Genomic DNA, 121896 nt, shown 5'->3' on the forward strand with positions numbered 1-121896 from the left:
TTACCAAGCATTGCAGCCTCCTCCTTTGTTTACCCTTCCCTTCCCTTCCCGGCCTCCCCCCTCCCCCCACCCAATTTTACCCCCCTCCCCCCACCCAATTATACCCCCCTCCCCCCCCCACACCGGCATTGTAAAGCTGGTTTTGACATGACATTTTGTACTTCTCATTGTTGCAACAGGTCCACCTGAATCCTTAAACGACTTGTTTGTCCCCATCTACTCCACATGTTATACTGACATCAAATATAGTGAAAACGGGGGTTACACTGTGGGGGAGGGACATACAAAGCAACAAAGAAATAATCTTATAAATGCATTAGAAATACATGCATGAAAGAAACGAAAACATTAAAATACATATTTAAGGGTTCATTTTCCTAGCATCACATTATCTGACCTTTTCCGCTTGACTCATACCTATACAAGATATTGCAAATAAGGGAAACCATGGGACCTATGCTTCTTTGGGCCTGGCTTACTTCACTTAATATAATTTTTTCCAAACCTTTCCATTTCCTAACAAATGGGGAAATGTCATTCTTTCTGATGGAGGCATAGAATTCCATTGTGTATATATACCACATTTTCTTGATCCATTCATCTACTGAGGGGCATCTGGGTTGGTTCCATATCTTAGCTATGGTAAATAATGCTGCAATAAACATAGTTGTGCTGGTAGCTTTAGTGTGGTCTTGTTTGTAAACATTTGGGTAAATGCCCAAAAGTGGGATTGCTGGATCATAGGGGAGATCTATGTGAAGTCTTTTGAGGAACCTCCATACTGCTTTCCAAAGTGGTTGAACAAGTTTACATTCCCACCAACAATGAAGTAGGGTTCCTTTCTGTCCACATCCCCTCCAGCATCTGTTGTTATTGGAGTTCTTGATTTTTGCTGTTCTAACTGGAGTGAGGTGATATCTCAATGTTGTTTTGATTTGCATTTCTTTTATGGCTAGGGATGTTGAACATTTCTTCATGTGTCTATTGGCCATCCTTCTTTCTTCTTCAGAGAAGCTTCTCTTTAAGTCTTTCGCCCACTTATTTATTGGGCAGTTGTTTCTTTGAGGATTTGTTGTTGGGTGGTTTAATTTTTTGAGTTCCAAGTATATTTTAGATATGAGACCCTTGTCCGTTGTATGGCTAGTAAAGATCTTCTCCCAATCGGTGGGTTTTCTATTGATCTTGCCAGCTATGTCATTTGCCCTGCAGAAGCTCTGCAATCTTATGCAATCCCATTTGTCCAACCTTTCTTTGATTTGTTGTGCTTCCGGGTCTCTATTCAGAAAATTTCGACCTGAGCCAAGGAGACCTAGGGTTTCTCCTATTCCATCCTGTAATGTTTTCAGAGTGTCTGCTTTGAGTTCAAGGTCTTTGATCCATTTGGAGTTGATTCTGGTGCAGGGTGATATATAAGGATCTAGCTTTAGTTTTCTACATGTAGTTAACCAGTTTTGCCAGCACCATTTACTGAAGAGGCTGTCTTTCTTCCATTCTATTGTTTTAGCTTCCTTATCGAAGATTAGGTGGCTATAGGTCTGTAGGTTCATTTCTGGGTTTTCAATTCTATTCCATTGGTCCTGAGGTCTGTTCTTAAGGGCAGGCCAGATTTAAAGGAAAGAGAAAGGGATAGCAGGTCTTCCTTGGAGGTGTGTATAATCACTAATCAATTACACTCATTTGTCAAGTTCTTGGCTTATTCTGGTACTGTGTTTAAATTACTATTTCAGAAACCCTTTTAAAATTAAAATTAGTGTATTTATAGATGTATTTATACAAGTAGTGCTATTCACCAATTAGTATAGATGCTAATACTATTTACTTAAAACATAGCTCTAAGCCAAACAAGCACATAAATCAGTGCCTGAAAAACTAAGTGCTGTAAAAAAATAAATAAATAAATAAAAGGACTCAGTGCCATAAGTGGGTATAATACTGAAAGTCTCGAGTGTCGGGTGGTATCAATGAAAGATATATGGAGATGAAGACTTTCGAGCAGAGAAATAACTGAAAGATAAGTACCTGTGAACTCACTGCGGAGGGAACACACCTACCAGAGAGCATATGACTAAAGACAGAGGTGAAGGGAAATTTGGTGCCTTTTGAAAAAGAGACAAATTCATGTGCTAAAGCTAGAATGTCAATGATACAATCAATGTTGTTTTAAAACTTGAGGGTCAGAAAAGGGAAGACCATTTAGGCTCCCCAAATGTGATTCCCCAATAATGCGTGCTGTCAATGTTAAAAACCCACCCTAGGTGTCTTCTACCTCTTTTGCAACTGGAGGAATGCCCTCTAAAATGTAATGACATCTTATGTGTGAGTCATCTTGGTTCAGAAAATTCAGCATTAAAAAAACCTTAACTATCACCTATAGGAGTATTCCATCCTGATGATATTATGAAGTATAGACTTAATTTAAATTAAGTCAACCCATACACATATTATCTGACTTTGACTCATACTACTATCTCTACTGTGTATTTGTGTGTTGGGGGGGGGTGTATTTCAGTTTTGATGTGAAAGCTAGAGGAAAATCTAATTTGTATTCATACTGATCATGTATGTCATTACTTGCTAAATTCTTGGGGAATTTATTTAAATATCCCAACCATCAAATTAGTATATGCATCAATAAAATGCTGCATAGATTATCCATAGCTTACTATACTAAGATATTTTGTACTTTATCTAATTGAAGATGGGCTTCAAACTTCTCAGTTCTTATTTTGTCGTATTTTCTAAAAAGCAATTAAGAATAACATTTTCTAGTTCAAAAGTAGAAAAAATACAAAAGCCTTTAATGAAAGATTTTTTTGAAGTGTAGACAAAAAAGAAAAAAAATTGCCTTGGAAAGCAACCATTTCCCCCCATAGAACTGCTATGATAGATACACCATTTTAGGGGGAAATGGGCAAGAGTATTATTCAGAAAAACCAGATTACACTATTATGGAAAATCTGTGAATTTCCACTAAGAAAGAAAAGAGAAAGATGTTTTACTTGCTTTCTGACACCTTAATTAATTTTCGGTATTGTCTTTGCAAGTGAGTTATTCTTCCTATTGTGATTTAGTTCATGTCTCTTGAGTGTTTCAATGTGGCTTGCCTTGATGTGATACTGCTCCCATCCTCAGAAATAATCACTGACAGATAAGCTAGAAACGGGCAAGGGGTTGGGCATTGTCACAGAAAGAAAATGAATGTGAGTTGATAAAAAAATGGACTGTGAACCTTTTGAAGGACAATTTGCAGAACTTCTTATTCCTTTGTAATGGTATATTCTATATTATTTGTCAATATTCATTCTAAGAACTATCTTGAAGCTAATATATACTTTAGAAGAAGTTATAGGCCTGAGTTGGTAAGTCAAGCCTATAATTCCAGTTATTCACAAGGCTAAGATCTGGAGGCTCTCATTTCAAAGTCAGCTCAGGCAGAAAAGTCCACAAATAAGCAGCAAAAAAGCCAGGCTTAAGTGGTAGAATGCCAGGCAAAAAGGAGATCATTATATTTCTTTGGAAAGGTTAGGCATAGGGATGGGTTGGGGGGGGGGGATTGGTGAGGATGCTGAAACAGGTGGCATTGATCGCGATGCATTGCATTCATAAACTGCCTTGTTAAATGGCAGCTCCTTTACACCACTACTTAAAGATAATAAAATTCAAAAGTAAAGGTTAAGCACAATTTTTATTTTACTTTATTTCACATTTTTCATCTCAAAATATGTGTTTTGCCCTTGCTCCAGAGGCAGTAATTAAAAAGCTTAAGTAGCTTAAAGTACTTTCTCCCTCTTGTTTTTCTTTGATAAAGACACCAGAAAGAAATTAGTGGCTTAATTAAACTTTAAAATTTAGGCAAATTACCTTGAGTAGTGTTTGCACTAATTGAGTATCATGTATTACAGCAGTGTTTATTGGTCTGAAAGTAGAGGAGTTCTGTCCACACAGCAAAACAGTTCATGCCAGTGCTAGATGCTTCATTCACAAGCATTCTGGAGGCAGAGCTCCTGTGAACATTATGGAATACCAGACAGCTAGGTTTTGCTAGTTTAAGTTTACTGGACTTATTCTGGTCTCTTAGTGTCAAAATTAGTGCTTCTAGCCTCTACTTTCTTGATTTGCTTTAAAGAGAATTCTCTTGAGAAAGGCAAACCACAAGTAATAGGAGGGTTCACACAAATCTGATTTGGGAATTTCCAGGAGTGAGTATACCCATTGTATGAAGACTACTGAAATCTAAGAAGGTAGCGATGCTTTCTCACACTGTTCTAAAGCTCAAAGAGCACATATCTACTCTAATGGGAACAACTGAGGGCAATTAAAAGAGAACATCACACTGAGCAGGTGACAAAATAGCTATTTGGGCAGAACTATGGGGGAACTAAAACACTGTAGCTGGCTCAACACTTCCTTCAGTAGATTATTCCTTGACATAGATAACATACATTGTAGCAATTTTTTCTATGCTTTTTCCTCTCCCATTCCCATTTCTGTCTAGGCCAGAGTTAAATGGCTCCTTTCTTTAACCAAATGCTGGATTTTATTCTTTGAGATTCCTACTAAGTATCTAAACCTAATGAACCTAGTTGGACTAGAATCTTAGAAGAAAACAGTCAATTCCATGCTTTTATATTACATGGCAAGGATGGCATTGTGGTTAATTATCTGATTAACACACCATTTCTCTGTTCAGCCTTTGAAAAATTGGAAGCAACTGGAAAGCCTTACAAGAGAGTAATTAAGTAAACCATGGTGTATCCATATTTGTAGGCTACTCTGTTGCCATTAAAAGTAATGCTTTTGAAAATAATGAGAGTAACATCAATTTTAAGAACACATGTATACAAAAAGATTTAAGGAAATATAATGACAACTTTTGTTTGTTTTAGAAGTTATATTTTGTGTGATTTTTATTTTCTTTAAACCTATGACCTTTCCTATTTTTCTTCAATTAGCATATACTGTATAATAATCAGAAACAATATTTTTTTTAATAAAAAGGACAACTTCTCTTTGGAAGAGTTGTAAAGCTAATATAAATGGAGAGATGGAGAATAAATTGTTACTATGTTATAATATTATAGAATTGTTCTATGTCATATAACATTGTTATATATAACAATATATGTTATATCTGTTATATAATTGTTACTATGTTATAATGTTCTAATTGTTAGTATATTACAATGTTATAATAGGTGCTCTCTCTCTCTCTCTCTCTCTCTCTCTCTCTCTCTATATATATATATATATATATATATATATGTCAGAGGAACTGACTCATGGGTAGTAGAAGATTTAATAAGATACTACCCCAGCAAGTTTTACTTTTTTAAGGGAAGGTGCAGTTAACCAATTTTTATGCAAATGTTTGGTGCTAACTGCATTTCAAAATGGAAACTAGATTTTTTGAAAAATAATATTGTATGTCTGTTCTCTTAACGCCCCACTGTGCCTGGCAGCAGCCCATTATCTGTCATAGCAATATTCACATTAAGTGAGATTAATGAGTGTTGTAAGGCTTTGTATCAGTTTTGGCCACCAAGTTTGCTATTGAAAAGTCCTGCTTTTCCAGCACCCTTTGGATTTCTGCATCTGAAGTAATGCAGTAATGTGGGCCTCTGTGTGTGAAACATGAGGGCTTGGTGCCTACAGAGAACACACTATGCATTATCTGATCTCAGCCCACTAGGTTTTTAGTCCCAATACTTGCTCTGATTATATGAATCAAACTAAAATTCAGGTTAGAGCACCTGATTATATTCCATAAACTCAGTCTTCAAACATTTTTAAAAAATAAAGAAATATATAGGATGTGAAGGTAGAAGTAATATTAACAGGGCTGGAAAAAATGTCCTCCTTGGTACATTTTAAAGATTTTAAAGTTTGTCTGTAGGGGCTGGGAAGGTGGCTCAGCGGTAGAGAGCTTGCCTTGCATGCATGAGGCCCTGGGTTCAATTCCTCAGCACCACATAAGCAAAAAGAAAAAAGCCAGAAGTGGCGCTGTGGCTCAAGTGGTAGAGCGCTAGCCTTGAGCTGAAGAGCTGAGGGATAGCGCCCAGGCCCAGAGTTCAGACCCCACGACCAGACAAAAAAATATATAAATAAATAAATAAATAAAGTTTGTCTGTAGACCAAACACTTTTCGAATCTTTTTTGGAAGAACACTGGGGACAAGTGTCATTTAGAACTTAATTGTAAAACTTTTGGGTTTATTGGTACAGAATTGGTTGACAGAAATTTGCATCTGTCTATCTATTAATTTAAAATATATTGTATATAAACGTACACATGATATGGCTTTCAAAATTTGTGGTATAATGAGTTATGTTCAATGTCTAAGCTAATACTGCATATTAATGAGAGCAAGTAGCGATTTCCCTGAAGTGACAAGTAAGTGGCTTAGGTGGCAGAAATACTGCCCAGGATAGTTCATTTGAAATCAACTTTGACAGATTTCCTGCTAACAAGACTGAAGAAGGAACACTAGAACAGGTTAGAGCCTTTAGTTTTTAAAAAATGAGTCCTCTGTCTTTTAAGGCTTGCTCCTGTGAGCTCTGCCAGTCCATAAATATAGCTATTTAATTTCCGTGTATGGTTACAAGATCTCTTGTCACACTGAACACACAGAGCTTTGGATAGAAGCAGGAATTTCTTCATGGTTCCACAATGTTGTCAACTTGGATTGATTTATTGATGCAAGACAACCATCAATATCTAAATTCCATATACTCTCTAAAAATACAGTTTAGCACCCACTCTCAGAATTCTATTACCAGAAATATCCCTTTGTAGAATATCAGCTGTTTTGACTCCAGCCCCTGGCTGGAGTAATAAAAACTGAAACATTCTCTCAAGCAAAATCATGTAAGCAATGGAAGGGCACATGTATCCTATGAGTCACTGGAAGTTGTCTATTTTGAATATTTTCATCATCACTGATTTTGTATGATAATAAATGCATCAGTAACTGTTAATAGATTAATGTGTGCTATAAATAAGCATATCAGCTTCAGTGGTTTTCTTTTTTAATGCTAAATTCACATTTCAACAACCTACTATAAATTCCTATCTTTGTCGTCATCAAATAATTATTACCTTTGTTACATCATATAACGTGGAAAAGACTCCATAGAATATAAGAATACTTAGGTCTTACCTAACTCTGATAAGTCACAATTTTTGACAAACAATGATAATAAACAGATGACAAACTATGCAATAAAGTATGGTAAATTAACAGGTAAAACTTTATATTGAAAACAAAGAAGATAGTTGGTTTATGTCATCTTTGGTTTGAGTGAGAGGCAATTATAGGAATAAAAATAAGAGAACTTGAGCTGGGCACTGGTGGCTCATGCCTGTAATCCTAGCTACTCAGGAGGCTGAGATCTGAGGACCACGGTTCAAAGCCAGCCTGGGCAGGAAAGTCCATGAGATTCTTTTCTCCAATAAACCACCAGAAATCAGGAAGTGGTGCTATGGCTCAAGTGGTAGAACTCTCGCCTTGAGCTGAAGAGCTGAAGGACAGTGCCCAGGCCCAGAGTTCAAGCCCCACAACTGACAAAAAAAAAAAAATTAAAAATAAAAAATTAAAAAATTTAAAAAGCCGGAGGAAATGGCTCTGTGCTCAAGTGGTAGAGTGCTAGCCTTGAGCACAGAAAGGCTCAGGAAAGGCTAGGCCCTGAGTTCAAGCCCCAGCACCAGCAAAAAATAAAAAATAAATAAAGGAGAATTCTGCTGGATTAACAGAGTGTGATTAATTATTTAATTAAGACAGTGTTTCTTCATGGACAGAAAATCCTGGAGATTTTGCAGCTTTGGTGATTATGAAACAACCAGTCCAGATTTCAAGAAATATTACAGAACTCCTGGTCTTGGTTTTGGTTTTATAAGTCCAAACTTTGTAAAAACAAACAAACAAACAAACAACCCCCCCCCCCAAAGCATCAGTCTAGCAAACTCTGTTGGATTTAAGCTTTGACTTCAATAGCACGTCATCAAGATCAAACAGATGTGTCAAGGCTGTGCTCTAATGTTTATTGAACTGGACTGTAACCACCCTTATTACAATGGAAAATGAGTACTAACACATTAGACACATCAATGGACACCTTTTGATAACATCCACAGGCCAATTCAAGTTAACCAACTATGAAAAATTTACTGTGAAGACATGTTTATAGAAGCATGGACAAATATCTGGGGTTCAAGCACCAATTTTGTCTATTTCATTCAGGGTGAACCGAATTAACTAGAAATAATAGGTCTCTCTCTAACTTCTGTCTTGAAAGCAGCTTATTGACACAGTTGAAATCCACCCAAATCAGCCTATTTAGCTTGAAAAATATAATATTTTGGCTAGAAGTTGTTAGGGTTGTTTTCTGAAACTTTCACAACATTTTAGAAGAACATCTTTATGAAAGACAGCTAACTAAAAACTGAGAGTTCAGCCTGCTGTCATTCTCACTCTCCAGCAAGCAAATGTGGATCTAAAGTTCTAGCCAAAGGCATACTTCCACTAGTGATTTCGATAGACAAGTAACTAACTACCACACAAGCATAAGAAAAGTGGTTTTCTAGAGATAAGGATGAAAGTCTGCTGGATTAAGAGATGTCATGAATACTACAGAATAGTAAAAGGAAAACACTCTGGGTTTTTTTTGTTTTTTTTTTTTTTTTTGGGTCCCGTTGTGAGGCATTTTCCTTAAGCCTTGGTTTGGGTCATATGATATGGTACAGCAATATTTCTGTCTTTAAAATGTCAGCCAGACTATATATTATGTTCATTATTCAACCAGGAAGTACCTACTAGATGCTAGCACTGGTGAAGCAAAATGAATATGAAATGGCTCTTGAACTTAAAAGTTATGGAAAGGAACAATCACATAGAAATCTCAATGATGTGTAATAATCATAAGGTGATATAAGAAAAAAAACCCCACATCTGAACAGTGGGACAAAAAGTGAATTAATTCAGCAGTGATACTCACTAGACACTATGTTGGAAATGAACTTTACAGCTTGTGGGGAGAAGGAGGAGTCAGGAGAGGAAAAAGTGGGAGAAAATTAGGGAGAGGATAACACTTATTACTTATGTAACTTTAAGACCTCTGTACATCACCTTTACAATAAAGTTTAATTTTAAAAAATAAAAAAAAATCTGAATTTGGAGGAGCATTTTAAAAAAGAGCAAATAAAGGAGTGGTTCAGGAAATGGAAATGGCATTCACAGAAGCATGAAGGCCTGAAGAATATCTCTAAGACAATTGGTTGTTTAATTGACCGAAGCAGGTGACGAGAAGAGCTATAACTTTTTCCTTAGAAGGGACATCCTCCTTTTCCAAATGAATGATCAGGTCCTTTTCTCAGTAGATGATGACCTTGTAAGTAAGGCCATCAGCAAGGGGAAGTTGAACAAGAAGGGTTTACTATCAGAGACAATCTGGGAAGTACTGTGAGAGAACTTGAGACATATGATTCTTGCCTTTCAGCTGCACATATCACGCAGGGACTTCAAGCTCTGTTGTGAGTCACTGAAGCATATCCTAGAACAGAGCAGCAGACAATAAAAACTCCCTACTTTGTTATAGTGGTTATTAAAGAACTGAGAAAGCAATTTAATACAACTTCTCCCATTCATTTATCATGTTCAAATTGTACCTGCAGCAAGTAGAACCTTCCGCTATAATTATTCTGCCAATCAGCAATCTTCTTTTAATATAACCAACATTTTTCTTCCTTGAATGTAATTGGGTTTTCCCTGGTCAAATATCTTTGTTATTATTTTCAAGTAAATTTTATTTATTTAATTTCTTAAACTGGTAGCACATTTATAGCTTAAGCATCCAAAAATATGAAAAGATATATATCATTGTCTCCTTTCTACTTGTGTTGTTATGTGTCAGTTTTCCTATCTCTGCATAACAAGTAACCACAATTACATTTCTCATCTCTACTTTTCATGATTTTGGCAGTATTTATTGAAGATAGTACAAGTATACATTATGTATTTATATATTATCTCTTATTTTTCTTTATGCCAATTATCTATATCATTATCTATATCTATACCATTATTTTATCATCCCAACATAAAATAATATTTAGAGATCGTATTAGTCAGTCTAAGCTAACTAAAACAAAATACTGAATTTTTTTTTCTCATAGTTCTGGAAGCTGACAGAGCCAGTATAGCCAGGTTCTGTTGAAGGTTCTTGCCTGGCTTGCAGATGACTGTCTTCACACTGTGTTCTCACGTGTTGGAGAGAAAGCCAGCAAGCTCTCTGGCCTCTCTTCTTATGAAAGCACAAATCCTCTCATGGGGGTCCCACCCTTACAACATCTAGTTCCAGTTGCCTTCCAAAGGCCCATCTCCAAATATTACATTGGAACTTAGGATTTCAATACATGACTTTTGAGGAGAACCCAGACATCTTTCCATATAAACACATAAAAACTAGGCTAGCAGCATAGCTCAAGTGATGAGTACTTGCCTGAAATAAATATAAAACCTTTCTTAGATTTTCCTTTGTGCCAAGTGCTGGTGGCTCATGCCTGTAATCCTAGCTACTCAGGAGGCTGAGATCTGAGGATTGCTGTTCAAAGCCAGCTGGGGCAGGAAAGTCCCGTGAGACGCTTATCTCCAATTAACCACCAGAAAAACAAAATGTGGTAGAGCGCAATTCTTGAGTGAAGAACTCAGGGACAGTACCCAGGCCCATATTTCAAGTCCCATGACTACCAAAAAAAAAAAAAAAAGATTTTCCTTTATATGCCTGCACAGCATACTACCCTTATATGTGTCCTTAATTTCAAAATTAGAAACAGAAATTGTTCTTAATTTTCCACTATTAATTATATCTGTAAAAAAATAAAATTTCTAGGACTCAAGTTCTAGAGAGTCAAAGCTAATATTTCTGATGAGCTTACACAGAAAACAGAATTACCTTCTATAATTGGTGGAAAGTATAAAATTTCAAGCGGTAGTCCAGTGAATATTCATAACACATCTTTAGCTTCTCAAAGTTTCAGCTTTGAATCAAATATGGTTGAAAAGTCCTAACCGGAATATATGCCTATATTTGAAGATGAAGATGAACTAAGTCATAGAGCTATGAAATGTGTATGGTTTTTGTCTGCAAGAAAAAGTCCACAATTGTCAGGGATATCAAATAGATTATTTTATGCATAAAGTTCAAATGAGTATTCAAATGACCTAGAAAAGCGAAAGAACCAAGAAAAAAGAAGAGATAAAGCATTCACAAGCTCATTTAAAGTGCTACTGCCACAGATTGAACTGTCTCTGCCTGAAGGAAGCAAGACAGAGGGGAGAGGGTAGGAACAGCGTGTCCTTCAACTATGGCTGAGATTGGATTCACGGACAGAGGAAAGAGGAGACAATAATGGAATCCAGGTTTTAATATTGTGTAGAAAAGTAACAGTTGACCAAGACAGGGAGAAAGACATTTGGAGTGAGGTAAGAATTTATTTTAGTATATAGTACATTAAACTTGGGTATTAGGGTAAATTATGAGCAGAGCAGGCAGGCAGGGGTACAGCCAACATGACAGAGACCTGTCTGGCATGCACAAGGTCTTCATTTCAGACCCATACACCCCCAAATTACAAACTGGCTTATAATTAAATAGAAGTTAAATAAATATTTCTATAGGTGGTTTAATTGATGACAGAGAGAGTATGAGAGAGAGAGAAAATAAAAGAATGGAAACCACTCACACTTGGAGGTAGTAGGGAAAGCAGTAGAGTTTGAAGAAGAGAAAGTTTGAAGGTTACGAAGAGAGGGTGGTGAACCAAGTTAATGAGGTAACAGAAATCAAGAAAGGAGAATGTGGCTTTAAGAGAGACAATGTTATGGACTATCAACATAATATTTTAAGAAGCAGAGTCAGATTTGAAATGCCTAAGTCATGAAATAAGCAGTGATTAAAATAAAGAAATATTTGTATTGCCTGTTTTTGGTGCTAGTACTGGGGCTTGAATACTTCTGTTCAGCTTTGTCACTCAAGACTGATGCTCTACCACTTGGGCCATGACTCCATTTCCAGATTTTCGCTAGTTCCCTGGAAATTAGAGTCTCAGATTTATCTGCCTAGGCTGGCTTTGAATTGCAATCCTTATATATCAGCCTTCTGAATAGTGAGGATTATAGACATGAGCCACTGGTGCCCAGCTTCTATTGAATTTTTAGATGATTGTGAAGTGAAGAATAAAATAATACTATTGATATTTACATTCCACTTTAGAATAACAGAACACTTTGCACACATGATCCCATTTAATGATATCTCAAGGTCTTGCAGGTAAGTAAATAGAAAAAGATTAAAGGAGAAGGATAATTGAAGTTGCAAGTAAAAGATGTAGTAATGGATGGGACAATGGACGTACTTTGAGTACAGGAACAGTAGGATTTGAAACAGGCAGAAAAAAGGTGAGTTGAAAAAAAGATAGGAAACTTTTGAGGTAACAACACTTCAGAATAATTCATAGCTAAAGACCTGAAGCGAATCAAGGTAACCATATATTGAGTCAAACTCAATGTGAAGAAACGTGAAACAAGTGGAGAAATAATGATGTTTGTATAAAAAGTCAAAACACTGACTAGTCTTACAATCACAAGCTCTCTAGGTTTCTAATACAACATAGTAGTTTTCCCCCCAGTGGCATGGTGAGTGGTCACTGAACCACTGGAGACAAGAAAAAAAAAAAAAAAAAAAGGTTCAATAGCACGAATAAACCCAGTAAAGACATTTAGAGAAGTTCACTCACCATACAATCCAACTCATGTCTGCTTTGGGCCCCTACCCACTCCACTCTACAGGAAGGCAAATCATTAAACAATCTATTAGGATAATACTTTCCAACAGGACAAGATATCCTGCCTTGTGTGTGTGTGCGTGCTGCTCCTAGGGCTTCAATTCAGGGCCTGGGAGCTATCCCTTAGCTTTTTCTTCTTAAGGCTAGAACTCTACCACTTGAGCCACAGCTTCACTTTCAACTTTTGGTGGTTGATTAAAGATAAAGGAGTTTCACCTGAGTTCGCTTCCAATTGTGATCCTCAGATCTCAACCTCCTGAGTAGCTAGGATTACAAATGTCAGCCACTGGTGTTTACCTAACAGCCTCTGTTACTCTCTGGTTCAGCTTTTTTTTTTTTTTCATTCTCTTTAGAAAGTTCTTCTCTCTCTGGGAATAGACCCAAACATTCATAACTCACTTCTCTAAAAGAAAGTTATGCAAATGAAGGAAAAAATTTAAGCCTGGAGTGGTATTATATATCTGTCAGGCCAGCACAAGAAAATGAAAACAAGAAATATAAGTCTCTCATCTATGAGATAACACAACTGGGAAACAAAAGTGTTTCTTGCCACTGAATCCAGATTTCTCAGCTCGCGTGCGGATTATCTAATTGATTGGCTTACTAAGTTTTCAAATATTTGCATGTGTTGACTGACTGATTTGCTGTCAGTGCTTTTTCTGTACCATTATTTCTACAGTGTCTTTGTGTCTCATACCCTTATTGTCAATAAGGCTTAGTCAAAACTAAAGCTGTAATTTGCCTGTAATAATTGGGAGGTGTACTAGTGTCTTGATATTTGATTAAATATTTAGTGTGTCTGTTTCAGTTTTGTAATTTGTAAAATATAGGCAATCATAATAGCAGCTTTTTGCACAGCATCTCCATATTTTATTATTTTGTTTTATCATGTGCTAGCCTAATGTCCAGTAATTTCATTGTAGGTCTTTGTGAGGCATGCATAATGAGTAATTGCACCTAATAAATAAGATATTAGATGCATATTAATTGTTCATGAAATTAAATGAAGTTATTAAGGAATTAAAGCTTGATTGGCAGAATCAGATTCATTGGCAAGTTTCTCATGCCCTACTTACTCAAAAAGGTTTTGTGTATATAATAAGATAATGCAGGTAAAATTGCTCTGAAGGTAGAAAATGTCTGAAAAAATTGCACTGACAAAAAATGTGAAAATAGATTCAGAAAATGAGGTTAAGGCAACCATGTTTATTTATTCTAATTAAAGCATTAAAACCAACAATTGAAAAAAATAAACAAATAACTCTCCCATAAATGAGAGATGTTATGAAGAGGCACAGTGTATCCAAGAATCTGTTCTTGTTCTACAGCCTTAAAAATAATGTGTCCCAGGACACAAGAAAGAGAGGCAGGGGAAGAAAGAAAGAGAGAGAAAGAAAGAAAGAAAGAAAGAAAGAAAGAAAGAAAGAAAGAAAGAAAGAAAGAAAGAAAGAAAGAAAGAGAGAGAGAAAGAAAGAAAGAAAGAAAGAAAGAAAGAAAGAAAAAGAAAGAAAGAAAGAAAGAAAAAGAAAGAAAGAAAGAAAGAAAGAAAGAAAGAAAGAAAGAAAGAAAGAAAGAAAGAAAGAAAGAAAGACAGACTTTGGAGGGTTTGATATCCCAGGGAGCCCTGGAACCAATCCCCTAATGATATCAAGAGATAAAACTGTTTATATACATTATCTTTGACTAAAGTTTCTTTATCTGCTTCTAATTGTAAAATAAATACAAACATTTTCTTAAGTTTGAAAAGTATTGTGGGCCTCAGGGGTTGTGCTTACCTTTCCTATTGTCTTAATTCATTTTATGCTGCTATAACAAAACACCAGAGACGACATAATTTATAACAAACGAGAGTTTATTTGGAGAGTTTTGGAGGCAGGGAAGTCCAAGAGCCTGGCACAGCACCTGGTGAGTGGCTATGAGCTGTGTCAAAGCATGGTGAAAGAACAGGTGAGACAAAGCCAGGAAATCAAGCCAAATCTCCATTTTTATCAGTAGCACGCTCCAACGATGACTTAACCATTCCTGTGACAATAGCATCAGTATTTATAAGGGCCCGACTCTCATGATGAGAGCCTTAGCATCTTGTAAGGTCTCTTCTCTCCTCTCCTTCCTTCTTTCTTCCTTCCTTCCTTCCTCCCTCCCTCCCCCTCTCTCTCCTACCCTCCTTCTCCCTCCCTCCCTCCCTCTCTTTCTTTCCTTTCCCTTCCTTCCTTCCTTCCTTTCTTCCTTCCTTCCTCTTCCCTTCCTCCCTCCCTCCTTCTTCCCACCTTCCCACCCTCCCTCCTCTTTCTTTTTTCCTTTTTTCCTTCTTTTCTTTTTTCCTCCTCCCCTCCCTTCCCCCTTTCTCATTTCCTTCCCTTTTTCTTAACTCAGGACCTCACACTTGTACTTTACTGCCCTATCCTGCCCAATTTTGGCTTTAGTCATTTGTTAGGTAGAGTCTCACATTTTTATTTAAGACTGATCTCACACCACCTTCCTCCTACTTATGGCATTCCACATAGTTGAGATCACAGGTGCATCCCCCTGATAAGCATAACTTATTGACCGAGATGAAGATCTCACTATCTTTTTGCCCAGGTGGACTTCAAACCATTATCCTCCTAATCTCTGCCTCTCAAGTAGCTATAGTTACATACATAAATCACTGGTCAAAGTCCCCACTTCTTAATTCTACTGTAATGACAATCACATTTCAATAAGATTTCTACAGAAGACATTCAAAGCATAATACCTATGGATAAATCAGTACTAATATGCACCAAATATATTTTTCTTGAATGAGTAAAATGAATAGTTTATAGTTAACATTTTAAAGTATTTATTTATTTATTTATTTAGTTAGTTAGTTAGTTAGTTTTGAGACAAGGTCTCTCCTAGCCTAGGTTAACCTTCAATTCACAATGCTGCCTCAGTCTATGTAGTGCTTAGATTATAGGTGTATACCACTATGCATAGCTACATTTTTACATCAAAGTACATATACAATTGCTAAAGTTTCAGCGTAAACACAAAAATGTTATCTGGACAACCCAGTGTCTTTGTGTGTGTGTGTGTGCGTGTGTGCGCCAGTCCTGGGATTTGAACTCTGACTCTGGGTTCGATCCCTGAGTGTTTGTGCTCAAGGTTAACCCTCTACTAACTTGAGCCACAGCTCCACTTCTGGCTTTTGGATAATTAAATAGAGATAAGGGTTTCTTGGACTTTTCTGCCCAAGCTCACTTCAAACAGATCTCAGCCTCCAGAGAAGCTAGGATGTCAGGCAGGAGCCACAGATACCAGGCCCAGAGTCTCTGTTCCTCCTTTGTAGCCTCAGGAATAGAGGGGCATCTTCTGTAATCATCAGCCTCAGGGTGGCCACACCTTCGGCACTGAGATTGCCAATCATTTTTTATCTGTGGCGCTGTGCGTGCTTTTTTTAAATCTTCAGTGCCCCCACAAAGGATTATTTGGTGAGTCAGTCTTCTGGTTTTCTTGCTCATTGGTTGGTGATATATGGAAAATCATTTATTATTGTGAGTAACTCTTCCGCCCAGAGTTGGGGCATCCCTATTTGGAGCAGAGACGACTTTCATTCCTCTTTCCTTTCAGTCTTCTCAGTTCTCCACCCATACGTGTTGGGCGTCAGGGGAGAGGGGGCGGGAGTCGCCATCTTCCCGCCATGCAGAGTGGATCCCTTACTCCATCTGTACCTTCACCTCCAGCTTCGAGTCACCTGGGCGGCCTTGCCCCTCCCTGGCTCCCTCCCTTCCTCCCTCCCACCCGCCTTGTGTACTAAAGTCAACATTTAATAAAAAGTAGAGTTTCTATTTGGGAGCAACTATCAGCTTAAAATACTTTTCAAAAGCGATTAGTTAATAATTACACAATTGCTAATATGCATTTAATTTAAAGCCAACTATTGGAATTTAGTACAGTAAACAAAATTAAGAGTAAAGAGCAAGATAAAAGAAGGTTGTCCAATTGGCAGGATCTCTATATCTTTTGCCAGTCCTCGGGCTTGAACTCAGGGCGTGTACACTGTCCCTGAACGTTCTTTTGCTCAAGGCTAATATTCTACCACTTGAGCCACAGGGCCATTCTGTTTACGTGGTACTGAGGAACTGGACTCAGGGCTTTATGCATGCTAGGCAAGCACTCTACCACTAAACCACATTCTCAGATCTATAATTTATTTTTAATTTATTTTTTGTTTATTTGGTACCAAGGAACGGAATCCAGGGCTTCATGCATACTTGACAAGCACTCTACCACTAAGCCACATCCTAGCTCAAAAATCAAAAATTTTTCAGATTAAGTCAGAGACTACTGTAATATTGAACAGATATAGCACATCTTTTAAATAAGAAAGTCCAAATATTTTCTTTAAAAATTTTTGCATTTCAAGATAATCATGGACACTGTGTCAAAAAACGAACTTTACAATTTAAGCAGGGGTGGGGTGAATGTAGTTGTGGAGATGGGAGGGAAGGGATAGGAGGGGAAAAGCAAAGGAGGAGGCAACAATGCTTTTAAGAAATGCACTAATTGGGGGCTGGGAAGGTGGCTCAGTGGTAGAGCTCTTGCCTTGCATGCATGAGGCCCTGGGTTTGATTCCTCAGCACCACATAAGAAAAAATCCAGAAGTGGCGCTGTGGCTCAAGTGATAGAGCGTTAGCCTTGAGCTGAAGAGCTGAGGGACAGCACCCAGGCCCAGAGTTCAGGCCCCATGACCGGATTTCCCCCCCTCCCCCCCCAAAAAGAAATGTACTAATTACCTTGCTCACGTGATTATAACCCCTGTACAGTATTTTCACAATAAAAAACTTATTTTAAAAAAATCATAGGTTGATATTTTTAAAATGTGAGTTTAAGCTTGAAGGCAGTGGCTCATGCCTGTAATTCTAGCTACTCAGGAAGTACAGATCTGAGAATCATGGTTCAAAGCCTGCCCAGAGAGGAAAGTTCATGAGACTCTTACCTCCAATAAACTACTCAGATAAATCTGGAAGTGGTGCTGTGACTCAAGTGGTAGAGCATTAGTTTTGAGCACAAAGAGGCTCAGTGACAGTGCCCAGGACCCGAGTTCAAGCCCCAAGACCCAAAACAAACAAAAAAAAAGAGTTTATACTTAGAATCATAAAGGTGTTAACTACAACTCAGTTAAACACTTTTTACAAGGTAGTTTTTGAAGGTGGCTCCTTTTACAGGGTAGGTTTTTTTTGTTTTGTTTTGCTTTTTGCCACTCCTGGGGCTTGAACTCTGGGCCTCGGCAGTATTCCTGCACTTCTTTTTGCTCAAGGCTAGCACTCTACCACTTGAGCCACAGCACCACTTTTGGCTTTCTTTTTCTGTGTATGTGGCACTGAATTGAACCCAGGGCTTCATGAATGTGAGGCAAGCACTCTACTACTAAGACACATTTCCAACCCAACAGGGTAGTTTTTGAAGCTCAGCATTCTTTTATTGTTGTTTCCAGAAACATCTTTTCAAAATGAGAAAATGATTGATGAAATTTTAAGCATGAGTAAATGTTAATGCATAATAAATTTAAATACTGTCATTTTATAAGGAAGGTTTATTGGCCCACTGTGTCATTTCTTCTAGTAATTCAAAGTCTAATTTAATTTACAGAATGAAATGAGAAAGTGAATTAGTCTATAGTGTGGTAAAATTGGTCATGAAAGTTATGTATTAGGAGAAGAGACTGACAACTTTAGGTTTAAATCATAAGAATGTTATATCTGAGCAGTTTCACCCAATTCCAAAATTTTTAAATACTTCAAAATACAAAGAAGCATTGGGTTTCAGTATCTTATGCCTGTAATCCTAGCCATGCAACGCAGGAGGCTGAGATCTGAAGTTTGATGTTCGAAGCTAGGCCAGGCAGGAACATGAGACTGAAACACACACACACACACACACACACACACACACACACACACACACACACACACACACACACACACACACACACACACACACACACACACACACACACACACCAAACTGGATGTGGAGCTGTGGCTCAAGTGGCAGAGCACTAGCTTTAAGCAAAAACAAAAACCTCACAGAGACAGTGCTTAGGCCCTGAGTTCAAGCCCCAGGACTAGCAGAGACAGAGGGGAGAAGGGGAGGAAGAGAGAGAGAGCCTCGTTGCATTGTCTAGATGTACTTGCATGCAGATTAATGGTCTGGATCATAATTCAGAATCAATTTTCCTAAAGGATAGCATACATATAAAGTAGTGCTAATATTTATGGGATGGGTATTTACCAGAATAGCTCTTAAAGGCTACATAATAAAATTATATTAAAGCTGCCTAAATTAATTAACTATAGATACTGAAATGGATTCAGCTAATGGATTCTGCTTCCCAGAGAGTGCTCTCTTTTAATAATAAAAAGAGCAAATAATCATGTTTTTTTCTCTCCTCTTTTTTTTAAACATCTAGTCACCAGACCAAGAGCTGGGAGGGGAGGGAGATTGTGTTCTCTCCCCATGGGATGATGGGAAGGAGAATCAGCAAGGAGCACTCTTGCGCCTCCTCCTCTCCAAGGGCACATGGCTGCCTCGGCAGCTGGCATCCTGCTGACCTTTGAAACAGGAAACCATCTAGAGTTTCAGACCTATCTTCTGCATCATATTACCAGAATTGGCAGAATTTGCCAGACCCTTGTGCACACACCATGAGTAGAAAGAGGAGGTGAAGCCTTTGAGGGGCTGATGATTGGAGAGGTCATGTATGTTTGGGAGGGGTCAGGATTTGGCTCAGCCATTGGCCATTGTTGGATGGTTCTGGCCATGAAACAAACACAGAGAGAGAAGGGGACAAGCAAGACATTTGGCATATCTCACTTGGGTAGGCAGAATCACATTTCTGGACACAATTGAGTAAATAAGATGTTGTGTGAGGAGATGGCTAACTATCCATAGCACATACGTAGACGCTCCTAACTGCATATAGGCTGTGGACTCACCAGCCGTGATTATTTTATTGGCTGTTCCCTCAGAGAAGCCCCACCCAGCTTCAGGTTCCCCCATTTCCCCTGCCATGCACCACCTTGGCCATCTTCCCGTTCACAAACAGTTCCAGCAGAGGGCAGCCAGGGGAAGGGAGAGGAGTCATATTATTGCAGAGCAGTTTAAATCTTCTAAGCGTGTTTAGGCAAATTTTCTGGATTACTTAGAGCCACAGAAGTCTTTCTCTCTTTCTACCTATGTGTGTGTTTCTTGTTCTCAGGGTCTTCTCTCTTAAGGAATTTACAATCTGGGTTGAGGAAGCAAGGTCAAAAGTCATGAATGGGAAAACTTTGCTATAAAGTCATTCTAGCTATCCCAAGGAAGGGAGGGCTTTGTGTGCTGAAGTTGGCAATGGCATTTGTAGATTAAAAGTACACTACACTCTCCATAGCCTCAGATTTTTTTTGCTCAGATCCAACCAATTGCAAATAAAAAAAATATGTTTAAAAAAAGAATTGCAGCCAGGCACCAGTGTCTCACACCTGTAATCCTAGCTACTCAGGAGGCTGAGATCTGAGAATCACAGTTCAAAGCCAGCCTGGGCAGGAAAGTTCATGAGATTCTTTCTTTAAATAAGCACCAGAAAACTGGACGTGATGCTGTGGCTCAATTGGTAGAGCCCTTGCTTTGAGCTGAAGAGCTGAGGGACAGCGCCCAGGCCTAGAGTTCAAACTCCACAATTGACAGAAAAAAAAAGAAAAAAAATTGCATTTGTCTTGAATTTGTACAAACTTTTCTTGCTATCATTGTTCTCCAAATATTTATAACTATTTATATAGCATTGATATATTTGGTGGTATAAGTAGTTTCAGATGATATATAGTGAAATCTTTAGGGAAGTTGTATGTAAATCCTATACCACTTTATACAAGAGACTTGAACCTCTTTGAATTCTAGTATGTGGGGGCTAAGGGAGTTCCTGAAACCAGAATCCTTAGAGGATTCTAAGGGACAGCAGTATAAATCGAAGTAAATAAATTCACTCAGAGGAATGAGACTCACTAAAGGGGCAAATCTAATATTTGAAAAGCCCGTGAACAGGCTTAAGTAGTGGGATCACAGGGAGAATTTAGGGGCATTGGGATTTGGTTTATGTGTGGTAGATCTCATTGGATCTCAGTACCAGGTCCTTGTGGCAATCAGCCAGCATATATGAACTGGGAAATTCAAAATTGGTTGTCATTTCAGGAGGAAAAATCTTCAGTATCTTTCCCAGTCATTCATTAAGGTCTGTATGACAATGTCATGAGCAATCCACTACCGGGAGGTCTTCATCAGATAAACAGGGCTGCAAAATTCATGGCCAAGGAATGTGGGCTGGAGTGGCACTCCCAGGCCCAGCTGCTACCTGCACACCCCAGGCTGGCCAGGAACCAGAGAGACATGCTGAAACCAGGAGCCTCAGCGACGAATGGCAACATTATAGCTTAATCCTGAAATGAAAAGTAATTGCTTCTGGCTTAAAGAATAAAGGGAAAAAACAAGATCAGCCTTGAATGAAGTATATTATTCCCCCTCCCCTGCCTTAACCCCCCCCCCCCAAAACAGCCATGCTAAAGACCAGGTTCTAAAACCTGCTTGGTATTTGAGAATGTGAGGAAATGAGTGTTTTGTGTCAATATAATTTAAATTCACACAGGACTACTAGTCTATAAAAGAACACTTGAATGCGAGTACATTTTGATTAACATGATTAAATCAAATGTGCTTACTTTTAGCTATGAGATGACACCTCAAATGTAATTTACCAGAATATAATTTTAGAAAGTCTGTCTTGAGAGCAGTTCTTATTTTGAAACATTTCCCACTACAAAGTCTCAGCCAAAATTACCAGAAATCATTTCTATACAGATGAACGTCAGAGAAACACGAAGGCAGGAAGGAAGTAGCAGGCATTTCAATATTGCTAATACAGTCTTGTGACAGAATTGTCTTCTCTACAGAATGACAGGATTCATAAAGGATCAGCTGCAAGTTTAAGTTATGGAACAAAAGATGTATTTAATCCACAATCAAGTCTGGAGTATTTGTGTTTTTATTTGCTTACCTCTCGCTAAGCAGTGATGGTGCTGAGTAAAAAGAGAACAGAGATAAAGAAAAGGATGAAACAAATCTTGCTTTTCAAGTTCTAATGTTTAAATTACATGTATTAATTTAAAATATTTGAGACAGACTCACAGTGATGTATAAAGAGCTAATTAAACTGTGTTTTATCTCCTTGAACTAAAGCTGCTTTATTTCCTTTTAAACTCAACCAAATCAAATTGTCACCAAAAATAGTAATTTCATGTGGTTTAGCTTAACACCAGAGCCCTTGAAGGAATATCATCAACCAACCCTAAGCAGTAAGAAATAAAAAGCTATGGTTCTGCAAACATTAATATTATAAAACTAATAGAACACATACTATCTCTTGCAGGTTTTGTATGTTCTGCATGAAAGAACAAAGCCTGTTTATAGACATCACTCACATCTTACTTTTCTTCTTCATTAATCAAAAACAGAAATAACGTATTCTTATGGCAGAAGTTTTTTCAGATATAACCAGGATGATTTAACCTAAGATAAAAGGTACTCTGACTCTGACAAGTGTGTATGACCTCTGCAGGTTTAGGCTAGTAAAGGGATGGAAGGCCAACAAAGACACACAACAGTCAACCATGAAGTCTTATGTAAATATGAGGTGTGATACAATGTGGAAGGTAAAGAAAAAGGTCTGAACAGCATGAAGAATACAAAGAATGGCCATTAGTTGTGCTCTACTGGCATATAACACTGAGCCAGTGACCTCAAAAGCCATAGTATTTCCAGAGATGCAGGACTATGGGATTCAGTAACACTTTGAAAAAAAGAAAAAAGAAAAAAGAAAAAAGTAGCAATTCTTTTTTTGTTGTTGTTGTTGGTCGTGGGGCTTGAACTCTGGGCCTGGACATTGTCCCTCAGCTCTTTAGCTCAAGGCTAACACTCGCCGGGCGCTGGTGGCTCACGCCTGTAATCCTAGCTACTCAGGAGGCTGAGATCTGAGGATCACGGTTCAAAGCCAGCCCGGGCAGGAGAGACCTTGAGACTCCTATCTCCAATAAACCACCAGAAAACCGGAAGTGGCGCTGTAGCTCAAGTGGTAGATTGTTAGCCTTTTTTTTTTTTTTTTTGTCGGTCGTGGGGCTTGAACTCTGGGCTTGGGCGCTGTCCCTCAGCTCTTCAGCTCAAGGCGAACACTCTACCACTTGAGCTACAGCGCCACTTCCTGTTTTCTGGTGGTTTATTGGAGATAAGAGTTTCACAGACTTTCCTGCCAGGGCTGACTTTGAACCCAGATCCTCAGATCTCAGGCTCTTGAGTAGTTAGGATTACAGGCATGAGCCACCGGCGCCGGGCCAGCAATTCTTTTTTCACCAGTGCTCTACCACTTTAAGTATGCCGATTGTACTGACAATTAAGAGGGCCCCAAATTTCTTTTTTTACACTGACCATGATTCGGACATTAAGAAAGGCCTGTTCCTATAAAATTCTCATAAAAACTTCGATTCATTCAATGGTTGTGGGTATAGCACAGTGGTAGAAAGGTCCTGGGTTGGAAGTGGTCCTATTGCTCAAGCAGTAGATTGCTTATCTTGAGCTAAAGGGTGCAAGGACAGTGCCCAGGTCCAGAGTTCAAGCCCCACAACTGACCAAAAAAAAAAAAAAAGAGAGGTCCTGGATTTAACCCCACAGCATGACAAAAACAAATTCACAAGCAAGCAAGCAAACAAAAATATCAACACGAAATACAGACTAAAGTGTAATGTGAATGCATGTGTTACTTGACGAAAGTAACTACTACATTTATGGTAAGTTGTGAACTGTAATTTTTTTCTTAGATATGACACTTGTAGATTTAAAGCCATCTCCAATTTCTGAATAAAATAAGATTACAAGTGGAAAAATGGGGGGGAAATTTGAAAAGATTACAAAATTTGACATAATTATAAAACACATAATCCCTGGTGTTGCATATTATTAAATCATCAATGGCCAGATGATCTTGAGAAAAGACAAATTTCTTTATGTTTCCAGATATTTTGAGTAAAGACACATTCTTTAATACTTAGATTTTGCTTTCTGGAACTGGAACTAGAATTACTGACAATTCAAATATAATTATTAACAACTCCTTGGGAAATCACCTCTCAAGTGCCTTATGACTTGTTTTCTTTAAAAAAAAGTCTCTTGAGTTATATTCAATAAAAGGGATACTTAATGAGATTTGAAAATACAGCCTTAAGTGGTTTTGTTCTCTCTAGCACCTTCCTTCCTCTCCAGAATTCTGCTCTATTAATTTCTTAATGTGAATCTGTGAGTGTGTGTGTGTGTGGTGTGTGTGTGTGCGTGTGTGCGTGCGTGCGTGCGTGCAAGCCAGTCTTATGGCTTGAACTAAAACTCAGGACCTGGGTGCTGTCCCTGATTTTTTTTTTCTCAAGGCTAGCAGCACTTTACCGGTTGATCATAGCTATATTTCTGGCTTTTCTTTCTCTGTTGATTTTGAAATGTACACTTTAAAAATTGTCCTTAAGTAGTATTACAAAGGAGTTGCCATTAACAAAGCAGTTTTTGAACACAATATATTCTACTCAGTTCACCTTTTTCAACATTCTCACCTATAACTCTGCTGTCGACCTTTTCCCTTATTCTTCTTCTTTTTTTTTTTTTTTTTTTTTTTTTTGGGTCCAGTCATGGGGCCTGAACTCTGGGCCTGGGCACTGTCCCTCAGCTCTTCAGCTCAAAGCTAGCGCTCTACCACTTGAGCCACAGCGCCACTTCCGGCTTTTTTCTTTTTGCTTATGTGGTGCTGAGGAATTGAACCCAGGGCCTCAGGCATGCAAGGCAAGCGCTTTAACCACTGAGCCACCTTCCCAGCCCTTCTTATTTTTGTAGGATATACATTGCATTCTTGACTACATTTTCCTTCTCTTCTTCTTTTCATTCATCTAACACTTTCCCCTTAACCCCACCTCCCACCCCCATCCCCCTTTCAAGTACCTGCTTCCTGGTGTTAATTATGTTGAACTTTGTCTTTCTAAAGAATTACACTGTTTGAGTTCTCCCTTGAATCTACCATGTTTCAGTTAACACATTCTACATATTTGCATGCCACCCAACATATTTACTTTGAAGTTTATAAGCTAACTCTAGCTTCTACATATAAGGGACACCATTCATCTGTTGTCTCTCTGGGCCTGATTTACTTCACTTAACATACTTTTTTCAAAGTTTTATCATTTCTTTACAAATGGAACAATATCATTCTAGTGGACAAGTAAAATTTAATTGTGTATATATATCACATTTTCTCTATCTATCTGTCCATTGAGGGGCATCAGGGCTGATTCCATACCTTGGCTATGGTGAATAGTGCTGCAATAAACATAGTTGTGCTGGTGGCTTTACTGTTTCTTGGTCTGTAATCTTTTAGATGAATGCCCAACATCTCTGTCCATAAAGAAAAACAAATAGGCTCATGCCTGTAATCCTATCTATTCAGGAGGCTGAGATCTGTGGATCATGGTTCAAAGCCAGCTCAGGCAGGAAAGTCTGTGAGACTCTTATCTCTAATTAACCACCAGCAAACTGGAAGTGGTGCTCAAGTGGTAGAGTGCTCAGCTTGAGCTGAAGAGCTGAGGGACAGAGCACAGGCCCAAAGTTCAAGCCCCATGACCAACAAAAGAAAAAGAAGGAGGAGGAGGAGAAGAAGTAGTAGCAGCAGCAAATCAAATAAAAACATTGAGAATCTACCCCAGTTAGAATGGCCATTATCAAGAAAACAAACAGTAACAGATGCTGGTGGGGATGTGGCCAAAAGAAAGCCCTAATACACTTGATGGGAATGAAAACTTCTTCAAACACTCCAGAAAGCAGTATGGAAGTTCCTCAAGAAAATTAAATATACAACTGCCCTATGATCCAGCAATTCCACTCCTGGGTATTCATCCAAAACATCATTTCTGGTTTGGGGGTTGTTAATTGGAGATAAGAGTCTCACAGACTTTGCTGTCTGGGTTGTCTTTGAACTGCAAATCCTCGTATTTTAGTCTTTTGAATAAGTAGGATTACAGGCATGAGCCACTGGTGACTAGCCCCAATGTGAATCTTAAAGTGATTCTAAGGGATGTGTGTTGGGATAGTATTAGTGACTATACTAAATGATTGTATCACTCAATCAGCAGATAGAACACTATAAATGACTCCATGTACTACTATGTTTGAGAAATATCGAAACAGAAGTTTTATGAAATCGCTTCAATATCAGCTTTCATTAAATGTCTTTAAAAGAGAATTGACTTTTGAAAATAAAATTAGTAAAATTTATTGTGGGGCTTTTTAACATATATTAAAGATGACAATAATGCATATTTTTGGATAAGTACTGAACAATTTGATGAACAAAAGTATACTGTTATAAATGATGTGTGTGTGTGTGTGTGTGTGTGTGTGTGTGTGTGTATGTGTCTATCCTAGGGCTTGAACTCAGGGCCTGGGCCTTGTCCTTGAATGTTTTTTGCTAACAACTAATGCTCTACCACCTGAACCACAGCTCCACTTCCACCATTTTGGTAGTTAATTGGAGAAAGGGTCTCACAGACTTTCCTGCCTGGGTTGGCTTTGAATTAGGATCCTCAGATCTCAGTCTCTTGAGTAGCTAGGATTATAGGCATGAGCTACCAGTGCCCAGCTATTGTAAATTTTTATATCTGTGTTATGATATAATATGAAGTCATTCAATAAACACAAAACTGGAAGAAAAGGAAAAACAAAGGAGCAATATTAACAAAAAAGATGGAATACAACAAACAAATGAAAACAAATAGCAAAATGATAGATTTAAATCCTTTCAAAAATTTAAAGGCAGAGATTATAAAACTGAATTAAAGAACCAATTCTATACCATTGTAAGAGAAATACCTTGCTGGGCGCCAGTGGCTCACACCTGTAATCCTAGCTACTCAGGAGGCTGAGATCTGAGGATTGCGGTTCAAAGCCAGCCCTGGCAGGAAAGTCCATGAAACTCTTATCTCCAATAAACCACTAGAAAACTAGGAGTGGTGCTGTGGCTCAAGAGGTAGAGTAAGTCATAGAGAAATCATTTATCTGCAGTCATAGAGGGGCCCCATCCCCTATCAGACTACTCCAAGGTCTACCAAGAACTCATTCATAATTTCTTCCTATACATCTTACATTTTTTCCCCCCAGAATTCGTCTGTGGTGCCTGTGGTTTACCCAAACATATTTTTTTTTTCTTTTCTTTTCTTTTTATTTGCCTTAAGCTGAAAAGCTCAGGAAAAGCACTCAGGCCCAGAGTTCAAGCCCCATGACAACAAAAAAAGAAAAGAAAGAGAGAGGGAGAGAGAGAGAGAAAGAAACAGACAGAGAGAGAGAGAAAGAGGAAGAGAGAGAGAGGCCTTACATATCAAGTATAAATACAATATTAAAAGTAAACAGGAGTATAAAGGATACATTTTACTCTAACCTATTAGTCTATTTTTTAAATCTTTTTATGAATACCACAAATGTCATTATTGTAGTTTAAATTTAACTAGGTTTCCAGGTAATCTCACATGCATACTAAATGTAAAAAACAGTGGGTAGGGGTTGGGGGTTTAGCCCAGCGGAAGGGCGCCCGCCTGGCGCACGCAAGGCCCTGGGTTCAGTCCTCAGCCCTGGAAAAAACAACAACAACAAAAAAAAAAACAGTGGGTAAATATTCCTGGTGACTTATTTAGAAATGAGTAAAAAATATTTCTTTTTTTTATTAATAAGTTTTAGAAATGAGTAAAAAAAATTTCTTGAATGCTTACCAACAAGAGAGGAATAGCCAGTATTAGAATTCTATTTGACTTTGATCAAACAGAGGTAAGAGCTTAAGTCATTTATCTGCAGTCATAGAGGGGCACCATCCCCTATCTTTGCAATTTTCTCCCAGAATTCATCTGTGGTGCCTGTGGTTTACCGGAACAGATATTTTTTTTCTTTTCTTCTCTTTTTCTTTTTTTTTTTTTTTTTTTTTGGCTGGGGCTTGAATTCAGGGCCTAGGTGCTGTCCTTGAACTTCTTTTGCTCAAGGCTAGCACTATACCCCTTGAGCCACAGAACCACGTCTGGCTTTTTCTGTTTTTATGTGATACTGAGGAATCAAATCCAGAGCTTCATGCATGCTAGGCAAGTACTCTACCACTAAGCCACATTCCCAGCCCAGATTTGTTTTCTATAGAAGCTATTCATTGTCCTTCCTCCGTGGCTTGTTCTCACTTTTCTTCTATTTGTAATACACTTTACCCATTTCTTTCTTTGTCTAATTTATACCCATTCTTCAAGACTCAATGCTCTTCCATAGAGCTTACTTGGTCCTGTCACTACATGAACATACTGAACATAAATTGGTAGTGCTTTATGCAGCACCACCCTTTGAGTACTTTGCACCCTTGTCCCTTTCATGTTATAAATTTGTTGAAGAATGGAAAATGTCCGCTTCCAATATTAGTAGTGTTTTACTATTCAATTATAATTCTGATGTGGTTGTTGAGGCAAGACACCCTTAGAGACAAACTACTATATCAACACAATTTTTCTTTTTGGTCGGTTGTAAGGCTTGATCTCTGGGCCTGGGCTGTGTCCCTGAGCTTTTTTTTTTTTTGTCCCTGAGCTTTTCAGCTCAAGGCTAGGGCTCTAGTGAGCATTTGAGCCACAGTGCCACTTCTGGTTTTCTGATGATTTATTGGAGATAAGAGTCTCACGGACTTACCTACCCATGCTGGCTTTGAACCGTGATCTTCAGATCTCAGCCTCCTGAATAGCTAGGATTATAGGTGTGATCCACTGGTACCTGGCTATCAACACATTTTTAAAGTACTCTTTCATTTTGCTTCTGCTAATTTTTTTTTGGAAAAAAACAACAAAACACAACCAACAAACTGAGAATGCCCAGAAGTGTTTCTGTCCACTAGTTTAACCTTTAAACATTTGTCCCATGACCTTGAGCTAAGCATGCCCAGCATTATGCCTGTGATCTTCCCTTAACTATGACCTTAAACTGAGCATGCTCAGAAATGTGCTTGCCCCTAAAGTGCTTTCCTTATATGAGTATAGCACTCCAAAAAATTTATGTGTTTTCTTAGCTTTAGGAAAGTCTCTAGCCTTTGAAATGATTTCAGTGTTGTCCTTAATTGTTTTTATGTTCTGGTCATGCTCATTGGCTTTGTAGTCCAAATGTAGAACTCTTGTATAGTTCTATGTTTGCTTATAGGGCTATTGGTGCTTGCCCAATGAGAAAAAAAAATTCACTATCTGTATTCCATGCACTGTTAGATGTTTTACATAAATTATCTTGTCAGTTCTTGAGAATGATAGCAAAAAATTAACAATGCAAGTGCCAACAAAACCCAACGGGTCTGACTAAGATTACATGTGCTCAGCTGCTGGAATTCCAGTTTTTTGAGTCTCATCCTGACATCTGGGAGAGTAGGAAAGGTGGTCAGCTGCCCCTCCTGGCTTGTTTGCCTCTGCAGTCCTTGACCACTTCCCAGATCCTTCAGATTTGAGCTTGCTGGGAGGCTACTTTATATTATAGCACCTCCTGTGGCATTACCATCGCTACCACTACCAGACTGTCACTTCTATCATTGTCACTGCCACTGCCATCCTTTCTTCAGTACAGCAGCTACTAACCCAGAGGAATTCCAGGCTAGACACTTCTCATTGCAAGCCCGGGCCCACAGTAAAGAACACGCCTGCACTGACTCTCCAAAAGGTTCTTCGAGTGATGATGCTACCACGACCTCTCCTGCTCCCTGTTGCCTCTCTCTGCTGAGTCCTGGGGAAGGCTTAAAAGAGGCCTGCTGCTACAATAGTCAGTGCCTCTCATCTGCCTGGCCGTGTGACCTGGGTCAGTCCTTCTGCTAGCTTTTCTCACTGCCCACATGATTGACACCTCTCTGGAGGTAGCTCTTTTAAAACAAGGACATTGTTAAGGGCAAATACAATCAAAATAGTCAATGTACATATGTGGAAATGGAACCAAATAACTTGAGGATATAGATGGGGTTGAGATAGATGGGGAAGGGGAAAATGATGTAAGGAGTGACATGGTGATCAAGATGCATGTACTAATAAATTGATATGTTGAACCCCTTTGTACAACTACTTGAAGATAAGGAAGAAATAACTGAATTATTAAGAGTTTGCTAAGAAGTATCTAGAGTCTTCTTATTAATTGTTGAGAAAGAAGTTGAAGGAAATCTGCCACGCCGACTCTAGTGGAGTCTGCTTAGCATGGGAAACCATCTATCAGACCAAGATAGGGGCTTCAGAGACCTATCTCTGAGTTTTGGGACTTCACCGAAGTCTACCTCAGAGAATGGGGCCTTATAGAGACCTATCTCCGAGTTTTGGGACTTCACCGAAGTGTACCTCGGAGAATAGGGCTTCTAAGAGGCCTACTCCTGGAAAGGCTGGCCAAACCCCTGGGAAAGATGTGTTTCTGCTTTTCTTTTCCTCACTATATAAGAGTGCCTATTAATCTTTTACTGTTTCTGCTGTTCATTGTACTTACTCATTGTCAACGTTCCCTTATTCAAAGCTCTTTCTTAAGAGTGTTGACGAGGAAGTGGCACTGTAGCTCAAGTGGTAGAGTGCTCGCCTTGAGCTGAAGAGCTGAGGGACAGCGCCCAGGCCCAGAGTTCAAGCCCCACGACCGACAAAAAAAAAAAACCAAAAACAAAGAGTGTTGACGACTCCAAAATCTGATGAGTGTCTTAAAAATATGACTAACTCACCAGAGTTAAGTGCTACCCTGAAACCCCTCTTATGGAGGCTAGTAGACAAATATAAGTAAATATAAAAGTATTGACAAAGTCACTTCAGCAGAAGGAATTGTCTGTAAGAGATTTGCAAGAAGCTATAGGCACGGCTAGAACAGAAAGAATGTATGGCAATTGCTGAGATAACTACTTAGGAGAAAGAACTTCCTGTTACTCTCTTTCATTTACTAAGAGACTTGCTAGATCTAAGCCTCCGCGACCTTACTATTAAAGAAGGAACAGGAAAGATCTTATGGGACAACTAAGGCCTCTATAGAAATAAGGTAATGGTTAGATGGTGACAAACGTCAAAACCCATTATGTTTCTTAGAGATAAGCCGGAAACAAGTGCCTTTCAGGGGACCAGCTGGTGACCACCCAAGAATGAAGCCCTGCAGCAAGATTGTATAAACTTTTGCCCTCTCAGGTGACCAGCTGGTGACCATCCAAGAATGAAGCCCTGCAGCAAGATTGTGTAACCTTTTGCTCTTTCTTATGGAGACTTTTTGCTATAAAAGTTTGTTATCCTCTGCATTAAATCGCACTCAACATCCACTCCTCTTGTGTGAGTTGTCTGTTTGCCATCTCCCCATCCTATTCCAGGTTCCTCCCCTAGGTATCCTCCGTCGTCCCGACAGAACCCGGTCCGCGGCAGAAATCACTAAAGTAATTGAATTTGGGAAAAAATAATTTGTTTGATGAGAGTGCCCGGCTTTGAAAAATCTGAAATCTAATGGACTCCATAAATGTTGTTTATCTGGAAAATTCATTCATCAGTTTGACAAATATATACCAAGTTCACAAAGTACCATGCACTAATACCAGACTACCTGCAATGCATGGAACATAAAATAGACAAGATGCCTATTTTCATGGAGCAGCCAATGAAAAAATGAGCTAATTTCATCTAGTAACTGTAATATTGGACAGCTGCAAGTTATAAGAAGAAAATAAAGCAGGATAATGGGATAGAAACTAGTGAGAGGAAAACATTAGACAAAGAAGTTGAGGGAGGCCTATGAGAAGGTGATATTTGGGCTGAATGGCATGTGAAGCTGAATAGACCAGGAAGTAGGAACAGTGTTAGTATATTAGTTCCTTATGTTCTTTTTAAAAATTTGGTAACCTACTTTATTTAGAAGCTATTTATAACCAAAAAATATATTAACGATCATCCCCATTCATGTTTTCCCCATATTTTTATTAGCACTAATTCATTGTACAGGAGCTATTGGTGCTTTTATTGTTACTATACTAAAAATCAAGTGGCCCCATTGGTTCAGCCTCGGGTGAAGGTTCACAGGTGGGAGGATAAGATATCTCTTGACAGAGACAGAGAGCAATGCTTATCATGACCCACCCTTCTGAAAGCTCAAGCTCAATGACTTAACCATCTCTGATTAAGACTTACTGAGTCCCACCTGTAAAAGGTGCTATACTTCCCACATTGTCACAGTGGGAAACAAACTTTTTGGGACAAACACTACAGCCATACCTGAACCATAGCAAACACTATTATTAGGATATATTGGTCTAGTAAATCATAAGAGATAAGGTCAAAGAGATAGACCAGCACAGGAGGGAGAGAGTTACAAGGCTATATACTGAGAAATTTCAATATTATTATAAACACTGTGGGAAGCACTGGATGCTTCAAAATGGGAATTGTATGATGTGGTCACACTGAAAAAAAAATGTATGTTTTTCTCCCCTGTAAAGACTTCCTTTAAGGGAACAAAGTATAAGAACTCAAGTCCACTAGAATTATTATAACCTAAGAAAGAGATGATGTTTCTATAATTATATAAAATGTGTGTTCTATTAGCTAATACCCCTTGTTGGTAGCTAATTATACAGACTACTTGGTCTAGTATATAACAAAACTAGATGACAGGGTCACTAGTCTCAACACTTCCTATAATTTTTTTTTTTTTTTTTTTTTTTTTTTTGTCGGTCGTGGGACTTGAACTCTGAGCCTGGGCGCTGTCCCTCAGCTCTTCAGCTCAAGGAGAGTGCTCTACCACTTGAGCTATAGCACCACTTCCGGTTTTCTGGTGGTTTATTGGAGATAGGAGTCTCACGGTCTCTCCTGCCCGGGCTGGCTTTGAACCGCGATCCTCAGATCTCAGCCTCCTGAGTAGCTAGGATTACAGGCGTGAGCCACCAGCGCCCGGCTTCAACACTTCCTATAATTTAATGGAGATGACAGGTAAAATTAGGGCAAAGGGTAAAACCTTATTGAGGAAATAAAAAATTGGCAGAAGTTAGTCAGTTCTCAACAATCATCTTTGGCCAAGCAAAAAATCTTCTAGGTCACACTTATGATGCTACAGAAGAGCCAAAGAAACCATTATCTCTAACTTGAACCATAGACACATAACCAAGAAAACTGCAGGCAAGCATTAATGCAATTATCAAACATTTACTGATTAGGATCTTCCAGGCACTATGCTAATGCTCGATATGAATTTAGTCTCCAAAACAACCCTGTAACACTGATTATAATCCATTTCCTAGACTAGCAAACTATGGCTCAGAACATAGTGACTGGACTACTATTATACACAGCGAATAGCACACAAGCCCAGTCTCAAATCCTTATCAGCCTAAACCCGGTTCTAAGCTCGAAAGAATGATGCAGTGTCCCCAACTTGACTGATGAGAAGAATTAGCAGCTGAACTTGTGAAAAAGCTAAACACTTGTGCTCATACCAGGTCCACTGAGCCAGAGTCTCCAGAAGAGTCTGAGGAACTATTATTTTCAGCAATGGTCTTCAAGTACTTCTTAGCTTTAGCATCTTATCTTATTCCTCATACATCACAATAACACTTACAATACTCTAGTATAAGTTATACCCAACAAAAGCAAAAACAGAAACATGAAAAATACAAAGAACAATCAGACCAGGTAGTATTTCTCAGACATTCTTTAGGAAAAATGAGTTTTGAGCTGCTTTCTGGAAGGAATCGTGAGTAAGAAGAAATAATTCTGGGAAAGAAAAGGCATGAAAAAGACAGGAATGAGAATTGTATATGTACAGTCTTCCTAGGAACTGATGTCCCAAGGAGGGACGTGACTTGGTTCAGCACACAATGCACCACTCCATTCTTAAGCAGGTTGGGAGACTGTTTTAATCTCTGGTCTGGTAGTGACTGAGACAGCTCTAAAAAGGCAGTCCTTGAAACAATACTGGTAACATTCTTTTGGATTTAAAGGATCAGAAAGAAAACTGTTAGTTCTGCTTGGGAGAATGGTCCCTCCCTAATTCCTCTTCCTGAAAGACTGCAGATAGCCTTACCAAAATCACCTGCCTGAAACCAGTAATCACCTGACTATCATCTGACTGAGTCAGCAAAGGCCCCAGACTCTGAAGTCACTTCCTCATCTGCTGAGGTCACTTCCTGAACTGCCTGGGTCATGCCTCTGCAGACAGGGAGAACTCCCAGGCTCTGAGATCACATCAGCTGTAGTCACAGCTCCTGCCTTTCCCTGTACAATCCCACTTACAGACAGTCGCCTTCCTCTCTCCTCTTCTCTCTCTGCACACCTCCATCTTGTGCAGGCCAGCGGTTTGCTCTTCCCGCCAATAAACTTTTCTGCCCAAACCATGTGGCCATCTCCTTTGTCCGAACCTTACAAAAACCAATTTGAGAATATGTTTTCTTAAAACTGAACTTGTTTACCTGACCTTCTGTAATAGATAAAAATGATCCCCCAAGGCAACCTTACTTAGAATGTAATCATAGGAAATTCTCTGAGTAATTCATAGACATTCTTAAGTACATTCTCAACTGGATGTTGGAGCAGCCATGGCCTAAATTCTTCTATAGCTTTACATTAAACACCCTGCAACTCAGTCAACAGATGTTCAGAGTGAAGCACGGAGAAGACAAAACAACCTGAAGCTCTAGGTCCTGAGAATTCAAAAAACAATGGGAGAAGACAATTAGGTATGACAAGTCCTAGACAAAGGGGCCAGGATGGCACGGACACACCAAAAAGAGAGCAGCACCAGCGTGAGGCAGTCAGGGTGATAGGGAAGGCCTTCCTTGTCAATTCTTTGAAGGATTCATGGGATCTTACCAGGAAAAGGAAGAAGAAAATATCCCAAGACAAGGTGCCAGAAAGAAGAATGAGCACGAAAAAGGAAGCATTCGGTCTGCGGTTACCACAGAAGAGTTCCACACTTCCGTTCTTTGTTTTGCGTGGTGTTTGTTTCATTTTTCTTTGTTCTGCACAGTTTTTACAATATCAAGTTACTTGTCAGCATTTGCAGCAGGGAAGACTTTATATATAAATGTTGATTTCTGGTTTCAGAAACAAAGAAAGGACCCATGTTCCTGAACTGGGCCAAAGGAACTGCTGCTTTTCATACAGGGCTCCTGCCCACCACTCTAACTCAAACCCTTATTATTTGGGCACATGTCTCTCACACAGACCATGAGTAGCAAGAGAGTATCTTGAGTGGAAATGGCTTAGAGCAAAGATGTGCATGGCCTTGCTGGCTAACCTCACTGGGCCTTTACCATGAAGGTGATGGATAATGAATGACTAATAATGAAGCATGACAGTGAAATGGTGAGAATAGACTGGTATTTGAATTCAGGGTTCTGTGCTTGCTATGCAAGTACTATACCATTTTCCCAGGCCCCTAGTCCTCACAGATTTTGGTTTGTTCTTCTGACAGGGCCTCATTAGTTTTGTCTCAGACTGCCATCCTCTTACCTGAATACAACTATCCCAGCCAGCTTATTAATTGAGATAGGCTTTCAATAACTTTTGCCCAGATTGGTATCAAACCATGTTTCTCCAGTCTTATCTTCCAAGTAGCTGGGATTACACGTACAAATCACCATACCCTGCCTAAGAAAATCACTGTTCTTTTAAGGAGCTGTCTCTGAAAGCTGGCTTGGTGGCATTTTGAGACTAAAGTCAGAAACCCTCAGAACGACACTACAATAGTTCAATCAGGCAAAAGGTGAGTAAGAGTTGGGGTAAGATCAGGATGGACATGAAGGGCAGATGCAAAAAAAGGAGGAGAGCATCAAACTTTTCTAAATTGCTTAGTAGGAACATGTTTAAACATCTAGAAAAGTGGAAGGAATAATAACAAATATCTGTGTAATCTCTACCTAGATTCCACATGGATTTTACAATCGTTATTTACGTCTCTGGAGTCTGTGGTTTTGCCACCAAACTTGAGCTGGAAGTACTAAATGGACAATGAAGTTTAAATTTAAATTGTGACCATCTTCAGGAATGTTGTGAAATCTTGCACCATCCTGCTATGTCCCACCCAGGACGTGAATCATGCTCTTATTTAGCATATCCACACTGCATACATGTGACCCACTCTTAAGTCATGTGTGCAGCCATCTTGGTGGTCAGAGTGACTGTGGTGACACAGTCACCCTCATTGTACTTAGTGGCCCCAGAGTTCAAGAGCAATGAAGCTGGTAGCGTGCATATGTCAAAGAGAAGTCAAACTCTTTGTAAAACCACTTAAAGATAAATTTTAATTTCACTTTTCAGTGAAAAGTGCACTTATGACTTAATTAGGAAAGAAAAAGATGACAGTATCAGACATAATGTGAGAACAAACCATGGTGGACTTTATTTTATTTATTTATTTATTTATTTTTAATTTAATTTTATTTTATTTGTGAACATACTGTACAGAGGAGTTACAATTACATGGGCAGGATAATGCATACATTTCTTACCAAGCATTGCAGCCTCCTCCTTTGTTTACCCTTCACATCCCTTCCCAGCCTCCCCCCTCCCCCCCAATCCCAATCCTTCTCCTTCCCCCCCTCTCCCCCCCCACCCCCCTACCCCCCGCAACGACGTTGTAAAGCTCGTTTTGGACCTGACAACTTGTACTTCTCATTGTTGCAACAGGTCCACCATGGTGGACTTTAATATAGAGTTCAGAACTATCGGCACATTCAGGCTTCTGGTGGAGATGTTAGGACATATCCTTCGGGGACTGTAGGATATTTTCTGTATCTTTAACACACAAACACACATACACACATGTGTGCATATGATATATACATATACATGCAAACACACACATATATATATAATAGAAGAAACCATTACACTCATAACTATTCAAATGTAATGTACCCATAAAAATGAGTTCTCTTATACATAACCAAATGTCATTATCATATTTGAGAAAACAGTATTAGTTCCTTAGTATCATGTATTATCCATATCATTTAATGTATAGCTCATATTCAGATTTTTTCTACTGCCCCTAAAATATTTTCAGTCGTTTTAAATCAAGCTAAGCATTCATCAAGGTTATTGTGTTACATTTGGTTGGTTGTTACATCTCTTTGGTTTCTTGTCATCTGGCATAGTTCCCCTCACTTTTCTTCCCCCATGAAAATGAGTTTTGCAGGTATTCAAAGCAGCTGTCTTGTGGAATGTCTTTCATTCAGGATTCTTCTGCAGATTTTGCATTTTGATTTCCTTTTGGTTCCCTATAACCTGAATATATTGGAATACATGTCCAAAGGTGTCATTGTATGCAAGTTAAATATTTTGAGAGGAATATTTCATAAATTATTCTGTGAATTTAATGTCCATTATATTGAAAACAACATCATGCAATGCTACATTGTTGAAATTGCCAGATTTTTGCTTTGCATCCTTGACAATTACAAAGTAACCTACCTGATGATGCTTTGCCTTTATGTGAATATCCTGTTTCACAATGGTATTTTCCCATTGCTGATCTTTGTCTGAGTCAGTTATTTCATTGATAGTTGCAAAATAATGATATACAAGTATCATTCCTCTTTGATATTCTCCTCTGTATGTAAGTTTTCCCTCATCAATTATGATGATACATAATTCTTTTTTTTTCAGTTGTAGGGCCTGAACTCTGGGCCTGGGTGCTGTCCCTCATCTATTCAGCTCAAGGCTAGCTCTCTACCACTTGAGCCACAGTGCTACTTCGGCTTTTTCTGCTTATGTGGTGCAGAGGAATCCAACCCAGGGCCTCATGCATACAAGGCAAGCACTCTACCACTGAGCCACTTTCCCAGCCCTGATACATAATTCTTTACAGGCAAGATAAATGCCTAGTTCTTTTTCTTTCAGTATCAACTTTAGAGTAAGGATTTATTGAATAGTCAGTTACCTCTAATGCTTTTTTTCCCACATTTTTGAGTATCATATCATTAATGGCTTATATTTTACAGTCAAAATATATAAATCCACAGCGCCAAAATTTAGTTTTCAAATTACTCCTGTGTCCTTGTAACATGTCTCCTCTAATCAAGGAGCACTTTCTTGATTTTTGGCAAATGTTCTAAACTTGCCTTGTGATTTTTCTGCTCAACACATAGAATCAACTATTTCCCCCCAAATCTTGATTTTTTCTTTAGTAGGAAAGGATGAGTAGAAACTAGTTTTGGGGTTCTAGATGTGTTCATTGGAAGGGAGAAGTTATTGCTTCTACATCCTTTCAGGAGACAGTTGCAGTCGATCTACACACATACATCCACACACATCACACCACACACACACACCACAACATACACAGTCACACACACATACACACACACATATAGTCATGAGCCCATACTTATATTCCCAATTCAAACTTTTTTCTTAGGTAAAAAAAAAAAGAAAGACAAGCAAAAAGAAAGAATCAAGAATGGCTGTGTGTGTGTGTGTGTGTGTGTGTGTGTGTGTGTGTGTGTGTGCTTGTGTGTGCTTGTGTGCTGGTCCTAGGGCTTGAACTCAGGGCTTGGTTGCTGTTCCTGAGCCTTTCTGCTCAAGGCTAGTGGTCTACCAACTTGAACCATAGCTCCACTTCCAAAACAGGAACTTGTTTTGCAGAAACAACCCCAAATTAAAACATGGTATCTTCACTTGCTAACATTTCAATAACAAGATACCATACAGCTTGAGTGGATTAGGAATTCATTTTCCAATCATTCTGGAGGATGAAAGTTCAAGATCATTGTGTTTATAAAAGGTCATATGCATATAAATACAAATAAATTGACTAAAGTATGGTATATGCAGGGGAGGAGACCAATAATGTAACTCCTTTGATCAACCAACTAACAGTTTAAAATAATTAAAGATAACTTAAAAATGAAAACAAAAGAAGTCAATGTGTTAGCAGGTTTATTTTCTCCTGAAGCTTCACTCCTTAACTAATAAACATCTGCTTACTCCATTTCCTAACATGGTTACCTATCAGTATATATGTTGCCTTTGTCCTAATATTCTTTTTTTTAAAATAAGGATACTAGTCATATATGGTTAGAGTACTATATGATTTTATTTAAAGGTCTTATATCCAAACCAGATTACGTCCAAAGCATTAAGGGTTAGAATATTAGCATATTAATGTAGGCATGGGGTAGAACATCCTATAACATAAGGGATAGTAAAATACTACATGGTAAAGAGATATGCTTAAGAAAGTTAGCAAGTCTCTCTGGCTGGATCTCATTTCTGTCTGGACAACGTTTGGTAGCATTATTACTCCACATTAATTTGAGAAGTTGCCGATGATGAATGATGAGTCACATGTTCACCCATATGTCTATGGCCAATGATGAATATAGGCCAATCATAAATATACACAGAGAAAATTGGAGACAGAGGAATATATTCACCCTGTTTAGGCTTTGGACTTGAGTCATTATGTTTAGCTTGTTTTCTGCCAAGGGCATGGCATTTAATCATTGCCTTTTCTTTTTCAGAGCAAGGAGACTTGTGCCAACTGACTAACCTAATATCAGCCTTGACTGTCACAAATGGTATGGGAGTGGTAATTCTAATTTATTGTAGTGAAAGAAAAATTAAAGACAAGGAAATCAAGACAAAAATAATGGAGGCTGAGCCTGGTGAAATGACTTGCTCAAGGACTCGCTCTGCTAGTTAAGGATGGAGCCAGGACTCCCCTTGGTTCCTTTCCCAGTCAGTGTTCTATTTCACCACAACTAAGTAGTTCTGTATTTTATTTTTCTGATTAAAAATGTTCTTGGAAGTATTGCTTACAGCTAATTTGAAATGCCAAGGAACATTACAGTACAGTGGTTAAGAGAACAGACTGGTCTACCAAATCCAGCTGTATCATCCTACCACTGTCTATTCCTTGAGCAGGTTGTCACATTATTTAGTTACTTAATTTTCTTAGTGTTGGAATAGGGATAATGATAACATCTACCTCACAGAATGAGCCTGAGGACTTTAATTAATGAAAATATCTACAAATATAATTAACTACATAGGAAATGTTCCATAAATCGATTTTATTGTTCATTATAATGCCTAAAACTTACTAGAATTCAAAATTTCCATTCCAGTCTCTCAGATAAAAATGGATCAAAAATAGATAAATAAACACCAGCAATCACAGCCAAGAGGTTGGTTATTGTAATGTACAAAGATTAAGCGGTTGAGTCTCAGGGTAAAAAAAACAAGCACAACAACATAGTTAAGGGGTTTTACAAGCTCAATGATTAATAATCACAGCAACTGATGGACAAGATAACAGTCCCCAAGTTGGTAGAATAAAAGAAAAGGAAGTTCTAGGGCAAAAGAAGGACATGAGAAAAACCAAAAGGATGCTATCAAATCTATAAGCTCAACAGAAGCTCAGTACAAGACAGGAGTTAGTGATTATTCAGTGGCTCACCAACTTTTTTCAACCAAGATGGCTAGGAAGTAAAGAAAGCTCCCACCCTTCTCAAAGCCAAAGCCTAGCTCTGTATGCCAAGAAAACTGTGCTGAGAGACATCCGCTGCTCACATGCACATACTCATACACAAAATCAAATTTCATCCACTTTCTGCTATTCCATTGCTATTCTATTGGTAGCTCCCAATGAAGAACAATTTTCTCCTGGAGAAACAAGCTTGATTACTACGATAGCAAATGTCCTTTAATCTCTGAAGGAGCCATGAAGATGCCAGGAAGTCAATGAGTAGCCTGTGTCCGCTCTGGGTGTTGAAGGCAAGAAGCACCAGCTCAAACAAGATGTGAAGAAGCTCTATGACACTGGCATGGCCAAAGTGAGTGCCTGACGAAGAGAAGAAGGATATGTTCTTCCAGCTTCTGATAATGAGACTACAAACAAAATTCAGATCATTAAAACGGTAACCACCTAACGAGTTCTAAATATACATTAGTCAATTGTTAAATGAAGAGCGTTCCAGGTAAGGAATGAAGTTAAGATACCCAAACAAAGTAAAAGTTATTTCCAATAAGAGAGACTCTTATTGTTTCAAAGCCTAGGCTCTGTTAGTATGAAATCTCATGAGGAACTGGCCATTCCATCCTGAAGGGAGTCTCCGACCCTGCCTCTCATAAAAGTCCAGCTCATCACTGGGCCCTTTCAGTAGATCTAGCTGATCAGTAATTTCTCCTGAGATTCCAGGGCCCCTTGGAAAGGCTATCACTCAAAATTAATGAAATGCTCTTTGTGTTTGTATCTAAATGTATACATGGGAAATCTGATCTCAGTTGAAGTAATATAGCCTTTTGAATAGATATGCACTATAAATGATACTTACATAAAGGGCTAGTTTTGTGTATCTTTAAGGACCTTTTCAAGAGCCAAATAATATGAATCAAAAGGAAAAGCACAGAGAAATGAATACTCACAAAGCACATGGAGAAGACAGAGCCAGAAGAACTCTTTAAGAACAGTCATCTGCAGGCTTTCCAGCTAAAGTAAAACAGAAAGGCACTTTGTGTTGTGTGTTCATTCTAGTCCTGTGCTCTATTAAATGAGCCACATCCATACTTACTTTTCTGTCCATTCCCCTCCTACAGGGTGTAGATAAGAGCTAAGAACTGCAATGGAACATTTACAAGTATTTATTTTGAAAATGAATTAATATGTAATTCCTTTGACACAATAATTTCATTTTTAGGATTTTCTCTATAGAATGCATGAAGACATAAATATGAGGAAGTTGATCTCGTCTGAAATACTGTAAAGTGAAAGCAGCCTAAATACTCATGAATATGAACTGCTTGAATAAATTATGATTTAGTCATATACCTCCCTTTGAGTGACTGAACTTGAGTTGTTCAATATACCTTACTAATTGTGGACACATACTCATTTCCTATTACCTCTATAACCAATTGTTAGGATTTTAAAGGAATTACAGCAGCATAAATACATTACACTGCAGTTTGGATGTCCAGTATGGACTGAAATCAATGTAAAGAGTTACATTTTTTCTTGTGGAATCTGAGAGAACTTCTTTCCTACTCATTTACCTGTTGGTATAATTCCATTTGCTTGCTGGCTATTAGCTGAAGGCTGCTCTTAGCTCCTAGATTCCTCTCATTGGTGCCTGCTAGAAACCCTTTTGTCTCAAGAACATCAGCCCAGTATGGAATCCTTCTCATGCTACCATATCTCTGATGTTGTGTTCACCAGTGCATCTCTCTCTAAACTAGTGGGAAGAAGTTCCTGTTTTAGGGATATGAATGATCAGACTAGACATGCCCAGAAAGTCTAGAATATTCTCATCTCAAGGCTCAAAATCATCTGCCAGGTCCACTGCATCTTCTAAGGTAACATACCCACAGGTTCCAGAGATTTGGGTCTTTAGGGGCTATTATTCAACCTAAAGTACCTCTGTCATCTTCAACTTCCTCATTTCTAAAATAAGGCTTCTTCCCTACATGAGTGTTGTGAATGTTTGGCAAGACAAAGAACTTCATATATAGTATTCATTCAGCAAATGTTATTGATCATTCTTTTTGTCTTATATGGATTAAGATAAATGAAATAGAACCACATTAGTGACATAGAAAAATGTTCAAGTGACATAACAGAAAAGTTATGCATAGACTTGAGACTTTTGAAAAAAATGCATTGCTATTACTTTTGTATTAGAAATGATAGCCACACTAGGAATATAATGCAATATTTATTTGCCAGGTCAGTGTAGAGACAAAAGGAAATAAATTCATTATCAAATGACAGAAGGCAGCTCTGTACACAATCATTCACCAAACACTGTTGCTGTGGTTTCTTAAAAGATCATTTTTGAGCCAGGCATCTGTGGATCATGCCTGTAATCCTAGCTACTCAAGAGACTGAGATCTGAGGATTACATTTCAAAGCCAGCCTGGGCAGGAAAGTCCATGAGACTCTTATCTCCAACAAACCACCTTAAAACCAGAAGTAGCACTGTGGCTCCAGTGGTAGAGCATTAGCCTTGAGCTGAAGATCTGAGGCCCAGAGTTCAAGCCTTACGACTGACCAAAAAAAAAAAAAAAAAAAAAAAAATCATTTTTGTGCTTGCTATGGTTCACTGTTAACTTTCTGGGTGCCAAGGAGGTTCCAAAAAGCTAAAATTGTGCATTTGTGTGTGTGTGTGTGTGTGTGTGTGTGTGTGTGTGTGTGTGTGTGTGTGTATGTGTGTGTGTGTGTGTGTGTGTGTGTGCACATGTACATGTGTGTGTTTGTGTGAATAGTACTGCTTTCTAACAGCAGGAAGAATACACAAGTGATCAGTGTTTCTGTTTTCAACTTGACCAATAAAAAAAAAATCTAAAAGTAGGATGTCTTAACCTTCACTTTGAAATGCACTTTAAAACAAAAAATAAAATAACAAAAGAAAGAAAATAATAAAACATTGAAATTTTTGGTAAATAAAAATTACCAAGTGAAATACTAAAAACATTTGCAGGAGCTGGGAAGGTGGCTCAGGGGGAGAGCGCTTGCCTTGCATGCATGAGGCCTTGGGTTTGATTCCTCAGCACCACACAAGCAAAAAGAAAAAAGCCAGAAGTGGCACTGTGGCTCAAGTGGTAGAGCGCTAGCCTTGAGCTGAAGAGCTGAGGGACAGTGCCCAGGCCCAGAGTTCAGGCCCCACGACCGGACCAAAAAAAAAAAAATTTGCAAATGTAACAATAGTCATACTAAATAGAAATATACTATATCTATTTATTATGACAGAGATTCTCAGAGAAAATAAAATGTAGTTGTGTGAAAATACCATTAAGTTATAATTTTCAAACACAATATTAGTATTGTGTTTGAACATAAACACGATATTAATAAATAGCATTAAAATAATAACATTAATCATGGAAAGATACATAGTAAAAGGATAGGAAGAGAAGTCAATAGTAGATGCACTAATCTCAGGTTTGTGGTTGCCTCTAGGAAGAAAAAAAGAGGAAAATAAGGAGGGACATTTACAAAAAGATAATCAAACATATCTGTAATATTTATCTGAAATATATATGACAATAAAATTCTGGCTTATTATTCTATACTATTATCCCATACTTATTATTCCATACTTTTCCAAGATTGTGGATGTATCCCAGGAATAAAATGTTTGCCTAATATACTCAAGGTCCCAACAAGACAAAAAATATGATTTAGAAATATACTTTTCAAAAAAATTAGAATGGACAGGTGAAAATATAGTTCTACTATCTGTCCATCAGTTATCGAACATACATACTTGATATAATCTGAAAATGCCCAAAATGTACTAAAACTATTTAAGAAGATTCAAACAGAAACAGACTTACCCAGATATAATATAGTTCATAATTGCTTTCAAGAAACAAGTAATTGGGATAGTTAATAAATTTGTCAGAGAAATGTCATGTTGGCCAAAATCTGAAGGAGAAGTTCATGGATTTCTAGGAGAGAACAATTCAAACTGTGCCAAAGCTCCTGGTAGGGAGAGTTTTCATCACCAGAGACAGCTAAGAATAGCAGAAGGTCAATGAATCGAGAAAAGATTCCTTCCCCGAAATTCTGAAGACAGGAACACTGCTACAAGGATTTACATAGACATGAGCACAGAAACATGTCAATATTCAATTAAATAGAAGATGTAGATCTGTCATCACGGATTTAAATTGACTGATAAATACCGTCTATCCTATACATTTGATAGCTCCACAGTAAAATTATAAAGCATTAAGAAGACATTTGAAAGAAAAGGTATTTGAAGGCTTTGAAAGAAAAAAAAAAGAGGAATGCAGATTGAAAATAATGAGTTTTCTATTCATTCCCTGTGTGAAATCTATAGTTATCTTTCTAGGGTTTGTTAGAATTATTCAACAGAGTAATACCAACAAATATCCTTGCCCACAAGACCAATCTATTAAAAAAAACTATCCAATTTAATGTCATCAAAATATTCTAATGTTGGGCTAACTTCACCTTTGTGCCATCGAGGACATTTGAATGCAGTTCTCAGTCTAAGTTCTAGCAGGAGCTACAGCCCCTGAGAACTTACATGACACACTGTGTTTTCCAGTACAAGGGAACTTGTGGCCTGGTCCGACTCCCTCTGCCTCTTCACTACTACCCAACTCCTGTTTCCCCAACCTAGCATCATCTTGTTTTTCTGGAACACTGAGGGAACATGCCAAAGGTGACCCTGCCATTTAGCTGCCAATCTGCAAGAGTCCTGCCATGTTTCAAACTTTCCCAAAGGTCTCACCGTGGGATCACCTCACACGGATGCATCTGGGAGTTGATTCACTGGCCGTCTGTTTGAAAATGAAGCCTCAAAGTGTGTATCAAGCAGCCTTTCTCAATCACATGCCTAAAATGCTTGTGGCCATTGCTCCATCCCAGTGCCTGCCACAGCAGAACACATTCTGCTCCTTCCAGCTGGGAGCAGCTCACTTTCCTCCTGGAATCTACATTCCTGACCAGCCCACTTCTCCAGCTCATGTTCTTCATCTCAACCCTTGCTGTGCTGTGCATAGACATCCATGGAAGAATTGTTTCTCCAGCTGTCTGCACTCCCTTGAGCTCCTTGAGGACAGAGATCTAGTCTTTTTTCTTCCTGTTTGGTGTTATTAGAGATTGAATTCAGGGCCTCTCACTGATCTCTACCACATGAGATACTTCCTGCCCCTTTTACACTGGGTATCTATTAGATAGGGTCTCCCTTTGTCCCTTGGCCTGACTGGGCTGTTAGCATCCAACTTACTTGTGTTTCTATGTCCATGGAGACTTGAGCATGCACCATAACATCCATCAATTTGTTTGAGATGGGGTTTCTTGAACTTTTATGCCTGCGCTTGTCGCCGACCAATCATAATTCTTTAATGTGTGCCTCCCAAGTAGCTAGGATTACTGGCTTGAGCCACTGTATCTGGCTCAGTCATAGATCTTTTCACAGTTTCACCAAGTAGCAGTTTCTGGTACATTCTGAATTCACAGCAAACATTAACAGATGAATCCATAAATTAGTAATGCATTGATTTATAATTCTAGTTACTTGGATAACATATACTACTCATCTAGAGTAAAAAGACTCCTCAGTTTATCAGAGCAACAAAGTTTCCCCCGTTCCTTCTATACATGCTGTAGAGAAAATATTTCTCCTTAAGAATTTCACATAAATGCCTTATTAAGTGTCTGAATTTTGAAAGTAAAAGTGGAAAGAAATTATTTTCCCTTATAAAATTAAAATCTTAATTATTGGCAAAGAGAGGATACTAGATTGATTAGAAGAGAGATGGACCAGTAGTTTTTTTTCTATTTCTATAACTAATTGTGGGTGAGTAATTAAAAACATTAGTATCCATAAAAATCAACCTCAAACCAATAAGGATAGTATGTTGAGTCATAAAAATTCCATTCTATTTATATTTCTCCCCCACACATTCTGCACTTATCCCCCCCACATTCTGCATTTATCCTAAATGGAAAAGTATAAATATTGGGATAAAAATATTTAAACAACAGAAACAAGAAACTCCAAATGCTAATCCTGCCTAAAGGGCAGAATTTAATTCTATGCTAAACTACTGTATGTGGGATTAAGAGCATCACTAACCAAATATCGGAGAACAAATAATTACCACTGCCTCTCTCTTTACCACATATTTGCCTTACACATAATTTATACAACAATCCCACAGTACAGAAAAATAAAATGTTGCTTGAAACATTCTTTTCAGCCACAAACTTTTTAGGCTTAATTTTCTTCTCATCAAAGCTTCCTTCCTTCTCCCCCCCCCCGCCCCCCCGCCCCGTTATGGTCTGGGTTTGGATAGCAGTGAGATGCTTTCTCTCTGATATATAAGAACAGAGAAAAAAACATCTGTAACCTGCTGTTCTTGGCTGTGTACTTTCCATCAAGGCTTGGGCAACTGCATATGCAGGCTCATAGTTTCTGTAATTGGTTTATACAGTATGTTTTAAGTGGAATGTCCAGGGAGCAATTTATACAATCATTGATTCGTTCAACAAATATTCATCAGATATAGTACTTTTTGCCCAGAATTGTGCTAGGCTATCAAGATACCAGTGACAAAACAGGGTCTCTGCTCTTAGTGAGCTGGCCATCTAGTGGTAGGGACAACCAAACCAATCATTACAATGTAGAACAATAAGAGCCACAATGAGAGATGAGCAGGGAGTTATACAGACACCTGTCTGGGATAGTCAAGGCTGACTTCTAGAAGGAAATGCTATCTAAGGTGCATCTCAACTGATACTTAGGGAGGGCTCAGGTAATTGAAAAGTCAAAGCTGAGGGAAGGGACCTTAGAGATCAGAGCACGAGAGGAAAGGAGGTAGATGAGGCAAGATGGTGCTTACTGATGGAGCCAGAAGAATTAAACAGAGACATGTGAGGCCGACTCCAGGTAGATACTTTCTGTGCTCACAAGCCAAGCAACACTGCTGTAGCCCCCCTTCCCTTCTCCTCCTGGGGCAACGACAATAAAGAAGCTAGCTACAGCTAGGTACCAGTAGCTCACACTTGTAATCCTATCTACTTAGTAGGCTGAGGTCTGAGGATCACTGTTCAAAGCCTGCGCAGACAAAGGAGTCCAAGAGAGTCCTATCTCCAATCAACCATCAAAAAGCTGGAAGTGGAGGTGTAGCTAAAATGGTAAAATACCAGCCTTGAATGAAAAAGCTAAAGGACAGTACCTGGGCCCTGAGTTCAAGCCTCAATATTGGTACACATGTGAGCACATGCGTGTGTGTGCATGTGCACACACACACACACACACACACACACACACACACACTCACAAGGCAGCTGAGAGCCCAGATGCATTCATTGCAGAGAGCTAGTTAAGCTTTTGTGTATAGCAGTATCTTGGCTAGATGGATTCTTACTTTTACTTTTATTTCCATGGAGAAATACGCCATCAAACCATAGCTCCACTGCAACTCCAGCCCTGTTCTGACTAAAATTATTTGTCTAGAGTCTGCCCTAAGTCAAGAGATTTTACCTTATTGTGCTTCAGGACCTCATTTTTAGAACAGATTACAGTGAGGATGAAATAATCCAGTATATGTAAAATGACAAAACAAAGTCCAGTTCAAAGTAAATGTCCAGTAAGTATTAATAGTGATGATTTCACTCTTCATGTGAAATATGTCAGTCAGGTGAGCTGGACAGTTACTTTAATAAGAAACACATCATTTATAGGAACTGAGTTCAAACAAATTGTAGTTGCTGTTCTTGTCTAATGTCTTTATCACTAGCATGGTTATAGGAAAGTTAAACCTCTGACAACAAAGGCCAAATCCAGGCAGCCTGTCAAAGGAGTTAACAATAGATCTCTTGGTCTATTGCCACATGTATTTATCACTGTCAGGCATGAAGATACAAAGATACCTGATAAGGACTAACAATCTATTTTTCATTCATGACAATTTAAACAAGTGCATGTCACTACAGAATATAAAATGGCCCCTTCAATCCTGCCAAAGCTTAGAGTATAGTCAGGGAGAGGAGTTGTGCGGACAGGATGGAGACACAAGGCAGGAGACATGTGACAAAGTAGCAGACTAAGGACTTACTGAAAACAGTCTTTATTCCAGCAAGACTCTGGAAGTACCTGCTCTGGGTTTTTTCAGGATGCTATCTGTGGGAATTAGAAGCCACATCTCTTAGCTGGGATGTTCAGGAAAAGCTTGCTGGAGATTAGAACTAGAACTGGAAAAGCTTCACTTCTGGGACTTTTTGTTGGACTTTTGTTATATAGTCCAACACGTCCTGTAGCTTTTTCTAAAGATACAGGCTACAAAGCCTATGTTAAAGGAAATATTTGATAAAATGGGATTGTTCCTACAGAACTGCCTCCAACCTGAATCCAGCCATTGCTTAACAATGAACAATACTTAACTTCCCACTGCATTGTTGGGCTGGAAAGTCATCCTGCCCTCCCCGGCTTTCCATTCCCCTTCTCGCCGGATGCCCTTCTTTCCCCATGCATCACTGGGAAGCATGCTTGTAGCATATGCTTGGATCCTGTTCTCAATTATTGGTTGTGTAATTTATTGATAAAGGAAAGCCAAATATGAGTAACAAGGAAAGCTTAATTAGAAATGAAGTACTCAGTGTCCCAACAAGAAAAATTCCAGGGCTTTGAAAATAGAAAATCAGTGATGCATAGCATTTCTGTCACTGAAGAAATCATCCCAAGACTTAATAAGGCAGAAAATGGACTAAACAGATGGTGATGCTATCAGTGGCAAAGAATGGACACCTATGGAGAAACAGATTTATTGAAAAATGAAATGAGTCTAGCATGCTATAAGAATACATTTGTGCCTTAAAATGAGAGTATAGAAAATCAGTAGTAGATATGAAAAGGAATACAAAACTAGCCACTAAGAAAGAACTTGACAGGGAATGGGTGGATCCCAAAAGGGATTAGCTAATTTAGCTAAATAGTTCAAGGGTCTGACTTCACTCTTGAATTCACTATGTGAATGAAGCAATCAAAACAATAACTTTGCATAGAGGGTGGATACTGCTTAATTTTGACAACTTTGCCCTTTAGAAAAAAAATCACAATGGAGAACTGCTTCTACTACATAGATATAGCCTTCTCTTTTCTGGCTACAAGGATCTGAACATATTTCTAAGTTGACCATGAACGTTGGGTCAGTGGATAGGCCATATTCTCCATGCTATAGGAGACAATCAAAGGCTTGGTTTGTTAAAACATCTTTGAGGATTGTGGGACTGAACATTGTTTTAAATGTCAGTGAATTGCTGGATGATCTTCATCAGATCACTTAACCTCTGCTTTCTAATTATTGTGTCCTACCACACACACACACAACACACATACACACACACACACACACACACACGCACACACACACTGAAGCATTGAGAGACAGTAAATTGGTCAAGATGCTCTCACATCTAAAAAATAAAACTAAAAAGGAAGCACGCAAGACCCAGCCTCTGAATGATGGCATAACAAGTTGCTATTTATACTTCATCTTGCATCCACTGATGGGAGCTTGGGGTCATTGTCTGCCAGAGAGTAATTTTAGGGAATGAGCTTCCCAGTATGCTCACAGCTTAACACTGCTTGTATCACCATCTTGAGTCAGCAGCAGATAATGCTGTACAGAATGAACTAATTTTAGCCATCTGTGGATCCTTGTAAACACTCCATAGTGACTCTGGAAAGTCAGTGTGAACTTGCTATCTCTGCTTCATTTCCTGCTTCCAATAATCCATGAGGGTTATTTATAGAGACAAGATCTTACAGGAAATGTCTAGGTGAAATGCTCTGTTTCCGAAGAGGCTTTAAAAGATCTGTTCACAGAACCTGCAATCTGAGGGCCATCTGGTTAAATAGATCTAGAAAAATAAGGAACAAGGAAAGCTAAGGGTGTCATCTGGATTAGAGGAGAAAGTGTCCTTTATATGACTCTCATTTCAGCGATAGTTCCAGGCCATAGATCATGGAAAGAGAAACCAAGAGGAGAAAATGCTGGTTGCTGGGCCTAACAGTCCTTCCAGCTCTCATACTGTACATTAGGAGTGTGAAATGATTCTTCAATTTCTGAACCATTTCATTCTGAGTCACATTTCATTGATAGTCACATGCTGAATATAAAACACCGGTAATTTGCTTAGTGTCTACTGGGTCACTGAGAAAGAATAGGCCTGGTGACAAACTTTACTGGTGGTCACAGCTTCCTGACCCTGGGTACTGTTACTACCTGTAACAGTACCACTCCTATTTCATGCTGTCGGAATTGTAAGACTTTGCACTGAAGGGTTGTGTTTCTGAGAAAAATGATGGGTTCATCTGTATTTATAACAAAAATTGTAGAAATCACACAGAAAGGTAGAGTTGGGAAGAAGAGGCAGAGATAATTCTAGGCAAATTAAGTCCTTGAGGTTGTCTGGGAATATCCAATCAACTCAGAATAAGTGAAGCATCTAGTCATTTGAGGAAAAAAAAAAAAAAGCATTGTGGGATTTGTCTTTTCTCAAAAATTCTACAGCCCTAGAATGTTTGCTATCCATTCTCCCTAGTCCAGAAAGAGAAGGAGAGAATTTCAAATGAAGTGGCTGTAAGGCAAGAAAGGAGAGAAGATAGGAGGGAAACTGGAGGTAGAATGGGAAATACTAAAAAAGAGACAGGGAAATGGTGTGTCCTGTAATTGTTTTCATAAGTAAGACAGCCTAATACAACCTCTGGTGTAGAATTTCTATTTCTTGACTTTTCTTATAAGTAATTTTGAGACTTTTGCATTTAGGGAGGGGGCAAGACTTTGCTAAAGGAAACTTCATTTAAATCCCTCTTTCCAAAGAAAATATGTATCATACCAAGACATACGCTGTATGTGTAGCTTCGCTGTCCTGCTGGAAACTCGGCCTCACTGATGGTTTCTTTGACTGTGGATCCCAGTGTCCTCAGCTACCCCTCTAGGAGTGAGTTTGATGTCCCTGGTTGAGTACAGCCAGCCTTTTAGAGTAGGGGAGAGGCAGCCAACCTTGGCTGTGTGATAATAGAAGGCTTGTGTGGCAGTCTCTGTGAACCATGCAGGCAGTGTTCTTGCAGGAGCCCAAGAAACCAACCTTTTGAGGAACGTTGTGTTAAGGAATGTCTGGAATGTTTTTAGTCCTGAGAGTTTCCGGGAAGCCTATATGGTCGAAAGGAATTGGCAAAACCATATTATAATGTTAAGCAAGACTGCTTCACATCAGGGAGAGACTGAGGAAGAAATCATTAAGATGAGGGATGGGTCTGTCTCATTTCAAGCATTTAATGCAATTCAGAATTTCTTTCTGGAAACCTCTTGCATTGCACAGACTATCTATTATCCCAGATATAGGAGAGAGTAGATGCAAAGTAGACTATACAGTTTTAAAAAGCCACCATGAGCATTTTTTTCACACTGTTCTTTAGAATATACGAATGTATGGAGTATTTAAAATATCAACATACTTGCAGTACAATTTACAGCATTCACAAATGTTACCTGTAGAATTGGGAAGTTCTGTTTCTGATTGTATTTTAATTTAAAAAGTTTAAAAATTCTATTTATAGGTAGGCACCTATATGCATGTACATAAATATTCCTTATTTTGTCTGGGTGTCTCTTTTATTTATTAGAACTATAAAGAACCTGTTGAAGACATTATTTCAAGAACGGAATGTAGCACTTCAAATTACACTTATTGTGTAGATGGTCATTTACTTTTTAGTTTTATTTGGCATGTTCTTCATTTTAAGATGTCTCAAATTGCCTGTGTTCCACAATATAGTATAATCAGATGTAAGCTTCATACTATTTACAGACATATAGGTAGAAATGTATATGTAAATATACATAAAACTGAACAAAATTTCATAACATCTACCCTCAACAAGAGTGATGCATTTTTGAAATTTTCTAATCTATTTATTGCTTCCTTTTTATGAAATATTGATCATGATTATGAATCATTTTATTAATGTTCTTACCCACTGATGGATTGTGACTCAGAATATGAAAAACACCATTCTATCTAATTATCTAAGTAATGTCATAATCTTATGAAAGAAAATGAACTATTATAGTGCATTAATATGGATGCATATTCAAAGAAATGAACAAATATTTTGACCTAATTATGATAATTTTCATTATTTTATCATATTATGAAGAATGTCAACTTTCTAAAGAAGAGAATAGTCATATAATCTATTTCTTCTTTTTATATATCATTTATCACAACCTTTCAAATATAAAAACAAAGTTATCCCCCTAGTGTAGGCTTTCCAAATCCTGTCCTCAATTTTTTTTTATATAGAAAAGGTCATAATTTGAATGGAATACACAATTAAAAGTCTAGGGTTTTTTTATTTATTTATTTTTCCGGTCATGGGGCCTGAACTCTGGGCCTGCACTCTACTACTGAGCCACCTTCCCAGCCCAAAAGTCTAGGCTTTTGAATGATTTTACTTTTGAATTTTATAAGAAGGCCACATGTAGCATGGAATAAATGCAGAGTCAAGTTCTGGGCACTTGGTGTTTCCTTAAAACTTGCTATAAAAAATTATCTTTTGGGCTAGAAATGTGGCTTAGTTGTAGAGTGCTTGCCTAGTATGCATGAAGCCCTAGGTTCGATTCCTCAGTACCACATAAACAGAAAAAGCTGGAAGTGGTGCTGTAGTTCAAGTGATAGAGTGTTAGCCTTGAGCAAAAGCAGCCCAGGGACAGTGCCCAGACCCTGAATTCAAGCCCCAGGACTGGCAATTTTTTTTAAGCTGCCTTTTCAAGATAGAATCAGATGCTCACTAAAATTTAGAGAAACTCCGTGATGACCACGTGTGAAAATGAATAACCATTCTCTAATTGGAGCAATGATTCATAATCCAGAGCTCCTTCAGTCATGGAAAGCGATGGGCTACCTAGAGCCCTGCAGGCTCAAGACACTGAAATACTATATTTAAAATAGGTGGTGACACTAGACACTATGTGGAAAGTGAACTGTACATCTTGTGGGTGGGGATGGGAGGGAAAAACTAGGAGAGAATGAGGGTAGTAGAGACATAGTTCAGAAAGAATTATACTCATTACCTGATGCATGTAGCTGTAACCCCTCTGTATATCACCTCTACAATAACAATAAAATATATTTTTAAAAATATTGGCTGGGAAGGTGGCTCAGTGGTAGAGTGCTTGCCTTGCATGCATGAGGCCCTGGGTTTGATTCCTCAGCACCATATAAGCAGAAAAAGCCGGAAGTAATGCTGTAGCTCAAGTGGTAGAGTGCTAGCCTTGAGTTGAACTGCTGAGGGACAGCGCCCAGGCCCAGAGTTGAGGACCATGACTGACAAAAAAAAAAAAAAAAAAAAAAAAATATATATATATATATATATATATATATATATATGTAGATACACACACACACACACACACGCACGCACACACACACACACACACACACACACACACACATATATATGGTGAATTCTGCTTGTGCATCTGGTTCATAAATTTAAACTAAACTCCAATTTGAATTAGAATTAGTCCCTACCAGAACTTCTTGATGCTACTTGCTGAGATACAGATTTTAAAATCCTAAACATGGCAAAATGGGTTTGATGGACAGCAAGCCAATTAGACCCTTCTGGTAAGAATCCCTTTGAGCATCTCCTCAATGGACTTTATTCTTCATCGTGCAAATTTCTTCTTCCCTCAAAGTGAGGAGTTCTGGTTACATGACTCTCAATATGTGCTCCTTCCTTAATCCCAATTAGCTTTATTCAGTTCCTTTGGGTATTAGATAGGAAAATCTTAGCCAGGTGAACTCAATGATAGCTATCATTCTAAGTATAGTTTATGCCATATGAAATCAATGTAGTAAGTCATCTTTCCTGACTTGTCTACCTCACTTGGTATGATTGCCTACTGACTACTGCCTCCCTCACTAGACTAAGTGGTATGGTGGATATCCTATTCACAGAGACATCCCTAATTCTTTTTCTTTTTTAATTTTTGTTTTGTTTTGTTTTTTGGGTCAGTTGTGGGGCTTGAACAGCCTGGGTGCTCTTCAACTCAAGGCTAGCGCTCTCCCACTTGAGCCACAGCGCCACTTCTAGCCTTTTCTGTTTATGTGGTGCTGAGGAATCAAACCCAGGGCCTCCTGCATGTGAGTCAAGCACTCTACCACTGAGCCACCTTCCCAGCCCAACACCTCAATTCTAACCCAGTGGATGGAGCACATTTTCTGGGTGCTAGCACAAGTGTATTGAGGGAATGAATAAATGACAAACCAATAGCAACTTAATTACTTACTTTGAGTAGCAATTTCAGTCATAAGTCAGCCTTTTCTGTACCAGGCCCGTATGAGATAAGTGACATGCAGGAGATCTCCAACCAGAGTCGAAGTGCAGCCACAGCCCGTGGAGGAGCCACAGAATCTTAGAACAGGCAGAAACTTTTGACTCAGACATGTGGAAATCTAGGAGCATCCAGGACCTGAAAGAAAAGACCCCACGTCTTTTTTTCCCCTTGTCTTCCTCCAAATCTTCGTGGCAAATATTCACTACTAAAATAAGAGGGTACAATAATTTTACAAATAAATGGCTATATTGAACATTGTCTGAGGCATATACAATTCTCCTATACATGTTTGATTAATGAAGGCATACCCAAGAGAATTCAGTGCCACACACTGTTATTCTTTGGATACTAGGAAGAAATAATTTAACCAGGTGAAGTCAAATGCCACTTATTGTCCTAAGTATTAGTTTAAACCTTTTGAAATGGTCATTTTAGTAGGTCAAGTATCAGCAGTTTCATATAGTTCAACACATTGCAGGTTTAAATTGCCACTGCATCATTAAACACAAGCCAAGACTGATGATAAAGTCTGAATGGTAAATCAGGCATTGGCAGCCTTAGGAGAGAATTAAGCACCAAAGTGGACATGAAGGATGCAAGAATGACTGGGTCCGTTCTTTCTGAAGTGTGCTATGAGGCATTGTAGCTCCACAAAACATTTTATGAGGAAAAAAGTAAAAGACTGGTTTGGGAAATAATATAAACAAGACCCTTTCCCTAGAGTTTCAAAATATGGACCAAAATATCACATTAGCATATCAAAGAACACAAGTGGTACTACGATTTAACCAAAAGGTCACTTTAACATGTTTAAGCCAGGATATTCCAAATCAATTTGACTAAAGATATGTTGTTTGTAGGCATGTCCATTATCACAGTGATTATACTTCTACCCTGTGATCCAAGTATCTCAATCACAACTGTCTGAGCCTGGATCCATCCCACCTTCCACCCTGTCAGAAGCCCACTCCAACTCTTCTCACTGTTTCCTAATAATGGGGAGAAGACAGGAGTCCAGACTCCACATGGCAATATACAAGTTTCATACTACAGATTTCATGTCTCACAATTCCATCTACGTAGTATTGGTGTGTTTGAATGAACGTTAGTGGGGATTTGTAGACTCATAATATACATTTTACATCTTATAATATGTATGTGCCATGTGCTTTTCATGCTGTTGTTCCTTACATTTTTATATATCTCATGTTATACCACATTTCTAATAATGAGCCTAGGATGTACATATTTTTGTCCATATTTTATATGCAGTCTTTAAAAATGTTAAGCTTGTGATCCAAAGTTCATAACTGGGGGGAAACAGAGGCATGGCTCAAGTGGTAGAATGCCATGCTTGAGCATAAAAGTTAAGAGCTCAAGTCTCAGTATCACTAGTATCAAGTCTCAGACCATCAAATGCTTATAATCCCTCTACTTCATTAATAAGAGCTGACACATAGTGCTAACAATGAACCAGGCACCAAATTTTAACCAATTCAACTCAGAATAAACTGACATCAATGTTATTGCTATCTCTATTTTCCAATGGGGCAAGAAGCTGAAGAAGTTAACCAATCTTGCTAAAGTCACACAGCTGGAAAGAGACAGGGTTGGAATTCAGACGTAGGCTGTACAGTAGTGGTTCTACAATCAAGAAACCCATTTATCAATGTTTAATCCAGGACTTTCCAAACTGCATTGACTAGGGAAACATGATTAATAGGCAATGTCTAGAATTATAATTAGTCATTTTGACAAACAACGTGGGAATCACAAGACCAATTTCCTCCTCCTTGCTTTATCTATCTTCTCCAGTGGAGAAGTCCATGCTCCTAGTCTCCTTACCCTTAGACATCTGATAGTCTCTAGTTGCTGTCTGTCTATTGGCTACAGAGGCTACATTGCACTGCTGGTTATCTCCTAAAGATTTATAATGGAATTAAACCAATATAATATGTTTGGAAATATTAATGTAAAATAGAAATTGAGAACATGAAGTAGTGTTTTTCTTCTCATGTCCATACAGAGAAAATTAATAATCAAACATACAAAAAACCTAGAAATCTCTAGTATCATGAGGCTGTGCATTACAGTGTGAATAGTAAATTCTATGAAGGTTTGGTTAAAAAAAATTGAGTTCAACAATGGCAACACCTTCAATGTTGAATAAAGGCTAATATTTAAGGGTATTTTTAATGAGCCAAGCATGCTGCCATGTGCCATCATTCATCTTATTTCAAATTAAATCTATGAAGTGGACACTTTCAGTATTTCCATTGTACAGAAGCAAAATTCAAGGCATTGAAAGTTAAAGAAACTATCTCAGGATCACACAGTAATACAGCACAGAGTGGAGGCTGAACAGAAAGAGAAGACCTGTTTTGTTTTGTTTTGTTTTTAATCTGTCCCCAGCTACTTGAGATGTAAACACTGGGGTACACCAAACAAAGTCACTTCTGAGCCCCCAGGTTTCAACAAAGTGATAATTTTCTCTTTTAAAAACCCTACATTAAAAAGAGCATAGCATCTACAAATGGTTATCCTTGAGGAACCTTCAAAATCTGTCAAGTGGAAATGAGATTCCAGAAGGGAAAACCCTGAAAACCTTTAATTGCTCCAAGATGATATGTTGGTTTGGCAGATCTGGCTCATCTTAAAAGAAAATGTTTTTGGAAGGTATAACTGGCATTAAAGAAACATGATTCGGGTTCTCATACTCATAAAATCATAGTTGTCCTTTCTAGGTTTGCTGAAAACTCTGTTTTGTAATTTCTGACTAAGCTAGAGAAAACCAACACTATACACACTTAGGTACATTCTGCACTTTTCTTCCCTTCATCAAAACACCACTTAGGAAGATTTTAGTATTTTTAGTTACCCAGAGAACTAAAGATCATTTTTTTCCCTATATAGACATTAAAGACAAAAGTCACTTTATATTCTAAAATAATCATTTTATATTGATCTTTATAAATGTTCCACACAGATTTGGTTATATCACCAGACTTTGAGAGGAAATCAAAATAACATTAAGAAAGTATTGCAAAATATAAAGTAACTGGAAATTCAAGTAGTTTATTGATTTCTTTAAAAACAATGAAAAACCAGGCTTGATGGGGCATATATATAATCCCAGCTCTAGGTGGAATGAAGCAGAGGATTATGTAGTAGGCTTGCCTTGGCTAAATAGTGAATCTTGTCTCAAAAGCAAGCAAGCAAGTAAACAAAAAACAACAATGAAAGAAGTACCAAAATGTTTTCTCAAGAGATAAACAAGGAAAACAAAATGTAAAACTTACCTTTGAATGAAGAATAGAAACAGCTTTAAAATTTTGGACATAAAAAAGATTTTTAAAATAATTTTTTTTTAAAAATCAGAGAATTAATAATCACAGGAAGAAGTGCAGAATGAAATTAAGAACTAAGTTTCAGCTTACGTTCACTCACTAGGGATGTGACTGTGAACAAGATAACTAGGCTAGACTTAATTCCTTCCTAGTTATATGAGCTTGCTAATAAAACTTAACTCTTAAGGTTACTTGCAATTATGTAAGACAATATATCAAAAGCCATTATCTCAAGTGGTACCGCATCAGCCAAACAGAAGAAAGCTGAGTGGAAAGCAAAAAGCCTTGAGTTCAAGTCCTGGTACTGGCATACAAAAGCAAAAGGAGAGAAGGAAACAGGGAAGGAAGGAAAAAAGGGAGACAGGAAGAAAGAGGAAAAGACCTTAAGACAATGTCTGGCTAAGTGCATATAATTGTTTCGATCTTAACTTTATTACCAGCCTGGGGAGCTGATTGAAGATACTGAACCTTTCAGAGATGGGCCTGATGAAGGGAGATCAGTGGAGGTGTATCCTTGAAAGCAATACTGAGACCTTGATTCCCTGTCACTCCATACTTCGCCTTCTTTCTCTCTATCAATGTAGCCATTCCTCGATGGAGGAATATAGACCTAAAGCATACTAGAGACCCAAAGCAACTGGGCTAAGTGAACTTGGATTGAATTCTGAAACTGTGAGTCAACACAAATCTTCTTTCCTTATCAGCTGATTTTCTTGAGTATTTTGTCATGTTAGAAAACTGATGAGTACAGTGCTTAATAACTATAAGTAGAAAGTGTCATTATACATTACAGCATACCTGAAAGGGTATGGAGAAGGTAAATTAAACAACATTAAGAAGATAAAGTTAAAATTAGGTAATTATAGTTTTACTACACTAGAATGTTTCCTAAATATTGAATGAATGATCCAATCAATCAACCAGTGAAGGAATCATTAAGAAATCACTGGCAACTTTACTCTTAGAAAAGTTAAAGTCTTTAACTTTTATAGGCCTTTTAATTCCCTCTAACTTCTTCTTAAGAGATTAAATTATTCCCTGTAACTCAGAACTGGCTTTCTGTACCTCCTGAAGCATCTCAATTCAATAGGAAATAGATTCTGTAAATTTTTATCTTTTCTAAAACTAGTCTAAAGTGTATATGACAAAATGAACTTATAAACAACTCTATCTTTAAATGAGAAAATAATGTTTAAAAATGAAAGATTGTTCAGTTCAGTTTGGTTTTTGAGGTAGGATCTTACGATGTCAGCTGGTCTCTAACTCATGATTCTCCTGCTTTTTCCTTCCAAGTGCTAGGATTACAGTTGTAGTCCATCATGCCCAGGTTGATGAAGTTATAATGAAGTTACAATTCATAATTAAGTTACAATTAAGTTATCATTCATTTCTTCTTAAACAGTATAATTTGAAGTATATGAATATTGTGTGAAAAATATAGATCACAAAAAGATAACTATAAAAGAAAAGGGAATACATTGGGCCAGAAAGTTGAAATGGAATATCAGCTATTTTCCCTCTAGTAGGAGAGACATTATTATTATTTATTCTTTATCCTTATTCATATTTATCCTTTATACTTATTCTTTCAGTTTAGTTATGTACCTTGAGAAATTACTTTTGGATTTTTTTTTCCAATTCTGAAACATGAGCAAATCACAAACACATTTGACAACAATATGTTCTTCTTGCGTAAATGTCTCTTCTAGGCCACATACATAATTAAAATCCTGTTGACTCAGGAATAGAGTCTCAGAACTGAATGTCCAAACTGTGTAACTTGCTTCCTTTTCTAACCAGACAGTACAGCTGCCAAGAACCCTGGGCCCGCTGCCTCTTTTCTCCACCTATAATTTATTATACATTGCATATCAATAGCATATATTTGATTTGCCAAAGCCTGCCAGAAAAGGTTTCTATGACTACTTATTTGAACTTCTTGGGTATACATGTAACCCAAAACACAGTGTACCAAGCAAAAGAAAGAAAAGAGACGTGGGAACGAGTGGGGAGTTGGGGTTTTTCCCCCCATATAAATGTGATAGAAATCTTAAAAAAAAAAAAGAAATGTGTATTGTCTTATAAAGCAAAACTCACTGGAGGTTAAAAAAAAACACTTTAAAAATCAGTGATGACACTATATAATGTCATCATTTGAAGTGAAGTATAGATTTTTGAGAAGGTCCTCAAAATTATTTTATGCTTCACATATATTTTGAGGCATAACATAAAATACTTAGGATTTCCTTCACCCTTAGGCAACACCCTATTTAAACCAGACATGGAAATCTATCCTGTTTTGAAGATCTCTAGTGAAAGAGGTTGCACAATGTCTCTTATTGTTCCAATATTCCTCCCCGTTATAAAACTCTTAGATCCTAACCTACATCCTCACACTCTAATTTCAGCCTATTTCCCTATGCTCTGCCTAAACGGGTTGAAGAACAGTCAGTCAACCAAAAGCCCACAAGATGACAATATTCCCAACACTATGTATTTCTTTTTTTCAGGAATGGAAATTAAATACACAGTTTGTAGTTATCTAGATCTCTTGATTGCTTCAAAAAATTTTAGATACCATATTGGCTCTTTGGTTTTCGGAAAGTTCTGTCTTCTTTTACATATTCATAGGTAGACCTGCTTTGACTCTATTATTTTAGTGCATGCCATTATAAGCATATTTTAGTATATTTCTCATTAGTTAAATAGTTACCTACTTGTAGTCATCTTTCTAACTTATTTCAGAAGAATGGTGTTCATCAGATTTTCAGGTTAATTAGAAAATTAGGGATGCTTCATAAAAAAGAAGTTATTCAAGTCTTGATCTAAATGTAATAAAGTTAATATTTGAGGCCCTAGCATTTGTAAGCATTCTTATTCATGTGTCTTTATATTTGATTTAGTTAATAAGTATATTTTTTAATTTTAAAAATTGTTGTTATAAAGGTGATGTGCAGAGGGGTAGCAGTTATATAAGTCAGATAAAGAGCACATTTCTTTTTGGACAATGGTACCCCTTCCCTGTTCAATAAGTATATATATTTAAAAATAGGTTAAAAGCCATTATTAAAAATGGAAATAAAATCAAACAAAACAGAAACAATAAGCAGTTTTGGGAAAACCTGTTCACCTTAATACTTAAAGGTGACACATTAACCGAGTCAGGCACTTAGTACTGTACCAAACATAGTCATTATAATCCCCATTAGCAAAATAACTAAAATCAGCTTTAATCCTCTCCTACAAGTTTCCCACACTAGAACTAAATATGCTGCCAAAAGGCTATTGATGTTTAATACATTATCACATAAAAAATGTAATCATGGCAAATAGGAGACTACCACTGTCTGCAAGTATAATACATTCAACTTAAGTTATGCAATAAATTTCTCAATATTTAAACTAATTTCCATATATATGATCTCATATAAAGGATCCTTAGTGGCGAGGTAAAGACAGAATTAATTTCTGTGTAAAACAACATGAAAACAAAAGCGTCAACATATGGAAGGAGCTGAGGGGGGCATTTGAAGGTTCTAGATGAGAGGTAGCACCATCTTTTCCAGGAAATAGTAGGGTGAATCAGGATAGGTACACAGACCCTAAACCATCTGGTATTATTATTATTGGTAGTAGTAGTAGTAGTATTGTTAATGCTGGCCTGCTCTGAAAGAGAAATACCTAGAGTCCTGCCTCAGTGATTTGCCCAGGTAGTCTGGGTTTCATTTTTGCCTCTGACATTCTTAAGCATCAGTGTTGGATTATATTAAGGGCTTCCTCAGGTAGTCTGTACTTTGAGTTTTCCCACAAGTACACAAGCAAAGAAAAAAAGAAAAAGAAAACACTCCAAACTACTAAAGCAACCACAGAAATGCAGGTCAAAATGAAAGGGCTCAGAAATTGCTGAGAAAGAAGTGAAAACAGAAAACAAAAACAAACAAAAAATTTGTAAGCCAAATATCAAGAAACATTCAAGGTAAACTTGAGTGTGCAGAGAAAGAGGCATCTATTTATACTGATTTGTATTTGGTCCATAAATGCATATCTATGGGATTAAATTAATTATCCTTTGCACTCTTGACCAGCTTTGACTTTGCTTTGGCCTCAAAATAGTGGCCTTTTTCTAGTTCCTCAAACTTTCAAATCCTTCTTCTTCCGGTTGATTTTGCAACATGTTGCTCTTCACTAGAGTTTCTATCCTTCATCCTGTTCTCTTTTCTCTCTCTATTCCCTTCCTTTAAATATCTTGTCTGCATTCATGGCTTTAATTATCATCTAAGTGAAAATCACTCTAAATTTACTTTACCCTCATCGCTATCCCAGACTTAAATTAGAGATTTCTGATACTTCCTGGGCAACATTATCTGGAGTTGGGTTCAATGTGCGTGAAATCAAATATATACTAGCTGCTTCTTCCGTAATTTCCGCTTCTTTGTAATAACTGTTTCTGAGCTCTTCAGCTCAAGGCGAGCACTCTACCACTTGAACCACAGTGCCACTTCTGGGTTTCTGGTGGTTAATTGGAATTAAGAGACTCACGGACTTTTCTGCCTGGACTTTCCTGGCTTTGAAACACAATCCTCAGATTTCAGCCTCCTGAGTAGCTAGGATTACAGATAAGAGCTACCAGGGCCCAGCAATTCTTTAATAATTCTGTTAATAATTGAGAGACTGCTAATTGAGAGACTATTACTTCTTTCTTTGTCACACTCCATCCACTGGCAAGCCTTGTCAATAGCATCTCCAAGGCAAGACATATGTCATTCACTTTCATGAGTTCTTTCTTAGATTACCCTTTCATTAATTCCTGCCAAATTATTACAATCGCTTCCCAGTTTCAGTTCCAATTGATTCTTCATGTTATTGACAGATAATTTTCATGGCTGTATTAGTCTATTTTCCATTATGGTGATGAAATACGTGAGATGGAGGTAAAGAATAGCATCTCTCTTCCTCTTTTTGTTCCTTAAATGTATCTAATCAGGTCTTTGGCCTTGGCCCTGATTTCTCATCTACCAAGATAGTGAAGTTTTCCTTCTGCTGAATGTCCAAAGTCAGCCAAGCTTTAAAGCCTAACTTAAACACTCCCTCTTTCACTAACCCTTTCCTGATTACCCAAATTAAAATAACCTTTTATTTCTCTAAACTGCCATATGTTCTGCACTGTCATATGAAATTCCTTTAGCTTTTGTGCTAAGGATGCTCACACCCTATCTCTCCACTAGAGGGTAAGTTTCTTTGAACTCTAGACTATAACTTATACAGACTGCTCTAGTGCTTTCATCCAAGAGGAAATCTTAGAACCTATCAAAAGCATGTAAGAAATGTAGTTCAGTGGTATTGTGCTCAACAATAGCATATGCAAGGCCCAGATTCCATCCCCAGCACACACACACACACACACACACACACACACACACACACACACACACACACACACACACACATAATGAACTAGATGATTATATAAACACAGGTAGTGATTTTTCTCTACTATTCATTGTGGCCAAAAGAATACTGATGGTCTGCAAGCATTTTGTTACTATTTAGTGAACTGCAATGTCATGCTTCAATATAAGTTCATTCTGCTGTTATAACCAAGTCACAGCTGACTGACCTATACAACAGCACTTTTCTAAGTGATAAGCTCTTTTTATTTTTCCAGAATTGAAACATTTCTTTTTGATGGAAGCACTTAAATACCCATCTCCCTTTTAAAATTATAAAATCTTTTTAAGCAAATTTTTTTTTAAAAAGAAAAATCGATCTGTGTGCGCAAATAGACATTGTTATTTTGGTGGGGTTTTTGTTTGTTTTTTTGGTCAGTCTTAGGGCTTGAACTCTGGGCCTGGGAGCTGTCTCTGAGCTCTTCAGCTCAAGGCTAGTGTTCTGCCACTTGAGTCACAGTACCACTTGAGTCACAGCACCACTTCCAGTTTTCTAGTGGTTAATTGGAGATAAGAATCTCACTGACTTTCCTGCCCAGGCTGGCTTTGAACCTCCTTCCTCAGATCTCAGCCTCCTGAGTAGCTATTATTACTAGCGTGAGCCACTGGCTCCCGGCTTTTTTATTTTGTTTTTGTCACTGTATACAGGGGAAGATGTTGCTATGACCCTAAATATGTCTTGGTGTTAATGACATTTTTCTATGAAATAGCAGCTCTAGTATTTTATAGAAAAGTGTTACAGTGTTTATACATTTTTAAAGTGTTTCACAGGCATTTACATTGCTGGAGTCTCAGAATTTAGAGAATGATACTATATATGGTTTTTCTTATTTTTACCTTTGTTTATGTTCAGAATTTATAGCAAGATCCTATGCATTTGCAAAAAATTTTAAACACATACACTGAATATTTGTGCCTTCTCATAATTCATTTGGTGAAACATGATCCCTAGAGTGACAATCTTTGGAAACAGGGTCTTGACAGTAAACATTTTTCTCAATAGTTAGCTGGGCACGAGTGGCTCATGCCTGTAATCCTAGCTACTCAGGAAGCTGATTATCAAGGTTTGAAGCCAGCCCAGGCAGGAAAGTCTGTGAGATTCTTTTTTTTTTTTTTTTTTTTTTTGGTCCAGTCGTGGGGCCTGAACTCTGGGCCTGGGCACTGTCCCTCAGCTCTTCAGCTCAAGGCTAGCGCTCTACCACTTGAGCCACAGTGCCACTTCTGGCTTTTTTCTTTTTGCTTATGTGATGCTGAGGAATTGAACCCAGGGCCTGAGGCATGCAAGGCAAGCCCTTACCACTGAGCCACCTTCCCAGCCCCTCTTTTTTTTTTTTTTAAATACGCTTTTCGTTGTGAAAATACTGTACCAAGGGGTTACAATTACATGAACAAGGTAATGAGTACATTTCTTATCATTGTTGCCTCCTCCTCTGTTTTTCCCCTACCATCCCTTCCCTCCCACCTCCACTACACTCTCTACTCCCCCATCCCCCCACCTGCCACAGCCTAAATTGTAAAGTTCATTTTTTAACATAGTGTCTTGTACATCTCATTGTTACAATGGGTCAACCTGTATCCCTATTTACACATTTTGTTTTTTCCCTTCCTCTCCTCAAATTATACTGACATCAAATACAGTGAAAACAGGGGTTATACCCTGGGGCAGGAACATACAAAGCAACAAAAAAAAATCACATGGTACCTTATAAATACATTAGAAACAATAACAAGCAAGAAAAAACCAATTGTGTCCCTATCTTGGGGTTCATTTCATTTAACTTCATCTTATCTGGTCATATGTACATAGCTTTTGACCTTTTCTACTTGTCCCAGACATATGCAAATAAGGGAAACCATGGGACCTATGTTTCTTTGGGCCTGGCTTACTTCACTTAATATAATTTTTTCCAAGTCTTTCCATTTCCTAACAAATGGGGCCATATCATTCTTTCTGATGGAGGCATAGAATTCCATTTTGTGTGTGTGTGTGTGTGTGTGCACCACATTTTCTTGATCCATTCATCTACCTACAGCCACTTATTCTTTGATAAGGGAGCTCAAAAAATAGAATGGAAGAAAGACAGCCGCTTCAGTAAATGGTGCTGGCAAAATTGGTTAATCCCTTGTAGAAAACTAAAGCTAGATTCTTATATATCATCCTGCACCAGACTCAACTCCAAATGCATCAAAGACCCTGAAATCAAAGCAAACACCCTGAAAACATTACAGGATAGAATAGAACAAACTCTAGGTTTCCTTGGTACAAGCCAAAATTTTCTTAATAGAGACCCAGAAACACAACAAATCAAAGAAAGGTTAAACAAATGGGATTGCATGAAGCTGCAGAGGTTCTGCATGGCAAAGGACATAGGTAGCAAGATCAATAGAAAGCCCAGGGAGTGGGAGAGGATCTTCACTCGCCATACAATGGACAAGGGTCTCATATCTAAAATGTACTTGGAACTCAAAAAATTAAATCTCCCAACAACAAATCCTCAAAGAAACAACTGCCTGATAAATAAGTGGGCTAAAGACTTAAAGAGGAACTTCTCTGAAGAGGAAATAAAAATGGCCAATAGACACATGAAGAAATGCTCAACTTCTCTAGCCATAAAAGAAATGCAAATCAAAACAACATTGAAATTCCACCTCTGTGAGATTCTTATCTCCAATTAACTACCAAAAAAAAAAAAAAAAAAAAAAAAAAGAGCAGAAAGTGGGGCTGTGGCTCAAGTGCTAGAATGCTAGACCACTAGCCTGAGCACAAAAGATCAGGGACAGAACCCAGGCCTGAGTTCAAGCCTCAGCTTTAAAAAAAAAAGAAAGAAAAGAAAAAGAAAAAGAAAACTTTTGTTTAGTATTGTAAAAACACTGAAACAAGGAAAATAAAATTGAATATTAATCTTTTAAAACAATTCAATGATTTTTTTCAGTGTATTATAGTCTATCTTTTCACTCTTTTGCTTCTTCTTCTTCTTGTTCTTTTAATTTGCCCAATTGACCTTGGTCCTGATTTCTCAGAGCCAAGGTTGTTATATCCTGAGAGCTGGGCCCTCATAAATGGGATTAGAAATTATATACATGAAACCCAGAGGACTCTTTGATATCTTCAGGAATGTGAAAACACAGTGAGAAGATGACCAACTATGAGCCAAGAACCAGGCACCGTACCCTTAACACATACCGAATCTTCTTCATCTTCACCTTGAATGTTCATAGCTTCAGCAACTGTGAGAGCTGGAACTGGGTGTCTCAGGCCTATAATCCTAGCTACTCAGGAGGCTAACATCTGAAGATCACAGTTTGATATCAGCCTGGGCAGGAAAGTCCATGAGACTCTTATCTCACATTAACCTTGAAAAACCTGGAAGTGAAGGTATGGCTCAAATGATATACCACCAGTCTTGAATAAAAAAGTTAAGAGACAGTGCCCAGGCCCTGAGTTCAAGCTTTAGAACTGGCACAAAAATAAAAAAAGAATTATGAGAAATAAACATTTATTGATAAAGCTACCCAGTTAATAGTATTTTTGTTCTCACTTAGTCCTTAAAACTATCCTTTGAAGTAGATGTTAATGTATACACTTGTAAGTGCATAAACTGAGGTCCAGAGTGCTGTGCGTGTGCACACGTGTGTGTAGGCATATGCCAGTCCTGGGGCTTGAACTCAGGGCCTCGATACTGCCCCTGAGATTGTTTTGCTCAAGGTTAGTGTGCTACCATTTGAGCTCCATTTCTAGCTTTTCATGGTTAATTGGAGATAAATGTCTCACAGACTTTCCCTGCCTGCACTGGCTTCAAACTACAATCCTCAGATCTTAGCCTCCTGAATAGCTAGAATTAGAGATATGAGCCACCAGTGACCAGCTCAGAGTTTTTAGAATTCTTTCACTCAAGGTCATATGAATAAGAAATGGCAGAGGTAGCCGGTTGTTGGTGGCTCATGCCTATAATCCTAGCTACTCAGGGGGTTGAGATCTGAGGATTGTGGTTCAAAGCCAGCGTAGGCAGGAAAGTCCATGAGACTCTTATCTCCAATAAACTGACAGAAAACAGAAGTGGCACTGTGGCTCAAGTGGTAGAACCTTGAGCTTAAGAGCTCAGGGACAGCACCCAGGCCCAGAGTTTAAGCCCCATGACCAACAACAACAGAAAAGGAATGGCAGAGGCTCAATTTTAATCTATATCTCTATATTCCATGGCCTCAAATACTATAAGGAAAGTGATGTTTTCATGTATGGTACTATTCATGGAAGAGTCTGGAAAACTGCTGTTATATGATGACTTTTGCAAAAATACCAAGAATGAATATTCCCAAAAGGCTGCAGTGTTTACATGTGTGGAGACTATGCAACTTGAAAATGTGATTCTCTTGTCAAACTTCTCTAAGTGCTCCAATTTCTCGCTCTCTGGGTAGGAATCCATGTCACAAGAAAATAGGTGGCTATCTCACTTCATATCTCAATTTCTGAAAATCTATCCGTACCTTAAATTCTAACCTGAATTATTTTTTTACAGAAATAGTTCTTTTTACAGAAATAGCTCCCTCTATTCACATTCTAAACCAATGTAATGATATATAAACGCCACAGATAACCAGGGAGAAAGTGATGGCACCAATGCTCAGGTCCACCTTGTCCACTAAAAAGTATTTCACACCTAGGCCCTTCAGCCAATTTCCATTCCCCTTCATCTATGGTTAGTATCATTCTATGGTCTATAGTTGTTACAGATGAAAAAAAGAGAAATACAAATTTTCAGATCATATCTGGGAAATCTTTGAAACAAACATATGTATGTTTGCTAACACTGAGTGACTTCAGTGATGTTTAAAAAGATTGAGGTTTAATTTTTATAGTGATCTGAAGAAAAGGACATAATGAACTCAATTTTATGAATGAGGACACTGAGGCTACGCAAGGTTAAATAACCCATCTAAGATGACAGAGCCAGAGACAGGAGTTTTGTGGCTCACACCTGTAATCCTATCTACTCAGGAGGTTGAGATTTGAGGATTATGGTTTGAAGCCAGCCAGAATAGGAAAGTCTTTTCTCCAATTAAATACCAGAAAGCTGTGGCTCAAATGGTAGAGCACTATCCTTGAGTAAAAAACACTCATGTACAGCGCCCAGGCCCTGAGTTTAAGCCTCAGGAGCCAGAAAGAAATGGAATTGGTATCCAATGTATTATCATTCAAAGATTTTGATCTGGTTCTACTGCACTGCTTCCTAGATCTATTTTAGGTAATGGTAATGTGTAGGTGAAATGCAATATCAAAAATCCCACGATTATCTTTGTGTACTGCAGTCACAGGGCGTCAGAAGATGTGATAGACAAAACCCAGGAGATCCAAATCTTCTATTCATTTTTATTTCTTCTTTCTTCTCCAGAATTACTTTTAGTTCAATTCTTAGTCACAACTATTTATCTACTTGCTCAGCACATTGAAATATTAAAAGAACAAGGGAAAGAAAGTGCATATATTTTATTGCTTTGAAGGAAACAACAGGTATAGTATATGCAGAGAGTACAGGCACCTACTTGAGGGACCTGCTTTTTTCTGAACTGGTGTGAGGTGGGCTTGTTTGCAATGCACACAGGAAACACACCCAACTGCCTCTGACCTGTCGTCTGTGACTCTGGGACACTGACCAATGCCAGCAGCTGATCACTCCAAGAAAACATACCCACAACTGTTTATAATTGTGAGATCTGGAATGCTTGGGGCAGATTGAGGAAACACTAAAGAAAAGAGAAAATAAGTCCTGAATTGGTCATGGAGATACTGAATATTGGCTGATATAGATGGAGGACAGAATGTCTACTTAAGTGAACATTTTGATGTACTTTATACATTTATAAAATTGGGGCTGACAGTAGAAAAATAAATACTGACACTTGATAAGAAGGGTTAAGTTTAATAGGGCCAAATTGAAAATGGCCAACAGGGAGCAAGCCAGAAGCAGCAAAAGTTTTGCCTCAATTGGTTGAAGCCTGAGTTTCAGACAGTACTCTGTGTGTCCACTGGTGTATGGAAAAGAATTAAATCAAAATGATAAAAACATGTTATTTTAAAAAAATTCTAAAAGCATGATGTATTTGGATTTTTATAGCATTTTATTCCTTTGGTACTAGAACTGTATGTCCAAGAAGTGAGTCTGTTTTTTTGACTCTTGCACATTTATTCATATTTTCAGGAATGTATTAGGTAGTGATGTTCAGAGAGGACTGCATGTACCTCGGTGTTTTTCCTCTATCTTTATTCATTTAAGCTAACCAAAGACATAGAACTCCAGAATGATAAAGACTACAGAGCAAGCACTAGAAAACCATAGAAACTTTAGATCCCAGGAGGTGGGCCAACATCCAGATTTCTGCATGGAGAAGAGTTGAAGTCAGTGCAGCTGAAAAGCAGCCCTTTACAAAGCGCAGGCACATGCACGCAGCACTGCTGGACAGACACAGCCTTCCTTTCAGAGGTTGAAGTCTCTAAAGAAAGAAGATATATCATTTGCATTTAGCTTCAAATTTTTAAGGATCAGCTACATAGTCATCATATTCAATGTACATATGAGAAAATGGAACTAGGTAACTTGAAGGAACAGGTGGAATTGGGAGACAGGGAAGAATGATGGGATAGGTAACACTGATCAAGAAACATTGTACTCACAAATGGCTAGTTGAATTTATACAACTACTTAAAGATAATATCTTTTTTTTTTTTTTTTTTTTTTGGTTGTGGGGCTTGAACTCTGGGTCTAGGCTCTGTCCCTGAGCTTTTTAGCTCAAGGCAAGTGTTCTACAGCTTGAGCACCACTTCCAGCTTTCTGGTGGTTAATTGGAGATAAGAGTCTTATGGACTTTCCTGCCTAGTCTGGCTTTGAACCACAGGCCTCAGATTTCAACCTCTTCAGTAGCTAAGATTTCAGGCATGAGCCACTGGCACCTGGCAATATCTCATTTTTTTTAAGAGGGGGCGGGGAAGGGAGGGAGAAAGTTAAAGCCAGACTTTGGTCATGTCTATAATCCTAGCTACTCAGGAAGTTGAGATCTGAGATCATGGTTCTACACCAGCCTGGGCAGTAAGAGTCTTACCTTCAATACAACACCAAAAATAAATAAATAAATAAATAAAGCCAGTGGCTTAAGTGGTAGAGCACTAGACTTGAGTAATAATAGCTCAGGGACAGTGCCTAGACTGTAAATTCAAGACCTAGAACTGGCAAGAGAGAGAGACAGAGACACAGAAAGACAGAGACAGGGAGATACAGAGACAGAGGCACAGAGGACACAGAGAGTTAAGTAAACAATTTCCAGAGCATAATGTCCTATTCCAACCCCCAAGAATTTTTGGAGCTAGGATGAGTGTGTGCCAGTGCAGATCTGTCCCTAATTTATAGTCACAGTCTTCTGTTTCACTCAGACACCCAGAAGTTCTGTTGGGGTGGTTTGGTCCAGCCAGCCCAACCTAACTTAACCAGACTGCCCTCAGTACTAAGTAAAGAAGAGAGGAAATTTCTAGCCACCCACTCACCAGGGACTACAAGACCCAACTCTCATGCTACCAGCCTTAGGGTGGATGGAACACGGATCCTTTTAACTACCTGGGCACAGTAGCTGACTATCAGAAAACTGCCTGTGGCCTCCACACATTGCCACACTATTTACACAGCTGATGGAAGTTTGCCCTGGTTGAGGAATTTGGCTCTAGAGGATTCCCCTTAAAATTTCCAAAGGGCCTATTCACCCTGTCACACCCGCACAGACGCCTGTGGAGATAGCAACCGGGGGTTCATATTCTAATTTCTCTACACGACTGGAATTCTACAAATTTATTTATAAATGGGGGAGAGGGTGGTTAAAGAAGATGTAGAGGTAAGTACAAAACCTAACATTATAGGAGATATTCTCAAGTATTTTAAGTAAAGTCAACAAGCCCCTCCTCCTGCTACTCAAACATTCCTCGGCTTCATCCAGCAGTCCAAACTCTGCCCTCCTTCCTCTCAGGCACAGAGCAGAGCCAGATGTGATTCCCAGCAGAGAGTGACCCTTTCCAGAGCAGAGAGAGAGGTACTCAAGAAATCATAGAGTTCTCAGAGCTGGGTGAGAAGCTGCCATGAAGGAGCCTTAAGAATTTTCTCTTGCTATTAACAGAGGGAAAGAAAAAAAAAAATCAGACGTGATTGTATCATGATCATGAAACAGCAGAGATGATAAAATGGAAGGAATAACTTCCCGAATCCCCTGTATACATTTTTTAAGATAAGGATCCATTTTTGTTTTCTTTCAGGTGTGAGAGGGATTAGAAAAGGCAGTAAACTCTTCATTTCCCCAGCTCTCCCTAACTTCAAGCAGTGGTGGCAGACCAGGCCCGGCAGTGACAAGCCTGCTGTTCTTTGCAGTCAATGACCTCTTTCACTAGGAAAATTGGTCAGAAAACAACTCTGCATTTGAGAAAGAGGCACATGCAAGATGGAAGTGTATATCCAGAATGTTCCCTTTCTTCATTTCCTTCCCTTGCCCCTGGTTTCCTCCTAGTTTAAATAATTAATCATCTTACATTGCTCACATAAATTCTGTTCAAATGCATTTCAATCTAAGGAGAAGAACAGAAGAAGAATGGGAAGAAAGAGAGAAGTGTTTCCACCCTTTCTTCTGAAAAGACAAAAGCAGGTCTCAAGTTTAAAGGCTGCACTCTCTGAGTTAGACAGACTCTGCCAAATGTGTACCTAATGCGACTTTTGGCAAGTCCCTTTCATTTCAATATCTTTATTTGTATTTGTATCAGGTTCTTTACTTATAAAATGGGATCATGAGTACTTTCATACTTCTGGTGTGATTGTGAAAAATAATGCACATCCTTTGAATACACAAAACCAAGTAAACACTCAATAAAACTTTATGATTCCAACAGCTGAGTATAGTACATACTTGTTATCCAAGTACTTAGGGAGGCTGAAGAAGGAGGACTGTGGGTTTGAGGCCAGCCTGGGTTACATAGCAACACCATGGCATTAAATAAAGAAAAAAGAAAGAAAGAGAAAGATTCAGGATTACTATTAGTTACAGTTTCAATGTGTTAGGAATTTAGGCCATTGTGATGGTACTAAAAGATGAGTCTTTTCAGAGACTGAGAGGGCTACATCTTTATGAAGGAATTAATGCTATCCATCTAAGGTGATCGTGTTGGTTCCTTATAAAGGACAAGTTCTGCCTCCTTCTGGCTCTTTCTTACCCTCTGGCCTTCTGCCATTGGATGGCACAAGGAAGATCATGTTATGCCAGCACCTTGATATTGAACTCAGCCTCCAGACCTGTGAGCCAATAAATTTCTGTTCCTTACAAAACTTGGGAAGTTTGGGCTGGGATATTCTGTTTTAGGAACACAAAACAGACTAAGATATTATTGTTAACACTTTCATTTCCTTCCCGTAAGTGTCAAGGCAGACTATGCAAGGAGAGAAGGCTCTCCACAGTACTAGAGATCCATAGAGCCAATAGATCTAAACTATAGTGAAGAGAAACAAATGAAAATCAACACAATTCTCTTCCCTTAATTAAAAGTGTAAGCATAATACTATATGGGGAATAATTTACAGGCTTATAATTTGTTCTAGGTGGGGAGAAATGACCTCTCTGATTTTGAATGATAAACAGGCAGACTTTCATTTGAGAAATGAAGAATACAGAAAAAAAATTAAAATGATGTAAGTGTTAAAGAGAGACCTAAAAAAAAAAAAAGATCAATGAACAAGCAACAAAAATCAACTTCATGCTCAGCTGATCTCCACAACAAGGCTGGCATTGGAGGATAGAAATAACTTTATATTATAGGCTTTCTAAGACTCATGCAAGGAACTGAACTATAAATTACTATGTACCCTGGGGACTGAGTTAGACCCACAGTGTAACTCAATCTTTGCCCTCATCCATCTTGGAAAGCCCAGCTCAAACCTTCAGAAGAGAAATCTGGCCCAATAATTAACAGCAAAGAGATTAAGGAGGAGAAAACCCAGTGGAAGTAGTAGAGTTGACATGGCCACAACCTCTCTGACATATTTTCAGATGAGCCTCAGTGTCCTCAGCAGGACAGTGGGGCCTCTAGTAGTACCTTATGTCCAAGTATCTATGTATGAGTGTTCAATGAGACAATTCGCCCTGGTAGATAGCATTTACATTGTAAAAAGCACCAAGCAAAACCTTAGCCAATCATTCTTGTTACAAACAAGAAAAATGAGTTCTAGAGAAGTTGTGACTATCCCAAGACCACAAGGTGAATTTGTTTCCAAACCTAGAAACTAATTTTTTTTTCCAGTTGTGTGGCTTGAACTCTGGGCCTGGGTGCTGTCCCTGAGCTCTTCAGCTCAAGGTGAGCGGTCTACTACTTGAATCACAGTACCACTTCTGGTTTTCTGGTGGTTAATTGGAGATAAGAATCTCATGGACTTTCCTGCTGGGGCTGGCTTTGAGACACGGTCCTCAGATCTCAGCCTCGTAAGTAGCTAGGATTACAGGCGTGAGCCACCCTTGCCTGGCTAGAAACTAAAATCTTATTACTAATTTAGTATTTTTTCACTCACCATGATCCCACCTCCACACAGCTTTACAAATGTTCTACATAGATTGTGTCTTTTTTACATCAATCACATTTTTAACCAGTCTTAGATACAAATATTTTCCCTCAACTACATTAAGTTCCTAGAAGGGACAAAGAATCTAAATGGTCCTAAATGTCTCTGTTCAAATTCTGCCCATAATATTGTTAAGTGATTGATAGGATAACTTTAGAAAAGGGTTTGACTCTGAATAAAAGATTACTTTGAGGAAGATGATGACCAGTTAGTTGTTCAGGACTGTGGAAGATTAGAACAGAGGAAATGAGTTTTGAGCAGGCACAAAGCAATCTGTAAAAAATAGATATTTAAGTGATTTAAACAGCAGAATATGGAACAAAAAAAGCTCAGGACTTTCTCCTCAAGCAAATATTTTTAATTTTTAATAGGCAATATTTTTTTAGACAAAAATAGGTTGATATAGGCCATTGGTTCCTAACCAGTCATCTGTAAATCTCAAATGTTGCAGAATTATTTGCACATGAAACAATGAAGAATGAATCACTTTTTGTTTTCATATGCAGTACTCTTTCTCCACAATGCATTGAATGAATGTCTCTTTCTCTCTCTATATATATATATGTGTGTATATATATATATATATTTCTGTGTGTGTGTGTGTGTGTGTGTGTGTGCGCGCGCACATATGTGAATGCATGTGCTGGGCCTGGGGCTTGAACTCAGTCTGGGCACTGTCCCTAAGTTTCTGTGTTCAAGGCTAGCACTCTACCAATTGAACCACAGTTCCATTTCCAGTTTTCTGTTGGAGATACGAGTCTCACAAATTTTCCTGTCCAGGCTGGCTTTGAACTTCAATCCTCAGATCTCAGCCTCCTGAGAGCTAGGATTACAGGCATGTGCCACCAGCACCTGGCTTAGATTTATCCATTTTGATTTAATAAAAGTTCTTTGAAAGTGTTATGAACTTTTTGTGTTGTATCTTTTTCCTTTATTTATTTCTTAATCAGACATAGCAACAGTAGTTAGTATTATTCTGCATTAATAGGGGTTGTTTTGTTTACCTCTCGTTATACCCAATATGTATATAAAATCAACATTCTCCTTTTACAAATGAGAAATTGAGATCTGGAGAGTTTAAGTAACCTAGGCTTTGGTTTTACTGGTGTCAAACAGTGAAGCTGGAATCTGACTCCAAAGCTTATTCCATGTTTATCTAGTGTAGGACCAATTTCTAACTGGCCAATGTAGATTTTACCTATTTTCATGAATATATATGTAGGAGATAGGAAATTTTATGTATAAAAGAGATTTCTTGCTTAACATGAATGAGATCCTACATTCAATTTCAGTTACCTAATAATAAACATCATTATCATTTTTAAAAGTTTTTTATACTTGCAAGAGTTAGGAAAAACAAAAACAACAAGCTGAAAGTGACTCCAGGGTAATAAGCTTTGGGACTACAGGCAAGCCAGGTGCTTACAACGAGAACATTCAACTGGTGGATTTCTAGGGAGAGTTACACACCAAAAATGCAGTTATGCTGTAATTTACATTAGCATTTACCAAAAATGGTTTGTGCAGAATTGTGGTCCCAGTAGATGTTCCTCGGGAAAAATAATGTTTCCATTGTTATACAAGTTTGAAAAACTATAAAGTAAAAGACTTCCTTATACAGTGGTGAATGTCTTCTCTTGCAGTATCATAATTCCACATTCATATATTAAAAGCCTGAGAAGTCTTTAAGGACACTTAATCACAAAATATTCCATAGGTTCCTTTGCAAGATTTCTCACCAAGCAAAAATTTTTTTTGTGTGTAGCCCAAGGCACCCAAAATATATTTGGGCGTTAACAACCCCCACACCCACCACCCTTTTTTTGTTGGTCTTAGGGCTTGAACTTTGGGCCTGGGCACTGTCCCTGAGCTCTTCAGCTCAAGGCTAGCGCTCTACCACTTGAGCCACAGTGCCACTTCTGGTTTTCTGGTGGCTAATTGGGAATAAGAGTTTCACGGACTTTCCTGCCTGGGCTGGCTTTGAACCACGATCCTCAGATCTCAGCCTCTTGAGTAGCTAGGATTACAGGCATGAGCCACCAGTGCCCAGCATTAAACCCCTTTTGTACGTAAATATTTTATGGAACAAGTTCCAAAGATCATAATCCAATTTGTACTATTGGATCATTTCTATATATTCATGATAGGCTATGTATGAAAAGTGACTTCTTGAGATTCTTCCAAAAACTGGAATTTTATAATATTGGCTTTCATAAAACTTTTCAGTGAAAAAGATATAGTAATCTAAGGAGTATAAAGATTGCTAATATTTTTGTCTCACCACAAGCACAAAGTAAAAAATTTATAACCATGACAGAACTAAGCCTAAAGGTTATGTCCCTCTGTTCCTCAAAATCCATTTTTAGTTCCTGGTTCTCACAAATGTTACGATCATTGGAATCTCCAGGAAGGCTAGTTAGAGTGAAGATCGTCTAGCCCCCTTCTCAGGGCTTCTTGCTCACTAGATCAGGAATTTGGGCCCAGGGTTTACATGAACAAGTTCCCAGGTGATGCTAGCGCTGCACGGGGCCTACTTTACTCAGCTAGACCTCCTCTGTTAGGGTTAGATAATGCCTTGGAACGGAATGTGGAAAATGCCTCGTTCATCTCTGCTTTCCCATGAAATACCTTGTCTCTTGTTTCTTGATTCTAAGACGTGTGCCCAGATATCTCCAGTATTTTATTTGTGCTTTAAGTGTTTTTACACACAAAAAAATTGTCAAAATCTTCAGAAATCAGAGATGATATATCTAGCATAGTGTTTTTTTAAAATCACGTTTCAGTAAAAGAAGATATTCTGAAAAAAAAATTTTATTCATCTATTTAAGAGACAATCTCTAGAGCTGGGAAGGTGACTCAGTGGTAAGAGTGCTTGCCTCGCATGCATGAGGCCCTGGGTTTGATTTCTCAGCACCACATAAATAGAAAAATACAAAAGTGGCACTATGGCTCAAGTGGTAGGGCACTAGCCTTGGGCTGAAGAGCTCAGGGACAGTGCCCAAGCCCAGAGTTCAAGCCCCAGGACTGACCAAAAAAAAAAAAGGAGACAATCTCTAGCCAGGAATGATGACATACATCTGTAATACTGGCTACTCTGGAAGTAGACGTTGGGAGGATCACAGTAAGAGGCTATGAGGCTGGAAAGGTGGCTCAGTGGTAGAGTGCTTGCCTTGCATGTGTGTGACGCCATGGGTTCAATTCCTCAGCACTACATAAGCAGAAAAAAACGGAAGTCACGCTGTGGCTGAAGTGTGGAGCATTAGCATTGAGCTGAAGAGCTGAGGGATAGCACCCAGGCCCAGAGTTCAGGCCCATGATCAAAAAAAAACAAAACAAAACAGTATGACTCAAGCAGTAGAGTGTCTGCCTAGCAAGCACAAGGACCTGAGTTCAAACCAAATACCTCAGATGGGGAAAAAAAAAAAACAAAACAAAAAACCCCAAAATAGAAAACAAAGACAAAAAGAGATCATCTCAGCTGGTTATGGTGGAACTACTTGGAAGGTAGAGGTAGGAAGATTTTGATTGGAGGCCATCCTGAGTAAACTTAGGACAAGAGCTTTTTTGTATAACAAACTGGCAGCAAAAAAAGGTTGGAGGTGTGATTTAAGTGGTGTAACACTTGCTTAGCAAGTACAAGGACCAGAATTCAATCCTTAATAAAAATAAATGAAACAAAATAAATAAACCAAAGACAAAGATTGGGGCATGGGATAGCCCAATTGGTAGAGAAAACACTTATGTGAGATCCTGGCTTGATTTTCTAGTACCAAAATAGAGAGGGAGGGAGAGAGAAAAAGAAAGAGAGGACTTTATTTCTTGTTTCTCATTAAGTCACATGGATTAAATATCAGTATTTCAGTAGAATAAATTCTTTTCTCTTTGAGGGTGGTGAAGAATATAATTTATAAATATGGTTGGACATGTGTTATAGCTTTTATAAAGTGAAATATATATATTTATCTAAGGATTGTAAAAATGTTTTACCATGGTTGACCAATGACTATCTCTTAAAAGATGAATGTAGAATATATTCAGAATATCTTCTTCTACTGATACTTGGTTTGGGGATCCATTCACTGGAACCTCCAGGTCTACAATATAATATTTTCTATAATATAATAATTCTACAATATAATATTTTATGATACCAAAGATCCTAGAGTGTCATAAGTCTTTAAAATGATGGTGACTTCATGCACAAATATCAACTCAAAGTGGCTCAAAGACTTCAATGTCAGCCCTGAGACATTGAAATTGCTGCAAGAGGGAGTAGGAAAAACACTAGAACTTATAGGCATAGGCAGAAACTTTTTTTTTTTTTTTTGTCGGTCGTGGGGCTTGAACTCTGGGCCTGGGCGCTGTCCCTCAGCTCTTCAGCTCAATGCTAATGCTCCACACTTCAGCCACAGCGTGACTTCCGTTTTTTTCTGCGCTCTACCACTTGAGCTACAGCGCCACTTCCGGTTTTCTGGTGGTTTATTGGAGATAGGAGTCTCACGGTCTCTCCTGCCCGGGCTGGCTTTGAACCGAGATCCTCAGATCTCAGCCTCCTGAGTAGCTAGGATTACAGGCTTGAGCCACCAGCGCCCGGTGGCAGAAACTTTTTGAAAAGAGTTCCAGGGGCACAACAGATAGAGAGACTTGACAAATGGGATTACATCAAAATAAAAAGTTTTTGTGTTGCAACAGATTTAGTTACTAAACTAGAAATACAGCCAACAGACTAGGAGAAGATCTTTACCAGCAATTCATCTGACAAAAGTTTAATATCCAAAATATACTAGGAGCTTAAGAAACTAACCCCTCCCAAAGCTAAGAAGCCAATCATTAAATGGGAAAAGGAGCAAAGAGAAACTTCTTACAAGAAGAGGTAAGAATGGCAAAGAAATACATAAGGAAATGCTCATCATACCTGGACATAAAGAAATGCAAATCAAAATAAATCTGAGATACCATCTCATCCCACTTTGATTGGCCAACATCGTGAATTCCAATAATAACAAATATTGGTAGGGATATGGGGGAAAAGGAACCCTATTGCACTGCTAGTGGGAATATAAACTAGTGCAACCACTGTGGACAGCAGCCTGGAGGTTCCTCAAAAACCTAAACATGTTCCATCTTTACTGATCCATTATTATTTGATCTGTGGCAAGGCTTTGAACCAAAGAAAAGTTGAGGCCCAAGAGATTCTGGATAGGAGCAATGTTAGGATACAACTAACCATGGGCACTCAAAGGCTACCATGTTGCTTTCATCCCAGCTAGCCTAAGACTCCAAGCCCTAGTTATCCTGAAATAGAAAGAGGAGATCTTCCTTTAAAGCACAGCTTTAGGCAAGAATTCTTCAGTGTTTTAATGAAGGACCCAATATCTGTAAGTCTTAAGAATTATCATGTTTGGTGCTTTGTATGTCCCTCCCCCACAGTATAACCCCTGCTTTCACTGTATTTGATGTCAGTATAACTTGTGGAGGAGATGGGGAAAAACCAGTTGTTTAAGGATACAGGTGGACCTGTTGCAACAATGAGAAGTACAAGTTGTCATGTCCAAAACGAGCTTTACAACGTCGGTGGGAGGGGGGAAGGGGGGAAGGAGAAGGATTGGGATTGGGGGGGAGGGGGGAGGCTGGGAAGGGATATGAAGGGTAAACCAAAGGAGGAGGGTGCAATGCTTGGTAAGAAATGTATGCATTATCCTGCCCATGTAATTGTAACCCCTCTGTACAGTATGTTCACAAATAAAATAAAATAAAATTTATTAAAAAAAAGAATTATCATGTTTTATGACCATCTAAAATGATGCTAATTGAAATGAACTCCAAGATAGGGAAACAAGAGGTTTTTTGTTGTTATTCCTTTGTTTTTGTTTTTATTTTTTAATGTACTATGTGTAGTTATTTCTTTTTTCTTTTGTTTTCCCCCCTTTGGTTTATCTTCAGTTTTTGATTTTCATACCCTGTGTCTTGTATATATGTTCATTTGATTTAGGGAAGGGAAGGGGGAATAACAAAATGGTAAAACAAAGGATAAGTGTGAACCAATGCAACAGCGACACTCACAAGACGCTATGTTGGAAATGAACTTTACAACTGGAGGGGGCCGGGAGAGTTGGGGCAGGGGAGGAGGAAAATGGGAGAAAACAAGGTAGGGGTAACAATGTTCTACAAGAAATATACTCATTTCCTTACTTACGTATGTGTAACTCCTCTGACATCACCCTTACAATAAAATTAAATAAAAAAAGAATTATCATGTTTATATAGATAAAAGTGTTTTCTTAGATAAAATCTGAAAGTAAAATTAAGTAAGAAGCAGCATGGGTGTACATGAATAAAGTTAAATCAAGATGTTTCAGTCAGAAAAATGCAGCATATTATGCCTTTACACACTGTTCTTTGATACACCCATGAATATCCCAAGCAAGTAACTATAAAGATAGCATCTAGATATTTTCCATGAGCACATGAATGCTAGGGTCCTTGGCCATCAAAATGCTCTAGTCACACTGAAAGTAGAAGCAGCAACTTTCTAGCTGACTTGGTTATATAAGGCAGTTCACAGCAGGGTCCTGGGTAAAAAGGAAAACATCTCATGTCCCCAGGCTCTGAAACCCTATGCAAACAAGCATCTTGCAAGGAAGCTGAACTCTGCCCACCAGCATTCTTTAGGGCTTAGTGTGTGTATAAGCTGAGTTCCCGCTATTATCCGCACAATGTCAGGAAGATTTTATGAATGTGTGACCTTAGTTTTTAAAAGGAGACCACAGAAGTTGACAATGATCTAAACTCTCCATGAATGTCAACCTTTCAGCTCAAGAGAATGTTACTAAGGAAATCTAGAGGACAAGCTGCTGTGTGGCTCTGACAGCAGGCAGGGAATTGGCAGTTTTTATAGTTGCTGGGGTGTGAGAGACTCAGCAATTGGGCTGCTCAAGATTCCTCTGGGAAACCATTTGTTAGAAATAAACAGGGTTTGTGAAAGAGCCCTACTACTCTGAGATCTGCTGGTTTTCACTGGCTGATTTCCCAGATGACTTCCATAGCTTTAGACTAACAGAAACCCAGTTTCTTCTAAACAGACTTACTGTTCTTCACCGAATGATCCCAAGACTTGTTCATTCCATGTTAGAATTTTTAGTTCAGAGACACAGCCCACCAGGGTTAAATGAATGTCGAACATTTCTTCTTTTGTGTAACCTGTACTAGGTACTGGGAGAGATATTGGCTATACAAAGATGGTAAGAGATGGTCTACACCTTCAAGGGGCTCTGAATAATGCACAAAATAAACATAAAGCATACATAGTGCTACAATGGGACAAGTGTTAGCACAGAAGACAGACTACCGTGGGAGATCAGGAGGCAGAAGCCTAAGGCATCAAGCTTCTCAGACATGACATTTCAGCTGGGTGTTAAAAGATGACTAGGAAGGCAGAGAAAGTATTCTAGGCAGTGTGATAGAGTATGCATGGCTCACATAATGGTGAGAAGGCCATGTGCTGGCTACACAGGAAGTTTGAGGGCATGCTGGAAGAAACAACGGACAGTTACAACCTTCTTGGCTTAGACAAGGGTTTGGAATGGACTTGGGAAACAGAAGTTTCCCAGGATGCTGAGGAATAGGTTCACTAGAAAGGAGGAATGGGGGTGGCATGAAATCCCAAGCTCTGACTAGTTTTATGATCCAATCTGAATAGATCTGGACACTTCTTGGCTGAAGGAATGTCCAAACCTAGTGATGTATGGTACCACTTTAAGCCATTCTCTATCTCTCTTAGGGATAGAAAGAGAACAAAAGTATGTTCGTTCCCAGTAAACAAGATTTCTTACTCCTACCACCACCACCACCACCACCACCACCACCACCACCATCACCACCACCACCACCACCACCACCACCACCACCACTACTACTACTACTACTACTACTACTACTGGCTTAGTCTGTTTTCTATTGCTACAACAAAATACTTGGGACTGGAGAATTTGTAAAGAGGTTTATTTGGCTCACATTTATAGAGACTGAGAAGTTCAAAGGCATGATACCAGCACCTGCTCAGCATCAGGTGAGGGCCTCTTATTGCCCCCACGATATGCAGAGGGCATAACCAGGTGAGTGGAGCAATAATGCAAGTTTGAGACTCTCTTCCTCTCCTTATAAATGCCATCAATCCCATCATGGATGTTCCTCCCTCACGATCTTGTCTGATTTTAATTACTTCCTCTAGACTCTACTCCCAAATACTCTTAATATCTGACTTTTGGGGCCAAGTTTTCAGTATGTGAATGCCTGAACCAAATAGTCTACCTACACTAGTGATCTTTTCATTTTGAATTTCCATCTCTCCACATTGCCTCATCTTGAAACATGCTTAAAACGTGGCTTCTCAGTGGCTACGGAATCCAAGACCCCAATTCCTTAGCAGTTTTACCTGTTTCCTCACACCTTTGTACATGTCTGTAACTTTTGCTTGTGTGAGAATCATAGGCCTTTCTTCACTATTCTGAATTTGTCAAACTTCTCCGTGTCTATCAGAACCCAGCATAATGGCCACATCTCCAATAAAGCTTCCCCCTAATTCTTCTCACCATGATTACTCCTTTTCTCCATCTGTTAGTTGCTGGGTCCCACTAAACTCTGTGGTTTCTGCCTGGTCTTATAGGTGGTTTATGGAAGTTTCTTTGGAATGGAAAAAGGGAAGAAAAGAGAAGGGACAGGAAGACACAATACCTGGTCCCTACAGAAGACACAGGTATTTAGAGGAAGTTGAGACAGAATTAAAGGCCAAAGTGAATGATTACATCTTCCACAGACAGTTTCCATAATATTTTCCAAGCTTTTCTCCAATGTGATCTCCCATCCCCTTGAATATGGGGTGGCCTTATGACTAGATTGCAGCCAATAGACTTGTGGATGCAATCAGACCAGAAGAGACCATGACCATCCTCCCCATTCTCTAGGGTTTCTTGCTCTGGGAGGAGTGAACTGCCATCTAGGACAAGCAGCCACGCAGAGACTATGGCATTGAGGATACCATGTGTAGGTGATCCTGTGTAGGGAGACATACCCAGCTGGGCCCATGCTTCTAGCCCTCCCCAGCAAGGTACCTGATGGGCAAGGAAAATCATCTGGACTCTCTTATCTAGCCCAGCTGGATGTCTTCACGTGGTTTAGGGGCTAATGGGAGGAGAGTGAATGAGCAGAGAAAGAGAGGGAGATGAATATGGTCAGAATACTCAATATACACCTATGACAATGGAGACAATGAGGCAGGGAAAACTCTAATCAAGATGTATTGTATACATAAATGTGTATGTTAAAATGAAATCCCTTTGAGCAACTAATTGAAAATAATTTTAAAAAATACGACATAGTGGATGCTTGTTTAAGTTACTCCACTTAGGAATAGTTTGGGGTTTTTTTTGGTAGCAAATATTGAGCAAACCAGGGAATAGGTACCTTAAACTTTTGTTCAGTCCTTTCTTCTTAAAGTTAAAACAGTCTTGTATAAGAGTAATAATCACTGGCCAATTCAAGATAAAAACTGGGATCTCCAAGCATGATGCTTGGTGTATACCATGCAGTGATACTTGGGTCTTGACTGTGAGCATGTGACTAGAAGTGATGGGGCCCCAGAAGTTACCAGCAGAGGACAGTACTGCTGACCCAGCCAGTAGAAGGTGTATGGTCGTAGGCCTGGGACACTCATTTTACTTTATAGAAATACAAATCAGAGATCAGAAACATGCACAGATTCTTCATGCCTGAAAAATGATAGAGACCAAAAGTCTGATAAGCATTTGTTGAATGAGCTGACTGCATCCAGCTGACTCATCCAGGTATGGAAGACAACAGGCCACTAAAGGGTCACAGGTGCCACAATATACCTGTACTTGCATATTTTACTCAGAGTCTGGCCAGCTTGCTGGTAGCCTGCAGAGGGACTTCCTGAGGGCTTTAGCTGGAAGTTATTTGTATCTACCTGAAGAGGTCTCTGGACCTACGATTGAACATCTTGAGTCCAAAGTTGTATTTCTTGCTCACGTAGTATTTGTATACTCTTCCCTGCTATTCCATGGAAGTCATTAGCACAATGTTCCCACCCACAGGTTCCCTAAATAGTTCTCCAGCCATTATTGTTAGCACTTCATAAAATATTATTCTTTTCTGAGCTCACAATAGCTTCTTTTGTCTAAGGGCCATATTTAAGATTTTTTTTGTACTGATTTAAATCTACTGATGCCTGAGAGAGAAGTGACACAAGACCAATGTACAGGCCCATATAGCTTTCAGAAAAGAAAACTGTAAGATTTCAGATATCTAAAACAGCTTTCTACTGGGAGAAGAGATCTGTTATCATGGTCTGTATTTTCAGGAGACCTTTCGTATCCTTATCCAAGGAATGTTTCTGAAGCCGTAATTCTGTCTCAGTATGTGCTATAAATTAACTTTCTTATAAGAGTGAGTTTTTATTGTGACTTTGAATTGACTGGAAATTTTCTATTGTCATATATCTTAATTTCATTAAATTCCAAACAAATTGCCTAAGAGTCATGGTTATAAAGGTGCCTATTTCTCCCTTGAAACATTAGAACTCCTGTCTCTGTTTTGAGACTGGAGTCAGAGATTTATTAAGCATACACACTGCAGCTACCAGGTTAAACAAAAGGACTGTTCACTCAAAGATTCAGGCAATGAAAGCCTCAAATCAAAACAAATGGAGAAATTAGCTTTTGGGCCAGACAGAATCAATTGCTGTGGGGTCAGTCTTGCTTTGGGGAGCCTGATGAAGACTGACCACTCCGCAAGGACTAAGATCAGTGCTCTGCCAGTCACTTACTCACCACAGGGCCTCAAAGTGTGTGCTTGAGTCAAGACACCTTTGCTTGCTTTTGTAGGTATTTCCCAATGTTCTTGACTAAACATATGCATGTTACTTATACTAGTAACATGTATATTGTTATTTAAGTGTTTAAGAAGGATTTTACATCACTTTTTCTTTTTAATTATCTTTAAATAATTGTATGAAGGGGGTTCAATTCAACATGTCTGTTTATGAATACACTGCATCTTGATCAATGTCACCCATCCATGTTTTGTCTTTTCATCCCCAACCTTACCCCTTCCCCTTAAATTACCTGGTTCCATTTTCACATCTGTACAATGACTATTAAGACTACCTTTGCCCACCCCTTCCTCTCTCCATTTGTCTGGACCTCCTACCACAACAATATGTTCAAGCTTCTTGACAAAATCACTTTTAAAATGATACCTTGTGAGTGGAGATATAACAATGAAATTCTGTCTCCTATACAACTGATATTAGCCAATAAACAATGACATGCTAGGCTCAATTATGCAAACATGGAAGCTAAATTAGAGAAACCAAGCAGTGCAATGTCTATGGTATATCTGCATGCTCGTACTCTAAGATCTTTGAGGGCAGGATCTGAGTGTGACTCATCTTTGAGTGCTTTACAGAGCCTGGCCCAGTGCCTAGTACACTGAAGTGACACAGTAAATCGTTTTGGAAAGAATGAAAAGAAGCCTCCTTGAGTATGAAGGAGTGGATTCAGCTTGAAGGTACACACTGGGTCTCTGACAACCATGTGAGTTAAGAAACATTTGTACAAGCATTGTTGGCAATCATTTCCCTGTATCTACTGTCTTGAAGCCAAATGGCAATAAGCTTATTTCTCTGTTGAGGAAATAGGCCTATAGGAAGATTATGGGGTTCATCCTAGATTTTATGATTTCTTAGTATGTGAAATTAGAAAAGAAAACCACCACCCCCACCACACATACATTACATGCCCCAAATTTAAGAGGCTCATGTTCTCAGCATGTCTTAGTCTATTCTCATAATTATGGTCAAAGTTGTATTTGGGGGAAGGAAATGTAACAGCTAATCTAGGGAGTCTGTTTCTTCAACTACAGCTTTGTATATACATCTTCAATCCATACAGAGCTTAGAGTGGTCCACAAAAGCTGCATGGCTGAAACAATTGATCCAAATTCTCTGGTGTACACAAAAAGTCAATGCTTAGCTTTGCAAATGTGCTTAATTATCAGGTACATAACCCAGAGAGATAATGAAAAGTCCACTTGCACACCTACAACCTAAAGTCAGGTCCATGAAAGGGAGCTGAAATTAAAGAAAGTTGAGCAGAAATAATCAGACCTTCTTCGTGATAGTCTCAATATAGAAATAAGGTAAGATTTCCTATAATGTTCCTTGAGTGTTTTTAAGCAATCTATAGCTATAGTTTCCATTAAAATGACTTGAAAACAATCAGTACCCAGGACTGAAAAATGAGCCTATGTTCCTCTCATCCTCTGTATTTTGGCACAAGGGTATGGGTAGCGGCAAGCCAGGCAGGCAGGGACTGCTGTTTCCATATCCTCTTTTCCTAGGAACCAGAGCCAAAAAAGGTTCCTCATCACCACTGGTTCTTTGATCCTTGCTCTTTATTTTTAGAACTCTTATGTCCAACATCCTCTGCCCCATTGCCATGACCTTTCATGACATACTTCTCCTGGTGGCTATTTTGGGATTATATTCCTTTCCCAAAGTGTTACTAGAGCTAGAATTAATGCATGAGCTAGATCAGTACAAGTCCTTGCTTGAATAAGTACCCAAAGCACATGTTCCCACAGGAGAGTGAGCTAGAGTACAAAGGACAGACACCTCATCCATATTCTTAGTCATCAAAGCATTCTAAAAGGACTGCTTAATTAATTAGATACCACAACCTCCCAAGAAAGAAATTATCTAGCTGTGGAATCAGGGCACATGATATGAAATAATGTGTCCAGCAGAGCTAAAGGGACGTGTGTGTGTGTGTGTGTGTGTGTGTGTGTGTGTGTGTGTGTGTGTGTGTGTGTGTGTGTGTGTGTGTGTGTGTGCTATGTCAACGGTGTTCAAGGGCTAGCAAAAGAGGAGCTATAACAACATGGTCATAAAGGAGATACAGGATTTATTGCTTCAGGTTTCTTTTTCTTTAAATCTACAAACCATACATAATGAAAATTAGTGTCTACAATGAAAGGAAAGGTCAAAGAGATCAAGCATGCTTTGAGTGTATGATATTTCCTGAGAAAAGTATTTCTACACAGAATTTTCAAAGGTAGAACAAAAGCTTCTTCACTAGAAATAAAGACCAAACTCTGGATCCAGAGAAAAATCTTTTTTCAGTAAGAGACAGAAACTATCTTTTTTGTTTGTTACTGTATTTCCCTGTGTCAAATGTAGCATTAACTAAGCTTCGTTAATAGGAAAATGGATATAACAGCTTATTTTTATTGAGCATTTAGAGGATGGCTATGAATGGCATGTATAATCTTATCAATACTGCATAAATTAAATCAATGAATCATTCCATTGAATCATTGTTCTTCTTTGAGTGATAAGTATTCTGAAGAATAGAGAGGTTAGCCGGGCACTGGTGGCTCACGCCTGTAATCCTAGCTACTCAGGAGGCTGAGATCTGAGGATCGCGGTTCAAAGCCAGCCCGGGCAAGAAAGACCATGAGACTCCTATCTCCAATAAACCACCAGAAAACCGGAAGTGGTGGTGTAGCTCAAGTGGTAGAGCGCTCGCCTTGAGCTGAAGAGCTGAGGGACAGCGCCCAGGCCCAGAGTTCAAGCCCCACGACCAACAACAAAAAAAAAAGAATAGAGAGGTTAAATATATTGTCCAAGATCAAATAGCTCTTAAACATGGGAGCCAATATGCACCACCAGGCACTTTGGGATCCAGAACTTTTTTATTTATTTATTTTTTTGTCGTGGGGCTTGAACTCTGGGCCTGGGCGCTTTCCCTCAGCTCTTCAGCTCAAGGCGAGCGCTCTACCACTTGAGCTACAGCGCCACTTCTGGTTTTCTGGTGGTTTATTGGAGATAAGAGTCTCACAGTCTCTCATGCCCGGGCTGGCTTTGAACCGTGATCCTCAGATCTCAGCCTCCTGAGTAGCTAGGATTACAGGCGTGAGCCACTAGCGCCCGGCTGGGATCCAGAACTTTTATGTAGAAAATAAATAAATGGGCTTTCTGTCTCTGCTGTATTCACGAGGAATTTGAAGAGGACTAAACCTACTCAGTGTTATGAGTTGAATTTTGTCTCCCTCAAAATTCATATAATGAAGTCCTAATCTCTAGTAGCTGCATTTGGAGATAGAGTCTTCAAAGGATAAATTAAGCTAAAAATGAAGAGATGTATAAAGAAAAGACCGTGTGAAGACACAAGGATAACACAGGTATGCAAGAGAGAGGACAGGTATCTACAAGCCAAGGAGAGAGGCCTCCAGATAAACCAACCCTGCTGACATCTTGATCTCACGTTTCTAATCTCCAGAGATGTGAAGAAATAAATTTGTGCCACCCAATTAGTGGTGCTTTGTTTTGGCAGTCCTGGCAAATTAACATGTTCATCATTAAAATGTGAAACAGGAGCTGAAGAAACAAGTAAAACTAGCACAAATCAGCTTGTTATTTCTGTTCCATGGGTATAAGTTGACCAGTTATACAATTTGTATAAGTTCCCAGTTATGTGGTAGTATGTGCTACCTTGATACATGAGCCAAGACAGCTCCATTTTTCAGAAGATCTCTGGTGAATAAAGAGACAGAAACATGTGACTAAACCTGGACGTGATGTGTTTTCATAGTTTTAAATAAAGCCCTTCCTTTCAACATACTCTCTTATCAGATGACTAATATTATACAAAAAATTTTTGAAGTTATATTAAAAATTGGCAAGATAAAATAATCTATAATTCTACTCTCTAAAGATAAATGTGATTAACATATAAAATGCTATATTGGATGAGATTTTAATTTATATGAAAGTGTTTGCCCTGCTTTTTATTCAAGTAACATTGGTTTGAAACTTTCCTTCAAGTCACTAGTCTTCATAAACTTGATTCTATGTTTGTTTTCTTTAATGCTGGTTCTGGAGCTTGAATTCAGGGCCTGGGTGCTCTCCCCCAGCTTTCTAATTTTTGCTGAAGGCTAGCACTCTACCACTTGAGCCACAGCTCCACTTCCAACTTTCTTGGTGGTTAATTCGAGATAAGGGTCTCATCAACTTTTTTTCCTGGGATGGCTTTGAACTGCAACCCTAACATTTCAGCTTCTTAAATTGTTATACTTACAGGCATGAGCCACCTGCTCCAGGCCAAAAACTTGATCTTAATGTTTACATAGTGTCTCGAAAGTCATGCACCATAACAAAACTTAGTTCTGGCAAGGATATTGTGAAAGACACTTTGTAGATTATTGATGAATATATAAAATGCTATATCTTCTGGAAAGCAGTTTGATATTATATGCCAACATTCTTAAGTAAATTTATACCCATTGCTCAGATGGAAGGCATAAGAAAACTATGTATAAATTGTCAGTAAAATCATCCTTGACAACTTTACTAGAGACTGCATGACTGACTTCTTAACTGGGCTTATAGAACAGTCACATCAGTGTTATCCTAGGTATTCGGTAGAGATAGTCATAGACTCCTACTCAGTAATAAGGCTAAATTATCTCTTGAGTGAAGGTTATTCTAACCCAACCTTAGAAATGCTTAAAAATAGATCTTGAATGGGTGAAACTGATCTGCACATTAGTCATTAAAGAACATAAAGCTCAACACTATTTTTAAAAGTAACTCAATGGCATAGCATTCATAATACTCAGCTTCTACTATAAAATTACCAGAAATGTGAAGATTTAAGAAAATGACCCAGAGTAAGGAAAATGTACTCAATAGAAGAGATCTAGAAATAACAGAGATAATAAAAAGTAGAAGAGATATGAAAGAAGCTATTAGAGCTAGGTACAAGTGTTTAAAGTAAAAAGATAAATAAATATAATAATAAAAAATTCAAAAAATTATGAAAGTCATCTACAACTTCTAAGGCTGAAGGGAATATACAATTTCACTGGAAGAGTTTAACAGCAGAGGAAAGACTGCATAGGAAAAGATCAGTGACTTTGAGGACATAGGAAATTAGACTATATCTAACTCTAAGTACAGGCAGGAAAGTTATTTTTAACAATCATGGCTTTGGGGCTTGGGGAATAATAACAAGCAGCCTAACATATATGGAATTGAAATCCCTGGAGTAAAGCAAAGGAATAGAAAGATATTTGGGAGGAATTATAATGAGAATAGTTCTGAATTTGTACAATGTGTTATATGTGTTATACAAGAAATATCTTTAATTTGCCTCTAAATAATATTAGTTTATAAACTGCAGGTGCTGACTCTGATGGAAAATAAATTAGTGGGCATCTTGAGCACAACATTAGCAGATTTTCTAATGCATATGTGCTTTGTGCAGTAAAATCTTTGCTTTGTTGTTCTTTATTATTAAGTATTATTTAGCTTTTCCTCACATACATCTCCAACAAAAAGGAAGTGTAATTGCATTTCAGGAAACTTGTCATCATGGTTTACATATAGACTCTAATGCCTATACTCTGACTGTCTAGGTTCTGACATCAGCTTTACCACAGAACAGACTTGATCTTGAGCACATCACTTAGTATTAGTGTATGTTTAGCTTCCTATAATGTAAGATAATAGTACTTACCTCACAGAGTTGGGATCAAATGAATTAATATATTGAAGGTACTTACTGTACTTTAGGAGTGTTCAGTATAGCTATTCGTGAAAATTGGTACAATATACAAAGATTAATGAGATGCACAGAGAAAACAAACAGCAGATATGAAGAAAGTGACACAAGAACCAGGGGAGCTGGTTTTAGTCTTGTCTAGCACTATTTGCATGGCCGCAGACATGATTTTGACCTTCTTTGGGCTTCATTCAGTTACCTGTTCTTTTCCTCTTTTCCTTCTGATGTCCTTTACACAGATATTTATCAAGAATCTACTATATTCCATTATGTTAAGAATCAGGATATTTGTCCTCTTGACGTTGTTACTAGGAAGAATGTTACATTTAAAATTTTAAATAGAAGTCATATTTAAAATTAAAATTGAAGTCATACTTCAATTATTATAGCATACTATAAACTTAATGATAGTGATCTCAGAATTGCTTTCTACTATAGAAAGCTTGTGTATTCATGAGCATGATTAAACAGTTATGATTACCCTAGAAAGCCAGGTGTCAATTGTATACTTTTATGATTTTTATGACTTCTTTTCCAATTTGGCCATGATTCTATTATTGATGATATTAGCTCATAGAAATAAACTTTATTAGGTGTTAGATGATGAGCAGGTGAGTGATGCCCTTTCTAACTTTTCTCTAAAAAGAATTTATAAATGGAACTTAGAATCAATAGAGTAGCTTCAAATTCTTCCATAAAATGAAACTATAATTCAGTATTCATTTTTATATGAAGGCAAGAAGTTACTTTAATATAGCATCATGGTAGCCAAGTTTACAATTTTCAGTTTGAACCCCTTCTAATTCCTATTCTCAGGTCCAGGGTGAAATGGAAGGAGGAAAAATAACAATAATCTTTTTTTAGGGTAGCAAAATGGAAGTTTTACAGCAATAATTTCACTGTATTAACAGCTCACATTTAATTAGAGATACAAAGTTGATTTAGAAAATATGACACCCATAGATACTATAAACCACAATGAAATCAAACTAGAAATAAACTACAGAATGACACCTGAGAAAATAATCTGCATAATCCTAAATAAGCCTCTTTGAAAGAGACTGAATCAGAAATAAGTCCAAAGAAATTAGGACGTCTTTTGAACTGAATGAAAATGAAAGCATAACATGTCAAAAATTATGGGACATAGTTCATGCAGGCATAGGCCAATTTATGGCACCAAATGTTTCTAATGGAAATAAGGGATGCAAATTAGTGACCAAACTTCCACAGTAAGAAACTAGACACAAAGGAAAGAAAGATGGCAACCAAGATCAACAGAGGAATCAAATGAAATATTACCCCCAGATACCAGCAAATGCAACTAAAACATGGAGTATAGTTTTCTTGTCCAATGCATTCTCTCAAACTGAGCATCTGTAGCTCAGGCCTGTAATCCTAGTTCCTTAGAAGGCTGAGATCTAAGCCAGCCTGGGGGGAAAAAGTCCATGAGACTCTCCAATGAACCACCCCAAAGAAGTGGAGATATGGCTCAAATAGTAGAGTGACAGCCTTGAGAAAAGCCAAGGACCAGTGACCTGACCTAGTGACAGCACAAAATAACAATTAAAAAAACCCAATGTGTTCTCCATTTTGGTACTTTCCATTGCGATAACTAGACTTCACACAACAGAAAATGTGGAGTTTCATCACACATCATTTCAAGCAAGGCCAAGAATATAATTCACAAGTCTACTTGCCATTATTAGGATAAATCAGAAGACACAGATAAACCAAAAGACTACAAACATTACAAAGCCTGGATTGCTTACCAAATCAAGGTAAATGAACAATTGGATAAAAATATTCAACCCCTTATGAACAAAAAGTTGTTAGAAGATCCTGTCTTCTGCTGCAAGTGTATCCTACCAAGGGTGGGAAACTTTCTGCTAAGGGCCTGGAACCTTTTTCTGCCAAGGGCCATTTGGATATTTATAACATTATTCTCTATTTTTACAAAATCATCAGTATAGTCAGATGTCCATTGGACAAGAAGCATACAAGAAGCATGCATGTCTGTCCTGTCACATACCAAATGATTGTCAGAACTTTTACAACTGCAAGTCTGGTCATTTCCCCATTTTTGAAGCAGTCAACTAAGTACAAGTAGAGAAAAATATAGTTTGTCCTTCTAGGGTTTAGAGGGAACATTGGAATTTCAAGAGCAGTGCCATTCAGTGTGATAGAAAGACTTCAGCCTTGGTGTGTAGCTTTATCACGCCAGGCTTCTGAAACAGTTCCTGTATACTGTAGTTTTATTGTCATCTATTCCACAGTATTTATAACATCTCTGACCTAGATGTGCTGTCCTCAAAGTCAGAAACCATGTCTAAATCATCCTTGTCGATTCAAATCCTAACATGGTGTAATCATTTTCATAAATATGCTTTAAAGGGTAATCTAGAAATCTAAAGGTTTATAGATAACACCCATCTGAGAGCCAGGAGACCAAACAGGAAAAGTAAAAAAAAGACTTCAGATCCAAGTTGAAACCAAAGATCAGAGGCTTTTATCTCTTTTTGTGATTAGATTTTTAAATATTTTTAACATCTTTTTTTTTTCCAGTTCCAGTGTGAGTTTGGGCAGATTCAAGTTTTATCAGAATCAATCTGCCCATCCTTTTCCCACAGTATTCTGGGTGAAAGCAGACAGCTGATGACTCATAACTCAGCACACTTATGAGTTCCTGTGAAATGACATTAAATAGCATTCCCAAAGAGAGGTGTTTGCAAAAGATGAAAACCTATATGCCTAACCTGGAGATCTGGCTCATGGTAGAAGGTTTCCAACATGATGCTAATTTAATGCCATGTGGTTCCAGACAGTTAAGGACTAGTAAAGTCCATGATACTTATCTCCAATTAACCTCAGGTAAAAATGAAACTTTAGCGCAATTAGTTGAGCATTATCTTTGAGCACAAAAACTCTGGGACAGCATCTAGGCCCTGAGTTCAAGCCCTCGGGACAAGCACGTGCACGCATGCCATCTCCCCCCCCTCCCCAACACACACCCCACAGTCTATTTGGACAATTCCCTCTTCAGATAATCACCTAACTTCCTTCTTGAAGCAGTCTTCCAAATTATACCATAGTGCTCTAAGGCAGCCTGGGTCTGCCATGTTGCCTTCCATCCATCTCTCAAACACAAAAGCCCTAAATCATGTATTTTTCACTATTTTTAATCATCCCTCACCACAACCTCTGGAGCCTATCGTCCATTCCCAGAAAAGTGATCACCTATACCTTAACCATCCTTGACAGTCTGGCATGGAAGCAAGATTAAGCAGGCTTATCATCACTATGCTTGTTCTCTGATTATAATGATTGTGTCTGTGACTTCACCATGAGGCTAATGAGCCCATTCACATTAATTTACACCTACTTTCAGAAGCTTAAAGTCTCCACCAACTCAAAGACTTCAACATCAATGGGTCTAAAACATCTAAGGGAAGTTTTAAGAACTGACTCCATTAAAACAACAACAACAACAGCAACAACAACAAGGTCATAATAACAATTTAAAAAGAGAAAACACTCAAGTCAAGGAGTCAGGCTGCTGTCTCAGACACTTAGGAAGGACCTGTGGCAATAGAGAAAAAGTACTGAGTGAAATAAGCCTGGGTGAAAACTAAGTTTTGTCACATTCTGACTGCCTGATCTCAGGCAAGTTGGTAAACTCTGAGAGCTTAAAAACTTCCTTCATTCAATGTTTTTATTTATGCCAGTTCTGGAGATTGAACTCAGGGCCTGGGCATTGTTCCTTGGCTTCTTTGCTCAAAGTTGGTGCCCTACCACTTGAGACACATCTCCACTTTTGGACTTTTTTTCTTTGCTGATGAGTTGGAGATGAAAGTCTCATGGACTTTTCTGCCTTGGCTGACTTCAAATTGTGATCCTCAAATCTTAGCCTCCTGAGTAGCTGGGATTACAGGTGTGAGCCATTGGCACCTGGCCAGCTTTTCTGAATATGGGAAAATATCAGAAGGTTCCTCTGAGAGGACTCTCTTGAACATTAAATGGGATAACTTCTAAGGCATTTGGCCCATCACAAGCACCCAGTAAATATTCCTTCCTTTCTATTTCTCCAACAGAAAGAAGGATCTTTAGTGACCAGAATTTCCAACACCACCCAGAAAGTTGGTCTTGTATGTAGTTTATGTGTTTTTATCACTTCTTCCCTTGGAAGATTCTTCTTTCCAGATGTTGTCTAATCCCCTACAAGTTACACATGTTCTCTTCAGTCATCAATTTCTCAGGGAAACCTGTATGTTAAGGAATAACTATGCACAATCCCTCTCATTTACCAAATATGATTCAAAGAAGAATTCACACTTTGAATGGTGGACCATGCAGGCAAATATCACTTCTCTGCACTCCTGAAGCTGGGATCCTGTGTTGTATTACCTGTGCAAGCAAGCATCTCCATCTCCCCTGGACTTCGAGAGCTAAGATGCCAAAGTTCATGTAGCATTCCTCCACCTGGCTAGAAGTCTGCCACACATATCATGTGTATTCGTAGAACTGTATCATTCATCTTCAGGTCTGCAATGCCCTAGAACCTATTCTACACTTACAATAATCCTCAGCAGCATTTCTTAGAGCCTCAAATATTTTGAGTAGTGAACACATGCTGCCTTTCTCCTTGGGAATCCACTGTCTTAAAACCTGCTTCCCCCCCCCTTTGAAAGCTAAAACCTGAGATTAAAGGAATATCTGGGGCTAGCAGCAAATTGCTCTATGCTTTTTCTCTATTGCCATAACCTAGGGCACTACCCACCCACCCAAGGACATCTTGCGAAAGCACACACAGGGTGTGCTTGGCCAGTGCCTGGAGGGTTCTATGCTTAGTAACCATGTTGTGAGGCTGACCACAAGTGTGGGAGGTGGTGGCTCTGTCTGCCTCAGGTAACAAAATCGATGGTGATGACTAAGTTACAGGAGAAGGTATCTCTTAATCTATGAGAAGCTCCTCCTCTGCTCTGACACATCTCTCTCTTTCTTTTTAGAGGAAATAGGAGCAAGTTTAGGCAAGGACCTGAACAAGGGAACTATTTTTTTGTTACTTAACTTACTCATTACCAAACTGTCCTTAACAAACTGGAGTTCACAATTGCTGGAAACACAAATAATCAGGCTACATCTCAAAATGTATCTAAGAGGCAGATTCACAGTCAGTTGTTAGGGGGAAGTCCAGAAGACAAATACTTAACCATCAAGACTGATTTCACAGAAGGATATGCTCTGCTATCTTTGAAAATAATGGCCTTTAGGCCAAGAGTGGTGGCAGATGCCTGTAATTCCAGAGAAGTTGGAGGCTATCTGGGTCCACAAAGAGAGACCCTGTCTCAAAAAAAAAAACAGAAGAATGGCCTTTGGAAATGCACCCTCTGCTCTACTTATGTGGCCCTGTACACGGGCATCAGTTACAAACTTCTAACAAAGCTCTACTTTACTCATCTTCTAATGGAAGATCTTCTAAATGGAAATAAAATGCTCTACACAGGGCTGTTTATAAATATCAGCTTAGATCCTGCATACTAACTAACCCAAGATGTATGTTCCATACATAATCCCAACCTTTCCTTATGTCTCCCTAGTACTGGGGCTGAAGAGCAACTAGTATTGGTCTTTAGAAACAGCGTTTTTAACCTAGTTGATTCATCCTTTGGGGTACTTGAGTACCTGACCCCTGAGCTGGGCAATCCTACTATTCAGAGATGCCGGAAACCAAAGCAAAAATCCCTCATGGCCCATTATTAGCTGTATGCAAAGTGGCAAGGCCATGAAAGAAAAGGCCATCTGAGTGCATTCTTGAATGGTCACTGGCCATGTAAGTCAGAATATTGGGCAGCATCCATCTTTTTGATGTGTGTGTGTGTGTGTGTGTGTGTGTGTGTGTGTGTGTGTGTGTGTGTGCACCAGTTCTGGGCCTGGGTGCTGTCCTTCAGCTTTTTTGCTCAAGATTAATGTTCTACCCCTTGAACCACAGCTCTACAGCTTTTTGGGTAATTAATTGGAAATAAGAGTCTCATGGACTTTTCTGCTTGGGATAGCTTTGAACCACAATCCTCAGATCTCAGCCTACTGAGTAATTAGGATTACAAGCATGAGGTAATTATGCCCAGATAGGATGGATCTTTTTAATTTCATTACCATAATAGTATATGAAATGAAAAAAAACCTCAAGAAAACCATGCTGAAGACATGGCTTAGATGGTAGAATGTCTGCATAACAATGTTAGCACAGGGCCTTGTATTCAAACCCAGTACCACCAAAAGAAACATAAAAATATAGAGAATATTCTCTAGAGAACAAGGCTGAGTCTTTCTACGATTATTAAATTGGAAGTTACTATAATGATGGTGCTTAGCATAAGGAATACTTACAATTTATTAAGTACTTACCAAGTGGTAAACATCATGCTGAGCTTTAAACAAACATCTTATATTTTATTTCAGATTGTCAGCCCAACTGCTAGACTCTTTCCTTATACTTAATTCCTGTGACCTGCAAATAAATAAAAAGCTGACATAAGTAAATGGCTTCAGTTTGTCTACAGACTCTATAGACTCTACTGTGTCCAAATCAAATTCATTCTAAATTGTGAGTGTGGTATGTGTGACTTCTGGCAGTTAAGAGACAGGTATTTCCAGAAATAAAACACAAGAGTTAGAGATTCATTCTTGATTTCTTGAATCTGGAGCCAGCCCATTTTTTTCAAATTTCTTATTTGATGCCAGCCCATTTGATAGTGACTTACAGTTAGTATATTTCATATTGCTCAATTATCTCTAGAAGATGGATTGTAGGGTGGGGTGGGAGAGGTGCCTTCCAATCCTTTCCAGTGAAATGTTTCTGTGTCAGCACAAGACAAGAAGTTCTGTAAGGTAAGGGATTTAGATAGAAATGCCTAGCTTCCTGTGGACAGATGCCAGATAGAGGAAATAAACAGATATGGTTCCCATTGGATACGAATGCCCTAAGAAAAATGTGTTTCCTATCAGGCTGCCAAGGCAATGACAGCTGCTCACAACATCGATTGGGGAGGAAAAGAAGGAGAGAGGGAGACAGAGTGAGATTTGGGGAATAGATAAAATAGAAAATAAGAACAAGCTATCCCCCATTTCATTGATAAGGCATAAACACCTAAAACTAACACTAAGTGGTGGCTCTGATTCTTAAAGTCTAGTCTACCTCACAATTTAATAGACATCAGGGTGCTCTTTCCAGAAATTTCACAGGTCATTGGAGTTACCAAATGCTGGATCAGGGAGGGTTCTTTGAAATGGGCAGTCGAGAGCTTACAACTGATCATGTACATATTGTCCTCTTTGGTATTCCTAGGATCAGCCTAGATGGCACTTTAACAAATTGGTAATGTTTTAAAGATTTGAAGACCACATAAAATTTCAAATCTCTGGAGCCAAGTGTAGTAACTCACATCTGCAATCTGATTTGGGAGGCAGCGGTAGGACCCCCAAACTTGAGACCTTGTCCGAAAAATAAAAGGTTTTATTTTGGCCAGTACATAAATCTATGCTACTTCTTTAAAATAAAAAGGCAGGCCTTTCACCTTGCAAACACTTACTTCCCCTTAGAGGGTCTCCAATATCAAGGCAGGCGAAGTATTAGTACTAATCCTCTATATGGCATTTTGTTACCTCAGTGAAACCTTGGGTGTAAGTCCCCTGAGCTAGGATAATCCCATTATGTTATACTCAGGAAGCCAAGGCAAAAACGTCTTAGCTTGAGGCACAAAGCTCCCAGTTGCCTCTGTAGGCAGAGTACTAATACCATGACAGGTTAGCCCATTGCACACGGTCCTAGCTGACCTCTCTTGCCCAGTACTCCAAAAGGAATCCTGTGGTCTAGCCACACCAGCCTGACTGTCCTCATCTATGGTCAAAGCTCTGTTCTTTCTGTCCCCAAAGTCCTCTGCTACAAGATTCTTCCTCGAGCTGTCAGACTCACATTAGTACCCCCACTTTAACTCCTCAGGCAATGAGATCTCCACACTGCACCATGTGCCTACCTCTTCTGCACACTTTAGAGTCTACCAGGGGAAGTTCAATGTTAAAGTCTTCCTCAGTGTTAATTAATGTGAATGTTAAAGTTCAATGTTAAGGTCACTAGTGCTTACCACTGGGCCAGGAACATATATATACATATATAATATATATGTATATAATTTTATTGTTATCATTGTTTTGTACACAGGGGTTGCCATTTCATATGTCAGGTAATGAGTACATTTTGGTTTTGGACAATGTTACCCCTTCCTTCACTTTCTTCCAACTTCTCCCTCCCATCCCTGCCCACAGATGCATAGTTCATTTTCCACGTAGTAGTGAATAAAGTTGAAATTCTGACTCATTCTCAAGAAGTCTGTCCTTACCCTTACTGAAGCAGGCAGACAGGGACTGCCTGACCCATGTAGCTTCAGTAGATAGAAGAAGAGCCCAAGCTCTGCCCCACTACTCTGCCACAGTGCTTTAAAGTCGCTTTGTCAACTTATTTGTATTAATGCCTTTTTTTCCCTATCAACATGCATCAACTGTTTCCCTTGTAACAGTAAGCAATTCTCACAAGTTGGAGAAGTTTCCATTGACTTACCAATTATTTTTCTGAGGCACATCTTCTAGACTATCTGGGTAAATAGAAGGCAGGCCTGGACGCCTAGGGTAGAGCAAACAACCCGGGCCAGTGGATAAAACCTTTCTGAACCAAGATGCCTAGGAACAGATCCTGTTCAGTATTAAGTAGTGGTCGCCTGTACCACTGTTTCGTCATTTAGGTAAGAAAAGATGTTACCAAGAGGACCTGCCTCTGCTTGGTGGGGCAGTGAATAATGGAGACAATTCGCAGCATGTGGGCCAGGCATAAGGTGAGCCCTTTACAAATGTTCGTTTCTGTTCCTATTTGGGAGGAGGACAGAAGACTTTGTCCTGGGTACCGTTTTACTATCTGCTTCTCCTTTCCTAAGGTCCGCATGAAGTTGACATAGTCCAGGGAGGATAAGCAGCTTACCCAAGGATAGGAGGACCTCCTAAGGAAGAAGCTAAGAAGGGATTTGATCAAGAGGATGAGATCAGGAGAAATCAGTCAGCTGTAGCATGTGTCCAGTGGGAAGATTAGGGAGCTCAAACCCTTGTGAACTTTCCCCTGAGAGACAATTCCACGTCCTCTCTCGGGTGTGCAAGGTTGTGAAAACAAATGCCACCTTCTGACACAGATTCCCGCCCGGCCCCTTCCACCCGGCCCGGCGCCTGGGCGTACCCCCTCAATCTGGCACGAAGCATCAACCCGCTGCCTGGCTGGGGAGGCCGAGTCAACAGCGAGGTGGATGGGAAAAGTGACACAATCGGGACCCGTCGCCCGGAACGCCAGACTCCCACGCCGCGCGGGGCAGCCTCGGGCCCTCCGGGGGTGTGGTGCTGGTGCTGGTGCTGGTGGCGGCGGCGGCGTGGCTGCGGTCTCCCCGGCCGCGCGCGCGCGCCCGCAACACTCCAGGCCCCGCGTGGCCGAGGCCCGGGCCTGGGCGGCCGAGGCTCACTTTTCAGGAAAGCCGTGGTTGTGCGGCGGTAGCCGGGCCGGCTCCCCGGGCAGCCGCCGCCGCCGCCGCCCCCCAGAGATCCATGATGGAGTCTTGGAAGACTATCACCAAATATGGGCCGGGGCTGGAAACGTCCAGCGCCGCGCGCCGCCGGAAACCTCCGGTCTTGGCAACGCGGGCTGGGCGCACGCAGGCCGGGCGGCCGGCAGGGGGCGGCGGGGGCGGCGGCCGCGGCAGCAGGCGCCCGCAGTGCTCGCGCTTCTCTGGCCGACCCTGGTGGCCCCCCGGCCCGCGTCCTCTCGCCCGCGTCCCCCCTTGCCTGCGGGCTCCACGGGGATGCTGGGCCGAGAGGGCCCCACCTGGTATCTGCCACTCAGTTCCTTGCTGTCGGGGCCACCCGAATCCCGGCTTTCCGGGGCGCCCCGGGAGATAATGGAGTACTAACGACAGTGAAAATGGGGGCAGGCAGGGGAAACGAGATGGCTCAAGGGTGCTCACGGAAAGCTGTCCTCTTGCAGAGACTACATACATTGTTCATTAAAGTGGCCATAAAAAAAAGTTGAGTTGTGGGACTGAGTGTGCAGGCTGATCCTGGGGACACACGTACACAGACAGCTAGTACAGACTAGGGGCGTCCGGGGTAGAGGGTGTCAGGGTGTGACCACCCGTCTCCCAGCTAGCAACACCATCACCTAAGGACTTGTTCAAAGGTAACGAATCTGAACTCTAGGGCGGGGCCTAGCAATCCCGCTTTCAACCAACCCTCCAGGTACTTGTGTAGCACGCCCCTAAGTTAGAACCAGTGGACCTAGGGGTGGGGAGCCGGAGTAGCCGAGTATGGGGTTCTGACTCTGCTCAGTTGCTGCCTGACAGTGAAACCTTTGAGTGACCTACAGTTCATTGGTAGCTGTTAGTGAAAGGTCCCCCATAACTCAGCCCCAAGCTAGGAGCTGCAGGGGACACGCAGCCCCTTCTCCGTGGTTTGTAGCCCCAGTGAAACTAGGTGGTCCGTTACCCCTCCTTCCTGCACCCATATAGCGTTAGAGGGACGTAGCAGAGAGTAGAATTAGTACCCGAAGCAACACTTACCCACACCATTTGCATATTTCTCTTCCTATCTGTGAACCGATCAGCAGCACTCAGCCTGCGGCGAGAAGGCGACTGGACGTCTGGGGTCTCCGGGCCATTCTGGGGCTGGACGCGAGGAGCCACTATTTCTTTTGCCCAAACAAAGCAGGACAGAGCACAAGCACGACGGCTACACCAACTTCTCCGGTTCCCCTCACTCCAGGAACTGTAGCTCCCGCTTCCCACCCCCGCCTACCCCACATCCTTTGCTTTCCACGGGCTGCTGACGGGGAAGTTCTCTTAAATTTCATCTCCAAGATTCCCCAGTTGAAATCCAAAAGAACAAAACCTGCACACTCTCATTAGAAAGCTTTAATCTGATTTTTAAAGGAATCTCTGGAATGGCCTGCCTGTTTAAACGTTGTGCAGAGACTGGACCTCTCTGTCTCTCCATCCCCCACCCCCCACACCATAGAGAAACAAGGTGTATGCCATCTGTGCAATTTTATTTTAAATCCTGATAGATTGCGTGAAAAACAAGGAATTCCAAAGAATTTCATGCTCTGGGAACAGAAGTTAAGTCTATATTTAACAACATTTGAAGCTGTCAAGAATGCTTTGTGGTTGGATAACAGAGGCAGAAAAATGTTAAAAACGCAGGCTACTGCTATACCCAAATATGGAAATATTGTTACGTCTGGTGTCTGATTCACCATCTGGAAATACTTACAACCATGAAGTCAAATAGAAAGGACGCCACAACAGCAGCCAGGAACCCTCCTCTCTCTCCCTCTCCCTCTCTCCCCCCCTCCTCTGTATTTGTGTGTGTATTTCTCCATCACCTCTTCCACTGAACTCTCCTTCTTACTCCCTCTCCTCCCCCCATTTGTGTGTGTATTTCTCCATCACCTCTTCCCCCTCAGTGCTTTGTACATAGCCTACTTCCCTTTAGCCCCCAAGGACACAATGAACCTCTAAGGCAGGGAGGAAAATGAAAATGTGTTCTCATAGATGAAATAGCTTGACTAAGGGATAGGGCCCAGACTTTTCTCCCTTTATTTGCATAACACCTGACAATCCATTGTCTAGAAAAGTCCCCACCCCCTCTTTGAGACTTTTGAATGAATGAACTTAACTCTCCCCTCCATTGGAGTTTTTGTCCCACTAGGTCTTTATTGCGCTCATCAGAATCTTTCACAGAAAAATCAGCATCAAGGCCTTCTTAAGCCAGCCTTTTAAAATTTAGAAAATTAGGCTGTATGTATTAAAAAAAGGAAGAATAGCTATTCCAGAGCACATAAAAAATGGAACCTGATGTAATTATTTGTTTTATTAATTAAAATGTCCAAGGAAGACAGGTGTTTTTTTTCTTTTCAAGGGAAGTTTACCAATTACACTATTGGTGATGTTCACGTAATTTGCTTTTGTAAGAGATCTTCTGTGTGCCTTGCATGTGGAGCTGTATCTTAAACATCGCTTTGCATTTTTCTTCAACAAGTCTACACTCTAAACTCTTATTTCTTCACGTGGGGAGAAAGGCATTGCAATTCACTTATTGAAATGGAAGGCTTCCAAGTGGTCCCAAGGAAAGGATTTAACAGACCCCTGCAAAACTTCCAGCTTTAAGGAGTCTCCTTTTTCCTGACATCTACCGGGCTAATGGTACTAACTGGAGTGTGTTTGGGTCTGGCAGTGTTCGCAGGTGGTGAGTTCAGGCCAAATCACTGCACTGGCGGTCCCCTGGTCTTCTGGCTCAGCAGCTCAGTTCGGCCGAGCAAGCCTGGGAGGGCTTACCCTCTCTCCCGCATCCGTGAGGAAGTGTAAGTCAGCCTCCCAGAGAACTCCCAGCGCTCGTTTCCTCTAGGACTTCCAACTCAGGCAGTGGGCTGGAACTAAAGTGGGAACCTCCAAAAACAAACAAGCACAACATACCAAAAAAGGGAGGCGGTGGTGGGGGAAGACCTCGGCCTGGGACTGTGCCAGACCCTGAAGGAAGTTGATCACCCTTCCCCCACCCCCTCTCATTCATAAATGCCACCGTGGGTATTAATTTGCAATACACTTAACTTGGCTAATAAACATCATACCAGAGCTTTGGGACTTGATCCGAGCATGCCTCTTTGAAGTCCACAAATAGATTCTTGGCTTAGAGTGACCGACTCCCCCTCCCCGTTGGGCTCTCCATAGATCACTTGAATCTCACCTTCCCTGTAAACACGCAAACAATATGCTTTCCCGAGGGAGGGGTTCGGTGGCTGCCCGGTCAGCTGGGCATCACCACACAAAACGACTTTTGTTCCTCCCTCTCAGGTCCTCCCACCTTCCCAGTCCAGGCAAAGGTCTGAGTAACATCCTCTCCCTTGCCCCCTTACGACGACCCTTCGATCACCAACGCGTCTCAAACTTCCCTCCCTAGTGGAAGCCGTTAAAGTGGAAAAAACGCACTGTTTTCTCTATGGGTCCGAGGCCAAAAAAGAAAAAAAAGAAGAAGAAGAAGAAAAAAAAAAAAGGTGCAATGGAGCCAGGGGAGGTGCTTGGCAGCAGCCCGCGCCAACCAACATTCCTGAGATGTTTGAGAATTCTGGAACGCGCAGACAGAGCCGACGTCACTGCAACACGCGGCGCCGCCGCTGGCCGGCATATAAAGGCGGGCCCGGGGCGCCTGGGCAGACCGCGATCGAGAGCGTCCTGGAGCTGCTCCCGTGCCTTCCGCGCCTCCTGTGTGCCAGGACCCCAGGAGAAGGACGCCCGCAGCCGCTCTCCGCCTGGCTCTTCGCCTCTCTGTCCACCCGGCCCTCCGCCTCGCGGCTCCGATCCATCTGCTCGGGGCCTGTCCGCTGCGCGCCGGCTTCTGGCTGTCTTGGCCGCCGCGCTCTCCCCGGTTCCTCCTGCGCGCCACAATGAGCTCCAGCACCGCCAGGACGCTCGCCGTCACCGTCACCCTTCTCCACTTGACCAGGCTGGTGAGTTGGACCTTTGGGCCACCGCTTTTCTGTCCACTTTCGAATCCCCTTCCTTTGGCTCACGTTATCCATGGCAGGAAAGGCTAGGTTAAAAAGTTTGGGGTGGTGGGGGGGAAGGGGGCCTTTTGGAGGTAGCTGTTTCTTTAAGCACCCCCCCTCCTGAGAAATGGGGGGGATGTAAGGGGGGACTCTCAGTGGGTTGCAGCCGCCAGGGTGGCCAGGCCGGCTGGACGCGATCAGAATCTCCCTGTCCACTCGAGTCGAGGGACCCCGGTCTTTTCCTCGAGCCACTTTGGCGCCTCTTCTCACCCGCACCGACACTCACGCGTTTCTTCTCCCGCTTTCCAGGCTCTCTCCACCTGCCCTGCCGCCTGCCACTGCCCCCTGGAGGCACCGAAGTGCGCCCCGGGCGTCGGGCTGGTCCGGGACGGCTGCGGCTGCTGTAAAGTTTGCGCCAAGCAACTCAACGAAGACTGCAGCAAGATGCAGCCTTGCGACCACACCAAGGGGCTGGAATGCAATTTCGGCGCCAGTTCCACCGCTCTGAAGGGGATCTGCAGAGGTAAGATGCTTGCGGCTTGGCCCCTTTAAAAAAATAATAGTCCCCATAGTCCAGAAGTTTAGTAATTTTGAGACCATGTATGGTGATGCTTTGTTGTTGGTAGCTTGGCAGAAAGGCACATGATTTCAGCAGTCTGGAATGCAATTCAGTGTGTCTGGGCCCAACGAAAAGCGCATACGGAAAAGTGATTCCTGACTAACTTATTGTTCTGGTCTGGAGTCTCTCCGGAGAATTGTTAGGGAACTTTACCATACATTGAATTTTAATAGCAGGAAAAAAAAATATGTATGCGTCCAAGGCCCTGCTTGGGACTCTTCACTTCATGCTCTTTCTCTTTCGATGATCTTTGCAGCTCAGTCAGAGGGCAGACCCTGTGAATATAACTCCAGAATCTACCAGAACGGGGAAAGCTTCCAACCCAACTGTAAACATCAGTGCACATGTATCGATGGCGCCGTGGGCTGCCTGCCGCTCTGTCCCGAAGAACTCTCTCTCCCCAACTTGGGCTGCCCCAACCCCCGCTTGGTGAAAGTGGCCGGGCAGTGCTGTGAGCAGTGGGTGTGTGACGAGGTTGGTACCGTGGACGACCAGGACGACCAGGACGATCGCGATGGCCTGGAGGACCTCCTCAGCCAGGGGCTGGGCTTAGATGCCTCCGAGCTGGAGTTAACGAGAAACAATGAATTAATTGCGGTTGGGAAAGGCAGCTCGCTGAAGCGGCTCCCTGGTAAGTAGGGACGGAACCCTGAGGAGCAAGTCCTGAAGTGCTTTCCTAGTTAGAAGTTTTTGTAGAAATGAACGTGTGAGTCTGTGTATGCCCGCGGGCCTCTGAACAGTCTTCCTTTCTGTCTCTGTCTGTAGTCTTCAGCATGGAACCTCGGATCCTTTACAACAACCCTGTGCATGGCCAGAAATGTATCGTTCAAACAACTTCATGGTCCCAGTGCTCCAAGACCTGTGGAACTGGTATGTCCACACGAGTCACCAATGACAACCCTGAATGCCGCCTGGTGAAAGAAACCCGGATTTGTGAAGTGAGGCCTTGTGGACAATCCGTGTACAGCAGCCTGAAAGTAAGTTTCTTTGGGGACCTGTGCATTGATCCCCAGCAAGTAGGCAGGATAAGGACCCCCTTTCAGAAAGAGAGAAAGGAGGAAAGAAAGAAAGAAAGAAAGAAAGAAAGAAAGAAAGAAAGAAAGAAAGAAAGAAAGAAAGAAAGAAAGAAAGAAAGAAAGAAAGAAGGAAGTAAAGAAAGAGAGAAAGAAAGGGAGAAAGAAAGAAAGAAAGCCCATTCCTCATATTCTTTTCTTTTCCCCCCTTCCCTCTTTCTTGCAGAAGGGCAAGAAATGCAGTAAAACCAAGAAATCTCCCGAACCAGTCAGGTTTACTTACGCTGGATGTTCCAGTGTGAAGAAATACCGGCCCAAGTACTGTGGCTCCTGTGTGGATGGCCGGTGCTGCACACCCCAGCAGACCAGGACGGTGAAGATGAGGTTCCGCTGCGAAGATGGGGAGACATTTTCCAAGAACGTCATGATGATACAGTCCTGCAGATGCAACTACAACTGCCCGCAGGCCAACGAGGCAGCGATTCCTTTCTACAGGCTATTCAACGACATACACAAATTTAGGGACTAAATGCTATCTGGGTTACTGGCAGGATGGAAAGGAGGAGAGAGGTGTGTGAGAGGATCACGGAGACATGGGTGGGGGCGGTGGGGTGAAGGGGACTCATTGTAGAAGGAATACCTTGCTCATTCTTGGAATGGCATGAAGTATTTCCAAACTGCTAAGGGGGCTGGTGGGATGGACACTTAATGCAACCGCGATTGAAGAATACTTCGCTTCATAGTATTGGAGCACATGTTACTGCTTCATTTTGGAGCTCGTGGTGTTGATTGATGACTTTCTGTTTTCTGTTTGTAAATTATTTGCTAAACGTATTTTTTTTCCCTCTAGGCTTTTGTTTCCCCCTTTGATTTCTGCGATTGTAATAGAGATAAGACTAGTTGGGCAGTGAACGCTTTGTTTGTTGTATGTCAGGAGTAAACTGGAAGGGCCTTCCATCCCTTCCAGAATGGGGGAGACACTCTGTGAGTGTCCCAGAGAGGCAGCTACCTGCACTCTTAACTGCAAACAGAAATCAGGTGTTTTAAGACTGAATGTTTTATTTATCAAAATGTAGCTTCTGGGGAGGGAGGGGAAATGTAATACTGGAATAATTTGTAAATGATTTTAATTTTATATTCAGTGAAAAGAATTTATTTATGGAATTAATCATTTAATAAAGAAATATTTACCTAATATCAGTGTATGGTATTCAGTATTTTTAGAAACTATCTGAAGTTATTAGGAACAGTGTGGTTCCAATAAATCCAACAGGATTTTTCAAGTGCTTAGCAGGTGTCAGGAACTATTCTAGGTACCTAGATAGCAGTGAGCTAACTTCTGAAAGAAAATTGCATAATAATTGCCTTTAAATTTTTTAAGAGAAAAATTGCTTATAAGGCCATCTAATTGATAGACAGGTATTGAGCTGGGCATCAGTGGCTCACTCTTGTAATCCTAGCTATTCAGGGGGATGAGATCTGAGGATCATGGTTCAAAGCCAGCCCAGGCAGAAAAGTCTGTGAGACTCTTACCTCCAATAAACTACTCAGAAAAGTCCAGATGTGGCACTGTGGCTCAACTGGTAGAGCACTAAGAGGCTCAGGGACAGAACCCAAGCCCTAAGTTCAGGCTCCAGGACTGGTTTGTGGTTTTGTTTTTGTTTTTTTTTAATTTAAAGACAAGTATTGAGTATAAGCATTGTGTGAAGGATACAAGAAAGAAGCTGAAACTCAATTTGTGATTTCAATTGAATACAATGCTTTACTTTCATAAGAATTCAAAGTTTAAAGTCTCCACTCTGTGAGCAAGGTGTGGTAAGTCATTATGAAAATATGTCATATGCCTGCCCACCTCTAAATCCATGGGAGAGATGGACTACAATTGAAGAGTGTATTATAAAAGATTGCTTGTGTAAAACTTTATATTTTTCCAATATCATTCTTAAGAAATAAGACAGCTACTTAAAATTCACCCTTGATTGGTATTAGAGACAAAGATCTCAAGATCTATGGGAGTCTGGTTTCAATAGATGAGTTTGAAGCAAGGATTTGTGTTAATCTTAATAAGCTGATGATGCAAAGGAATGCGAGGAATTTCAAGTACTTTTCCAATAGCTGATTCAGAACCCAGCCACCCCACCCCCTTTCTTTTTATAATATACATTATATTGATGGGAGAGGGAGCAGTTTGATAAAGCTGGCTCTCCAGAAGGTCAAAGGCTAGACACAGAGCATTCCTAAAAGAAAAGGACTCAGCCAAAGGTCTAGGAGAGGTGGAGAAGGCTCCATCAATGTTTGTGAAAATGGTAGTAGCCTGTGTTAGAAAAATCTACATCTTTAGAAAACACTAACAATAAACCTTTTATAGAGAGTTTTCCTTTCACATCAATCCTGGCTCCTGTTCAAATCCATAGTGAGATATTTCAGCCTGCACTTGGTTAAGAGAGTACTTGAATTTTTTTTAGCCACAAGAAGAAAATGCTTGAAGAATGGGGGAAGAGGCCAGCTCCTGGGATTCTGTAGGACATTTTTCAAAACAGATTAATACTGATGCTCTCAGGAAGACTTTCAGAAAAAACATTACTTAAGCATCTGTTTTATGCCTTATGAAATCATAGAGGAATACATATACCCTCTTCTGCTAGGAATACCTATACTGTCTCTGCTTTGAACAATATCTTGACTGAAACACCACAAGTTGTAACTTTCAGAATAACCAGTTGTTCTCACCTCAGGAACTTAAACGTAGAATATTCTCGGGTTAAAATACCATCTGGCTCAATCCTAGGTGCAGTTAAACTTGCCATTGCAACACAACATGTGAAACATAATAAAGGTGTGAGGTTTTTGTGGTGCAATGTTGTTGAACAGACACTGAAATCTAGGCAAGATTTATACATTCCCAAGCACCAGTCTGAGGTTATTGCTTTCCAACTCTTAGGGCCAACAAATTGCTTCTCATGCTGAGACCTAGAAGCAATATTTTATACATTGTTTAAGTGTGTGGGCAGGTAATATTTTTTCCCAAATTAGCTCAGATATGAAACAAAATCTACTATAGGAAAACATTGGATCTTTGAGTCAATTCAATCTCATCCCAGTAAATAAAATGCAGGTAACTGCCAAGTGCCAAATCTATTTATAGTAGGAGTGCTCGATTAGTTAAAATAAAAGAGGAAAAATAGCCGGGGGCCAGTGGCTCAGCTACTAAGGAGGCTGAGATCTGAGGATCATGGTTCAAAGCCAGCCCACACAGGAAAGTCCATGAGACTCTTATCTCCAATAAACCACTCAGAAAACTGGAAGTGGCACTGTGGCTCAAGTGGTAGAGCGTTAGCCTTGAGCTGAAGAGCTGAGAGACAGGGCCCAGGCCCAGGGTTCAAGCCCCATGACCGACCAAAAAAAAAAAAAATAACATAAAGGAAAAATAAAGTAGAAGTGAATGTCCATTTGTCTAGCTATAGAAAATTCTGAAAAATTAAAAGTAATTGATAGTAAAATTATAACATTTAGAATATATCTGTGCCTGGAATGGAGCTCTGCCTACTTCAACTAGTGAGAAAGCAAAAGTCATGCAGCAAGCATTCTGTAAAATATAATGTATATAACCCTAACATCATTGCCAAGCACAATCTATATAGATATTTGGTTGTTCTGACTTTCCAATTCTGGTATGTCTTTTGGGTAGAAATTTAACAACTAAGGTTTCTAGGAGGACTCAGAATCTCAGGCATTCTGTGAATTCTAAGAAATACTCTAGGAGACATTTGTGGTCCAGTAAGTGGTCCTAATGTGATAGTGTTTCACGTGAACATTATGTACTGTCCACTCCACAAAGAGACACAAGAGAGTCAAAATTAGCAAAGCATATTTTAGGGTTATTTTTTCCAGTAGTTGGAACATATTTTCTCTATTCACTATGTCTTCTCCCAGTCTTCTGGCACTATTTGAAAGTTGGTTGAGCAATAGCATGAGTTCAATATGACCACAGTAGAGTAGAGCTGTGTCTTGGGCAAAATGGCAGGTAATTCGGGAGTGTGTGTGTGTGGGGGAAGCTCTCACCGGAATCAAGAGACCTGTCTTTTATGATACCAGTTCTGCCCTTATGTTACCAGGGAACTCTGGGGAAAATTCTGGATCATTCTCTTATATGTTAATGTGGAAAAGAAATCACTTACAGCGTTTTTGTCAATTTTTTTTTTTTAATTTATGTACTCTTTGGTGTGGTGAATTTCATGCTTTACAAAGTGTCTCCTCAAGTATAGGGAGAAATTCCCAGATCTTTCTGTGGTCAAATGTACTCATATCCATGAAGTCTTTGAAATGATAATGCTCTTTACCCTCCAAAGCACCCTGGATTACAGGTGTCCGTCCCCGCAATATCTCTGTAGACAGGTACATACTTGTAACTCACTGAATAGCTCTCATATCTGTGCTGCATTAAGTCCCTGACATAAAGACAGATGCTTTAAGAACAGAACACATATTGCAGCATGACAATGATGCATGTATCCCAGGAATAAATTATATGCATTTGTGCAAATTTCATCAGTGCTGGGTAATACTCACTGCAATCTTGTAAAATACAATTCACTTAACAATTACTCAGATACATTCATTAGTTCTTTGTAGTTCTGCATATTTTGTTCCTATATTCTTCTGAATCCACCCCTTTTTCTGCTCCAGTGCAAATGTCCACATCTAAGCCACCACCATTGCCTAAATTACTGAAGTGGCTTCTTCACTCATAATATAATGTATTTTCCAGAGGTGGCTATGATGGTATTTCTCACTGCACTTGACCTTCTGTAATGTGACCCTTTGCTCGATAATCAATAGGTATGGTCTATTTCTCCACCTTCCCAAATGTGGATAAGTCTTTGACTGCTTTGATTAATAAATACGGAGGAGGGGCTGGGAAGGTGGCTCAGTGGTAAAGTGCTTGCCTCACATGCATGAACCCCTGGGTTCGATTCCTCAGTACTACATAAGCAGAAAAGGCTGGAAGTGGCACCGTGGCTCAAGTGGTAGAGCTAGTGCTAGCCTTGAGCTGAATAGCTCAGGGACAGCACCCAGGCCTAGAGTTCAAGCCCCATGACAGACCCTCCCCCCCCATTTTTTTTTTTAATACAGAAGAAGAAATGCAATGTGATGGCAGGTCCAAGTGGAGCTCTAGATAGGAGCTCTTATCCCTTTTCTCTTGGAAAAAAGCATCCTTGATAACAGCAGGCTGTGAGAAGCCCAAATCCGAGATGTAGGCCCTAGAGGAAAACTTGCCCTGTGGGGAATGAGAAGGATCAGGTAGCACGAGGACATAATGTTTGCATATTAGAAACCATCTTGGAAGTGGATCCTCTAGCTTCAATCATATTGGCTAATATTTCATGAACTGCTCCATTGTGTCCTTTCATCTGATCCAAAAGGTAGTGAAAAAAGTAATGTGGCAATCTGGAGGTGGTAAGTTTGGAGCTTGATTATGCATCAATACAAAACCAAAACATCATTTGTTTCCATTCTTGTCCTCCAACAACCCATTCTCCTAACAAGAACCCAAATAACTCTTTTAAAATGTAAATCAGAATATGTCAATCCTCGGCTTAAAGGCTCTAATGGCTTCTTGTTAGTCTTGGAATAAGGTTCAGCTTCTTTTCTGGCACACAAGTCCTGGCACTTGCCTACCTGTTACCAGGCACCCACATGCACTATAGTTCCAATGGCCTGTGCCATTTCCTTAGAAAAAAGCCAAGCAAGTTGCTCCCAGGTCCTTTTGCATTCTGCCTGAGCGAGAATCCTTCCCCAGTAGATCTCAACACAAATGCTATCTTCCCACTTCCTCACTATCCAGCTAAAGTACTTCATTACATCAAGAACTTTGATTTTCATCACATCCTTAGTACTGCCTGATAAGTTCATATATCAATATGAACACATATATATATAAGAATTATTTAACATATATATTGTTCCCTTTCCAGAATAAATTCTATAAGAGCAGAAAATTTTGCCTGTCTTTTTTTTTTTTTTAGCCACCATAAAAGCATGCCTGGCATAAAATCCATGCTTATGAATATAAAAAATAAATGTTAAAACTAAATCAGGGAATGGTCCCTCCATGGCCCAAAACCTTTCTTATTTTAGCTCATCTTGAATTTTTCCCAACCCAAGGGTTAATCATTTGTTCATTCATTTTTTTCTTTCACTCATATATCCAGTCAATAGATACTTGAATGGCATCACAATATCCCAAGCATGGTGATGTGTAGTAGTTGATGAAAAAGTATCATTCCTTTACATTGTAATTAGAGAGGCATAATGAGCAAAAATTAGTTTAATCTACTTATTTAATGGGGGGAAAATTGAAGTTGAACTAGGCTCAGCTGCAAGTAATAGAAAACCCAAGTAACACAGGCCTCAGCCACATAGTTTATTCCACCTTCATGCAAAAATCCAGGTAGGGAGCACAAAGTCAACTTGTGAGACTAAAGTTTTAGCTTCAGACTAAAGCTCCTTCCATCTTATAGCTTCGCCACACACAGTCTCAGTTCCTTAGCTTCCTTCATAGCACATGGCCTCACTCACTTTGCTGCCAGAAATGTCATTTATATTCCATGTTGCCATGCACTCAGCTAAAACCCAGACATCTTACTACTACAGAAAGGAAAATAGCCAATGTTTCATGCAGGGTAAAACTGAAGTCCAAATTTCTGCCTTCCTTTGAAAACTTCGTAACATGGACAATGGAGGGATTTGGTTCCTTCCTTCCTTCCTTCCTTCCTTCCTTCCTTCCTTCCTTCCTTCCTTCCTTCCTTCCTTCCTTCCTTCCTTCCTTCCTTCCTTCCTTCCTTCCTCCCTCCCTCCCTCCCTCCCTCCCTCCCTCCTTCCCCTTCCTCCCACCCTCTATGTCTGTCTGTCTGTCTCTTTTTTTTTTTTTTTGTCAGTCATGGGGCTTGAACTCTGGGCCTTGGCACTGGGCCTGGGCTCTTTGGCTCAAAGCTAGTGTTCTACCACTTGAGCCACAGCACCATTTCTGGGTTTCTGGTGGTTTATTGGAGTCTCATGGGCTTTCCTTCCCCAGGCTGGATGTGAACCCTGATCCTCAGATCTCAGTCTCCTTAGTAGCTAGGATTACAGGTATGAGCCACCAATGCCAGCAGGGCTATCATTTCTACATGGCAATTCTTGCACAGTATGAACTGAACTGCAAATTTCCCCTCTAAAGTAAGCACTACATAGTGGGCATATAGAGAGTGATGGAGAACAGATGTAAGGAAGGAGATGCTAGAAGAGGTGAAGAACTGGAAGAGATGTTCTTTATAAGTCCAGGATTTTTTCACAACCTAGACCACTTCTTAAGTGCCTAGAAAAATAATTTGAGACATGGTAATACTATTACAAACCCAGAAAAAGAACAAACCACCCTGCTGCTGAAAATGTACCCATCACTCATTTCCTTCTAGAATTCCAGTCTGTGTATTTTTGTGGAGCAACGTACCTCTTTCATTTATAATACCATGTCACATTTTCCAACTGACATTGGATAGGTTAATCAAATACATACTACTGTATCCTGAACCTGACTGAATATAACCACCTATTTTTATAGTTTCCAATGAGACTCCTTAGGGGAGATTTCTGCAGATAATTAAGGAATTTGCTTTAAGATTTTAAAAAGGCTGAGAATCCCACTTTCAAATGAAAATTACTTATCACTGAGAGGGTTTCAAGAAACCCATGAGAAGTGTTGGACTTGCCTAGGTTGTTATATAAAGTTGGCCAGTTAGTAACAGAGTGAAAGTCGATGTCAAAGGATTTATTCTCTTGAGTTTCTCCTGACAGGAAATTGGGACACAGGAAGGCACAGGAGGTCTGGCTGTGAGACAGGTTCTTGCTGTAATGTGGCTCCTGAGACTTCCGCCAATGGATTTCCTATAGGTGAGTCATCATTACCAGTCTCATGCCAAGGAAGGCACTTTCCTGCTTAAACCAAGAACAGCTTCCCATGGTTTGGATCTTCTGGTAAGGAGACTTGCTAGTGACTATAAAGGAGCTCATCCACAGTAGTGTTTAAATACTGGGCTCACAGACTATACTTTTTGAGAGATCCCTTCTGTATTCCAAAATTAGTTTGTTCTTGGAAAGAAGCCTATGTTTTATTTAAGATGATACTTGGACATTCAAGATTTTTTTTAATGTTTTGGTTTGCATTTAAAAAAGGAAGGCATACTTACACAAATTACTATTGTAAGAAATACGGAAAGTCAAAAATTAAAATCCCCAGTAAATCTCCTTATCTCTCCTCTCTCTCTCTTCCTCTCTCTCTCTCTCTCTCTCTCTCTCTCTCTCTCTCTCTCTCTCTCTCTCTCTCACTTTTCTGCACAAACATTGTTAAGCACATAATATATGTGCTCATAGATTTTGGTGCATGAAGAACCTGGAATTTATTAATAAGTAGATAATAATCAATATCTTGGTGCCAGTATTGGGCTTGAACTCAGGGTCTGGGAGCTGTCCCTTAGCTTTTTAGATCAAAATTGGCCCTCTACCACTTGAGCCACAGCTCCATTTATGGCTTTTGCGAGTATATTAGAAATAAGAGTCTCATGGACTTTTCTGCCTGGGCTGACTTTGAACTACAAATATCAACCTCCTGAATAACTAGAATTAGAGGTGTGAGCCACCAGCAACCAGCTGCTAATCAATAAAAATTTAAAATTAAACAATACATAAAAATTTACATTTATTGTTACCATGTGATGTTGGTACAGGGAGTTCTCCCTCAGTCTTTGTCAGAGTTTTATAGACTTTCATTCTCTAAATGATGTGAGAATTTTTACTTAAATACTTGGTGTATAGAGCGTTCTTAGCTGCCTGTCCCACAGCCTTGTTCACTTCTCTTGAATCACTGCATTGAAAGCTCCAGAAAAAAGGTAGCCTACATAATAAAAAGAGATCAGGAAAGGAAATGCTTGTCTCCTCTGCTGGATATCACCCCACTTTGGGCAAGAAGGGGGCAGTAACACACTGAGGATGGTGGAGTGCCCTGAGCTGCTTTCACACAGGCCTGACTCCAGCAGACATCCAAGTCCTCTTGTAGCTATAATAATGAACTTCCTTTTTGGTTGAGTTATTTTGACTAGGCATCTGTACCTGCAACTAAAACCATTCTAACAAATAATACTTGGCTATTTTGGATGCATATGGACTTTCTTTTTATTTTTTTCAAGTGATGGCTATTTCCAAAGAAGAAAGTACCTGTGAATAAATGAATCAACAAAGATTTGGCAGGGATATAATTCTTTCATTCATGTACCCGATGTTTACTGAGTATATAGCATATGACAGATGGCCAGTTAGACGTGGCTGATAAGCCAGGAAATAAGAAGACATATTCACTGGCCTCCACTATGTCACATCTAGTAACAACGGCCCTGCATACAAATAATTCTAGTACACAAGAGCAGCACCAGAGTATATAGATGTTTTTTGAAGCCTAAGAGGCAGTCAGAGAAAGCTTTAGAAAATCAGAATTGGGTCTTGTAGGACAAATAGGAATTTGCAATTTGGGGTACCTTCAAAACTGGAAAAAAGATCACAGTATTTAAGCTGAAGGGTGTTCTGAAAGTCAGCAAACTTATAATCTCTTACAAGACCTGACTAGTAAGAGCTATTCTGCCTCTGTGGCTACTAAGAAAGAAAAGCAATGCTCAGCAGGAAGCTAGGGAAGATGTGCCCTGGCTCTGAGGACAGGCCTGTCTCTTCCATTGTGTTGCTTTTGGATATCCCCTAATACCACTGTAATGAGAACTGCCAGCCTACAGACAGGGAGTTAATCTTGGTACACCAGATAGAGCTGGGAAAAGTGGAGGGAGCCAGTGTCTCAGGCTGGAAGGACCCTACTGATGGGCCATCCGAAGCAGTGCCCGTGATTGCTTAAATCCAGCAACAAAGGCAAAAAGCCCAGAAATAAGAGGCCTGTATGCTAGTTACCACCACCTGACACGTGTTTATGTCACAAGTCACATTCCACAGGAGGCCACCCCTTCGTGGCTTCTGGCTCCTCCTGGGATATGCTTGTATTTACCACTGGCTGTACATGCCATTCTTGTCCAGGACTCTAAAGTCTGAGGTAATGTGGCATGTCATTATATGGCTTGGGATAGCTCCCTGTCTGGATCCTTGAACTTCATGTAATTCTCCAGAGTTAAAAGGACTGTCATGATGGCACTCACAGTCCAAGTGAATATTAGACAATTTAATTGTCTACATTCTATACAGGCAAGAATGACTAAATACTTTGTAGTGTGTTAGTTGAGTAATGAAAGTAAAGGATTTGGATCATATTGTTAAGTAACACCTTTATCTAAGCCACTTCAGGTGTTTCATTTGCTCCTGAGAATATGTTTGGCCCCTATGGACACCCCAGACTCTGCCTAGAAGCTGTATTTACTCTTCATATTTACTGGTGTCAGAGGCCTGGTCCCTGGCTCACTTAGCAGACACTGCCGTTTAAATAACTAGGACATGGCAGTGATTCAACACCAGCAACAGGAACCACTGCTGTTTGGGGTGAGGAATAGCAAAGCCAAAAAAAGAAAAGGAAAAAAAATCTTCTGTAACATTAGACAGATTGTTGGAAAAATGTTTCTGAATTTCAGCCAAAACGCCAAGATTAGCAGTCACAAAGCATTCGTTTTATAATAAATATTTGGCCCCAAGTGCCCAACCATTCATTTACATACATTTACATGCATCTCTATATCTCTATGCACATGTACACACGCACAAAGACACACACACAACCCACAGGGCTGTTGTATATATTCCTGTGTACATTCCAGGCAAGGTAAAGGAGTAAGGGGGGCACAGTTGATCAAGGATTTACCATCAACAGAGTGTAGAAATTAACACCAATTTTGTCATGTGTCCATTCTGAAAGGCTGCTGTTTTGCTAAAATGTGAGAACATAGTTGAGAAGCTGATTGCTTTTTATCTCTTAGAACAAAAAGGCACACTTGGATACAAATACACAAGAATCCCAGTATACAGCATAAAATCTTGTTCATAACTCAAACCATTAGCCCTATCGGTCTGGAAAGCATACAGTTTTAGCCAATGAAGGCATCATTATTCAGACTTACTGTAGAAGTATCATTGGATAATTCTGTCTACAATGAAGACAATAATTGAGATAATTTTCAATTTTATATCAGTGTGTTAATGAGTAAGCAACAGATTCATAAACATACCTGAACTCTAGAAAATATTGTCTCAAGGACAAACATAGTCAGGCAACCCCCAGGAAAGAGTCAGAACACACACTCTCTCTTTCTATATCTCTCTCTCCATCTCTCTCTTCCTCTCCCTCTCTCTTCCTCTCTCTGTCTCTGTCTCTCTGTCTCTCTCTGCCTCTCTGTCCCTCTGTCTCTCTCTGTCTCTCTCTGTCTCTGTTTCTCTGTCTCTGTCTCTGTCTCTGTCTCTGTCTCTGTCTCTGTCTGTCTCTCTCTCTCTCTCTCACACACACACACACACACACACACACACTTTCCTCCGGTATCTGGTTTTGAATTAAAGGCTTCATGCTTGCTCACTCATCTGATGCTCTACCACTTGAGCCATGCTTCCAAGCCCAGGTTTGTGGTGCATCAGGTAGATAATCCTGAAATGTCTCAAATAATCACAAATTTTCCTGAAATGTCCCAAATGAACACAAATTATGCTGTTGTTACTTGTGTGACATGTTTAAAACGGTATTTCTATTTTTATTGTTTTTTTTTTTTAATTTTTGGACAGTCCTGGAACTTGAACTCAGGGCCTGGGCACTGTCCCTGAGCTTCTTTTTCTCAAGGCTAGCACTCTACCACTTGGGCCGCAGTGCCACTTCTGTTTTTTTCTGTTTATGTGGTGCTGAGGAATTGAACCCAGGACTTCATGCCTGCTAGGCAAGCCACATTCCAACCCTCTGTTTTTATTGTTAAGTCACAGGGGAGCCTGGCCTCCCAGGTTTCAGACCTGCTATCCACCCAGCTTAGAGGCTGAGTTCTATTGCAGCTATGGGCTTGGTACTCTGTGTCCACTCTGACAGTCTGGCAATGAAAACTGTTCCTTGCCAGGGTGGTAGAGATTCTAATCACTACTTTCTTCACTGCCTGAGCACCTTTCTCAGCAGGATCACTCCAGACCTTTCCCTCTCCATAACTTTTTCTTGGGACCATATACCCCCAAATAGTCAGCTTGTAACACATGCTTCCAAGTACTGGAGTTGAGAACTAATCTGTGGTGAACTGGTAAAGTGAGAATTGATTTATTTATCCTATCAACTCTACAGTATTGGTGGGCTAGAATTATCCACGACAAAAGTATTTATACCATAAGAATGTTCACAAATGGTAAGAGAGATCCCTTTCCAAGAATCAGTTGATATTCATTTTTCAGTCCAGCAAGAGAGTTGGTCCAAAAAACTATTACCTACTGAGGAAATTCCAGAGATCTCAAATGATGAAGGAACTATTTTTCAAATAATAGATTTAAATAATCAAACTAATGGCTTAACCTCTTCTGACATTGGAGTAATTCAACTAGAGAGTTGGATAATCACAATTAGAAGCTAAAACAGAGAGTAATGAAACTTTGGATGGAATGATTAAAATGTTCTATCTACAACTGTAAGACTTAGTTGCTATACTCCTTAGACATTAAAAAAAATGGGCCCAATGGTCTTTTAGAGGGGGAAATATATCTTCCTCACAATTGCTAGGTTCATGATGGAGCCTCCATGATTTAAAAAAAAAAAAAGCATACAACTCTATTTCTGCTAAATGTTATGTGGCAGGAAATAATGAAACAAGAAATAATAAATATCTGTAGTTTCATTTCATGCTTAATAAATCATCATGGAGACTTATTGTTGAAATAAAAATGTTGGATCCAATTGTAATAAAGTGGAGATGACACGGAAAATTCTGTTGTTCATGTTCTTCTCCTTGTCTCTGTATTTTTAGAGGTGAGGGTATTCTTTCCTCTTAGGAACTACTGTAGAAGAAGGTCAGAAATTCCTGTGTAGAATTTATACTTTGCGTCAGGGAAGAAAGGAGAATATAAGTGCGTGTGACCATCCTGCTTTTTGCTGTTTCTTCCATGTCAAGGAGTTATAAAAGGTTAGTCTGCCCTGAGCCCCAGTCAGCATAAAAGAGAACTAATATTTAGGCCAGAATTAAAAAAAAAACTTGGTAGAATATATGAAATTTGTTTTTTTTTCTTCCTCAAACTGCATTTACTTAGTTAAAAGTCTCTTTCTTGTCGTATTCCTGCATTTGAACCTACTGTCATAGAAAAAAAATTTTTTTTTGGATCGGGTCGTGGCGTCTGAACTCTGGGCCTGGGCGCTGTCCCTCAGCTCTTCAGCTCAATGCTAGCATTCTACTACTTGAGCCACAGTGCCACTTCTGGCATTTTTCTTTTTGCTTATGTGGTACTGAGCCCAGGGCTTCATGCATGCAAGGCAAGCGCTCTACCACTAAGCCACCTTCCCAGCCCCTGTCATAGAAATTTTAAGCAATGCATTTTATATATTTATATTTGTGATACATTTATATCTATGTCATGTGTATTATAAAGTTCTATTTTCACACAATTATTAGGGGTTCTAACTATATCAATAAATATAGACCTTCTAATTTTTTTAAAGGGTAAGATAGGAACTCTACTTAAAACATTATGTAATTGTATTCATTATTTATTTTGTGTGTGTGTGTGTGTGTGTGTGTGTGTGTGTGTGTGTGTGTGTGTGTGTGTGTGTACTGGGGTTTGAACTGTGGACTAGGGCACTGTCCCTTCTCTCAATGCAAACACGTTACTACTTGAATCACATCTCTATTTCTATCTTCTTGGTGATTAATTGGAAATAAGTGTTTCATAGACTTATATGCGTGGGTTGGCTTTGAATGGTGACCTTCAGATCTCAACCTCCTGAGTAACTAGGATTACAGAATGAGCCACCAGTACCCAGCGAAATATGATGTGGTTTATTCAGACTTCCTTATTAGAGCATAAAAATGTTTCCAATATTTTTGGTTTCTTTTGTTATTAAAAAATAGAAGCAGCTAGGCAATTCTCAACAATTTTATGTTGTTTTACGTTAAGAAACAGGTTTTTCAGAAATGAGAAAATATATTAAAAAGATACCAGTAGTCCCAGCAAGAGGATAGAGTTTCTTGAATGAAATGAAAAAGAACAATAGGTTATTCACTCACAGAGAAATAAAGAGCAGGATCCATCTGTCATACTTCTATTGGAGATAAGGCTATCCAGATTCTCCAAATTTTCTCAAGATGATATCTGATAGAAATAAATGGGCTAATGAAAGAAGATGCTTTATGTTGTAATTTGTTTCAGTCTCCTACGTCAATCACCTGAAGCTGGAGATTGAGATAGCTCTCAATCTATCCTTCCCAGATATGAATGTCTAATATTATACAGTTTTATGCCAAGAGGGTCTCCTCCCTTGGATCAATATAGACATTAGGTGTTGGAATTACTGAATAGTCTCACTTTAGACATAAATCTAGAAGATTATACTTCACATTAATATCTTATGTGATTGACTACAGAGTGTGCAAGTATAATATAAATAATGTCTGTAGAATTGTGTGGTATTTCATAATAGAAATTAAAGAAAGCTGCGCAGCATAGAGCTATGTTGTTTACAACAAAGGAAAAAAGACTTTTCAGAGATGATGAAAGAACACATTATGCTTTCAAATTTTCTACTACTTATCTGTAGAAATATACAATTACTGATAACATTAATTTTAAAGAGGAAAGATTACCTAGGATGAGAAACTTCTCTTTAAAATTACTTTTTTTTCCCCCTCCCATTCCAGTCTGAACTATTTTGGCTTTTCCTATTTGTAGTTTAGCTCATGTTGTTGAAAAATGAGTCCTGAAGATTGCTTATTGCTTACTGTCATTATTTACTGGATGAGTTAAGTGATTTCGTCAGTGCTACTGCTTAACAAAGCCATACTTATACCCTATTAAAAATGTAGATTTATAGGTTTTTAAATGGAATTTCTGGGCAAAATAATTTGATATGTTCTACCAAAAATTTTGATGGATATTGATAAAATGTTTTTCAGAAAGGCTTTTATAAATTATTTTTTCATCATTTGTCTATGAAACTATTCATTTACCTCTAACATTTTATGATCTTGTCATTAATTATAATGTCTCCAATAAATTAACAGACATTGTGTGTTATTGCCATGCATCTTGTATTTCCTGAAGTCCATTAAGACTAATCTTCATTGTGTATTTAACATATATTTGTGTTGTTTTTCTTTTAAAATTTCCTGTTTACTTGAAACTACTACAGCAGGAGGGGGGGGAATACTAGAACTCGTTAACATAGGTAGGAACTTTCTGAGGGGACTTGACAAACAGGATTGTATCAAGCTTGGAAGTTTCTCAAATCCTCAGATTTGAATTTTTAAAAATGCTATCGCATATGTATCATTGGAAATCTATTTCTACCCTGATCATACTTTTATGATCCTTATATATTGCTTTATGAATTTCTTTGAAAGTATTTAGTACATGCTGGGGTTTAAAATGTCTACAAATTGCTTATATTTAACTAGACAAATGGGTGAATATACATGTAGGAAGACTGCATATGTTGCAGATTATTGCATATATTATCATATATACAAATAATAATTTCTGGATGATAGGAGTATGCCTGTTTTTTATTTTTACCATGTACTTTTCTGAACCTTTAAAATATGGAACATTTACTACTTTCCCAATCAGA

At 39.4% G+C, this 121896-nt stretch overlaps 1 protein-coding gene and 1 long non-coding RNA gene across 3 annotated transcripts; one reads left to right on the plus strand and one right to left on the minus strand.

Moving 5' to 3' along the window:
• Positions 1-36506: 36506 nt before the first annotated feature.
• Positions 36507-101669, minus strand: LOC138816749 (uncharacterized). 2 transcript variants are annotated; one of them, XR_011368726.1, is made up of 4 exons: positions 101476-101669; positions 97238-97340; positions 54720-54902; positions 36507-37166 (listed from the first exon to the last, which is right to left on the minus strand). It is a non-coding gene; the product is annotated as an uncharacterized lncRNA (long non-coding RNA). The 2 variants fall into 2 exon arrangements; XR_011368725.1 differs by lacking the exons at positions 36507-37166; positions 54720-54902 and adding an exon at positions 69034-70050.
• Positions 101670-104140: 2471 nt separating this feature from the next.
• On the plus strand, positions 104141-107259 carry Ccn1 (cellular communication network factor 1). The gene is made up of 5 exons (XM_070007492.1): positions 104141-104417; positions 104766-104979; positions 105332-105706; positions 105841-106052; positions 106315-107259. Exons 1-5 carry the CDS (start codon positions 104355-104357, stop codon positions 106615-106617), a joined length of 1167 nt encoding a protein of 388 aa, XP_069863593.1. The 5' UTR covers positions 104141-104354; the 3' UTR covers positions 106618-107259.
• The last annotated feature ends 14637 nt before the right edge of the window (positions 107260-121896 follow it).

The sequence above is a fragment of the Dipodomys merriami genome, unplaced genomic scaffold (assembly GCF_024711535.1).
Source record: "Dipodomys merriami isolate MVZ:Mamm:240054 unplaced genomic scaffold, mDipMer1.0.p SCAF_7, whole genome shotgun sequence".
NCBI lineage: Eukaryota > Metazoa > Chordata > Mammalia > Rodentia > Heteromyidae > Dipodomys > Dipodomys merriami.

Excerpts from the sequence above, each read along its gene's own strand:
- Ccn1 (XM_070007492.1), top strand. The coding sequence starts at position 104,355 with ATGAGCTCCAGCACCGCCAGGACGCTCGCCGTCACCGTCACCCTTCTC. Across the intron at positions 104,980-105,331 it reads TCTGAAGGGGATCTGCAGAG|CTCAGTCAGAGGGCAGACCC; the intron begins GTAAGATGCTTG and ends TGATCTTTGCAG. Across the intron at positions 105,707-105,840 it reads CTCGCTGAAGCGGCTCCCTG|TCTTCAGCATGGAACCTCGG; the intron begins GTAAGTAGGGAC and ends CTCTGTCTGTAG.